The sequence below is a fragment of the Scleropages formosus genome, chromosome 1 (assembly GCF_900964775.1).
Source record: "Scleropages formosus chromosome 1, fSclFor1.1, whole genome shotgun sequence".
Taxonomy (NCBI): Eukaryota; Metazoa; Chordata; class Actinopteri; order Osteoglossiformes; family Osteoglossidae; genus Scleropages; species Scleropages formosus.
This window is the reverse complement of record NC_041806.1, coordinates 26,827,135-26,965,688: the sequence shown is the minus strand read 5'-3', so window position 1 is coordinate 26,965,688 and position 138,554 is coordinate 26,827,135. Positions and strand designations below refer to the sequence as shown.

General features: G+C 45.2%; 5 protein-coding genes across 10 annotated transcripts; 3 read left to right on the top strand and 2 right to left on the bottom strand.

Moving 5' to 3' along the window:
* Positions 1 to 54,222: 54,222 nt before the first annotated feature.
* plcl1 (phospholipase C like 1) lies at positions 54,223 to 98,236 on the bottom strand. 2 transcript variants are annotated; one of them, XM_018732386.2, is made up of 8 exons: positions 96,950 to 98,236; positions 68,007 to 68,609; positions 65,785 to 67,461; positions 62,658 to 63,020; positions 59,275 to 59,478; positions 57,460 to 57,535; positions 56,348 to 56,457; positions 54,223 to 55,325 (listed from the first exon to the last, which is right to left on the bottom strand). In XM_018732386.2, exons 1-8 carry the CDS (start codon positions 97,103 to 97,105, stop codon positions 55,137 to 55,139), a joined length of 3,378 nt encoding a protein of 1,125 aa, XP_018587902.1. In that variant the 5' UTR covers positions 97,106 to 98,236; the 3' UTR covers positions 54,223 to 55,136. The 2 variants fall into 2 exon arrangements, with proteins under 2 accessions (XP_018587902.1, XP_018587903.1); XM_018732387.2 differs by lacking the exons at positions 54,223 to 55,325; positions 56,348 to 56,457; positions 57,460 to 57,535; positions 59,275 to 59,478; positions 62,658 to 63,020 and adding an exon at positions 64,359 to 65,139.
* A 5,437-nt stretch (positions 98,237 to 103,673) lies between these two features.
* On the top strand, positions 103,674 to 114,920 carry LOC108922260 (protein boule-like). Of its 5 annotated transcripts, none has more exons than XM_018732297.2 (12): positions 103,674 to 103,770; positions 105,915 to 105,961; positions 106,774 to 106,917; positions 107,140 to 107,231; positions 109,258 to 109,312; positions 109,927 to 110,002; positions 111,866 to 112,008; positions 112,428 to 112,511; positions 113,126 to 113,173; positions 113,526 to 113,654; positions 114,091 to 114,189; positions 114,397 to 114,920. In XM_018732297.2, exons 2-12 carry the CDS (start codon positions 105,944 to 105,946, stop codon positions 114,553 to 114,555), a joined length of 1,047 nt encoding a protein of 348 aa, XP_018587813.1. In that variant the 5' UTR covers positions 103,674 to 103,770; positions 105,915 to 105,943; the 3' UTR covers positions 114,556 to 114,920. The 5 variants fall into 5 exon arrangements, with proteins under 5 accessions (XP_018587813.1, XP_018587814.1, XP_018587812.1 ...); XM_018732298.2 differs by lacking the exon at positions 103,674 to 103,770 and adding an exon at positions 105,129 to 105,159; XM_018732296.2 differs by lacking the exon at positions 103,674 to 103,770 and adding an exon at positions 105,130 to 105,204.
* A 1,622-nt stretch (positions 114,921 to 116,542) lies between these two features.
* rftn2 (raftlin family member 2) lies at positions 116,543 to 128,536 on the top strand. The gene is made up of 9 exons (XM_018732302.1): positions 116,543 to 116,729; positions 122,273 to 122,453; positions 123,479 to 123,587; positions 123,920 to 124,067; positions 124,332 to 124,550; positions 126,089 to 126,195; positions 126,430 to 126,533; positions 126,778 to 126,859; positions 128,330 to 128,536. The coding sequence occupies exons 1-9, from the start codon at positions 116,588 to 116,590 to the stop codon at positions 128,510 to 128,512; spliced, it is 1,275 nt and encodes a 424-aa protein (XP_018587818.1). The 5' UTR covers positions 116,543 to 116,587; the 3' UTR covers positions 128,513 to 128,536.
* A 1,246-nt stretch (positions 128,537 to 129,782) lies between these two features.
* On the bottom strand, positions 129,783 to 133,083 carry mob4 (MOB family member 4, phocein). The gene is made up of 8 exons (XM_018732324.2): positions 132,973 to 133,083; positions 131,561 to 131,623; positions 131,276 to 131,376; positions 131,099 to 131,141; positions 130,907 to 130,993; positions 130,749 to 130,828; positions 130,524 to 130,635; positions 129,783 to 130,322 (listed from the first exon to the last, which is right to left on the bottom strand). The coding sequence occupies exons 1-8, from the start codon at positions 133,030 to 133,032 to the stop codon at positions 130,191 to 130,193; spliced, it is 678 nt and encodes a 225-aa protein (XP_018587840.1). The 5' UTR covers positions 133,033 to 133,083; the 3' UTR covers positions 129,783 to 130,190.
* A 1,519-nt stretch (positions 133,084 to 134,602) lies between these two features.
* On the top strand, positions 134,603 to 134,935 carry LOC108922304 (histone H4). The gene has a single exon (XM_029250711.1). The coding sequence runs from the start codon at positions 134,603 to 134,605 to the stop codon at positions 134,912 to 134,914; it is 312 nt and encodes a 103-aa protein (XP_029106544.1). The 3' UTR covers positions 134,915 to 134,935.
* The last annotated feature ends 3,619 nt before the right edge of the window (positions 134,936 to 138,554 follow it).

Sequence of the window (138,554 nt, the reverse complement as noted above, 5' to 3'; positions counted from 1 at the left end):
ACAGGACTACTTGACTGGCTTTCACTTTGGATGCATTCAGAGGACATGAACTTGGGATGTTTTCATGGTATCTCACCGCAACATGCACCTCAGCTTTAGTACAATGAATTCATGCTTTGCAAAAGCTTTGCTTAAAGCACATTGAATGCGTGTCCAGCCATGTATTGCGCATATAATTAGCATGTAGCAGGGATGGGTGATGAAAACTTCCACCCAAACACAATATCAGACCACCAAATTACCCAAACAGAATCAAATCCAATACTGTCCATGGATTTCTAGTTGAGATATAACCCCAGCCAGTGCTCCTGGTGATGAGTAATCTGTGAAATTACATACACACACACACACACACACACACACACACACACACATACACACACACACACACACACACACACACACACACACACACACACACACACACACACACACACACACAGATACACGCACAAACTAATGCACGGACACACAGGTTATCCAATATTCATCTGCAAGCTGTCACATAATGGGCTGCTTCCGCTGGTGCAGTCACCCTGGGCTCTTTAACAGTTGACAGAGCAGCTCGGCTCCCCACAGCACAGCACACTAGCAACTCTTGCAATGGGCTGCTGGGACAGACGTAGGAAAGGAGAGGGGACAGCGAGCTTTGTCCTCCACTGTGGTGGCCGGAGGCTCAGGCATTATGCATGGCACGATTAACTCCCACACTCTCATAACATTGGGTCTTGAGGGTGACTGCAGGGCTCTTGAAGATGCTGTGCTGACCAGACCTCTATTCTAGATACTGCACCACTATTAGCCTCATATGCAGCTCTATGCAATAACAGCAATTCCTTTGCACATAACTAGTGAATTACCTTTGTTTATCATACACATTCATTTTATGTGGCTGAGGCTTTTTTTTTTTTATAAAGCACCTGAAAGGATTTACCCATTTGTAAAGCTGGGTAACTTTTACATGAGCAATTCATAGTAAGGTCCTTGTTCGAGGAAACGACAGCAGGAGTAGGGATTCAAACCCACGTTCTTTGCAGGGTAGCAGCTCAAAACGCTCCTACAGATAAGGTTTTTACGTTCAGTCAATGCCTTCATTTTAAGTGTCACCTCAGAGTGACCAAGAGGCATTACTATAGTAGCTGACAGGACATGTAGGACATACTACATCTTTTCCCGGTTTGCACAAAACCTCAAAAATCCTTGATGGTGAAAAACAAAACTAATCCTTAATTGCAGTTCATGTACACAAAGAACGGTCTACCAAACACTAAATATTATGTTCTCTGGTTGTGCCAAACCTGTGTAGCGTATCCAGTTTGGCCTACAGTTCAAAAGCAAACCATTTATTACCATTATCTTTACCCTGTCCTACACCCTTCCTTTTTTCTTAAAGTCTGTATATTCAAACTACATACATAGAAAAGAAGGATAATTACCACAGTAAGGGTAGAAAAGGCCTAAGTACAATTTTTGGTTAAACACTTCTTTTGGCATGGAGAACAGCTCTTCCTCAAGAAGAACATCTGGAAATGTAACTTGTTTTAGTTAAGGTGCCGTAGAGAGGAGCGTTCTGATTCTTCCTCTCTCTGAGACCTGGCTTTGTGCTTCAGATCTTTTTTCAGATCCTCTGTCTTCAAGGACTTCAGCTGAGCCATATCAACCTCACCGTCATCTCTACCCACCATTCCTGTCCGATCATCTCTTTGCGCTTCATCACTCTCCCTGTATCCCATCGTTATTGTCGCTTATCCCCACATTTCTTTTGTCTTCTTGGTCCCGATTAATAAATGACAGCAGATCAACTCACATGAACCTCAGAAGTATTAAAAGCCTGTGTGCTCTTTGTCCCCACAATCATTAGGATGGACAGCGTCATGTGGGTAATTATTGTTATCATTAATTTTCCACAGTTAGTTAATGGGACAGGGAGACAAGCAGGGTATGTGGAGAAGTGGACACCAAGGGTTAGGGTTAGCAAAGCTGGCCAAAGAAAGTCACGAAAAATGTGCAAATGAGCACTGTAATCATTAAGCATTCTTTATAACTGCCTCTAAATATGTTTCTTGGAAAGGGAGAAACCAGTTAATGGTTGTGTCGCCATTAAGTTCACTATAAATGATGTAAATCTGACACTGAGTAGAGAGCTGATGGTTCATATCTCTCTCATTCACGTTTAGGGTCTCTCCTGTTTTCCTCTGACCAGAGGGCACACAATGGGACAGAACGTGAAAGTGTGAATAACTAGCAGCGTCTCACACGAGCACTTTGTGATAACATCGTCTCCAGCCATATCGACTGTCCTTGCATTCCTCACCTCCTACATTTGAGTCAAGCAGAACAGATCTTGAAACAGCGAAACGCTCTCTTTGCAAACAAAAAATTAAAACATGATTAAATTAAATTAAAACTGATTGACATAATGCATGAAAAAAGGCAAATATGTCTTCATTTCATTATAGAAAATCTAATATTTGATGCTTTATTTTCAATAAGCAAAAAGTACCATGTACCACCATGTGCCGTGATTAAGGAGTTTATCCTAAATTATACTATAAAAAATTCTCAGCTATATAAACGGGGAAATGATTGTAAGCAGTTTAAAACTATAAATTTCTTTGGAGAAAAGAGTTAGATAAGTGAATACATTTAAAATGTAATGGAATAAATCTAGGTGCACCCCCCCAACCACTTCTGGACATGTTGTAAATCTTGTCTGTATTTACACAACATCTCTTAACTGCACTTCTCTTTGTATTTTTTTCCCACTTTGTCAGTTGTGCTGTTGTATTTTATTTTTTTTCTGTTTTATTATCACGGGTGGGGGGGGGGGGGCACAGTGGATTTGGCTGAGGCCTGCCATGTGGTGGGTCTCGAGTTCAAGTCCTGCTTTGGGTGTCCTGCGGTGGACTGGTGTCCAATCTGGATTGTGTCCCTCCCAGCCCTGTGCTTCTGGGCTAGACTCCAGTTTGCTGCTACCCACTTGGGACAAGCGGTTGTGGCCATTGCCTGTTTGTTTTATTTTATTTGTACTACTCCTTGTATCTGCAGTCCTGTTGTTTATGTACTACTTGCACATGGTGACTGTTTTGTATATTGTTATTGTCTTGTCCTTCACAGTCATCTATATTGCCATACTATGTTTTGTATTTGGTGCCAAACCACAACTTACATCAGTGTGCTATATAGTTATACTGTATATAGTATATAGTATATTCTGTGCTATATACTAGCAATGTAGGTTTCTTAGTTCTGAGCACAGGTGTGCCTGAGAAGTTCTATCATCTTCAATATTTTCCACAACTTTTTTTCTAGCAAAACCGTCTTTGTGTGTTACGACAGCAATGTTTTTCCCAAGTGTGTGGGAGGAGGTGTGGGAGTTCTATTAACTCACCTGTGGAGCCCTATCACTTCTGCCCTCCTGCTGGCTTCATGCTCAATTAGCAGCTGCTGAGCGCGTGCGGAGGGGACTCGCTGGCCCTCACAGATGGGGACGTGCTCCTGAGATGATCCCGGCGATAACATTGAGCTGCAGGCTCCTGGAGAGTAGTACGCGGCCTGTCTGGCGATGGGCATGCAGATACTATTGAAGGCTGCGCGGCTGCTTTTTCATCAGCAATGGCGCAGCTGCACTCATCTACACATCACCTGACAAGTATTCCGAGGGATGCAACCTACCCACCCACGCACCCACACACACACTACCAAACACTCTGGGTCAAATAAAGCCAAAATCCCTCACGGTGCCAAGGGTTTTCCAATGGGCGACTTCCTCGAAAACCAGTGTGGGGGGGCTCAAGACAAAGACAAATGCAAACTTGATGCACTCTGGGTCCGTAAATCCAGATTTCAGTATGAACACGCTTGCTGGAAGGTTTAAATTCAGATTTCCTGACATTAGCCCACAGCTGAGTTGTAACCTTAACCACTTTGTCTACACAATGAAGATAGAGCTGAGTTGTCTCAGAAGTTTTCCTCCCTTGGGGTAAAAAGCCTCCTTCTGCAAAAGCCCTGTCATGACGTGATGTTGTCTGCAGTGAAATGGACGTGCCAAATCAGGCGTAAGTGTTCGGCTTGGTCACTTTTACTTTATGCATGGAAATCTGCAGATAAGAACTTAATCTAAAGCAAATGTGTTCCTACCCAAGTGAGTAGTTTTACACTGCTGTCTCTGGAAGAGGTGAGGGACAGATTTAGATCCACTGATGGTGCAGCATGTCTGGATGGCCTAGAAATGCATCTAGGGTTGGATGAGCCATCTCAACAAAAGTCACAGCAAATGTAAGGTGGTTCAAATAGCCACCAGCTGTTCAACATTTCATGGCAGCACAAATATGAGAAGGGCAGCATGGAAAAGGGTTGCAGAAACATCAAGTGCTGTCTCCTTACATCCTGTGCCACTCAGTCCTGATCAATACATCTTGTGTACCAGGCTTTCTCAGTCAGTTGTGCTCAGAATGCACTCAAAACCTGGAATTAGATGCCATGATACATGAAACTGTAAAATGTCATTGACTGACATAACATCTTCTGTGACAGGTTCTCAAATTTCATTCTAGGGGGGTAAACATTCCTGTTTCTGGTTTAGGGTCTCATTACTTACTTTGCATTAGAAATACATCACATTACAGAGTAAGAAGCAATATGCAATGTCAGAATTCTCTGAAACCTTAGAAAGGGGGGTGGTACTCTTGGGGGACAGAACAGAGTAAAAGTGATCCCTACTATTTAATGTGAATTCCATACACAGCCACAATCTGGGGATTCAACATAAAGCTTTCCAAATAAAACATTGTCAGCAAACAAAAAGATGCCCTCTAATATACTGCAGCAACTGCGTTTGGGAAGCCTTCCCGTCATCCCTTAGTGTGTACCGTGTTCTTCTTGTTTTAGCTATATTTAAGTATTTTGATAGTATTTCTTGTCAATGATTTTAATTTTAGTCATTACTGGTTTCCTGGAGTCTACATTTACTTGTGAAATTTGGTTGCCACCATTATTATGTTTACCCTTTGCTTTGTGGTGGTTTTGGCAGCATTTTCATTTATTGGTTGTTGAATGTGCTGTGTTTTCTACTTCGCCTTTGTGAGAGCGTGAATAAATGAGCAACTGTGTCTACAAAGTTGACCCGTGTAGCCGGTTGTCACAACTAACTCATTGTATTCTGAAGAAACAATGCAGGGCAGAAGCAAAATGTTGACCTAAAAACCCCCTGAGTGATAAATAGAAATGCAACATTATTTCATGAAATGCGAATGAAAAGTAGTGTGCTGGACACGTCCAGTGGGATGTCGGCTACATGATCCCCATTCTCTGCAGGGCAGGAAGAAAAAGAATACTTCTGGACATTCAAATGACTAATATTTCATCATTAAAGCACTTTACTTTTTGTGACAGGGTCATCATTTCTTTTGCTGATGCTCAGTATGACCACAGCAGTTCTTACTGCTCCTAAAGGTCAAAGGATCTTCTAGACGTCCCATTTAAGCAATAATATAAGTACTGTCACAGCCAGGCTTGGGTCCCCAAGGAATTATGAGATGAAGAGTTTAAGATAACATTAAGGCTGCCTTTTGGAAGGTAAAATGTGGTATCCTTGCCACCATGGCACTTGCTGAAGGACAGAAGGACACTTGAGGAAACGAGCTGGGCTGAGATGACAGAACACACACTGAGCTGTGAAGCAGCAGGAAACATGCCCTTCAATTCTTCCATGGACTCCACAACATATTCTAGGTGGAACAATGTCAGACCGTGTCAAAGTTTGAAGCGACGGGCAAGGGGCACCATCTTGGCAAGAATCGTCCATGAATTTCAGAAAACATGCAAGTTTCTCAGGCTGATGTACAAAATGTGGTGGCTCTGCATGTCAATTCTCAGCTTGTTGAGAAAACCATAAACAAACAGTTTTTTTGTCATTGTCTGTATTTGCTGCCTTTGTGCAATTTATAAGCACAAAGTGTCCAGGAGATACTGGACATGGGTCTCAGTCAAAGTTCTCCAGCGCCATACACCCCCCAGCAGTTCCCTTCCACTCCGCTGGCGTGACCCTGCTGGCCTCTCTCCTGTCCGTGATGCCATCCCTCGCGGGCAGCCCCCTTCTCCCCAAACGGCAAGAGCCCCGATCTGTAATTTGTCTAATCGGAGCGTTTGAAGCCTATCTGGCGCATAAACACACAAAGGAAGTCTTTAGACCTGTAATCACTGACTCCTTCGCAGGGCCAGGCTGCTCCAGCCCCAGACAACTGCAAACAATTAGGGAAATTAGTGGCTCCACCATTGCCATCAAGAGGGCTGCTTGTTTATAATTTAATCGAACAAAATGTCAAAACAGTCGAGTCTTGAGAGAAACAAGATGCGTTTATGAGATGAAATTCAAACTGCCAGCCTGCCCAAATATTAAGAGTGTTTGTTTAATAGCGTGCGACCGACAGGGAGAGGGAGAGGGAGAGAGCAAGAGCGCGAGGTTGGGAGGTTGAGGAAGGAAGAAAGGGGAAAAAAAAGAGAATGCATTTTTTCGCATTTGTATTTTATTGCATTTTATTTATTTAGTCTCTCTCCTGCACTCACTCTCCCCTTGGCTCGCTCTCTCACTTTCCTCAGCGCACAGGGAATTTCTGGGTTTGGATTAGTGCCTAGTTTTGAATTCATTATGGATGCTTTTTGCTAACGAAATAGGAAAAAAAAAAAAAAGCACTATTCATTTAACTGTCCCTGCCCCCCTCAACAATATATAAATAAACTCAAGTGACCTCAATGAAATGTGCGAGGCTCAGATTTAGCTTCACACACTACAGTTCAAACATGTTAAAATCATGACACATTAACAATAGTAAGCTACATTTTCACTCCGTTGTTGTTGGTCAAAGCAAAGTAGCTGGTTAAATAAATACTGCAGTCACTGGTCCATGCAACAGTAGCTACAGGGGAGTCATCCGCAGCCAAGCAGAAGCATATATTATTTTTGTGTTAATTAAATGAGATCACGTAATCAGAACTGCGATATCTATTTATATCTACTTCAATATCTGTTTCTATACATTCTGATGTGTGGTTCCTCTTTAGAGAACAAACTGCTGTCCTTCCTGGGGACCATGCTTCGATGAGACTGTGGACATGCAAGGTGTCCCCCATGCAGCTTAATGTGCTTCACCATCACACTTGTTAAAAATGTCAAGAGACCACTTCCTACAGCAACAAATGGTAACGTACTGGCATGTCTAGCGCTGTGCTCGTCATGTCTGAAGGCAGAAAATCAGAGCGTCCCCTGCCCAGTTTAGTAGACTCACCGGTTGGTTATGACAAATATGAATTTTAAGAGTATCAGGCAATAGCTGTAACTCACAGTCACATGTTAACGGCATTGACTTACACATGGAAACAGAGCTACACGAAAACTGTGTGACGTCAATACTGTACACACACACACGCACACACACACACACACAAACACATGCACACACACACAGGGCGGAATGGGCAGCCTGAGCTGCTACCTCTGAGCTCCCGCTCGTATCAGCGCTCTAATCGGATCTGCGGTATATATGTGATTATGTGTGGCACATTTATTTACATAATAATTATTACAGCCAGTCCTGCAGTGCCAGAGAGAGGGTCTGGAGGGATGGGCGGAGGAGAGTGTCTCCCAAACATAGAGCGCAGAGATTATTTCACTGGCACAAGGAGGGGAGGAGGCATTATTCTATTAGTTGTTTGGTGCAAAGTTTGAAATGAGGTGTAATTGGATTAGTTAACGTGGAGGACTAGATAGCACGCAATGAGGTTAGCGGGCAGGCAGGCGGGCTGCTGTAATTAGGCGTCCGTCCGGGGAACGAGCTTGGAGGCGAGCCAGTGTTCACTCCTGCTCCCCCCATTTATTCATTTATTTTTTCATTATTTCCACCAAACAAATCACAAAGCTGCTGGAGTGTTGTGGGAGTGCTGCGACGGCCCTGGGACGCTGGCCGCACATCCCCGGCTCTCTCCCTCGCCTGCTCTTTTGTTTTGGACCTTTCCACCCACTTTTCCTTTTACTGTGAAATGCTCACAGCAGTCAGACAGGTTTCTACATCTGATGCGTTGTATCGAGGACAATTACAGTCAAACTGTGTTTCTTTGGTGACTGAATCAAACTTTTTTTTTTTTAAAGGATTAAACTGCAATTTAAAGGAAGCGGCAGTCCAGCTGCAAACTGCATTTGTAATCGTTGTCTTTTTGCAGCAGGTCTAAATCATAAAAAAAAATGTTGCTCCTTTTGCTTAGTATTTTAAATGTTTTCTTTCTATTCATTGCTTATTTTTGATAGCATGAACGTACTGGAGAATCATTCATTCATCTATTGTCTAATCTGGCTGTCCAGCGCAGGGTCTCAGTGGCCCAGAGTCCATTCTGGAAGCATGGACTGCGAGGCTATGGACACCCTGGACGGTAAGCCAGCTCATGGCAGGGTGATAATGGACACAGGGACACACACAGAGTGCTGTTAAAATGCATCAATTAACCTGAAACACATGCCTTTGAACTGTGAGAAGTAACCAGAGCTGCCCATTATTCTGGAAAACATTTTTGAAAATACCTTTTGCATATAATTGTATATTGCAGTAGTGTTTCAGGGCCCATTGAAGATCACACTGCCTTCAGCATGCGCTGTCAGCCCAGTGATGTACAGCAAGTTTGTCGAACACCCCAGCAGTAAGGCAGTTAAGACAAATTCCAAGCGGAATCTTTTCGAACATCATACGGATATGACAGCTGGCAGCTGGCCCAGGCAAAGTGCACGGGGTATAAATCACTGCAAAGCCCTCAGATCTCCATGTGTGAAAACAGCAAGGCCTTGCTAAATGTCCTAGATACTGGCTAATTCACCATAAGGTTTATTGAAGTCATATGTGATTTTATTGGGTTAGTAGAGGCCTTTGGTGTGTTCATCCTGTTTATAACCAACATGCAGTTTACTGAAAATGTCTGCAGCAGTGTGGTCTCCACCTTCTCATCTTATCTGCGACATCCATCCTTCCTTGAGTCCCAAGTCTTTCTCCTGTCCTGAGTGGTCTTTTATCCGTCACAACGTCACGTCCCCACCTTCAAGTCACTTTTTCTCTCCTTGTCCTCCTTCTCCTCACTCGGCATTTTTCCGCTCTGGGGAGAGAAGGAGGAAGCAGGGGGAACGAGAGAAAGAGAAACTGTTTACGTTATGCGTATTGGAGCTCCGCGGGGCGTCGCTTCGAAAGCACCAAATGGCAGTTAATCAGAGCGATCATAAACAGCCATTACATTAACACAGAGTTCTACAGTTACGCAGCACCCGGCGGGCAGAACAATCCACCTTTTGTTAATAACAGCCTATTAATCAGCTCCGGTGCGGAAGGGCTCGTTCAGAGGGCGGCACAGATTTTGAAAAATGTGCTCAGAAAACACAGTTTGCTCATGTGTTGTACAGTAAGCTGTTGCTGGTGTGTGACTGAAAAAGGAGCTGTGCTCGGCGACAGGAGGGACAGCAGTGTGATGGAGCCTCACATCGACATGCGTCGGAAGAGGTGAACCTGGAGCACAGAGTCTCTCTCCAGTCAGAGGAACGTTTGTGAAAAGAGGGGTGGGATCCTGGGATGTGACTCTCGGGGGGAAGAGGAGTCGCGGAGCAGGCTGGGGTGGGGGGGGGGGGTGGATTGACACACATCATGAGCATTGCCATGAACTCTTCAGTTTTTACACATTTTCACCACACAGATTAAGCTGCCATATTTATGAATTACACACACACACACATTTTCTGAACCGCTTGTCCCATATTTATGAATTATTTATGCATAATTATTAGCAGAAAAGAAACAACCATTTTACTCATATCATCTCATGTCTGTGGAGTCGGACAAAACTAATGAAGGAAGGATTTCCAGAAACTCTCCTTTCTATTCGGTGGTGTCACTTCGGTAACAAATTATAGGCAGAAAAAATGTATTAAAATTCAATCAAATTAAAATGCACGAGTGTAATTATACTCTCATTAAGTATGGTACTGTACCTGTATGTGAGCCCATTGCCAATATGACAGAAAGTGGCTATTAGTTCATTGAAGAGCAACTGGGGCCAGAATGGTTTGACTCACTTTTACCAACATGTCATCATTGTGGCCGCTGTATTTTCACCAATATTTAATTCTGATGGTGCAGGACTTCAAGCATTTTAGAGCAACTTATTTTATGCACATCAACCATAGATTACGAATGGATGGCCATGTAACAGTTAGTCCTGCTTCTTCACTCTTCACTACCTGGATTATACAATTTCATTAGATCATTTCTATTAATTGTACAAATTAACACTGAGATTTTCAACAAATGAGGAAAGACAGAGTCTTTGACATCTTTCTTCTGTTGTTCTCATGTTATGTTGTTACAATAACTTATAAAGAGCCGACAGACAGCAATAGGGCAGATGTAGATGTTCAGTATGTAATGCCTATTAAAATTAGTTTGTCAGCCCCCTTTTTGAGGCTGTTTCCCTGGTTGAGCTGTTGGGGCACAACAATGTGAAAAATGGAAAACCTGGGCAAAAAGAATATTTTGTGCAAAGTTAAAACTGTTCACTGTTTTTACAGTTTCGATGTATTTGACAGTGTAGCTCCCACTCAAACCGACAGGTAGGAGCAGTCGGGCTGTAGCTCTGCCTCAAACTCGAGCTAAAGTTCTATATTTGTACTGATATATATTTATACTTGAATGAAGCAATTAGTACACTACATGTCCCTTCTGAATGCTGTTGGCAGAATTGTGCCCATGTTCCAGTAAGCTACAGCCCCTTAGTTGCAATATTAAGTGGAGCAAGTACATGATATCTATATTCATAATCCAATGTAAAAAGTTTCCAAACATTCTGGTGTAATTTTTCCATGTGTGAAATGACACCCACTACCCATACATTTACATCGAGACGCGTGTACACGACTGACTTCAGGGGAGCTCTTACACGTGTTACACTCTCATTATAGCGACACACGTCAATCCCCTGGGGTTCACTTTTCCGTCTCCCTCTTTCTGTCTTCAGCAGCCTGGTTTTGTCTGCATTGTTTTCTTTTTCCACGCTGGCTTCTCTACTAACCTTCATTCATTTTAATTTGTCCCTGCCTTCCTTCCCTTCTCCTCGCCATCCCTGCTTCTCCAGGGCTCCAATTTGCCCTGTCACCTCCACTCATCCTTTCCTCTTCTTCTTCATTTGCAGGAATCCCACCCCACATCCTTCTCCACATTTTCCCCACTTTGCTCCCTGTCTCTGCACGCAGCCACACAGCAGAGTTTGAATCTTCACAACTGATAATTTCACTAATTTAATTAATTATAAACCAATATGTTACTGGGAGCCTCCAGAGACAGCCTGCCCAACTCTGGCATCTGGTCCGCACACTGAGAGGGGGGGGAGAGGGAGCGAGGAAGGAGGAGGATGAGGGGGCAGGGGGGACAAGGACAACTCTGAACTCCCTGTTTTTTCTGCCACTGTATGATTTGTACTCATGATCTTCTAGGAAAAGCATATTTCATATTTTATTTTTTATTTTCTGTATTATTTTGCCCTGTTAAGTATTTACCCCGTAGAGATGACGCAAAACAGACATTATGTGCAAATTTAGAAACGTAAATATTATGTATTATTTATCTCTAAATATATGTATGAATTGAAAAATATAAACACTTTTATCTGTATTTGTATGAATGCTATTGGGTTTTTGGCAATCTGATGCATGGAATAGCTTTCATCTCCCAAAACAACAAGAGACTGACGTGTTTCTCAAGAAAGTGATTTAGTTCTTGTTATTTTTTCAAACCAGAAATTAGAATATAGAATTTATTAGCACTTTGGGAATGTCAGTGCCTTGTAACACAAGGAAAGACAATTTACTTGCTTTCTTGAACAGAACAGCGTGTTTCGGCTGTGCCAAAACAACTAGAAATGTTTCTCTACCATTAGGAGCATGACCAGTAGAGTTTATCGTTGGGACACTGGAGTATTGACTGCTGAGAATGGGGCTTTGTAGTTAACGGGTGATCAGGAATCGTCAATATTCTTAGTTTTACGCAACTACTCATGCGATGAACATTGGTTCATATGGTGGAAAGAAACAAACTAAATGTACTTAAGAATCACACGTCTGCAACTATGTCTCCCTTTCTACTAATGCAATGAACACATTGGATTTTCTACGAGACGTACGTCGCTTTGGAGAAAAGCGTCTGACGAATGAATACACGTAAATGCAAAATGTGAAGAATACGTTATAAAACATCCAACAGCCGACTGCAACATTACTAATGATGTCTTGGCTACAGTTTTAAATTACTTTAATGGTATCTTGATAAAAAAAGGCACACATTCCTTCAAAATCATGAAAATTTCACGGTGTGAAAACACTGACACATAACTGGAAACAATGCAAATCGCAGGACGAGAGCTCGACACAAGAGAGGACAGGGAGAGGTGAGGAGGGGGCTAACAGGTGTGTCTCTCATGCTACGATGCCTCCAGGCAGATCACACAAACAGAGCACAACAGCTCCCAATCAGTCGCGCTTCAACTCAACACAACTGCAACGGGGGGAAATAAATAAATAAAGGCAGCGGCACATGTGTCTGCGGCATTAATAGTAATTGTGTGTGTAAACTGTTTCGCATCATTCTTCCGCCTCACAGCTGCCCCGTAATTAGCACAGAATGCGGCGGCTGATGGGAGCGTGTGTCCATCTGCACAGGCCTGAGTGTGTCAGCGTGTGTGTTCAAATCTCACGTTTTCTTCGGCAGGACTGAACACTGGATATCCAGTGCAGGATGCCCCCCCCCCGTTATTCTACAAACTAAACTTTAATACTTTCCAGAGTCGTACGCTGAAATTCCGAGATTTGAAGACGCCAGGAGAACGTCGCGTGACGAGTTATTCATCCACCTGGATCAGTCAACGAAACAACAAGGGAAATTTTCACATGAGCCTTCAGAACTGGACGCTGTTTAATAAGTACAGCACCTGTCACTTTAATGGATTCCAGCACTGTCACTGGCACACCTGTGGGAAGGAGACCCCAAACGGGTTCATGTGGACAGCACAGACAGCCCCCCCCCCCCCCCCCCCCCGGCCATCTCATTTGGAAGAGCGCCTCCCCTCCCCCTTGTGCCGAGTGCACTGCCGCCCAAACACGGCTCTAATTAAAGGCACTGATGAGGAATTGTGGGGACCCTGCGTCAAAACCGCCCGGCTGGACCACACCGCACCCTAACAGCCACTTAGTGTGTCTCCGAGTCGCTGCCAAACAGACAAATATAGTGCCTTCGTTGCGGAGGGGGGTCGCGGTGATGAGAGGTGCACGCAGGAAAGATGGAGACAAATGCTCTGTTGATGCTGCAAATCGCCGGGACGGCAGAACAGGCAGCGCAGCGACAGTACGTGGATCTCTTTCCCTCCCTCAGGCAGCTCCATGAGAACTTGAGGAAAGAGAGATGAAGATGCTGGAGAAACAGGAAGGACAGTAGCAGGAAATGGAAAGAGGAAATGGAATCATAAACTGTTGGAGCAGCAGCTTCCAGCAGCTGAGTTCCTCTCCAACTGTAGGAACAACGAATTCCGTGGCGCTTTAGGTGGCCCCACTCTTTCTTTCCAGTCCAAAAACATGAAAGAAGAGGACTAAACGGGCAATTATTTTGTTATGATACAGCACCGCAAAATTCTTTTGCGAAAAATTCAGGTGTTGCCTCCTTTTTGTGTCCATCATCCCAAGTTGCCCTTATTTAATCCTATTGGGTTTTTCACTTGCGGTTAGAAGAAGGTGTGATGTTCAGATCAGAAACAGAACACTCTGTCTGCAATGATGGGAGGAGCCTGTTGACAGCTGCACCAGGTGGGGTCCAAAGCCTCAGGTAAAAAGGCTGTATGCACAGTGCCCCCCAGCCTTAGGAGAAGGTACTGCATCATCACCTTCATCATCACCACCGTCATCATCTGTCTCACACTTGGCGCAGCCTCTCTCATCTGAGCAACACTTGTCACCTCAGCCTCATAGGTCCTTAACCCCTCCAGACTCAATGAGCAGTTGTGACCTCCACACGCATGCTTCTACACCCACTTGCCCTTCCTCTTTGTTTGACATTCAAGGACTGTTGGTGGGAAAGGAAGCCATCAGGGGCCATAAAGGCAGGAAGGCCAGACCATTAAGTAGTTCAGGGTTAATGATGAGCAGAGTGACAAGACAGTGGTGCCAGCACATGTTGGTGCTCTTTGGACTCCATGCAAAGCCATCAGGATAATCCCATGTTGTAAATATCTTTCTGCACGCACGCACAAGCACAAGCATGCATGCATGCACACACACACACACACACATACACAGACACACACAGAAATAGAGCTATCATCTAGAGTAGCTTGCACACACCACTATATGAAAGGGCTGTGCCCAATGGAAAATATACTTCATACAAACGCAATTTCAGGGAAAAATAAATTATAACCTGGTCTTTTGCTAATTTTGGAGACGGAGGAGAAACATCTCTTGGCAAAAGCACATTGAGCAGATTGTAGTGGTGATTAAATCCAGCGCACCTTCCTCTTTACCTTTGTGTTTGAACAGTGTGTATTAGTGGCGACGGCCGTGTGATAAGGCAGTGAAAGACACTGATGACAGCGCCAGATAAAGTCTCCTGATTGCTGCCATGGAGAAGGGTTGCCAGTGGAATAGAGAGAGTATGGAGGACAGGTGGAGACGCTGAGGACATGACCCCACAGGTTCTCCCTCCTGTTTGTTTGTTTGAGCTTCAAGTGAAGACTAAACACTTAGGAGGAGATGAACTATAACTGCCCAAATGCAGGCTGTCTTTGAAGAGGAGAGCACCGATGTAGGAGTGGAGAAGCTAGATTTCATCACACTCTCGCTGACCTTATCCACCTGAGAATGTTCTTCTCACAACTGAGAAAACAATACTCCCCATCCAGTGCTAGAGGAGAATACGCTTAATGAAAATTTCCAATTATAATAAAATATTTTCACATGTAGCTTGCATAAGACTGCAACAAGTGTGAGAAGTTTAGGTGGCCAACATTACAGTACGTTAAGACACTCTGAATAGAAATTAAGATCTGCTCAGAAGATGAAGGTGGAAAGATCTGTTCAGATGATGATTGATTTCAGTCAGTCAATCAGTTTCTTCATGCTAGTCCTGGTGGCAGGTTGAGCAGAGCCACAAAACTTTCTGTCCTCACCAAAAGTCACACTGTCCTGGTATTTCCAGGTCAGTCGAAAGATGTAATCCCTCCAGCATGCCCTGATCTCAGGGTCTCCACCCAGTGGGATGTGTCCAACATATTGGAGCCAGCCAGGGGACATTCTCACAACATGCCCAGACCTGCTTAACTGACTTTGCAAAGAAACAGTAGCTCTGTGTTCATTCAAGGACTGGAAACCAGTGCCCTGGTACCCCTTAGCACAGCAGTACCTCCTACAGCAGACATTCAAATGCCTTCTCTAAGTCCACAAACCATGCAAACTACATTAGCACGTTTCCATGGCCACTGTGTCACAAAGAAGACAAAAGATGCGTTGAGAAACGTGACCTTCTGTAGTTGCAGCAGTAACAAATGCATGCAAGGACCACCAGCTCAACTTGCCGGCGTGCAGGCACGCTCCCTGTTTTCCGTGCAACATTGAAGTGGTGTGTCAGTGATGCTGCGCCAACTCTGCCCCATATTTTCAACATTTCCAGCTGCTTCACATCCACTCCTGCAGTTCTAGATACTATGGAGACCTTTAAACACTATAGTGGTTTCAGAAATAGTGATGGGTTTTAATCCATTGAATGAGCCAAACTGTGCTGAGCTCCTGAATGCTTCCCAACAGTCTTCCCAGGAGTGGTCAGCACTTCTCTATCGTTACTTACAGAGCATGGGCAGGGTCACGCCTTGCTCTCCTGAGACACAAAATGGTTTTCCAGAACACCTTTGAGACCACCCAGCAGTGTTTCTCCATTGCCTCTTCCAGATTCATCTCATTACAGAGCTCTCACTTTAGCAACTGCCTTTGCTGCTGCGACCCTCTTGACCTGCCAGTACCTCTCAACCAAATCAAGAGGTCCTTCGCAAACTTTCCGCAGAAGCCTCCTTCTTCACCTTATACCAGTGGGCCCTAGGGTTCTTCGTGCAAGGGACCAATACCCCTCAAGTGTCTTTTAGCAGTATCTATGACTAAGGTCTTGAACATGGTCAGTTCGGAGTACTTCTCCCTCCCATTAATGATACGTGAGAAGTTCTCTGCAGTGGGAGTTGAATTGATCCGACACAAAGCTACCTGCCAATAATTCCCGGAATACCATAACAGATTGTTTTGGTCTCTCAGATATGTTTAATCCATAAAGTGTTCATCAGTTCACAGTTCTGGCCATGTCTTCATTTTAGTGTCCATAAAATATGACTTTACATCTGATGAAACATCAACAAAGCTGATCATTGCCTGACCCTAGATGTTCTTTTATGGACCATTTTGACAGGCACAGAAACACAGTAGCAAGTCGTGGTACACTGGTGCACTGGTACTCTGGTACACAGTACTACTGCATGGTAATGCAGTGAATAGTGCTGTTGTCTTGCAAAAACCTTGATGCTGCGAGAGGATATGGGTTTGAGCCCTGCTCAGTCTGTGCGGAAATAGAGTCCCTGTGTTCACATGTGTTTGCTCTGATTTCTTTCCTGATTTCCCACCTTTCAAGGCATGTGCTTCAGGTGAACTGGAGAGTCTAAACTGCACTTGGTGTGTTACATTGTTTTGCTGTGTAAATGAGTCATTAGCTGCAGGTCTAGCATTTTGATTCACCTTGGACAGAAAAGTGTCAACCAAAATAGTATATAGTATTCACTCTAAGTTACTTTGGAGTTCGGACGCAGCCTCCTTGTGATCATTCCCCTCCAGTTACCTCCATCCTTCCCACCATGAGACCCCCAGCATGAAGCCCCTCCAGCAGGAATTAAACACACACACACACACATTGTCAGAACCGCTTGTCCCATACGGGGTCACGGGGAACCGGAGCCTACCCGGTAACACAGGGCGTAAGGCCAGAGGGGGAGGGGACACACCCAGGACGGGACGCCAGTCCGTCGCAAGGCACCCCAAGCGGGACTTGAACCCCAGACCCGGAATTAAACAACATTCTCTAAAAAAGTGGATGGTACTGAAAACAGTTCCTGGATGTGAACAAAGTGCTGCTTATGTACAAAAACAGTTACAGTTGTCTTCTTTGTCTCTTGCATCTGCATATTGTGTCAACCCTCTGGTCCATCAGGAAGAATTCCAGACAAGATCTCTCTCCATCCCCCCCACAGTGATTCAGAGGAACTCCAGGTCAGGAGAGATATGACGCCTGATCAAGAAGTTTGGTTCAAGAGAACAGGCAATGCATAGAGGTGAGACAAGCTATACCTAGTTCTTTTCTGCACAAGGTCACACTCCTCCCTTTATCACAGAGGTGATGACTGACATTCTCAAGGCCATTCCTATTCTCAGGATCCAGTTTCTTTAGGTCCATTCCAGTCCAAGGTTTATTTAATTTCGCATCAAAATCACATTGGGAGGACACTTCTAATATACAGACTGGAGGAATTTTCATAGCAAAACAGCTACAAAGGTGACTTTTCAAGAACATACCCAAACTAATTAAGTATCTGAATAATTAATCTGGGACAACATTCTCAAATGTTCCTCTTCATTTCAGGGTTTCAGATATTCTACCAAGAGTCACATACATCAAAGAAATCATTCACCTTGCTATATTTTATTGTATTTTAAGGTGAAACTTGAGGTCCACCACACAGCTTGTGGCTTCCTGGCTACCAACACACAGACACACACACATACTCACACCCGTGCAGAGCAATCTGCTTCGGTCAGCAGTGTTTGTGGGAGCATCCCGCTCTCCTGCTGTGCATCGCTAGGGTCAGGCCCCTGGTCACAATATCTGTGCCAAGCGTCGCCGCCACACACACGCCACACACGCCAGCCCAGCACAGTCCCACCCTTAGACTATCAATTGTGTCTCCCGCTCTGCACAGCCACTCTTCTGCTTTGTTCTTCTTGCTTTGTTTGTTTGTTTCTTTGCAAAAATATTTAGCTCGAATTATGTGTGATTGCACTGTAGGGCAGCAACACCCATTTATTACCCCAAAAGAAGACATATATTTAGGCTTATTCTACTGCGGCTATATTTAGCAGGCATGCGTACTCATGGCCAGTCAGGAACTGAACTCAACTGTTCAGATCTTTCTCTCGAGACACATTCCTGCTTGCCCATAATTCCCTGCTTCCCCCTGCCAAGGGATGCTCCAACTCTTTCAAATGGAAGAAGAAAGGGGGAAGAGAAGGGCAAAGAGAAGGACTGAGAACTCTATTCAGGGGAAATCCGTTGACCTAGTAAACCTGAAATCACCTGTGTTTATTGTCGCACCTCTCAGAAGAAAAGCAAACCGCGGATATGTAGCTGACATATCAATATGAACATTTTTTGTTTTGTCTAAGGGAATTTCACATTTTCAGAACCGCTTGTCCCATACGGGGTCGCGGGGAACCGGAGCCTACCCGGTAACACAGGGCGTAAGGCCGGAGGGGGAGGGGACACACCCAGGACGGGACGCCAGTCCGTCGCAAGGCACCCCAAGCGAGACTCGAACCCCAGACCCACCGGACAGCAGGACTGCGGTCCAACCCTCTAAGGGAATTGGTTATTTAATTTTTTTTAATGATCAAAAAGAGCACTTTCTGCGCATCTACTTTTGCATTTGACTTAAAGAAAACTTCTGGTGACGTTGTCAGCCTGGAAATGTCATTCTGCTCTAATTATCATGACAGGCTACAGTGCAGCAAAAAAAGTAAATGAGAAACATTTGAGAGTAAAAATATAAACATTACATTCTGAACATTATCTCGGATAAACTTGACATTAAGCAACAAGACAATTTTTACTTTGATATTGTCAATGGCAATAAAAAAGTCTGACTTTGGTCCAGAAACTTATATCAAACATTCTTATGCAAGGAGTTTATTTCAGATGTAACCTTGTGCAGGCTGTGCTAAAATTCATGAATATATATTCCGGCTGAAATTGCTTGTCCCGCAAGGCTGGAGGGGGAGGGGACACACCCAGGACGAGACGCCAGTCCGTCGCAAGGCACCCCAAGCAGGACTTGAACCCCACGCATGCTGGAGAGCAGGATTCGGCCAAACCCACCACTCCCCCGTGCTAAAATAATAATATAAAATAAAAGTGCACAAAAACATTGTACTTTAGAGAAAAAAGTTTGATGTTGAAGTTCCAAAGAAAGAGTTTTCTTTTTATAGTTTCAGAGACATCAGTGCCACATCTCTAGGAATTTTTGTTTATAAATGCACCTGCGATCAAATCTACGACTTATTAACGTTCTAGCATATCCAGGCCTGATTGAATGCATTAAACTAATAAACATGGGGGTGACGAAAGGAATCTTCCGGGCTTAAACACAAGCACGCAGACAGCAGCACACGCAGCTCAGGAAACAAAGCGATGGCTTAGATCTGGCAGGGAAATGTTTCAAGTCAACAACAAAGATTAATTTATTTAGTCCATATCTATGTAGGTGGGGTGGAGCTCTGCATTGAAATGACTAGTTTTATTGTCATATTATTTATTTTCCAGCATGAAAGTGCAGTTGAATGCAGTTCCCTCTCAAGTGAGCCATTATTTATACAGAGAGAATAAATAAAACAAATTGAGACCATGAAGTATGGGGGGTGGGTAAAGGGGGGTTGACACACACTGACGGACACATGCACACAAACGTGCTGTGTGGCCCACAAAGCCAAGATGTGGCCGTGTCACATTCAAGAGGGTTTGAGAACCAGGGATCAGACCCAAACAACAGGAGAGAACCCAGTGTATTTCTATTGACTTGTTATTGCAGCTACTGATGTCTTCAATAATGAATGACCCCCCCCATGAGGAGGGCTGTGAGGGAATATGGGGGTGTTGCATGGAGGCAAGGTAGACCACAAAAATATGCACAGCAAACATACATGAGGAAGGGGTAAGGTGAAGCTATTTATCAGGTGAGCTTGAGATGTGCTTCTTTCCGAGAGTCCATGAATTATTTGGCATCGCAACACTTATTTTGCATTAGACCAACAATTCACCGCTGAGGAATACTCATTTCCCCCTCTTTTTCCCTTTTACTAATGCTTTCTGCCTAACAAATGCAGTGAATATAGGTCATATAGCGGTGTGCACACTGGCACGGAGAGCGTGGGGTCTCCAGGCGGCTCTATAGGAGTCCCCGCTGCATTGGCTGGCACGTAGACAGAGCGGCTGCACGGCGCATTGCTATTAATAAAACCTCTCCAAGTTTAATATTTAATTGTGCTGATGGACTGCATCTGTGCTGCTCTGTGATGCAAACATTATTATACATACTAAGTGGCTTAATTGTAATTAGAGCTGAAAATTTAATTAAACCCAACAATAAAGGAAATTGTCGCTTTTTTCATTTTTTATTGCCTCATTTCGTTAACTCTTCATTCCCCGTTGGCTCTCCGCGCGCATCAGTCCGCTGCAACAGATCATGCTATCCGAAGGAAGACGTCAGGAGTGACTGATCGATGACAGGAAACAATCACATACCAGTACGTCAGCACGTGATGAGGTGTGGTGCTCTTCTTACATGCTTCCAGTGCTGTCACCTTGAAGCCACCCAGAAAGCTACAGCGGTGCAGAGGGCGAATGGGGGGCCTAGCTGGGCCCTGGATGGAGGGGTTACCCGCCCTATGACAGCAGTCACATTCGGCAGCTTCAGCTCACAACCGTGAGAGGCGCAATTAGATCAAACGCAATTATTATTCATTCAAATGACAATTTCGTAGCCATTTATGAAACAGTATGATTTTCACTGGGGGGTAAGTACTTTGCTCCTGGGTACTTTTCACAACAGTAGGGGCAGAGATTGAAATCCAGGTCCTTCGAATGCAAGGCGAGAGCCCAAACCACGGCACTACAGGCTGCCTCTCTGTGGGTGAAGGCGAAGAAATAAGGGAATTAACTGAGCTTTTAAGTTAATAAAGACTTCTAGAGCAATTTAAATTATATTAAAAATTATTAAATTGCTGACTGGGGGAATGCGGTGGCACAGCGATGCAGTGGGTTTGGCCGGATCCTGCTCTCTGGCGGGTCTGGGGTTCGAGTCCCGCTTGGGGTGCCTTGTGACGGACTGGCGTCCCGTCCTGGGTGGGTCCCGTCCCACTCCAGCCTTGCGCCCTGTGTTGCCGGGTTAGGCTCCGGTTCACCGCGACCCCACTTGGGACAAGCGATTTCAGACAGTGTGTACGTGTGTGCAGATTACTACACACATTTTCCGAACCGCTTGTCCCATACGGGGCTACGGGGGGGGGACCGGAGCCTACCAGGCAACACAGGGCGGAAGGCCGGAGGGGGAGGGGACACACCCAGGACGGGACGCCAGTCCGTCGCAAGGCACCCCAAGCGGGACTCGAACCCCAGACCCACCGGAGAGCAGGACCCGGTCCAACCCACTGCGCCACCGCGCCCCCTTACTGCAGATTACTAATTCATATTAATATTTTATTAATGTTATAAATATATTTTATTAAAGCATTGGGCTACCCTAGTAGGAGGTTGCTGAGAAACCATTAGATATTATATGTTTTATAGAAAGAACTGAGCACATACTGCAGGTCTTGAGGAATTTTAGGAATTTTTGATTTTCGTCCCCACTTCCAAATGAGACAAACTGGAGTGTCCACCAAGGCCTGGCAGGTTTTGCTCAACGTGTCTCCATCGATAGCATCGACTGCATTGTGAACGTGACAGAACCTTCCCAATAAGTAAAAGAAAGGACATGAAAACATGACATGGCGCAGTTTTAAAAATAGCCCTCAGCAACGTGTCCCTCACAGAGACGCGGAGAAACGAGAGACAGAGACGCAACAGCAGCGTGCGAAGGCGCGCCGTCCCCCTTCGCTCGCTGCATTATTGATAGCCAGGACACGGCGGTGGCGGTGCTGCAGCTCGCAGATCAGCTGCAAACGGGCCGTGTTCACTGACATGATTTTGCACTTCCAGCAGAGCTCCTGCGAGGCCAGCGGAGACGGAGAAGAGGCGACAGCCCGCCAAACGGCGCCCTGCTGAATCCTGTCTGATCACAGCCGGCCTGACAGCCGGCCCTCGCCTCTATTGACAAATAAACCCTGTGCACTTTAAAGAATAAACAAATAAGACAGCAAATCTAGAGGCCTGCTGGAAATTGCCTGCGTTTGTTCTGTTTGTAGAGCCTCTTCGCCAGCCATTTATCAGAACACCTCCAGCGCTTCCCAGGCAAAGGCCCTCAGTCCCCTCTTTCCGGACAGGACCCCATTCACTCTACCTTACCGTCTTTTCTAAGGACCACCCATTGAACTTTACCTCCTCAGGGACTCGTATTGAGCTTGGACAGCGATGCTCAGAGACTGAAGACGGATGACCGCCTGACCTTTTTCCCTATTCAGCTGAAAGATCCTTATGAAAAGTGTGTCTGTACTCGGCTGTACTTCCACGCTACACCCACATGTGTCAGGCAGTAGCTCGTTTTGGGTTCGAATGCCCCATTTATTGCCCTGAGTCCACTTTTCACTGAGAAGAAAGGAGTTGTGCCGCTGCCTTTCTCACATAACACAGCAGAGTGTGTGTGTGTGGACTCTGCAGCAAGTTCTCCACATGGCACACTCCTCTGGGTCTTCGCGACTCATGTGGGTTATTGTCGGGGGCGAAGCAGGACATTAAATTTAACTGCACGTTTGGTGCAACAATATGAAGGGGTGCATACCTTGTCTCCTTGATTTATCAGCTTGTTGCAGCTTACAAGCCTAATATGCTGATTAAGATGCGGAGGCCCAACTCAAACACGTTGTGAACAAGTGGTTTATGAGCTCTGAAATGCTGCAGCTCTAGTTTCACAGCGTGTATTGAAAACGGCCCCATGTCCTGGACCCGACACGCATGTGGGAGATACACAAAGAGGACAATTCAATGACTAGAAGTGGAAATGATGGTGAAAACGCCGTGTTGCTCCAATGCTGGCAGCGGTTCAGGTGCGGCTCAAAACAGCCCCCCCCCGCTTTAGGTTCCCCCCAAGGGCCACGGCAGGAAATGGACAGACAAAGGGACTAAATGAATCCCAGAAACTTCATGTGAGTGACATGTGAGAGGTTATTGCCAGAGCCCCCCCCAGCTCTGCGGTGACATTAGGAGAATGACAGCCTTGGCTGGGACAGGCCTCCCAGCTCGCCCCTCTCTCCATGTGAGCATCTGTAAATAAGCGACTGCATCATTAGGCGCTTACACACAAGTGCTTCCGCCTGAGTGAGCGGCGCGGGGCAAGGTGCCCCAGCAGCTCCATGCTGGGGGGGCTGGGGGGGCTGGGGGGATCCTGCTTTCTCTGTCTGAGGGCAAGGGATGATGGGAGCAAGAGGAGCGAGAGTGGAACGAGGAAGCTGGAAATTATGAGGTACCCGCTTTCTGCCCACCAGACTGCATTACTTCACCTTCAGTGGCCACACGGTGGTGGGGGAGTGCGCGCGGGCGCACACACACACAATCTCTCTCTGTCACATTGCTTTCTTAGCCCACGTTACATGTCTTCATGTATTGCTCATGAAGGTGGATGAAGGAGCAATTACTACAATGGAGCCGCTCAAGTGGCCCCCGAGTGCCGGCAGGTCGTCGTGACGACGAACAACCTCTAGGGCAGCCAGAGGTGCCATTTGTTCACTGGAGCTCTTCGAAAGAGCCACCAGTTGGATTGCTCTCCACTGCACATCAGTGCTGGGACACTTATCTCTGCTGGGCTGATCAGGGTTTTTTTCTGTCCATCCTACAGCACCGTCAAACGCTCGAACGAGTAAATACGCCAATCGCTGAGACGCACATGGCAAGACACACATGGAGCGACTGAGGCATATGCCTAAGCATAGAAAGACAGAGTGACACATGTGGGGGGTCTGGCACACAGACAGGCAATGTGGAGGAGGTCCTGGCGACAGGCAGACCAGGGAAAGAGGGAGGGGAGCTAATGATGTGGTTGAGTGCTACCAGGTTGTCATTAGCTGAGCATCTGTTCTCATCACACTCCATTATGCGGCTGAATAGTGGATGGCGGATGCGTCCGACGGAATTTACAGGACTCTTAATTAAGCCACGCAGGCAATCGCATAAGATGCCCCGAGAGAAAAGGCAACTGTTTGGTCCCCCAGGGCCGTTTTCAGTAAAGTCAAAGGCCGTGGCTTTATTCCTGCAAACACCATCTTCTCAATTAGTCACAATCCATGACGATCTACAGCCTGTTGTCTCTTCAGTGGGGCTGCGGTGCACTTCTAGTGAGCATTTGCAGTGACTTCAACCAGATGACTTTATCACATGGCAAACAGTTACACTTTGATGTTCATGTTATTTTTTCATTCATACTCGCAGCACTTGAGGTGTTTACAAAGTGTTAGCTGTGGGAACATTTAATGGGAATCGACTTTTCCACATGAGACATACTCTGCGGCATATAAAAATTGCGAGAAAGACTTTGGTGGCTCTGAAAACAAGGTATACTGTAGACCCGCGGCAACATGTCTCATTGAGTGAAATTGTGCTGCCCTCTCACTTGCTGCAGACGAGATAAACAGGGACTTCTTCTACTTGGGGGCTTGTGAAACTTTTTGCCTGAAACATTCAACCCCTTCTGTTATTCATTCTAATCTGTCAGCGCACTTTTTTGGCCACAACGTCGGTTCCAACCAGAGCTCATGTCTCAAATTAGTGTCCACAAGGTTTGTAAAGGTAAAGTCCAGGAAAACCTTACTTCCTATAGACTGCAAGGTCTATGCATATACTTTTTTTAATAATTTCACTGTAATGAATATAGCCTCCCAGTCCCATGAAGAAGCCATGGAAGACAATCTGAATGATTTTCTTTAAGAGAAGCACACTGGTTGCTAATCTAATTTTGTCTGCCAATAACTGCTCATGTCTGTATAGCCAGTGTTTGAGTAATATCAAGTGAAACGTGAAGTTCCTGATAAGTGAGGCTTTACTAGTACGACAGAGAGAGAGAAAATGGGTAAATCGATACAGTGAAGACTCTGTTGAATGTGTTTTCTGTTTATGTAATGGCACATGACCTGACACTCTCCAGACTTTTGGCTCAGATTAAATCACAACTTCCACCCTCTCTAATAACTGTGAATGACAAAATCCAGTTCCCGAGTCAGGCTTTACCATAAACCTCCTCCTTTTCCCTCTGAGCAAAATCCATGGTTTTGTGTAAAGCATTTTGTTTTAATTCTGTAGGCTGGAGGTCCATTTATAATGTTAATACTGACTGTAACATTCCTTTAACATTTCTGCCCAATTCTCCAGCCTCCAGCAGCCAGCAAAACATTAACACAACATTCCTTCAAGGAAAAGTTATGCTATTATATTCCATACCAGATTTGCTGATTTCCAACTTACAATGATACTGATAATTTTAAAATCTGAGATGCCTAAAGAACACAGTGCAAGAACTTATTAATAATGTAACAAAGCCTGCTACCCTTGTCCTTAATATTCCATCTGGTTGATTCTGTTCATTGTAAAGCAACATTGTTTCTCAAACCAACCAGTAGAGGACAACTTTTGTATTTTTTCCTTTGTGAAACCTGTGGAATTATATGGATTTTGTAAGAATGGCTCCTAAAATGTGGTCTGGTTCTCCTCTCAGTCATAATAATTAAGTAGGTCTTATTTAATACACAACACACAACATTTAACATTTCAATATCGTTGTTGAACGGATGGTTGAAGTAATCAAGGTAAATGAGCGAAAAAAGATACGAACCTGTTGGATAATAACATTTCGAGAAAATAGTGATTTCAGTCAGCTCTTCCAAGCATTTAAGGTGGGGGTTTGACCTGCTCTGTTGTATAAAAAGACACACCGTTTTGGTGACCTGTTTGTCTGACCGCAACTGTGTTGATATGCGATATGGCGTGATGGAAAGAGACTTCAGAGAACCGCGGACAAAGAGCTGTTGGAGCTCATGAGAGTGCAAAGGGTTACAAAAGCATTTCAAAAGACTTGGACCTCTTGTGGGCTCTACTACAAAATAAACAAACAAACAAACAAGTAGAAAATGATGGCACAAAGCAAGAGCGTTGTTCATGGGAGATTATGCTCTTCCAAGAAGATTGCTCCCTGTCTTCGTTTTGTTAATCCACCTTTGATATTGCACAGCGCTACCGGTACAGAGTTCTATGGAAAGAGGAGAAAGTTGAACTTTTTGGTTCGTTTCAAGAAAATGAAACACTGAATACCAGCACAAAACTTCCTCCAAGTTGTGAAACATCGTAAAAGGAGGGTAATGGTACAATGTGCTGGCTGCGTTTTTTCCTTAGAGCTTGGATGGCTTGCAATCATTGCCGGAGCAATGAATTCCAAACTGCATCAGGAAATTGGACAGAAGGTTGTCAAGGTGTCTGTCTGTAAGCTGAAACACAAAAGAAGTTGTATCGTACAGGATGAAAATGATCCAAAACTCCAGTGAAAATGAACAGAGCGGCGGAAACAGGAAAAGTTCCATGAGGCACTGTGTGCCTACAGTACCGTATACCTCACCTTCTGGTTCACCAGTTCCAGACTCCCAACCCCACTGAAATGCCATAGCATGATTTGAAACAAGCTGTTCAAGCAAGACATGCCAAAAACATATTTGAAATTTAACAGTTTTGTATAGAGGAATGGGATAAAATACCTCCTAAGTACTGCAGAGCTTAAGTCAGTGCTAATGGAATGCATTTTGTTGAGGTTACTACAAATGAAGGAGGTTCCACCACTAACTAAATATGAGTTCAGATGCCTTTTCCATCAATGACTTTAATTGTTTAAATAACTTGTTTAATAACCGGGTGGGGGCTCAGTGGTGCAGTGAGCTTGACTGGGTCCTGCTTTCCAGTGGGTCTGGGGTTTGAGTCCCGCTTGGGGTGCCTTGTGATGGACTGGCATCCTGTCCTGGGTGTAACCCCTCACCCTCCTGCCTTGTGCCCCAGGTTAAGCTCCGGTTCGCCGCGACCCCACTTGGGACAAGGGGTTTCAGACAATGTGTATGTGTGTGTCTGTCTGTTTAATAACAATCTGGGAATGTAAAATGTTGTGTGATTTATTATTATTATTATTATTATTATTATTATTATTATTATTATTATTAATCTGCCTGTTTGTCTAAAAAATGAAAAACTTTTCAGAATCCTCTTCCTTTCAAACAGGTGCAAATGTCGATCTGTATTTTATTGCCAAAACACAGCAAGCAAGTATTTGAGTAGAGAAGTAAAGTGTAAAAATGTAACACATACTTGTCCCAAGTGGGATGGCAGCGAGCTAGACCTTAACCTGGCAACACAGGGCACAAAGCTGGAGGGGGAGGGGACACACCCAGGATGGGACACCAGTCCATCACAAGCACCCCAAGCAGGGCTCGAACCCAAGACCCACCAGAGAGCAGGACCCAGCCAAGCTCGCTATACCACCGTGCCCACGGTTAAATGTAACATAACAATTTCAAAGCATCAGTCATTATTTTAGGCAGTGCCTGCTACAAAGGATTACACAATAGAGTATATACTGTACATCAATCTGTACTCAAACCTAAATGCATTCCAGCTGAATTCCAAGCTACGCTTCCAGCATCCTGGAGAAGATAAAACAGTTGCTCTTCACTTTTCATGTCCCTCTTTGTTAGTAATAACTTCAAGGTTAAAAAAAGATTCAGTCAGCTGTGGTTCTCAGTCATTTTTAGTAGATATAAACCTTTTAAATATTCTTTCGGATGTAGTTCTCTTGGTTTTTTTTTCTTCTTTTTATAGGATAGTTCAAAGTTTACACTCCCAAAGCTGCTTTGTCAATATCTTTTTGTTTTATTACAGGTCAATATAGTTTATTGAAAAAGTCCCCTTGACTTAATAACAGACTTGCACTTTTTGCTGCACATGCTTACAGGATGTGTAATTGTAACCCTTTAACCTCCTGTATGATATGATTTACCCTAAACTGAGTGCAGGAACTCAGTTCAATGTACAGCTGGTTCATAAAAGCACCCTAAAATTACAAGAATAGTATATCTAATCACCTAATTCAGAGCATTCTGTAATTTGGATATTGCAGCCAAAAGCTTACCAGAAAAATCATCTGATTTAAACAGTATATTCAGACTAGCAAATGATATTTTTAACTGATCAGTGAGCATTAATCATAAAGTTGATCTGCAGAACCCAGTTTGTATCACTTGCAAATACAAGCATGTAAGTATTTGTGAAGTATATATTTGTAGTAAAACTTTTTTTTTACTCGGGTAGTACCGCAGTTCATCATTAAAGCTCTACAAAGTGAAGTGTAACCCATGAACTTTGGTTATGTGCTGTCACATCACTCCATCAATCGCTGTCATATGTCTCATTTCTCATCTCAATAAAAAAACATAATTCCGACCTTCTAGAACATAATCAAAAACATGAACAAATCATTTTACAGCAACCGTAAAAAGAAAAAAAAAAAGGCTTTATTGGTTTTTTTTTTAATCATTTTTAAAAAAATACTGTGGTACTTACAGAGTGTGCTGTTGCTACTTGTCAGGCCAAGGCCAGCCCAACTTGCTGATGCGTCATGTTTTTAATGAGAGATTGTGGATCGACTGTGGTAATTATTCACCTCCATGTAACACACCCAGAGGGCTACTGAGTAAGGGTAAAGCAAATGGTCGAGAGTCAAACACGTTGCGTCTCAATCAGACCCACTTGGAAGATATGAAATAGTAATTATGTATATGAAAGAAGTCTCTCTGTTGCACTCGTATTGTCTTCTAGACTCATGTAGTTCAATACAATCCTTGGTGGAGACCCTCGTGTTTTACTGTTTTAATCACTTTCTGTCTCCAAGACCTCATATTAATACTTGCAGTCGCTCGCTGACCATAATTCAAAAGGAATGACATATCAATTCAGAGACAGGAAATTCATTAATGGCATTAACGCCAAAATGAATTTTTAAGGCAGTGAAAATAAACGTGGAAAATAAATAAGCCAAGTTATAAATGAATTAGTCAAAAACATCAGCAATCAAATAATAATAATCTATTTTAAAAGGGTGAATTAATTTCCAATAATTAATTCATATTAATCCAAAAATGTTCAACTGCTTATGAAATGTTAACTATTGCTGCTCTTAATCCCCTTAAAGAAATAAGATGAATTTTAATAAACGGCAGAAGGAGAGGCAGATATGCAGACATAAACAAGCATGTGGAGTATGGAGTACACATGGATTTGATGACACAAGTGTGGCACGGACAGCCTGAGAAGATCCGCGTTACATATCACGGTATTACTCGAGTGGCTCTGCTGCAGATTGTTATCTTAGACAACTCTGCCGTATCTTGAGGGATCAGTGGAGGAATTTATGAGAACACAGTAAAGCGCTGTAATGGTCCCAGTGATCATTAAACCTGCTCTTGTTCAAAGTAACAGAGTGTGTGCTTTTCTCTGCTGTTATTAGTGCCATCATTGCAGGATATTCCCGAAGGTCATTCGCAAGGTCACCACAGGTATAAAGGTGTTCTGTGAGTCACCTTCCAGCACCCCGTCGTGTTTCAGAGTTTGTCTCTCCAATTAGTCATTGTCTTTCCTCACTCTCTTTCCCCTTCCTTTTCCACTCTGAGACAATTTATGCAAGGAAATATACATGCAGCACATTTATTCATTTATCTGACACTTTTCTCCAAAGATTGCAATGTTAAGATACTTACAATTACTTACCTTTTTTTTTTTTTTTTTACAGCTGGGTAACTTTACTGGAGCAATTTAGGGTAAGTGCCATGCTCAAAGGTACTACAGCTGGAAGTGAGATTCAAACCTGCGACCTTTGGGTCCAAAGGTAGCAGCTCTAAGCACTACACTACCAGTTTTATATATATATATATATATATATATATATATATATATATATATAGCATATACTATACAGTACACACACACATTTTCAGAACCGCTTGTCCCTTACGGGGTCACGGGGAACCGGAGGCTACCCGGTAACACAGGGCGTAAGGCAGACCCACTGGAGAACAGGACCGTGGTCCAACCCACTGCGCCATCGCACCCCTCCTTACTATACAGTAGTATACAGTATATTTAGTATAAACTAGTTAGTCGTAAGGGGGGTGCAGTGGGTTGGACCGGGTCCTGCTCTCCAGTGGGTCTGGGGTTCGAGTCCTGCTTGGGGTGCCTTGTGACGAATTGGCGTCCCGTCCTGGGTGCTTCCCTTACGCCCTGTGTTGCCTGGTAGGCTCTGGTTCCCTGCAACCCTGTATGGGACAAGTAGTTCAGAAAATGTGTGTGTGTAGTTAGTAGTATGCTATACTTACTACTACTATGTGCCAAAACTAGCTTTGTCTTTGTAAAGCTGAAAGTGCTTGAGCCTCCCAGGGTAAAAGAGGGTTCCAAACACTGCGTTTTGCATGTCCTGTAAAGTGAGAACGTTGCCATGCCGAGGCCGTAGCATTCTTCTCTCAGTGTCTGTGTGGCTAAAAATGGGAAATGTGTACAAATGTGCCGCTGGTCAGAAGCCACACCCTTGTGGGGACATTATGTTTCTTATGGTCACCCTCAAGGTCCCTAATGATGACGGGTGAAGGGAGGAGACCAGAGGATGGTTTATTTTTATGTGATCTGAATAAAAGTCCATCAGCCGCTGGAAGTGAACTGAGCTCCTCAGAAATAATAAGGTCTGCGGTTTCCTTGCCTAAGAAGTGCTTTTGTTTCCTGCCCTTTGTTTTCATGCTCTCACTTCCAACTATCCAGCCATGATCCATTAATGCGAGACAGTCGCTTCTGATTGGAGGTCCAGCAGGAGCAGCAGGCTTCAAAACACCCATCTAAATGTGTACTGTTCACGGTACAGCGTCCTGCAAACGGCAAAAACTGCATCCCTCTCTCTCTCTCTCTCTCTCTCTCTCTCTCTCTCTCTCTCTCTCTCTTTCTCTCTCACTCCCCCCCCCCGGTCTGCGGCTCTGTCCATAATTTAACAGGCTGATTCCTTCCATCTGCCGCACACTGAGAGCGATGCAGCGTGGGGCGACAGCGTCCCGCTGTGTGTCTTTTCCATGAGGCCCAACGGCTGTTGGTGGGTGTGGGGGTTCTCTCCGGAGGTGACGCTACATGACACGACCGGGTCTACGGACTCCAGTGTGGGACACTGTCCACCATGCGCTCATCTGCTAGGGGTTTTGTATCACTGAATAACATACAGCGCACCTGAATGAGAAAGAATCCCTCACACACTCTACCTGCAGGTCTCACCGTGGCTCTCGTGGTGTGGAAATAATCGCAGAGGAGCTCAGGTGGTTGAACATTCTGAAGATCTATCTATCTATCTATCTATCTATCTATCTATCTATCTATCTATCTATCCAATGTCTGACCATGAGAACATCTCTTTGGCACAAAACAGCAGCAAGATAGAAACAGTAACACCGACATCACAATTATTTATAAATACAAGCAATTTGAAGAAAGGCGTATTTAAATGTCGTTTGAATGTTTCTCTCATTTCAATGGCTACAACCCTTCCTGTAGCTGGAAAAAGAAAGACAGAACATATACTGTAGGTAGGAAATTGTTTATTAACATGTTTAATTGCATACATGAACAAACTTTGAAAAAGTGTATTTCATACAATGAAAGTTTCTAAAGTGACCCTGAAGTAAAGCTGCACATTATAATTATAATTATATTGCGGCAAGAGCCGAGAGCACCGCTGCACATTGTACACAGCTACACTTTACGTGTGAGATTTTATGGTCATTTCCCAGAAATGCCTGTCCTTGCTGGTGGTGTCTGAGATTCATGGGAGGAGGGGACACCACTAAATGGACAAAGCAGAGATGTGCTACAATGTGTTGAGTGCATCGGACCATTCCAACTGAAGACGAGCAGAGAATCGAACCAGTCGGCTCCGCCGCTGCCTGCGGCCAGGAGAGCTGCGTCCATTGCAGGAACCAGCCCTCTGCCCTGGCCCGGAGCCCAGAGAGACGCCCTGAGCAGGCAGCCTGGCTCCGCTGCGGACGAGCTCTGAGTGTCGTCCAGCCACCGTGGACCACGGGACCACTGGCAGCGCAGACACACCCCTCAATCGCGCCGAGCGCAGACGGTGTGGCTCGGGGTGCTCAAGAGGCCAAGAGGTGAGAGGTGCGGTCAGTCCCGACACCTTCTCGCCGGTCCCTGCACTGGAGGGGGGGTGGGCGGCGCACTCACCTCTGTGGCTGTAAATGTCTCAGGTCCCTTTGTGTGTGTGGGATGCACCGCAGGGTTTGGAACATAATGGAGCCCAACTACTGGAAAAGCCCAGTAGGTTGTTGGAACACGAGTTCACGTGGGAACCTACACCTGAAGGAAGGGTCGCGGTCTGGCCGCTGACACACTTGTAGGAGCAGGGAGTGTGTGTCCCTCACCCAGCTCTTTCAGCATCATTGCCTCACGCAGGTGAGGTGCAGTGTGTTTTGTGTATAACTGCGAACACACACTGGTTTGGTGTCAAGTCATGAGTACTGAGACAATCATACACATACAAATGCACACACACACCCATGGAACACATTTTTAACACACTCGCTGGGCTGTAAAGCCAAGCCCCAAAGCCTCCTATACTTAGTGTGGTAATTGCTGGTCCTATTTTATATGGATATATTATTTTCATTTGTCTATAATTTGGTTCGCAGGGCCGTCAGATGGGCTGCAAAAGTCAGAGGGATCAACAAAGTAGTAAAAAAAAGTATTTGCCGCTGATACGAGGTGTACAAGGCGACACAAGTAAAGGATGAGTACAGGAAAAGTAAGGTTCTTCTCATGTGGAAAGTTGGGCCTAGACCTTTTATCGTCCATGAACTCCACTACAAAGACAAGTTTTGAGGTGAAGAGATATTGCTTGTGGAGCGTTTTTTGTCCAGATAATACCTCGCGCTGTGAGCCGTGTGGGCCGTGGCACGAGGCTCCACACACAAACGTCATTGTCTGCTCTCAGACTGCCTGGGCAACACAGCTCTTACATCACCACCACCACAGTATTCTGCAACACAGCACTGTAAATCATGGTAAACCCTGGTACTCCGCACAGACCTTGTAATTAGTGAGGCCTTCTCAGCTGAGCTTCATTTGGCCCAAACTTTATGGTGATAATTATTGGGAGTTCTCCTCGAGTCCATTTATCTAAACGGTGCAAGGCGACAGATGACACCAAAAGTGCAGAGCGGAGCGTCCAGCCCCGTGAAAGTGTGTTTGCGCTTGTGTTTGCCATGTTCCCTCAGACCCCCTTTTTCTTTAACTTTTATGATGTTTAACTATTGTCTTGGTTGCGTCAATCATTGACCTCGTCGTGTGCCGACGTCCGAAGCTGCCCTAAGCTAAGGGGTCCCGTCTCACAGGAGGGAACAGCGACGCAACCGCTATTGACACCACCTCGTTTCTCACCTCCTTCAGGGTGTATCAAAGCAGTGTGCGTGTGTGTGTTTTGTGTGACGCAGCTCAGTCTTCTGCCATGAGCTCTGTTTAGTCTGACAGGGGAGTCCAGGCCCCCCAGCGGTCTCGAACCTGTCCCCTGAGCACATCGGGAGGGCGCGCGCCGGAGCCCACAGCGCTCCTGCTAGGAGACACGGTTCACATGTTGCCGGCTGTAAACACGACTGCTGACAGACCCTTCGCAGCACCTCTCTTGCCTTCTTGCCTCTCCTTTCCACCCTTCCTGTGGGCGGTATTCTTCCCTCACATGGAATATTGGTGCAAACAAACAGCATCTCCCACAATGCACTCTGCTCCCAGGACGGAGGGCTCTTATGGGAACACATGAAGGTTGATCTTGTGGGCCGCTCTGCGCTGCGGTGGGTCGTGACTGGCTGCGCCGTGGAGGGCGACTTCCTCTTTTCACCAAGCACCTACCGCCCTCTGTTGGCACACAGTGGAGCTGCTCTGGAGGAGCTTCGCACGCTCCAACCAGCAAGGGTCGGGGGTTGGGGGGGGGGGGGGGTGCAGTGCGCGGCCAATGCTGCACTGTAAAACACTGTAAAAGGGAAGGGGCCCCATGACACAGCACCGTTCATGAGTTCTCTAAGAAGAAGACATTTCAAGCAACCTTTAAAGCATATTTAGAGATGCGACAACAGAAAACCTTCCTTACACAACCCATGGAGTTCAACAAGTAATACGCAAAACCATGGCTGGGGGCAAACAGTGTCGAGAGAGGTGTAAAACACAAGGCAAATGGATTCACCGGTGTCCTGGAAGCCACGCCATGGCAGGCAGCACCTGGAGCACCTGTTAGGACTCCGGAAAATTGTGTGTCTAGAGGAAGGGCCTATGGATCCCACGCGGGGTGGGGGTGGGGGTGGAGTGGCCACTTAACCAACATGTGACTCTAGTGTAAAGTTCACACATGCTACACAGACACATAGAGGCCACACAGAGGTCCCTGCTGAGCGTACACCGCAGGCTTTTATACTCTTAATGAATATCTTGTTTTAATGATAGATTAATAGAATGATAATAAATTATAGATTAATAATAATGCTCATTGCTTTGTGCTTTCATACAGCTGTACAACTTTTCACATATGAATGTAAGACCACTAACATTATTATTATTATTATTATTATTATTATTATTATTAAGAGCAACAACAACAGCAACAATAATAATAATAATAATAATAATAATAATAATAATAAGAAGAAGAAGAAGAAGAAGAAGAAGAAGAATTTTGTGGGTGCTTTCCTCAAAAGCAACATAGTCAAAACTATTTGCCCATTTATACAGCTGGATTTTTCATGTAATTTTTATATTTTATTTATTTTTAAATTTACTTTCTTTTTTTTAGCGCATCAGTTCAGCATAAGTATTTTGCATAAGGGTATTAAAGCACTCTCAGGCTTCAGATCCAGGCTGTTTGGATGTAAGGAAACCGCTCTAGCAGCGACACTACCTGCTGCCTCCTTTAATATCATATCGAGTAGTCAGACTATTCAGTTATGTACTAGTTTTGTAATTTAAAAAATATGTTTAATTTTATTATGTAACTTTACATTATTCATTACAGCGTTACATGTCTTTCTTACTCCGAACCACTGAGCTGGTTAGGCTGTGCAGTAGATTTTCAGAAATAAGCGAAATGTGTGAAATACTAGCGTTTGAGTCCATTGAAAGAGAGCTGAAGAATAAATAAAATAAGCAGGAGAAAAGGTGGTAAAAAGCCAGTGCTTGTTGAAAACACAGTGATGGGTGACGCTGTGCAGAGAGTGGAGACACAACACACACACACCTTCAGAACCACTTGCCCCATACGGGGTCGCGGGGAACCGGAGCCTACCCGGCAACTCAGGGCGTAAGGCTAGAGGGGGAGGGGACACACCCAGGACGGGACGCCAGTCCGTCGCAAGGCACCCCAAGCGGGACTCAAACCCCAGACCGGAGACACAACAATACACCGCAATAATGAACAAAAAGGCCAGTGTGCTGTGCCACAGTTCACACACTTCCAGAGAATTCTTTACTATCTCCATACTTGCGGCACACGAGAGATCGTCTAGAGCCACTGGGAAAAGAAAAAAGTGTGACACGTGTTACAGATGAGTGTGTTACAGGAAGTACAATTAGTGGAGACAAATGACAGTCCTACTGTCTTTCCACAGTGTCACCTTCTAGTCCAGAAATAGTCATTGTCAATAACATACTGAGGCTGGACAATTAATTCGTTTATGCAAAATTGTAGAGAAAGTCCCATGACCCCCCAGGGCATGATTAAGAGAGAATGGGGTGGAGCCAAAGGCTGTGGGTGTGGCAAAGGGGGGGTATCTTGTAGCGCAGTGGTTAGTGCTGCTACCTTTAGGTTGCAGGTTCAAATCCTGTGTGCTACTCTAGTGCCCTAAAGCAATGTACTTACCTTGAATGGATACAGTTAGAAAAAATATTGCCCAGCTGTATAAATGGATAAAAACTGCTGGTAGTTTAAAACTACAGGTCACTTTGGAGAAAAGCATCCACTGAATGAATAGATGTAAAAGCCTTGGGGGCTGTGCAGGTTATTCATTGACTCAGTGTGTACTGGATCTGCTACACACACACACACACACATCGCCCCAGAATGCAAGCAAGAAAACACACAGATTGCATGAACACACAAGCAAACCTTGTAAACACACTGCGCTGCCTTGCCTTACAGGCCTCGAACCTGGAGTGTGAGCTGGCGTGACGTTCTGCTGGTGCCCACCGTGCCGTGCACAGAGGGATGTGGAAAGCGGCCTTATCTGCGCTGCGATCGAACCCACCCCCCCACTATGTGTGATCGGCACAGACAGGCAGATGGAAAGAGAGTGTGACACAGGGCCAGACAGCCTGAGCAAGAGCCGGGTTGGGTTACCGGCACCTTGAGGCATGGTGTTGGCTGCAAGTGGGGGGCTGGGCGAACTGGGTGAAAATTGCTGAGTGTGGGTGAGCTGGGGTGTCTCTTCATGTCACTGTTTCCATCATTTCTATTGATTTGCTTCATTGCCTCCCTGTGGCTCCATCCGAGCCGCTGTCCTCTGTGGTCCAGCAGCGGGTTGCCATGTGACCCACCCTGTCAGCAAGGGGGTGTGTGTGTGTGTGTGCGCGCGCACTCGATGCACTGAGAATGGGACAAAAAGCAAATACCGCTAGAAAAGAAACAACACAGTCGGTCAAAAAACAAACTGGGTGCAGGAGGGAAGAAGGACGAGAGCTGGAGCTGGAGCTTGAACTGGAGCGGTGCAGCGGGAGGCTGAAGAACACATGTTATTTATTTCCTCAGTAAACAGAGCAAAAGGCAGACATAATCAATAGGAAACTCAAGATTGTAAATAGGCCCTTTAATAGCCTAAACACTCGGCACTATAGTTACACAGGCACATCAGCAGTGGTTAGACTTCACAGCGAGGCCAGGCTGGGCGGGCAGCTCTTATTTACCAATAAAAGGGCCATGATGATAAGATAAACATGCAGGAGACATGGCCGGGGGATGGAGGGAGGGGGGGGGGTCGCAGGGGGGTGGGTGCCTGTGGCCTCGGCTTTCATCTTGTATTTAATGCACAGATACGAGGAGACGCCGTGGCACACGAGCCGGTGTCAAGGAGCATCAGAATGACACAGGGTAATGTTAAACCCCCCTAAAGAGGGGCTCTGTGCTGCCAGGGAGACACACCAGGTTAACTGCTGCACTTCTTCAGGCTTTGAGCCCCCGTTCCGCAGTAAAGTAAATGCCTTGCAGGCTGCGTTGAACAGAAAAAAAAAAAATTATATATATATATATATATATGTATATGCATGTACAGCATATTGTGTATATATAATGTATATATTACAGTATATATAGCTATAAATGTATATATACTGCATGTATTACAGAAAAAATATCTATATATATGTATGTATACTGTATATACTACGGTAATGGAGGCATAATTCAGTGAACCAATGTCTCAGTGGTCTGCTGAGCAAGAAAACCAAAGCTGTAGCGGCTGTAGCTGGGTCTGGACCTGGGTTCAAATCCCACCCCCTGCTCTGGAACCCTTGATCCAGGTACTCATTCTGAATGGATGTAGTACAAACTGCACTGCTGTACAAATGGGAAAAGAGCTGTAAACGCCGTAACGTTTCAAGTCACGTTGGAGTAAAAAGTGTCAGCAGGGTGAACGAAGGTACGTTTTGCTACATAGTGACGTACTGCGACCTTCATGTATATGATCATTCATTATGAGTTCCGTGTTTCCTACATGGCCACTAACTAATGCAAGGCACTTTTCCGAGCGGTACCGTTGATGGATTGGAACACACTCATCGCGGCACCTGGGTGCACACCCCCCCCACTAGAGCAGCTCCAACGCCGAGGCCAACGTGGACAACTGAGGTTGACACAAGCGAGGTTCGAGAACGACGGGCGCAGGGAGCCCCGCCGCTCTGCTCTAAACACACATTCTCCGGAATTGTTTTTTAAAACCATTAATTGCTGGTATTGTAGTGTGTGTTGTGTTTTCTCTCCTGAGGAATGCCTGATCCATAAAAAACAGCCACATTTTGATGGGGAAAAAATTACAGGGGCCCCTCTAAGCAGTGTTTAGCAGTAAACCGCACGGACAGCCCTCGTCTCCTGCGTCTGTCTGGATGACCGTGCCTTCCCGTCTTTCCCCAGCCCGCTGGCAAGACTCACTTGGGCTGCACCTGTACCTCTGAGTGTTTTCGGTGTGAACGCAAGGATGCACAGCCGCTTCGGTTCCTGCTGCCCCGTCCATCTATTGCCCGAAAACAGCCCTGGATGGGCACTGACCCCTGCTGTCGGTGTTCTGGAAGTGCACTGAGCACCGAGTGTCCCCTGTCCTGGAGCGCCGACTCGGGCAAAACATGTTTCCTGAAAGTGGGGGTCAAAAGGGCGAACATCACAGTGGAAGTGTATGCGTCACTCATTAACTCGTGGAGCTGAAGGCGTTCTGAGCACAGTCACCGCACCGCAGCACAACCCACTGAACGCTTCTCTATCGACGATCATCTTCCTGAGGCCCAACGTTACACAGGTGCCCTTTACATTTGCCCTCATAGCAGACATTTCCCTCCAAAGCAGGTGCAACACTTACTATAGAGTACTCCGCTGACACCTTTACCGCAGGAGACTTACACTGTAGATGGGGCACAGTGGCGCAGTGGATTTTGCCTGTGCCTGCTCTCTGGTGGGTTTGGGGTTTGAGTCCTGTTTGGGGTGCCCTGCAATGGACTGGCGCCCCATCCTGGGTGTGTCCCCTCCCCCTCCAGCCCTGAGCCTTGTGTTGCCAGGTTAAGCTCTGGCTTGCTGTGACCCCACTTGGGATAAGTGGTTTCAGTCAGTGTGTGTGTGAGAGACTTGCACTGTTCAATACTTGGTGCTGAACTCCCTACAATCATTCCCTTTTCTACACAGAAGAGCAATGCAACACACACACACACACATACAGGAGGAAACCCATCATAAGCTGGTGAGAGCATGCACAGTGCACATAGACTGTGCGGGGATCAAACCCAGAGGCCCAGAGCTGTGAGGCACCAGCGCTACCTGCTGTGCCACCGTGCCGCAAAGTTATTAAAATTGAGTTAGACCACAGCGACATCTGTTTTCCAACGCATGTTGTGGGGAGGAGCATGAGCCCTTGCGGCAGCCTGCCGACAGCCATGAAGACGAACTCCAGAGATCGCTACCATGGCCGAGTGCGGGGGGCCGGCAGTGTGAAGGCAGGGACAGCGGGGCGAGGGGCAGGACCGCGGCTGCGTGACCGAGCGGCTGCATTGGCGTTGCATTGCGGTGCTGGGTAACGAAAGCCTGCCGCTCCCCTCGGGCAGATGTGTGCGGGAACCTGGCAGTGTCACCGAACTGCTTTTCAGCTTGGAGACAAAACAGTCGCACACACTTCACTGTGCGAGCTGTGGACCCAGAGCTTTATAAACACTTTATAAACACTGCAGCCCACACAAACGCGAGTCTGAAGACTGGCACACATCACAGCCCCAGCCGGGACAGATCCACCCCCAATACACACACACACACACACAAACTGGCAGGCGTGAGCAGAGAGTGAGATAAGCGATCCCAAAGACACACAAACATACTGTACGTGGGCAATGTCACACACAGTTACCTGGATAAAGAGCGCGCTGTGTTTTATTTCAGTCGGCCTGTAAATACAACTTGGGGTCATTAATTTCCTTCTCGCGTGTGCAGACAGAAGAACAGACACCATCCATCATTTACTGGCGCTGTCAATAGATTTATTTGTCTGTCCTTCACCTCTCTGCATCTCAACAAGTGTGTGTGAGTATTCCAGCAGGCCTGCATGCCCATGTCTATGATTGCTTGTGTGTGTGTGTGTGTGTGTGTGTGTGTGTGCTTGTCTGCGCTTGCTTGCTATGGGCTTCTGACTCTGAGAACATGTATCCCTGTGCGGCTTTTTATGTTTCTGACATTTTTATATCATTCGCACTTATTGAAGGACTCCTCATCCAGCAGGTAACACACTATGGAGGCTCAACGGAGAAAAACACCACGGAGGGAAAGTACCTTGGATCTTCGCTTGCCAAACTGTATAATTAAAGCACTGCTTAGTACTTATGGGTGTCAATCAGTCTCTTGGTGTCCATCTACCCATCTATTTCCACCCCCCTGTCCCTGTGTTTAAGTCTCTTATCTCTTTCTTGGGGCTGAAAGGGGGACATGGAGGATATAAGGACTGATGAGGAGAAATGGAGAGGCAGGCAATCGCGGGGTGAAACTCATGCTGTGCAATCCATCGCAGCGGGAAATGCAGGTGCCAGTATGTGCATGTCCCCTTACGTGTGTGTGTGTGTGTGTGTGTGTACTGGCTAGACAATGTGCAAAAGAGAGTGTAAGTCGTTTGTGGTGCATTATGTGTGTGAGTCCGATGTCAATTTTGTGACATTTCATCAAATTCAGGATGAGCTCCTTGTACAGACCCCCGTTCATGAGCCTTAACCCCCCTCCGAATTTCCCCGCCCCGTGGTCCCTGCTGCCCTGACACACAGTCTACTTGGGCTTTGCGAGCTCTCATGCTCATATCCTCATGGTATAGAGGCTATAATAGAGCAAACCACTTGAACAGACGTGGAGTGACCTGAAGAGACACGGCAAGAGCTCTTAGGAATGTGCGCACCCTGCAATCAGGGCTCCCGAGAGCAGAAATAGCCCGCGGTGAGATGCGGTATTCCAGCCTGACAATGGCTGCACTGCTGGAGCGTGCTGTAGTAAACATCCGGCAGACTAAGAGGCTCATTAAATCCTTCCCGCAACTGGTGTGTGGTGACTGTACTGCGACAAAAATGCTGCCAGGGAGCAGCAACACTGCGGATGAGTCGTCATTGACTGCGAGACCTCTGTGAGCTCTGCGTCCTTTTCATATGAGAACTTGCCGAACGAACAGAAGTCTGGTGGCAAAAGTGGGGCTCTGCTTGGGGTTAATGGTGTGTAATGGTGTGTACGGGTAGGATTTGCACTGAATGAAACGTGTGCTGAGCAGACTGCAGTGTAGAGCTCACAGGTGTTGGGTTATGCCAAAGCCCACAAGAGCTCCAACGCAGCACATGAAGACACAGAGAAGCAGGCAACTGAGCCACACCCTTCTGGCCCTCAGTACTGGTGCCATTGTGAGAAGGTCCTGCTTGGGAAGCACCTCTGAGTGAGTGGCACGGAGTCCCGATGATCATGTTCAGCCAAAGAAAATGTTCCACGGCATTCAGGAGACCAGGAGATGTGCTCATTCGAGACCTTCTTTGACCTTTGAACATTTCAAACAGTGTCTTAACTGAATTTGTTGAAATCTACGATGAAACGAACAGGGTTGCAAAACAAAAGATGATTTTTAGCAATACTGTGCTAGAATGAAAAGCTCTGATTCGTTGAATAACCAGGTTGTGAACAGGAACAGAGTATCGCTCTCTTACCGTAAAAATAACTATATTTCTCCTACGTGCACATGGAGGTATAGCAGTTATATGTGGGCCTTCACATAGTCCAGATGCCCTACTGTCAAGAGGCGAAATGAATTACTGTTTGTATTAGAGCCCTGGTTTAATGAATTAGCCGGGTGCCTCGGTGTGTCAAAGGCGGCTCACAGAGAACAGACGTCCCCGTTGGCCAGTCCCCACAGACAGTGGGACAACCTGATTGCTTCCTCCGGGACGGGCCGTCGGGCTCCCCTCTCAGCATAATCTGGGGTAGGACGTCTGGTCCTGACCCACGGGATCTTACTCCCGCTTCACCAGGACCCCCGGACAACCAGGCCCGGACTCTGTGGCTGGCACATTATTCAGACATCGGCACTTGTTTAAACAAATAGCATAATATGTTTACACCCAATGGGTCTGTTTGAAACGCCAGAGTCACATAACACTCTGTTCTCTGCTTCCATTCTCTTCTTTTCCTTCCCCTTTTTCACGCTACATTTCCCGCCTTCTCTCTCAAACAGCGAGGCCATGCTACACTTTTTGTTGAGCAGGAATACCATTTAACATGAGCGAACGTGTGGCTTTCCTATGAAAAACAACAAGATCAATTAACTGCAACATGCTGTTATTTCTTTATCATGGAGTTATCTTGACAATATGGTATTAGACTGAAAAACGGTCTCAGCGCAGCTCTTACTGTGGCTGTCGATGCAGAATAGCAGTCCTTTCAGGGTTTCCTATAGTTTCTCTAATGAGAATAACTCTGCCTTAAAGTTATGGTTGCACTGCACAGCTATGCTCTGTATTATGGTGTGTGTGTGTGTGTGTGTGTGTGTGTGTGTGTGTGTGTGTGCGCGTGCGCTTCAAGGATTCTTGTATTGCAAAGGCTAGTTTGGCGTGTTCTACGCTGACACGAAGAGTAGAGCAAAACCAGAGCCGTGCCGAAGTACTCTGGAACACACCGTGGTGCACAGTCCCACACAGTGCAGCGGAGTGTGAGAGCGTCTGTGTACGCTGCATGTCACGAGCACACACTGTCACTTAGGATCGACGGGGACGCCGGGTGGGGAGCAGCACTTTAGCACGCTGCCTTAGGACACACACTCGTGGCAGATGGAAGGAGAGCGGAGCAGCGGGCGACACTGATCAGATGGAACAGCAGGCGAAGAGGGAGCCATCAAGTAGGGCAACGACGAAGAGACGCCCAGCGATGGACTATAACTGGGTGGAGAGGTTATGAAACTTTGCCATTTCATGCACAGCTACCTTCCAACGATTTGGATGGCGGTGCCCCAAATCTGGTGCCGATGCTTATTGCCTCCCAAAAGATTACAGCTTGCTCAGTCTGTGTGGAGTTGGCCTGTTCTCACCGTGTCTTTGGTAGTTTCCTTCTGCTGCAGTGCAAGGACACACTGCTTGTGTGAGCTGCAGACACTAAACATTGCCGGTCGGTGCCCTCTGATTCTCGAATAACCCTCACCGGATAAGGGTTTGAGTCCTTCTGGTGGTTTCTCTGCCTAAATGACACTTGAAAGCAGGTGACCGTAGTGTTTCTATCAGCTCAAGTGCTTGAATGGTCTCCAACCCTCGGTCATGAGGAAGGAACCAAGCGTAAAGGTAGCGGCCATAACTACTCATGTGATGTACTACCCACATTAGGCTGTGACAAGTGTGATACACTCAAACAGATACCTGCGGCAGAAAAATGTTGTAGAGACTGTCGAGAACGATAGTGTGTCATTATCACTCAGAACAACACCATATAACCCCAAAACCCTAATCCTAAATGTTAATCTTTAACCCCAACCCTAACCCTAAGTGTAACCCTAACCCTAACCTTAACCTTAAGCGTAACGTTAACTAGAATAACCTGGACTGAATGTTCACGGTGCTGTTTTACTCTTCTGGCCTCTTACTCTCCACTTACTTTTACCCTTCTCTTACTCACTGGCCTTTCAGCTCTCAAACAGAATGATGATGATCAGGTTCAAGGAGTGGGTCTCCACGCTCGCGTTTTGCCGTCTTCGAGAGAGCGGTGGTCCCCCAGACCACGAGAGCAACAGAGAGAGGCCATCGAACTTACAAGGTGCATGACACACATCTCAAAGAGCAGACTTGCCGAACAGGGGGCCTTTCCTCCGCATTTTCCTCCTCTTCGTATTCAAGAGGCGGCAGCAGCAGCAACGGCGGCAGCAGCAGCGGCAGCAACTCAATCATACAGCACTCGGCACCTACAGGAACCATCTATTCAGAAGACCAAATGAGAAGGAAATCTGTGAATTCCCAGCCCCCCGTGTCTCCGGCACACTCACACACCGGTGCACCCGCCACTGCAGCTGATTATTACAGCTTCTTCACAGCAGACACGCTACAATAAGCCTTTTTCCTTTGTTTCATTGTACCTCTCCTCTTCCTTCCCTGCTTCCCTTACAGCCCATTTTGCATTCTTCTCTCCAAATCTCCAACAGGGATCTTTAGGCTGGAAGAGCCAAGAGCTCAGAATCCTCTCCTCTGCCTAAAGCCGCTTTGTGTGTGGGAGAGACGGGCACCGTGGAATTGCTGTAATTACCCAGAGATACCTGTTCATTTAGCACACAGTTGGACCCCGTTTGCCACTTTTAGGCACCAATTAACCAGCACTAGCTATTAACAACAAGTTACCACCGCTGCCTGGCTCCTTGCTGATGAGATGGGAAAAAATCAAAGCGGTGTGGGCTGGGGGGGCTCAGTGATGAAAGACAAACAACACAGAATGGGGAAAAAAATAGCTGCCAAGACCATTGTGTGCTAATTTCTGTAGCCTTTAAATTAAGAGCAGAATATGGTGTAAGAGGAGGTGGCCAGTGGGAGGGAAGGGGGAAGGAGGGTAGAAAAATAGGGGGGAGTGGAAAAGGAAGAGTAGCAGAGAGTTTCTGTGTGTCGGGGTTAGAGGGGCAGGAAGGGCATCAAGAGAGCAGGACAGAAGCAAGAGGTCGGAGACTGAGGAGAACCGAGCGGGGCAGTGAAAGCAAAGAAAGGGGTAGAAGAAACGAGGGCCAGAGAGCAGAGGAGGGGGCCAGAGAAGAAGGGAGAGCAAAAGAAGGGGAGTAAAGGGATGAATGAGAGTGATTATGATACCATGGTGCGCAGTGTGCTGTCTGATTGCTACAGTATTCTTTAATCACTGGGGGGTGCGCCGTCTCCGTTCGCCATATACGTTCTCTTCTTCTCGTTTTCAATCTTGCTCCGAGAGACAATTACTTTTTTCAAGCCAACACTTATATGTCTTTATGCAGATAGTGTATGGAGGGGACATATGAGAAAAATGAGCAACTGCTTATGATTTTTTTTTTTTTTAATCAAGGTGGGATAACTGTCTCTTCTGTAGGTGGTGGGGGGTGGGGGTTAGGGTCCCAGGTCACACAGTGAGTTACTTCTTCTATTAAACTGCTGTTTCTGACATCACAGCAGCCTTTTCTTAGGATGTACATATGGACAATGAGCTCCAAAATGGTTTGAACAAATGGTTTGCAGGCCAGGAAAAGAGTAGGAAATAAAAGCCACACAACCAGACACAGCTGGTTGAGTTAGAGCTGCTGCCTTCGGACCCAAGGGTTGGAAGTTTGAATCTCGCATCCAGCTGTGGTACCCTTGAGCAAGCTACTTACCCTGAACTGCTCCAGTAAAATTACCCAGCTGTATGAGAGGTAAATGGTTGTACGTTACTTCACACAAAAGTGTTGGCTAAATAAACGTAAGAACATACATTTCCTGCAAATAACAAGAAAAGGTCGTGACATAAGGTAACAGGAATTGCTCACAGTTCAGTGAGGTGGCCAAAAGTCCAAGGAGGCTTAAAATCCACACCTGTTTTCACTGGTGGCCTTTATAACCCCATTTAAACAAAGAAAGCAAGAAAAATAATGAAGTACCACATTAAGTCAAAGGTAGAAGAGGAACACGAGAGACGGGCAGCTGGTAACGTGAAGAAAGCAGAAGAGTTTTGCCAGTAAAAGTTTTCATCAGCGAAACTTTTCAATCATGGCCCCAGTCGGCCGCACGATGTTAATACATTACAGATAATGGCAGGTAATTTGTCCCTTCTTGCTCGGGGAAACACATGGCGCTATTGTTGGCATCCCTTTGTTGTGGTTAAAAGAGGGAAAAATAAGATGCAATTTACGCACTTTTAAGAGTGATCTTTCGTCAATCATAGAGAAATTACTGTTCTGGGAAGCCTATAATTAAATCCAAAGTGCTTCTTAAAGGCACACAGTGAACTAAAATTAACTGGGCTTTATTAATGTTGCACAGAGTCATTCCGAGGCGGCGGCTGCGCGCTCGTGACGGAGACTCGCCGCGACTACCTGCGTGGATAAACGGTGCCTTTCCGACCGCACGCGCACACCTCTCCAGAGCCTCTCTCTCAAAAGGACTTGGCTGGTTATCGTTTGCTGCTGGGCCAGAATGAGCCACTCCTCATCGCCGTTGTTTAACCTGTCTTGAGCATCATGCTGCAGGACGTTCTGAAGGAGCGAGGGAGAGCTCTCCACAGGTTTGACTCTGTAAGAGACACATGGCCGGACAGCGGCGGTCTCCTCGGTTCTTGCACGTTCGCCTCAGTAGCATTTATCCAGGCTGGCGGAATGTGGCGGCCCACGCGGTCATCGGGCCCCGTTTTGCGCGTTGCACGCAGGCTGCTGTGCCCACAGTCCCCGGTGCGAGCAGCAGGGGCAGACACGCGTGCTCTGATGCGAAGCAGCAGCCAGATGTTGCACTGCATTAGGAGCTGCCTACCTGTCATGTTGCCCCCTCGGTTACCAGGCTCTCCAATCTCCTCCATCTGCTTGCGGCCCCTCCAGAGACTATATGTCACAAGGCGTGGCCACAGCATGGGACGACCGGTCCAACAGTCCACCGGTCAGGGGTGCAAGGAGTGCAAACAGGGCCGGTCGCCCCTGAGGGCGACGGTTAAGGAGGAGTTTAGGGATCACCTAAAGACTGAGAATTACTGCGATCCAGCACATGGCAGCTGGAGTTGGAGACACTTTTCACAGCGTACGCATCTCTGACCCAAAGAGCGCTGTGGACTCTGATGCTCAGACACTGTGGTTTGTTCACGGTGAGCAGGAGTCATGCAGGGGGCCGCTTTTCACTCCTGAACACTAATAATTGGCCAAACCACTCTTAACCGTAACCTTAACCAGTCCTAACCCTAATTCTAACCAGATCTAACCCTAAATCTAACCAGTCATAACTGTAATCCTAACCAGTCTTTACCCTAACCCTATCCAATCCAAACCCAGATCTTGCCGTAACCCTATCCAGCCCTAACCCTAATTCTAACTAGTCCTACCCCTAGCCATTCCTAACCATAACTAGTCCTAACCCTAATTCTATCTAGTCCCAACCCTAATTCTAACCAGCCTTATCCCTAATTCAAGCTAGTCCTAACCCTAAGCAGTCATATACTTAACTATTCCTAACCTTAACCAATCCAAACCTTAATTCTAATCAGTCATAACCCTAACCCAGACCTCACCCTAACCCTAATTTTAACTAGTCCTAACCCTAACCAGTCCTAACCCTAACCAATCCTAACCCTAATTCTAACCAGTCATAACCCTAACCCTATCCAGTCTTAACCCTAACCCAGACCTCACCCTAACCCTAATTCTAACCAGTGGTAATGAGTGCCCAGCGTATGGAGTGGTTAAAAAGAATATGTGGACAATATGCACTAAGAGATGAGCACTGAGAGGTTTAATATTATGTATATTCCATTTTGTGCTCTCACCCCAGGGAAGGTTATCATATAGTAACAATGCACAAAAAGTGAAGTAACACTTTTACATTTATTCATTTACGTTCCTCAAGGTCACCCGTTACATCAATTCCCTGTTTTCATCTGTACTGCTGTCCTCTTCCTCCTCCTCTTCCTCCTCATCCTCCTTCCTCTGATTTCAATATTGAACCACTTAAAGACCTTAATGGCAGCAAAAAAAAAAAAAAAATCTCCAGAGCGCCCATTTCCAACACCGGGCAAAATGATCTCCCGAATGAAATATATTATTAAAGTGGTGGAAATCTAACCATTTTCTACTAATAACATTTTTTTTTTTTTGTTTTAAATGATCTTGCTGTTTAGTTTTCAAAATATCCCTCATTTTTATGCGTCCAATGAACAAGAAATAAACCATTTGTGCTACATTTTGTTTGAAGTGTAAAACTTATATTTGCTTTGTGAGTCGTGGTGTTGCCGCTGTGTCCAGATGTCATTGCTGGATGCTTGGTTACAGGAGGCCTACAGGGAACATGTCGCACACAATAAACTGTAGCGACAGTAGTTACCTTTCTAGCAGCAGCACTGCAGGCCCACTGTACTGTTTTAACTGTACATTTATCGAACCCCAGTCCATATTATTCATTATTACTGACCTGTGGAAAAAAAAATGAAAAAAACCTGGAATCTGGAATTAGAAAATTTGGAAAATGTATTCCTCTTAAGTCGAATAATAAAGGCTACTTTCTGAGAACTATTACTTATTCCTCCTTGAAAACTGTCATATTAGTTTCCATGAAATGCAAAATGACAAATGATTTTCATATTTATGAAATATATATTTCTAGGTAAGATGCCAGTCAAAGAATATTTCACAGCGAACAATTCATATGTGAAATAATAAAATAATTTTAATGAACAATCACAATAATATAAAGGGTATTTTATACTTTTTATTGTTATATATATAACATAATCACATTTAACATTACAACCACCACACACACACACACACATTTTCAGAACCGCTTGTCCCAGACAGGGTCGCGGGGGACCGGAGCCTACCCGGTAACACAGGGCGTAAGGCCGGCGGGGGAGGGGACACACCCAGGACGGGACGCCAGTCCGTCGCAAGGCACGCCAAGCGGGACTCGAACCCCAGACCCACCGGAGAGCGGGACCGTGGTCCAACCCACTGCGCCACCGCACCGCCCCTGTTACAACCACCAGTTTATGATAAAATATAATAATAATAATAATAATAATAATAATAATAATAATAATAATAATAATAATAATAATTTAAGATGATTTCACTTTCTCGCCACGTCTTCTGCCGTTCGGTACGAGTCTTAAGAGTATTTATTTTGGGTGGACATACAGTATAATATGCTGCATAAATAGATTTTATCGCCAGGCTCGTGCTCGTCCAGCGCTTGTGATGTAGCGCCGCCTGCTGGTTGTGTGTGATTTTACAAAGATTCTTACCTTTAATGAAGATTCAAACCTACTGTACAGTATATTAAAATTTTCCCTGGAGAAACATACAGAGGGTATAGAAACTCATCGGCCCCATTCAAAATGTTCGGACTTTTTAAGCCCTAATGTCCAAAAGGAAGACAAATAAGGTCAGATTTTTTCTCTTCTTCTATTAACAAATTGCACCTGGCAACATCCAGTTGGAAAAAACATTCAAAATTAGGGGAGGGGAAGTAATTTATTGTAACTGTAATTTTCTGTAATTATTTGTAATTTTTAAAAATAATTTATTGTAAGGGGGGCTTGGTGGCGCAGTGGGTTGGACCGGGTCCTGCTCTCCAGTGGGTCTGGGGTTCGAGTCCTGCTTGGGGTGCCTTGCGGCGGACTGGCGTCCCGCCCTGGGTGTGTCCCCTACACCCTGAGCTTCCGGGCTAGGCTCTGGCTCCCCCCAACCCCATATGGGACAAGCAGTTCAGAAAGTGTGTGTAATTCATTGTAATACACCTTCAAAGTATTGTAACTGAGCTTGTATTATAGCTTGTCTTTTAATACAGCATTTTTATCCATTAATTCAGTATCAGTAAGAGTTTGACCAAAGCAGGGTCACAGTGATCAGGCGTGAGCCTTGTAAGCACAGGGTGGGCGACACAGTAAACCTTGGATGGAAATATTGTGATGCTTTGCTGTACAGGTGTTCATGAACAAAAGAAAGGAAGTTTACAGGATCATTACCTATGTGACTCTACATAGGCTGGAGACACTCTGGCCTTAGAGACACTTTGTAGTGGCAGCAGGTGATGTAGCGGTTAGAGCCACTGCTTGACTCCTGAAGGGCCCAGGTTTAAGTCCCACTACCCACTGCAGAAGGAGGGTGCGGTGATGCAGTGGGTTGGACCGGGTCCTGCTCTCTGGTGGGTCTGGGGTTCATGTCCCACTTGGGGACCCTTGTGATGGACTTGCGTCCCATCCTGGGTGTGTCCCCTCCCCCTCCAGCCTTACGCTCTGTGAAACGGGTAAGGCTCTGGAACCCTGCAACCCTGTATGGGAAAAGTGGTTTCAGACAGTGTGTGTGTGTGTGTGTGTGTACCTACTGTAGAACCCTTGGATGAGTTACTTACCCTGAAGTGATAGAGTAAAAGTGATCCAGCAGTATAAATGGGTAACTAGTTTAATAGCAGGGCTGCTGTCCTGCACTGGGGGCAGAGAGTGGCTCTAAACAGTTGATGTGAACAAGAGTTGCTGGGAAGTGTAAACTGTTGTGTAACCATTGAGGAGTGAGTGAGAGACTATAAAGAGGTGACAGGCACCTGTCCTGGGTTATAAAAGGCTGGCCTGAGGTGCAAGGCTTTGAGGAAAAGGCATTTCTTGGATGCAAACCTGTCCTTCGGTGCTCACTGATACCTCTTGGCGTGTGTGCCGGTGCTCCAAGAAATGCGGTGTAACAGACAGCTTCCCTTTGTCTTTCTTTGCCCCGTCAGAGCCCGAGCTCAAACCCAAACCCACACTCCCCATTATACTGTAAGTTGCTTTCAAGAAGAGTATCACCTAAATGGAATAACATCTGTATTATTACATGTAATGCTTAATTTACATTTATTTATTTTGCAGACGGGGGTGCGGTGGCGCCGTGGGTTGGACCACGGTCCTGCTTTCCGGTGGGTCTGGGGTTCAAGTCCTGCTTGGGGTGCCTTGCGACGGACTGGCGTCCCGTCCTGGGTGTGTCCCCTCCCCCTCCGGCCTTACGCCCTGTGTTACCGGGTAGGCTCCGGTTCCCCGTGACCCCGTATGGGATAAGCGGTTCTGAAAATGTGTGTGTGTATTTTGCAGACACTTTTTTTCAAAGCAACTGCCAATGGATACTATGTAGTGTTATCAGCCCACACACCTTATTCACCGTGGTGACTTACACTGCTAGATACACTACTTACACTGGGTCACTCATCCATACATCAGTGGAACACACTCTCTCTGGCACTCACACACTACAGGTGAACTTGAACAGCATGTCTTTGGACTGTGGGAGGAAACCCACACAGACACACAGAGAAGATGCAAATTCCACACAGACTGAGCAGGTGATTGAACTCATGCCCTCTCACACCAGCCAGGGATTGTGAGACAGCAGCACTACTCGCTATGCCACTGTGCCACCCAGATGTACCTTCATTCATTTATCTGACGCTTTTCTCCAAAGCGACCGGCAGCATCTCTACCTTGGTGACTTGCTCATTTATCAAGCAGAGTAATTTTCACTGCATCCATCCAGGGTGGGAGAGGAGGTGGGATTCGAAGGTGCCATATCAGGTTTACATGAATCAATGGCTGCGATTGGTTGGAACTAATATGAAATTTTTATACAGCTTCCCCTGAGTGCTGAATGTTTAGTCCTTGTTTACTTTGTTGTTGTTATGTTCAATGACTGCTCTGAACCCACAAACAGGAATGGAAGTCGTGCTGTAGGGAATCACCTATGCATGTGGCGTACAGTGGATGTGTGTGGTGGAACCGACTACTATGTGTCGGTGAACATGTATGGATGTTGAATGACTGCATAACAGCAAAAAAATGCCATTATACTGAATAATTACATTGATTTAGCAGACACTTTCTCCTGACTTCCAATGAACTCTATTAGTGTTATCAGCCCACACACCTTATTCACCGTGGTGACTTACACTGCTAGATACACTACTTACAATGGGTCACTCATCCATACATCAGTGAAACACACTCTCTCTGTCACTCACACACTGTGACTGAACCTGGACAGCATGTCTTTGGACTGTGGGAGGAAACCAGAGCACCTGGAGGAAATCCACACAGACACAGGGAGAACATGCAAACTCCACACAGACAGAGCAGGGATCGAACCCACGTCCTTCCGCACCACCCAAGGGCTATGCCACTGTGCCTGTTGTATGAAAAAGGGCATCTGTTCTCACAAGTCTTTGCAGTATTTGCATTTTTATGTTTTTTTTTTTTTCTATTATAGCAGAGTGTATATGAACATATGCAGATGTGATGCTAAACATCAGAGGCCTGACATGAAGAAACAAAGCCTCCTTAACCCCGTGCCTTTAATCTTCTGTATAAACTGTGTTTTTCAGTGGAACCCGCCGAACAGCGATTCTCCTGGATGCTGATACGAGACACAGGGACATGGAAGAAAAGAGCCCAGAGACACAGACAATAAAAGACTATTCATTTTATGCCAGGACACTAGATCTGTTACATTTGTTAATCAAACAGCATACAAAGTGGCTTTTTAAAATAAAAGCAAATGTTACTGCAATAGTACTAAAACATAGTCGCCATTTTCAATAAATACCCCTTTACAATAAGTAGACAATAAGACTACATTTAAAAAGTCAGAAAAGGAAACAAAACAAAAGAAGTGGACAAGGATTTAAGTACAGTATACAGGATACACACACAGAGAGGAAAGCAGAATTTTTTTGGTTTAGACACGTGGACTAACAGTAGTACCCAACACTACACTTAGATCAGACACTTAGATATAACACAGCGGGACTCTGTAGAGTTACACTTACATGTACAGTTAGTTTAATTCACTTTTCTAAACGTAACACTGATTGCCAGCAATGTTAAAGCAGAAGACGGGCAGAACATTGGCACCTCATCTCCTGAATTCTGCCGTTACTCTGTTCTTCCCTACGTGTAGTTACACCAGGACAGGTGAGAAACACAGCGTCTCACACGCTCAACTGCATGTAACCATCAGTTAGAGAAAAGTAAACCCAAGTGAGGAAAACAGATGCCCAGAACCAGTTTAGCATGGTCAAGTGTGACCCATTCCTGTTTGATAAGGAGCGGGGGGACAGGTGACCCAGGTGTTTGCCCAGGAGTGTGGTGACCTCAACACCATACATCACTGTGGGGAAAAGCATGGGCGAAATGACAAAGGAACGAATAAATAAAGCGCCGGAATCCTACCTCCTGTGAACAGGGCTGCAGACACAAAGTGAAGAGGAATCTTACGGTCTCGGAGTTGAGCCGCCGACCCAAACGAACATGACAGGGGAGCGAGGCGTTGATATGGCGGGAACAGGAATAAGGGTGCGGTGAGAAGCAAAAGCCAAAGAAGGGAAAGTGAGGAGTTTTTTTAAAAGAAGAGCAAATGGAAATCGCCTAAAGAAGAGTAAGAGATCTTTAACAGCCACTTCCTCTTTTCTTCTGTTTTTGGCCGTTGGATGTTATTGTTCCTCCTAATCGCTTCTGTCCATGGGCCAACCAGCATTTCCAGAGCACTTTGCCAATAGGACAGCGATGTCCAACCTTACTCTGCCAAAGGACACAATCGTTATTGTGAACGGCTCGGAAGGCCACATGCGGAAAATTGACAGTAAGTGATGACGTGCCAGGGAGTCGACCTCGACTCACAGTCACCCACCGTTTGGCTTCCGAGGAATGGAAGTGGTTTGCCGGTGGCTTTTTCCATGCGTGCCTGTGGTGTGCAAACACAGGTAAAAACATGCAAACTCCACACCCTCACCTAGCAACTCAGGAGCTGTGAGGCACCAGCTGAACCCCCTATGCCACCATGAGCAAGTGACACTCTGGAAGTGACGTGTCGAAATCGAAATTTACTACGTATGATGTACATTTATCATCTTAGTGAAGCATGAGCCCTAGCGTGATCATCGCGTGTCCACAGACCCGGAGCGGTGACAGTGAACACAGCGAATGCTCATAACATGATCCACACACACCTAGAGCACATGTTTTCCTGGTGATGTATAGGTGAGCAGGGAGCACCCAAATTTCCTCTTAGTAAGTAATGAAGTTGTACGTGGCGCTTCATACCTCCCACCTCTGTGATCTTGGGCTCCTTGTTCTTTAGGAAACGCTGAACAACTGGTGATGGCACATCTTTATGTCTTTATGGAGATGAGTGTTTAGGGTTATATTTCCTCTGTCCTTAATGCTTAAGTACTAATAGGCTTCTACACACATCAAGTTGACAGTGATTAAAAACCCTAAATACTTACTTCAGTCATTTGTTTTGCAGTATACATTTACATTTATTTATTTATTCAAGAGACACTTTTCTCCAAAGCAACTTCCAATGAACTCTATATAGTGTCATCAGGCCACACACCTTCTTCACCAAGGTGATTTACACTGCTAGATACACTACTTACAACAGGTCACTCATCTGTACATCAGTGGAACACTCTCTCTCCATCACTCACACACTATGGGTGAATCTGAACAGCATATCTTTGGACTGTGGGAGGAAACCAGAGCACCCACAGGAAACCCACACAGACACAGGGAGAACATGCGAAGTCTACACAGACCGAGCGGGGATTGAACCCATGTCCTCTCGCATCACCCAGGCGCTATGAGACAGCAGCGCTACTCGCTGTGCCACCATGCTTTTTTTTTATATAAAAAGACTATATATTTATACATATAGTTTTTTTTTAAATAGGTCAAATTAAAAGCCAAAGTAGAGCAGTGAGGTTTGCACATTTCTCAGCTGGAGCAACAACAGCCCAGTGCTGCCATTTGACAATGCGATGCTCACAGGCGCTAATAACACTTGTGCTGCACCACTCCTGTGACCCGCTGGTGAAAGAGCTCAACTCACACTGTGTGTTAGTGGCCCCGATCATTTCCGCCATGCATCGTCATCTCACATTCAGTCTCACGTGGGTCCTGCGGCCACTTCCACCACATTCAGGTGACATCAGCATCACGCCAAGAAACATATGACTTTTAGTCCACCACACAAAGTCAAAGGTTCACATCAGGGTACAAGAGAGGAAGCCCAAGGGGCAGCGTGCTGTAACCTGATTTCCAACGTAGAAACACAGAAAAAAACACAACCTGCTCCTTATTTATACAGATGTAGCTGAAGCAGAAGCAAATATCAAAGTATGATGAGATGTGAGAAAAGCACCAAAGCCTTAAAGAGGGATGCAGGGGGTCAAGGGCATCCCTCGCACCTCTCACATCGTGACGGTGGAAGTGAAAGAGAGCGGCGACGCGACACTGCAGTCCACGTGTTACCCGCCACAGTGAAAGTTACAGGACGCACTCAAAAACTCGCACTTCCCTCCATGTGCAAGGTTGCACAGAACCCCGCCAGAGGGAAAGAACCGAAAGCATGGAGCGCAGCCGTTTAACACCTTCCTCTGGACCGAGGCTTAGAAAACAGCAGAGCAATATTCCCTCCAACACTCCTGTAGCGTCAGACCTCGGGCGCTTCCACACGTCGCGTTCATTCATTCGTTGGTTCGTTTTGACTTTCAGCTCCCTCTTTCTGTCGCTCTCATGAGGGCGCGTGGCTTTCAGACCCGGCCGTTCCCCTGGGCGCTGCCCCTGCGTGCGTGGGCGTTGTGGTTGGCCAGCTGCAGGACTGCCGAAGTGCCGTGAAGAGCCGAGGGAGCCACGAGGCCGCAGGCCTCACACGCCAGGGCCAGCTGCCGCAGGGCATCCAGAGCATCCATCTTGGCTCCACGCAGCAGGTCACACTGGCCCTGCACAGGCGAGAGAGGGTAACACCGGTGACACCGTCCTATCACCCCGTTTCGACTTGGTCAGGAAGACAGAAGGAGGAAAATTAGGACGTCGGAGTGAAGCAGGGAACCAAATGTCTTTTGATTTGTTTTGCCTATAAGTTTACCATGTGGCTGTCCAGCCTTTTTACTGGTTAAGGATCTCAGTCGTTACTGTAAACTGCTCTAAGGCTGCATGTGTAAGAAAAACACACACACACTTTCTGAACAGCTTGTCCCATACAGGGTCACAGGGAACCGGAGCCTACCCGGCAACTCAGGGCATAAGGCTCGAGGGGACACACCCAGGACAGGACGCCAGTCCACCACAAGGCACCCCAAGCGGGACTCGAACCCCAGACCCCCCGGAGAGTAGGACCCGGTCCAACCCACTCCACCACTATACCCCCATGTGTAAAAACCATAATGGATTTATAGAGTCCTCATTGAAGAATAACTATTTTATTCTGTTTTGTAGTGAATTTTCACGTGTGTTTAGCGGTATTGTCATGTGATTCAACAGAATTTATAGTGTTTATGGTAGTTATGACACACACACACACACACACACACACACACTAATAATTTTGGACTGCATCACTACAAACAGCGGAGCTAGACGTGGACGTTCCCTTTTCATGAAACATTGGCTTCTCACGGTGACAGAGGAGAAAAAAGCGAGTTAAGGAGGAGGAGAGAAACATTATCAGAAAAGCTATTTTTACATACAGAGGACGGATATAACTGTCCGATGCAAATGCCTCAGGGACGCTGTCCTAAAGCCTGAGTTACTCTACAAACAGTCACAATGTTTTCTAATATATGAGCCACAGTTTCAGCCACGTCCTCCTTATGAAACACTTCATCGGTGTTGCAATGGAGCAGCTCGTAAGGTCAGCGAACAGCAAACGTTTGTATCGTTAAATAGTGATGGAAAGAGGCTGAAGATGTTGTTGCCGTTTTGGACAAGGACTCGAGATCACGAAGACGGTCTCTGCTCGTACCTTCAGCACTGTGATATTCCAGGCAAAGCTTTCCACTGCTTTGCTCTGCTTGCGCCCCTTCAGGCCCTCCTTCTCTCCGAGCCGGGGCAGATCTTCGTGGAACTCCATCCCTGAGTGGACGAGAACGTGTCGGTCAGCACTCACGTTGACATTAATTCACGTAGCAGACACTTCTCTCCAGAGCGACACACATCAAGGAGAGAAATGCACACAAGTTCATTGCATCAAGAGAAGGAGCTCCTTTCTGGCTGCTCATCGCTCAGCGCGCTCAACGCAACAGCCAGCGTGCGTCACTCCAGCTTGACCTTGCAGCACATCAGGGGGAGTCTGGGAGCTACATTTCCACAAGGCAAATGAGTGAGTGGAGCACCATGTTCACAGTGATGGATAGCAGTAGACGCAAAGAGCACCTCCTCCCATCACATCAATATTTACTTGGAGATTTTGGTGAAAAAAAAAAAGACCAGAACACTATACGACCTTCACTCAGTTCAAGTAAAACATGTAGTTTAAAACATAAATATGCAACAGTGTGGAATAACAAATCAGTTGATACGCTTGGCTCTAGTTGACATGGGTTTCGCTGGAGTCAAATGGAAGATAAACATTTTCATTGTTCCTTCCTCCTTCCCTGTTGGTCTAGGGCCAGTTGGCTGTGAACCACAGAGCAACGCTCTGCTCCGTGCCCCCCCTCCCCAACAGTCCCGGCCCCGGCTAAGCCTGGGTCTGCCGGGTCTCTGAAATCTGCGAAGAGGACGCTCTGCTTTTTTTTCCCCTTATGAGGACACAGCATTCCATACTTCCTGTGGGCCACATCTGTTTGTTCCACATGGAAGAAGATAAGCCGTCACAAATGAGAAGCTCCTGCAAAGGGACGAGGACTAACGCGCTGGGGGAAGCAGGGAGCCTCACGCAAAGCACACAGAGCACTGTCCCGAAAGCCTTCTGGCCAGAAAACATGGACATGAAATTGTCATGACTCAACTAGTTGCTCTTCTTCTCAGTATGTGCTTATTTTCCATCAGTCCAAACACAGACTCTCCCCATCCCCATCCCCACCCCGACCCTCACTATCATCCTGAACCCAACCCCCAACCTGACCCCCTGCTCACCTTCTTTTTGCACCTGGGCAATCCTCTCATGTACGGCGTCGGCGTTTTCAATCAGCTGCCTGTGTGCCACAACCATCTGTGAGGAACAGGGGGACATGAGCACAAGAGAGGCATTCCATCTGACACACACACACACACACACACACACACACACACACACACACACACACACACACACACACGCATCCGCCACTGTGTCAAAGCCAGCAGCTGACAGAGCGAGACATCTGTGTCAAGGACTCAGCTGAGTCATGTGGCTCGAACAGCAGGCACTCCAGGACAGGTTGCTCTCAGCGTGTGGGAGCACAGATTCCCCACGCAAAAAGCCGACAAGCGGAGAGCATTCCAGGGACCGACTGGGCTCTATGGAGGCCGAGGGCAAAGCCCTCACTGACTTGCTGTGTTTCCCACAATCCGGATATTTTTAACACTGCCATCTAACATGGGCTGCCAGGCCTGTCAAGCCAAATGGCATTTAATGCCTGAGGTCCCAAGTGCCTCTGGATCCTGGGCTGGGGCGATGAGCATGTGTGCAAAATGTGTTCCAGCAGGATGGAGGGCCAAGGACATATTAGTTTTGTGCACGTATGGGGGTCTACCACACACACACACACACACACAAACACAGTTAACCCACAAATGTACACAATCATACACAAACATAACTTCAGCTTTTATTTCAGACAGAAATACACTTTATTCAGTCCCCCATCATTCAGTCTCCCCAGAAAATTCACAACTAAATAATTAAATAATATGCCATTGGACTGTATGTATGTGTGTGTGTGTGTGTGTCTGTGTGTGCGTGTGTGTATTTTGCTTATGATTTTTCTAGCCTGGGTGTCACCAACACAATTGTGGGTCCCCACTTATAGTGAGAAGTACAGCCTTCTTTGTGTCTCCACTTGATGCTTTTTACGCTGATATAAATTTGAAAAGCTGTGGATAAACTGCCGCTTCCCCAGAAAAAGACTGAAGAGCACGGACAGCTCTGTGAGCTGTAAGTTGTCCTGTGGTCGGTCACCATGCTGCCAGCAGTGTTGCTGTCTGTAACCAGGGCAACCACTTTACCGTTGACAGCGTTCCATGTTGACTCGCTCGTGTGCCCAAAATGTTTCTTCATACATGGAAACATAGGAGAGAGCTGTACTTGAGGTGACTTAGCCGCTGACGACTCCCACTCCCATTTTTAGCCATTGAACCAGCCTCTATGACATCAACATGAAGACGTTAATCCATGTAACTGTATAAACGTTCATTATCTGAACACAGCATGTAGTGGCTGAGTTGGAGGTGTGACACAGACTCTGTGGGCCCATGGAGGCAAGGGGAGGTGTGGGAGGCTGGACAATTGGAGAACAAACCTGTTTGTGTGTTTCCAAGTGTATACACACACACACACACACACACACACACACACAGTTTATTTATTTCTGTATGTCTGCATGCCTGAGTTGTATTGCTGGACCTCAGAAATCGTCTTGAGTAGAGATGTTCATGTGTATGTGCAGCTATGTGATATGTGCATGTATGCACTCATGTTTCTGAGAGCGTGTGCGGCTGCCACGTAGGTGTGTGCCTGAGCGCCCACACACGGCTAAAAGGAACCGTTTTTGTTCAGCCTTCGGGTGAGTATTGATGTGAGACTTTGTGAGACGCAGCAGGAGGCACTGAGTGGGCATCCAGTCTTGCTGAAGTACGTTTAATGAAAGGATAGAGGCCTACACTGCGCCGGGGGAGTGCTCTGTTACCATGATTACTGTGCAGGGGGGCAGCTGAGGACGGAGCAATGGGCTCCACCGTGGAGATACTCACTGTGTCGTAGGCAGCGAGCAGTTTACGTGTGGTGTCAGACAGACTTCCGAGCACCTCCAAACAGGGGTAACCTTCTTTTAAGGCAAGGTAGGCCCCTGGGGGCCTTTCAACAGTCTGCAGACGGGGAGCCAGGCTTTGGATGCACTGCTTCACGTTGGCCACCGGGGGGAGGCCACATTGCTCTTTGAAACTCACTGTGGCGTTCTGCAAAGTGCCCAGAAAGAAGCAAAGATAAAAAGTAAGAAAAAATATTGTGAAAACAACAGAAAGCGCTTGCGCTTAGAGCAAGTATCTGAATTGATCAGAGTGTGCACCGTGAAAACAGCTGTTTGTTTATTCTAGAACAAACCAAAGACGTGACTGCCGCATAATCCGAGTTGTTGACCTCCTTTGACACTAACAAAACAGGATCTATTTAAAAAAAGACTTTGAAGAAGAGGGATGTAGTGGAGAGCTCCCATGCAACAGAAGAGGTCCCTCTGTTCTTTAAAAAAAATCTGGTCAACGTGCTATGGGTCACAGCATTAGAGAGTGTGTGAGAAAAGTAGCACTGCATTGAAAAGACAGAAACATACTGATGGGGCACAAGCATAGAATAATATTCCTTTTCCCCACCTCACTGACTAAGGGTCCCATCTAAATATTTTACGAGAGATGTATCACCAGGAGTGAGAGCAACAAAGGGTCTCGGCAGAACTGCAAACTCTACAGGTGACCTTGGATTAGAGGACTTACAGAAGACTGTGAGGCGAGACCTAGTTCAGCCCCTGGCGCAAGTGCGGTACCTATAAACATTGCCCAAAGCTGGTACATTATCTCTGGAGGATCTGAAGGTGATGGGCAGATGGTTGTAAGGCAGTGGAAGCATGCTGAAGGGGTGTGGACCCCAAAGGAGAAGAATTCAAAAAGGATCGACCAATTCAGAGTAATCTCTCTGCTCAGTGGAGAGGGCAAATTATTTTTCAGCATTCCTAATAATGCATGTCAATGCAGACAGGAGTATTTCCCAGGGTACCCAGGGTCTTGGCACACACTGGTGTAGTGGCACAGTTGTTTAGTGATGCTTGTGAGAACAAGAGAGTCTTGGCTGCATTGTGGGTAGACTTCACAAATGCCAATGGCTCAAATCCACACAAGCTGGTGGAGGTGACAATATTGTATTACTACATTCCGAGCAAGATCAGAGACCTCCTCCTTGGTTACTACAGTGATGTCAGTTTGTGGGTCACATCAGGAAGAGCAACATCTGAGTGGCATAGGCTGGAGAATGGGCTAATTACAGGCTGTACCATCTCTGTAATCCTCTTTCTGCCAGCCATGAACATACTTGGGAAGCTGGAAAATGTAGAGTGTATAGTGTAGAGACCCATGCACCAAGTCTAGGGTCAGTCAACCACCCATCAGAATCTTCATCAAAACTTCATGGCTGACTACATTGTCCATCCCAAGATGTAGGTGGATTTTGCAAGGGCTGGAGAGGCTTCTTACACAGACAACAATATTTTTTAAGCCAGCATTGCCCAGATGTCTGGTGCTGAAGAGGGGAAAACTACTACTACTGTTAAGTTCTGCTTTAGCAGAGGGGACACGCTGATTCCATCCATTTTGGAGAAATCACTGAAGAGCTTAGACAAGTGATTTTGAAAGCAGCTTGATGGACACAGTGGTAATTCAGGCAACTTGCAAAAGAGTTGGAGGGATGGTTAGTAGCAATAGGTAAGTCATGACTTCCAGGAAGGTTTAAAGCATTGGTAAATCTGTACAGCATCCTGTCACGAGTCCTCTGGCCTCTCCTGGTTCACAAAGTCCTAGTATCAACAGTTTTGTAATTTCAAATGAAAATAACCTGTTACCTGATAACCCTAACCGTAACCCTAACCCTAACCCTAAGGTGGCTTGATGTACCTCAAAGGATGAGCAGCATTTCTTTGTATAGGCAAAGTAACAAGCTCCAGCTACTCTTTCGGGGTTTAGGGTAAAATGGCACAAGCAAATGGTGGTTGACCTGGGATAGCACCTTAGGCTTCCAGTCACTATCACTGAGAGATCTTTGAGGCCAGTCATTGTGTTGCTCTCAGAAGCTCCTAAGCAAAGCAGTTCATTTGGAAATTGAATGGAAGAGGCTAATGGAAGAAAGACGGTGAGGTACGAGGAACTGGTGGAGCAGTGCTGCTCGCAATGCTGTAGAGCATGGTGTGTCTCGACTTAAGAAGGCTACAGGAGCCTTGCAGGAAAATCCTTAAATAGAACCTATAGTTATCTGAAGTATCTCAGGGAGCCAGAGGAATGCTGTGAAAGTTGTTACAGGCTGTGAATCAGGAAAGATGAGTTAATGGTTCAGAGTAGTTCTATGTGAATGCAGGGTGGGGCCTTATCAACCCTGGCTGGATCACCTGGATGAGGGTGTCTGGTGCTGAAAAATCCAAAACACCACGTAGACATATGTATGCCCAGCAAACAGCCAGACAGTGTCTTCCACAGAGACCTAAGGAATCACTGAGAGTGTGTGCTCTATGTCATTGAAGCTATGGTGTGGGGTTTGTACTTTAACTTTCCTTAAAGACTAACAAAGACTGGAATGAAAGTTCATTTTGTACACTGTTTCCAGTTTATCAGAAACACACCCCCAACACCAACTCATAAATTGAAAATTTCAATTAGTCATACATCACATAGTCGTGGTGTGCGATGAGCAATAAGAGAACCCAAATGGTGTTCTTCATCGTCTGTTGGAAATGTCACTGTTACTTCACCTGATGGAATTAGGGCAAGAGTTTCATCAGCCCCTTAAGCCAGAGAGGTGGACCTTCAGCTCAACAAGTTAATCATACACCCTGCCAAAAAGCTGTGGTTTTAGAGGACATGGGCTCAATCCTCAGCCTAGTATGGAGACAGGAGGCACTTGAGATTATCTCCGGCCATGTGATGGCATGTGTATGTTGGGTGCTGGACGCAGAGTGAGACAAAAACAATGCGTGGGCTGCACAAGATGAGGCAGACCTTTGTATTCACAGCCATCTTCGTGCTTGTTAATACTTGCCTCAGCACAGAGTAGAGGGTTAAGGATGAGGATGAGATAAGCAGGAATACAGGGAGAGAGAAAGACAGAGAAGAGAAAGAAGGCAGGTTTGTTTTTTTCAGTGGTATTTATAGAGAGCAGTAATCTCTCTTTGAGCCCAGCGGCTAAACTGCTAGAATCGAGTTCGTACCACATGGGTGCCTGTGACACTATAGACCATTCAATCCCATGGAAATCTCATGCAAATGTACCTGCACCCTAACCCTGTTTTTGTATAGATGTCATTCTGAAAACAGGAAGATAACCTTCGGTGAGGCTTAACTGAGCAGAGCAATGTTTTCGTTTGGCCAGCTAGCAGTCTCACCTGCACGTTCTCCCGCAGGTCGGCCGCCTCCTTTAGAGGCGTGGCTGCTGAGCGAAAGGTGTCGTCCAGCACCTTGATGCCAGTGCTGCGAAGAGTGACGTAGTTGCGGCCTCGCCGTGAGCCCCTCCTCACAGAAAGCCCCCTCCGGTGAGCCTTGCCCCCGCCACGGCGATTCGTAACAGCCACATGCACAAAGAGGCTGGCATGTGGCAATGGTTCTCCGGCGAGCCCTAACAAGGGCACGGTGCGGTAGCCAGGCTGGAGGCACTCCAATGCGATGCTGTACTGGCCAATGAAGTCATCACCAATGTAGTCATCATCCAGAACCACAAAGCGAAGGAGGGCCAGCTCTGGCAGATTTACCTGGGGGCACATCCAAGGCAATTCAACCCAACAGACAAAAGTAGACAGACATATTTTTTCAGAGAAAAAGTCGATTTCACAAAAGGACGAGTCATGGGGAGTCATGGATTTAGACACTATTCACAAAGTACATCTAACAGCACTGCTGTGCTAGACCACATTACCCAAGTAGCCGCATACAGAATTCACAGGGAACAGAGATGATCGGGGCAGACGATGCAAGTTTATATAGAAGCATTTGGGGACCCTTTTGGAATGTTGAAAGTGATTCGGCAGATCTAAAGGGGAGCGGGAGCTCATTTCACCGCAGCGGAGCCAAAACCGAGAACCTTTGAACTTTCGATTTTGGGCCTCTCCACTGTGGGACCACCAAGTGGCAAGACATGGAGGAGCGTAGCTGTTGCCGAGCTCTTGGGGTGTAGAGAGTAGACAGATCCTCTAACTACTGGGTTGCAGATCTGGGAATAAAGGCATACAGGAATAAAACAGGAAGGACTACAGTAAATACAGTAGATATTAATGATGAATAAAAAACCGATAATTGCCATCTTTACAGAAGTTCTCCTCACAAATATAGATATTAGGCAGTAGGTACACTCAAATAAAGCGGAGTGTTAACAGCTCACTGGGAGCCCACCCACCCAAAGCTCACGAGGGCCTCAAGCGGACACTGACACGGGTCCGGCCCCGTTCAGCGCGACTGAACTCTAGCAACCTCAACCCCAAAGAGTACTGGAAGAGGGGCTGCCAGCTGGTGGTGCTCAACTGATTGAAATTTCTCCTCCTGTGACTTACAGCTGTGGTGGAATCTATGTTTCGACATCAATATGCCAGCAGGAGAGTACAGCCCTGCGGGACCTAGGTGTACATGTCTTTGAACACCCAGCTGGTCTGAATCGGTGGGAGGTGGCCAAATAAAGTCTTTCCAGCATTACTGCCCACAAGCCCCTTTCTCCAGCTATTTCACATGAAGCAGTAGAAGGCCAGGAATGGCAACAAGTGCAGAAGAGCACACGTGGAAACACAAGCGGATGCATTGCAGGGGGAGGTAACAACCTGTACAATTCCCAACATGACAGTCTTTCTGAAGCAAGGTTTACAATAAAAATAAACATTTGTTACCTTTCCAGCGTGATCCCTTTCAAGATTTTCACATAATAATGTCTCATGTCAACTTTGCATTAATATTAATGTAACCGTAAAGCAGGTGCGTTAAAATGAGTCGTGATGTGAATACAGACATGTAGAGATGAAGGCTCATGCTGACTCCTTCTCTTTGTTAAAGCACAAGCCTTAATTAATTATTAATTATTAATGTTTCTGTCCATTCTTGTCAAACACTCGTAACAGTAAATGAGTTCATTTCACAAGCAAAAACATGTGGTGCCAAGTCATACATACAGAGGTGTCTGGAGCAAAAAGCCCATCAGTTCACTGTGTGGTTTGTCAAAAAAGCCATTTTTTTTCTCTTTGTCTGATAGGGTTTGTCTAAATGGAGGACTTCAGGAGAGGTGTGTGCAGTCTGCTACAGAGGTGTGTGAGCGCGCAGAGGCTGCTCTCTGGCACGACTAGGAACAGCCTCAGACACTCAGCGAATGTGGTAATCGAACCCAGTGACCTGGGCGCACTGTCTGAAGGGCGAGAGTGTGCACTGTGTTGCTCCGCGCCGGGGGCCGGTTTCACATGCCCGCACTCCGCCGCCCTCATCAATCACAGCCCAAAACCCATTTGTGCCCTTATAGTTATTCCAGGCACATCACAGGTAAGAGTCTCCCGAGCTGCGGTCACTGAGATGTAATCTAGTGCTCTGAAAACAACCGGAGAAACAGGAAAGGGGCGTCTCTCTCCTGTCCCTCTCAGGGAGACCGATCTGATCCGATTCAGGTGACATGAACTTCAAGGTCGGACGGTGGACAACTATTGTCTGTCCTTGTGTGACAGCAAAGGAGTTCACCTGCAGCGCACTCCTCGTGGACCACCTCCATTTGTGTCCCCAAGCTCCAAACCCCATGAATCCCGGATGTTTTGCTTGAAGAAGCAGACAGCTCGCCACAGGGCCGCTGCCTGTCTCGCCTTCCGCTGGGCGCTGATTAAGACATCCGAGAGGAGGCGACCCGTTCTGCGCCGTGAGTCATTTGCACTGCCCTCCACCCCCCCATCTCACTGAGATCAAGCCCTTCAGGAAGGGCAGCGTTACCCTTTTCAGTTGCAAAATAATGTCCCAGCAGGACAGTCTGATGCTCTGGGGTTGGTGATGCATTTCTAAAAAAAAAAGTGCTGATGCCTTTCTTTGACAAAGTTATAAATACAGCCATTTGAGCAGTATTTTTATATTCTGTGGTGTTTTTTAGCTTTATGAAGAGCAGTCAAGACAGTACACTGAGACACTGCAAATACATCAAAATACATAAAACAATGGCGAAAGGCTGCAATAAATATTCCACAGGCGTGATCATGTAGCAATATCTAATAAGCTCCAGAAGGGTGTCCACTCATTCTGGAATGAGTCTAAATTTTCATGCAGTATATATTCATTTTTGAAGAAAAGGGAAATTAAAAAATTTTGGTCATCCACACATTTACAGAGGGAACGTCATCTGTAGGTGAAAATTAACTTTCAAACGTTCTGCTTTTACCAGAGTCTAGACTGAATATAGCTTGTATAACCTTGGATGGTCATGTTTGAGCATGACATGCACATAAACGGAAGCAAAGGCAAAGCCATCCATAACTAACAGGTGTTACAGAGCCAAGCTGGTCTCACCTGGAACTCGAAGGTCTCATCAAAGAGAGGGTCGTCCTGATTTTGAGCTGCAGTGCGGGTGCGCTGCTCTGCACAGTCAGCAGGCACTCCATGCAGCTCCAGCACCACATAGGGGTCAATGACCTCCCCCTTGGCGCCCGCACCCTGTGGCTTTGGCAGGCTGTGGGCACTGATCACCTTGACCCGCAGGGTCTGAGGTGGTACACCCGGCACACAGTCCTGGGTGTTAGCACTGAAGTAGGACACTTCCTCTCGCATGACAGCAGGCCGCAACACAAAGCCACAGCACCCGTTGGCAGCGAAGCGAGCCCGGTGTAGGTCCAGCATGGCCCCGGGAGTCTGCTGGTTGAGTGCCACCAGCTGGCAGCCCCCCTTCCAGTACTCTTGGGGGTTGGGGTTGCTAGAGTCCAGCCGCACTGAACTGGGCCGGACCCGTGTCAGTGTCCGCTTGGTGAAGCCTACCAGCTCCTCGGGGGTCTCGCTAGCCAGCCGGCCTGCCTCTCCTTCCCCAAGAGAGCAGAGCATCCAGCAAATGTTCTCTTGGGGGAAGGGGCTGCTGGGTGTGCTGGGGGTACTAGGGGTGCCAGGGGTGCCGGGTGGTGAGCTCTGCATGGCTCTCTGGCTGTAGAAGATGCGGCTGCTGGAACGAGCCACAGCCACCAGCTCAGAGAGCTCCCTACACAGACGCAACCGGTGCGGCTGTGAGGGCGGGGGCACCACCAAGACAACGCCCAGCTCTTCCTCCCCAGGGATTGTCATTCGTCGGCCTGCCAGCGGGCCCCCGCCTCCAATCTCGTCTTCTTCCTCAGACACGTCTCCCTCTGAGCCTTCTTCTTCTGGAGGTAGTTTCTTGCCTACAATAAGCACTCGGCCCTTCAGCTCCTCTGGGGAGGGCAGCTGAGACCCTCGGCCGCTTAGTGTCCCATTCTGGATGGAAGGGATGTAGAGGCGGGACCCAAATATACTACACAGCTGCTGAGCCAGCACTCGCTGTTGTGATGGGGAGCAATGCTGGCACAAATAGAGCAGCAGCGGGTATGGCGAGGTCACAAAGGCATACTTGTTGACTACCTCCAGTGTACTGCGAATTGTGATGGGGGGAGCTGCGCCAGGGAGGTGGTGACGCTGCAAATTGTGCTCCATCCCCAGAAGGGGCTCTCCCTCCGGACCATCTGTTACACCGAGCTCCAGGCAGCGGCACCCGACCTGCAAGGCATGCAAGAGCCCCCCAAGTTCGGCATGCCCATGGACCTGGTCCTCCAGCAGGTAGGAGCGATAAGAGGTGCTGATGTAGTAATGTGAAAGCGGAAGGCTCATGTCCTGACAAACATGCTGGTGCTCGGGATCAAACAGGTTGCATTCAGGTGACTGCAGGTAGCGGGTGAAGCCGTCCAGGCCGAGCAAGCCCTTCTCTCGGCCCTCGGCAGATGGTTCAAAGCGGTGCACAATGTTGAGGCACCCTTCAGCCGTGGCCAGGGAAAGGCCCTGCTCTGTCTCTAGGAAGAGCCTCAGGTCCTGGGCATCCAAGCACTCTCGGTCCTTGGACAGCTGGACCAGCAGGAAGTAAACATCGGGTCGTGTGCACAGCTCACAATAGGCCTCCTGGAACTCCTCAAGGGTTACGTGGGAGGTAAGCTTCTCCTTACTGCGTTGGATTTCTTTAAACCTGAGTCGTACCTGAAGAGGTGCAGGGCACAAGTGAAGCAACGGGAAAGGGAAAATTAAGATGTGAAAATTAGAGGTGAGCGAGAGAAGAACAGAGGAAATTCTTCAGACTGAATCACAACAACATGAGGAAAATCAGTAAGCTTATGCAAGCTCTGGACACTCATGTGACTTAACCACGTTCTCACCCCTTTCGCCAAACACCCACAACCCCAAGAGAGAATAACTACTTCTGACTTCACACTTCATTGCATCGCACTGAAGAAGCATTGTGCAAACTACCAAAATATCATATGTTCCCAAGAGCATTTAAGCCCTTATTCTACTCAATGGAATCACATTCCAGTTCTGGCACATTCTTGTACGACAGCAGCTCGATTACCTATTGATTTGAAAATAGAGCATGACTGAGCCCATTAGTACATTTTACAGGACATTTGTCTTTGAAATTATAATAAATTAGACTTGAATTATTCCCCTAAATACATTACTAACACAGTTTGTTTTCTGCAATGTGCTCCAGAGGCTGCATGTTACAGAATCCTGCCTTTAATTACCTTGGTTTCCTTGATACCAGGACAGAGCCTAGAGATGGCAGTCACGGCTGTATCCTCAGGCACTACGCCATAGCCATCCTGGTCCACCAGGGCGAACTCGGCAGCCAGCCAGTCACGGCGCATCCGGCTGCCGGGGCTGCCTTCATCCCCCTCGCAGCACGGTGCTGGGTGGGACACCAGGTAGCGTAAGCCTGTCACCCAGATGTTGGCTACATCGGGGGAAAGGGCAACCAGGTCCAGGGACTGGTAGCCGTCACCATATATGATGGAGAAGGCAGCCTCTTCAGGAAGCTGCTCAGCGGGTCCATGGTGCCGGAAAGTGTCAGTACTCTTGCCCGTGCGCACCTCGCGGATGGCACTGATGTCCAGGCGAGCACGGTCGCCATCCTTCTTGGAGGGTTCCCAGCGTAAGCAGGCCATCTCCGTGTCCAAAGTGTAGAAACGGCAGTATATGCGGGAGTTGGGGCGCACCTTCTTCAGCTCGCAGCCACACTGCATGAAGGCCAGGCAGTCCGCTGCACTGCTCACCTTCTTTTCTGAAGGCATGCTGCTGAAGGACACCGTCTTCTTCCGTCCACCGCTGGTTTTCTGTGCCATGGGGTCCTGTGGGGAGAAGACGTGGAAAAGGGAGGGAAAAGGATGGGTGGACAGACAGGAAGACAAATGGCAACGTACTAATTAATTGGCACGCGCAATGGACTAGAACATGTCTCCACTGGAGCCAGACAGAGCCTGAACACAGTACAGTTTAAAGGTTTACTCTGCAAAATGTAACACTTGAAAGTAAGAGCTACTCAAAGTATACCCTTCTGCCCCTTCTCACTTATTGTACTGTCCTTAATTTACTAAAAAAACAGTTATTCTGTATCTCTGCTGTCCTGATTGACACAGGATGGAAGAATGGCATTTGATTATACTCTAGTGAAATGTCATGTCTCCCTAAGGTTCATTCATGCAGTAGGTGCTACAGTACATCATACAAAGGTTGGCCATGAGTTTGTTAAATCTGCCCTCAAAAAAGCACATAATTCATGCACTCAGCATTATTCTCCAAAATCAGCCTGTAACTAATAAATGGTGTGTTCCTAGAGCATAACCAATGCATATGGATAACGACTCTCCTCAACACTATACCTATAACATTGGCTCCCTTAAGCAATATAAGGAACATCCAATGATAGATTTAGCTGCTCATCTCCTGTTGTTTATGTCTGCACGGTTTACATAGCAACATGAGTTTACATACTTGTGCCTTTTAGAAAAAATCAAGCAAAATAAAAGCAAGAGATTTGTAATCATAAGTCCTCGGTGTCATCAGTAAAAAGCATATGTAACAACATGCCAGCAACATGTACGTAGAACACATGTAAAACTGGCTAAAATAGTGATTAATGTAGTCCTTTATGACATATTAGAATGTATTTTTTTCAATGAAATGATTTACATGTTCCATAAGTGCCTCATTCAGTAGTCATAAATTGTGGTTTTATCAAAGGAAATGCACAACACACCCCAGTTTGTTTAAAAAGAAGAAAAAAAAAACAAATGTGATGGATGGGCACCTGGCGGGCACTTGAGAACAGGAGGCCTAAATTAGGAGATATGAGTGACAAACTTGCCTACACTGGGCTTGCTCCCAAGGGCAGGTTTGTAGCAGGAACCGAAATCTGCCTTCTGGGACAAATCCGAACATAGTCTAAGGGATCCTCTGAGAGAAGGTAGCATAGAAAATATCAAAGGACATATGCTGGGATTTTATTATAGCATTCTATGTTAGTGGCAATTATTACTAAAATGCAGCTAGCAACAAAATAAAAGTATTAGTACTATTTGAAATCACAACCCGATACGTTTAATTTATCTACTTTGTCAGCGGAACTGTCATGTCTGGATACTTATGCATATCAATGTTATTCAATCCCATGTTATAAAATGTGCCTAAATCCAGTGTCGATGACTCTGCTTGCCCACAAAAGAAGCTACCTGCACCACTGTGACAAAGACTGAGTGCTCCAGCACAGTTCCAGAATTTGAGAGTATTAAGTGAAAGGAAGAGACATTTTTCATTGAAAAGTCAACTTATTTTATCCTCAAAACATCATGCCCAGGGGCAAAAGGCTGCACAAACGATTTAGTATAGAAGTGGCGTAACTCAGCATGACCAAAGCTGGGGTAATCAATAATGCAGACCGCCTGCTGGAACCGGACCCCGGATGCATTCTGCTGCTGAGTACCAAGCATTTGTGAGAAGCCAGCTCACTGACAAACCCTGCTTCCTAGAGTTTCTCACTGTATCCAGAAGAAGTGGAGAAGAAAAGTAATTAGGAGTCTGTCTTTGAAAGCCCAGCCAAACTCCGCCCAACTGAGCGAAACCACACCCAGCCTGGCCAAACCCCACCCAGCCCAGCCCAGCCCCACAAAACTTCTGAAAAATTTTTTTTCAGTTCGAGACTGACTTGGACAAACAGGCAGCCAGAATCAGGGAAAGCAAGTCAGGGAGAGTTTGGATGAAAATAACCAGAGAGGAAAATAAGATAAAGTCTCAAGAAAGGTTGTCAGAGAATATTAGCAGCCAGTGTCTGGTGCTGAGGTTGGCAGAGGTTCGAATCCACATTTGTATGTTCTCCCTGTCTCTGTATGGGTTTTTTCCAGGTGTTCCAGTCTCCTTCTGCAGTTGAAAGACATGCAGTTCAGGCGGCTCGGTCTTGCTAAGGCGCTCTTAGTGTGTGAATGAGTAAGTGAGTATGTGCGTGACCACTCTGCGATGGACTGATATCCTGTCCTGGATCCTGTCCCTCTGGCTTGCCCCCAGTGTTTCTGGCATGGGCTCCAAACCTTTATAACCCTGATCAGGATATGTGGTTAATAAGCATTGTGATTAATAAACATTTTTTATGTCCATTTAATAAAAAAGTTTAAAAAAAGTTCTGAAAGGATCTGTAAAGCAGTTAAATGAGGCAGAGATTAGGAGTTGAATTTGGAAGCAGGACCCAATGTTCTAAGAAGGTGTTGTGCTATCAAACAAGGAGTTTCAAGACATTGCAAGCAGATAAATAATTCTGTTAAAGCAATTCAAGGAGCATACAGTAGATTGCTTTTTTGTGAAAGAGTTCAGCATGGGAAGTTATGATTAAAGCAATTTACTGAAATTATAATGTCCCAGAACATGTTTGTTATCCCTTTGTGGTATTAAAGCACAAACGATTACAGCCACATGCATAATTAGAAGAAAAAAAAAGAAAAAAGGCTTAAAATTGGATCAGTGGATCTTTTCTGCATTTGAAATTGGTCTTAAGTCACATTAATTCAAGTGTGCTTTAGGGATATGATTTTACTTACTTGATAAAACCAGTAAAGTGCACTTCAGTATGTTTCAATGCAAGGGTGGTAATAATGCCTATTACACTCATCCCCAATATTCAATCATCCAGTATCTGTTTTTTTTCCATATATCCAGTCAGCTATTATTAATATGAGTCATTTATCAAATCACACTGTCATTTATCCAGTCTCTTGGATCCAGCCCGGGGCGCAATATTTAGTTTGGCGAGACAATGTGAGGCCACATTTGAAAGCTGGGTCATGCGGCAGTGTGAGAAACACTGTGAGACTCACGGCACTGTGGCAACTGCACACCCAGGTGCTCAGATGTGTGGTGACATTCTGTAGTCTGGCTTGTGTATCCACCTATTATGTTTGCAACCTCTTTTGCATTATTGTGAGTTCACAATATTGTAAGTATTCATTTATTATAGCACTGTGTTTCCGAAATAAGAAGAATAAAGTTCTAGTGTTAGCTATGGTGGAAAAAGCATTCCCTTTTCGAGTGGGTCAAAGTTTGGGAAAATTATGGAAGTGTTACAGCTTACAGAATGTGTAAAAGACAAAGATATTTCCGTTAGGTTTGTCTGCATCAGGTTTGTCTAAAACTACAGGGCAAATTGTTGAACCTATGAGCGACAAATAAAAGCAAGAAGTGAAAATATCACCCTCTCCTAACAGTCTCCTCCACTACATGCCTCCTTCCCCTCTGCCTAACGTCACCACCAAGCCAGCTGTACAAGTCAGTTCTGACTTTGGTTGTGCACTCCTGAGTACACCTCCCTTTAATTCCCCAGGGTCAAAATTTGGATTGCCCAAACATGATCCACAAGTTGTGTGCTGTATGATGCTCTGTATTAATATCAGCCTGTTAGCACATGGTCTACAACGCTCTACCAGACCACCATGATAATCTGGGCATATTGAGCACCTGTGAAGCTGGGGAGAGTGGAGCACACAATTTAACTAAGAAAGATTTAAGCATTAGGCTGCCTGCCACTATTCGAAAACATCAAGAATATATATTTACATGTATTTACGAACACTTTTCTCCAAAGCGATGTGCAGCTCAGATAAAACAAAACTTCAGTTCAACAGCAGATGGGGAGACATAAATGCATACACCCGATTCTTGAAATACAGCTAGTGTCTGATTTCACCATTTAAACCAACATACATTGCATGGGTAACTGCAAACAGAATATATAGGAAGTACAAAGATATTAGTGATAAATGATATAATGTAAATTAAAGGAGTAGATTGGGGGTGTGATAAATAGTGTGAAAGATGTGTTTTGAGAACATTCTTGAATGTTGAGAGATTCAGCAGTTCTGAGAGAGAGGAAGATCAATACACCACATTGGAACCTGAACCGAGAACCTTTGAGCTTTTGATTTTGGACCTTTGTGCGTGAGACCACCATGCAGGCAGAGGTGTAGGAGTGTAGCAGGCTGGTTGGGGCGTAGCAAGCGATCCGGCCTTGTAGATATTGGACAGCATATCCGTTGCGGTTTTATAGACCAAAACCAGATTCTTCAATTTGATTCAGGCAGCTACAGGAAGTCAGTGGAAAGAGATAAGGAAGGGGGATTCATGGGAACTCTTCGGCAGGTCAAGCACAGCTCATGCAGCGCCATTCTGCATCAGCTGAAGAGGTTTAATGGCAGAGTCTGCAAGACCAGGCCAGAGAAAGTTTCAGCAGTCCAGCTGGATGTCACCATGGCCCGGCCGAGACCGGAAGCTGCGTAGAGTTTGTCGTGATCAGGGCGGATCCTGTCGATAGTATGCAGAATGTATCTGCAGGACTGGGTTATGGCATCAGTGTGATGAAAGAAGCAGAGTTGTAAGTTGATTGTTACCTAACCAATGAAGTAGGTGAAATGAGCAAGTTGTCCATTTGTAATGATGTTGCCGAGCAAGAGAATTCTATGTTCTTCTTACTTTTTGTATTTCTTTTTTTTTTTTTTACTTTAGGGCTCATTAATATCATAGATGATAGGGAGTAATACGATCTTGGAGGTACTTGCCAGCAGGCATGTGAATGTGACAACTGACATGCGCCTGAGAAATCACTCCCCGCAGAGGCTCGGTGGCTCCTTGCCTCGTGTTGCGCTTTGCGGCTTTAGAGTACACCTTACATTTGCTTGTAGGTCAGAATTCTGATGATATGAGCCTTCGTTATATGAAGGAAGTCTGTTCAAATATAAGGGAGTCCTCCTATTTCTTTTCAAAGAGAGACCAGGCATTAAAATCTGTCCCAGTGTATTACTGTACCTCTGTTTCTGACTTCCATAGCTTTATAAATGAGCCGCCATAAGCTTCTGAACGGGTCACTGACTTACTCCTGTGAACCCAAAAAAAAAAAAAAAAACAGAGATTGCCCTGCTGCTGTGACCGTACATCCTTCCCCTGACAGATGGCCATGGCTGCCCCCGATTCCACTTTGACAAGTGATCAACATTGAACTTGAGGAATGACCCAGCTGCACGCCTCCAATGACAAACCTGGATCTAATTCGAAGCCTAAATCATTGTACAGCGCAGCAGCACCGGTCAGATGCTTTGCATTGTGTCAAATAGGATTTTTTTTTTTTGCTATTCCAGCTGCCATCCAGTTTCTAAGGTTCTGTGGAAAGATGTCTTCCATGAAAAGACTAATATCCACTTAGAGTCATAGTGGAAACCCAAAGGGGAAAGTGTTTTACACTTTAAAGTTCACAGTGCAGTTTCTATCCTACCGCCTCTGTGCCATTACCCACCCAGCCATGAGAGACATGAAAAGATCCTCAGGGTACAAATATGGATTGTGATGGAAAAAGGAGTGCAAGGAAATGAAAGCAGGACCTTTGACAAATATTATAACCAATGCAATTGAAGTTGGAAAGATTTCACATGAACTCTCTTGGACGATGCTCACTGTCAAGTTCATTTCACAATATTTCCAAAGAACGAGGAGACCTTTAATATCTCCACTATACAATGACCAAGCCCCTGTAAACACCGATTTCGTTGACAGGCAGGACTTCCATCTCGCGTTTCTTCATATCACTGGCTTAGAGAGCAACTAGAGCAGCTCACTTCACTGCTTGATCCTCTCTTCTTTGCCAAAGCCATTTCTTTCGAAAAGGCCTGTTCTGTCTGGAAAGCTGTTTTACATCTGGGCTCTTTGGCCTGAGCTTTGCAGTGAGAGATGTTCAAACCATGTTGCACCCTACACAGCTGGGACATTTGGGGTATCCAAACCAGTGTAACCACACACACCCTGTCCAGCCACAGGCGTTCCAGTACTCAAAGGGTTGTGTGTGACACCCAGTCCCAGGCCGCCTGCACTGGAATCAGTCCACTGCTTCTGTTGCAGTTTCCCTCTGACAAACTGCTTTACCCTGGATACACACTTTACAACTCCTGTCACTTTCAGCAGAATTATAATATACTTAAGCCACTGACCCAGAATCACATATTTACAAATGACTTTGACTTTTTTATTTTAAATGATCCATCACTCCCACCCCTACCCTCCCACACATGTACAGAAAAAAGAGAAATATTATATACAGCTAGCAAAACACGAGTATGAAGACAATAAAAAAACAACTGTCACATGGAAATTCTTGCTACATTAATTTATGCTTTGGATTTCTCTGGAGTCTTAGTGCCTTGCTAGTGCCTAGTTAAGCAGTGTAATTGTTGTGCCTCTTAATAGAACTTGTTATTAAGATGTTTATATAATATGAAACCACACTTAACTTAGTGTGATTAAATTAATTGGGTGGTGGAAAGATTCTCTCTACAGTTTGTTGTGTCTAGAGGACAGATAAATCACCAGGCAGATAAAATTTCATTAATGCAATGTTGCAGCCTCAAAATTAAAGTTTATGCAGAGTACATGTTTCTCAAAATTCTTAATGTATAGGGTAATGTGACAAAAAAGAACTGAGATTATACACACACACACTTTCAGAACTGCTTGTCCCATACAGGGTCACGGGGAACCGGAGCCTACCCAGCAACGCAGGGTGTAAGGCCGGAGGGGGAGGGGACACACCCTAGACAGGACGCCAGTCCGTCGCAAGGCACCCCAAGCGGGACTCGAACCCCAGACCCACCGGAGAGCAGGACCCGGTCCAACCCACTGCGCCACCGCGCCCCTAACTGAGAGTATAATGATTTCTAATTAACTGGATTTTCTCTGCCCAATATGATAGGGGTTTAACTGCTGCTGGGGACCACAGTGAGAAGTTCAATCATTCAGAGCAGCTGTGCATGACTACTGTACCAAAAGCCAAAGTTTTCATACTAACTGAACCAAGCATAAGAGTCAACATGTGTATAACAACTGGAACACAAGAGAGTTGCTGCAGTGTGGAATCCAGAGAGAGCATAAATTCTAGGCCAGGACTGCACTGGAAGAAGAGGTTCATGGATCAGCTCAGAGTTACCTGGACACTATGAATTTTTATCGCAGCCCAAAGGCAGTAAGGGTAAGGCAGTAACAGGAGCACTGCCCTCTCTTCCCTTATTTCTTCCTTAACTGTGTAACTAAAGTTTGATATACCCTTTAGGGACAATTTAACAGCATAGCCTTCGCCTTCGCTCCACTTAAGGATCCACAAAGTCTTTGACCAGCGTTCCCCTGCTTGCCCTCAGTGCTGTCCAGGTTTGGACACTAACTGGTAGCTCTCACAGAGACTGCTGAAGCTGCACACTGCTGGCTGCACGTTGGGGGAACCTGAATAGAATCCAGATGGAAGAGATCCACAGCTCTGGCATGCAAATTAAAACAAAATGTAGAAAATTTGATTTTGTATAAAGAGTCCTGCTTGTGTGGCTTGCAAACTTGTGAGGCTACCTCCTGTAGGAGCCTCTCAAAGCTGGAAGTGACTCAGAGAACGTACTGCTAGCACTGGTAATAGACAACATCCCAAGATCACCATGGGTTCTTGTCGTCTTTTTTTACATTCTATTCCCCTAAATGAGCTCTGATTAATGTTGTAGACATGCCTGCAGGACAGCGTTCCAAAGTTGTCCCTCAAACTATAATTATTACTCTTCGCTAATTTGGTAGGTGGAGAGAAAATGATTCATATTTTTATTATACAACATCACTGATTACTACACGATGAAGCATTACTTGGAAAATGTATGTATTTTATGCATAAGGTAATGGGTTTAAGATAGAGGCACAATCTCACAGAAAAAAAATGTGTAGAAAATAAGGAAAAGCAAATCATGCAAATGAGACAGAGGTTGAAAATCACAGAAAATCACGGACAAACTCTGAGGTCATTAGGGCAAGTTCCAGGCCTTTTCAGAATGTTTCACCTTTCAGACAGATGCTGGGCCAAAAATAAAATTAACATGTGCTGTGCCCTCTCTGGGGGGGCACGGTGGCACGGTGGCACAGGGGGTTTGGCTGGGTTCTGCTCTCTGGTGGGTCTGGGGTTCGAGGCCTGCTTGAGGTGTCTTGCAACAGACTAGTGCCCCATCCTGGGTGTGTCCCCTCCTCCACCTGTGTTTCCGGGTTTGGCTCCAGTTTGCCGCAACCCAGCTTGGGACAAGCTGTTTCGGTGTGTGTGTGTGTGTGTGTGTGTGTGTGTGTGTGTGTGTCTGTCCTGTAAGGATAATGAAGGGGAAGTGCATGAACAACTCGAGCAGCAGCTTCCTGGGTGATGTAGGGAGGCCTTTGGCTGGGCTGGAGGGTTCACTAATAAGAAGGCAAAGTCATGTAGGCAGAGAGGTAGCAATTGTGTCTTATCCCCTTCCTCAAGCCCATGGTTTCTTGAAAGCAGCACTCTTATGTACCAAAGCAAGTTGTGCACTATATCTCTTATCTTTTGGAATTTTAAGACATCCAGTCAGCAGTCTTGAGGAGAGCACAGACCATGGACCGGCCTTCTGCTCAATCACTGTGCATCCAGCATCTGTGTGAGGGAGTGAAGAAGGACCAGCAACATGAATGGAAAACAGGGTACAGGGGTGGGCGCATTGGCAGTATTACTGCCAGATGGTCATGGGTGGCAGGGACTTAGTAGATCACAGTGGGATATGGGGGTGGGTGCTAAGGACTCCCCCCTTCTGTCCAGGACTTAGAGCAGGCTGCTGCAGGGCACTGAACTGATGATTTTCCACTGGCAGTATAAGTATCAGCTGCTGCACCCCTGAGAAAGCTCCTGAACCCCAGTAACTTCAGCACCTATTATCATTAAGACCAACTATTATTATTATGATTATTAGTAGAAGTATTTTTTTCATTTAGCTGACACCTTTTTTCAAAGGATCTTACAAGGTTAGGTTTGTACACTAAGACCCCCATGTATGAAGCTACATTCCTCCTGGAACAATTCAGGGAAATACTTCCATCATAGGTAGTGCATTACTTGAAGCTACATTACACACACACACACACACACCCACTGAAGCTGCTTGTCCTGAGCAGGGTCACAGCAAACCAGAGCCTAACCCGGCAACACAGGGTGCAAGGCTGGAGGGGGAGGGGACACACCCGGGACAGGAGACCAGTTCGTCACAAGGCACCCCAAGCGGGACTCGAACCCTAGACCCACCAGAGAGCAGGACCCGGCCAAACCCGCTGCGCCACCATGCCCCCCGAGCTACATTACATTAAAACCAATTTACAATTACAGAAAATAAAAAGATATCTATTCAATGCTAATTGCGGATCAGTTCATACCATAAACATTCAACACATTGTTACTGATCACCAACACCAATAAGCATCAAACATGAGCTGTAAAGATTGTGGAAGAAAGTAAAAATTAAATGGTCTCACTCTCTCATTCCTGTTCTGTTTTGGTTTATATTCTGACACATCAATGTACTATAGAAACGCAGGTCATGTTTACCCCAGAAAAGACAGCATTTTGAGGAAACAGATTGTAAAAGAATGCTGACTGTACAGAACGCTGCTGTAAGGTATAAATGTTCATGCCTGTAAGGTATACATGCTCATGATCATGCTCGGATCAATCCTTTACAGAGCCACTCCTGCAATGTAATGTAAATATTTCTATAAATCTCAAAAAAAAAAAAAAAACACATACATTAAATGCATTAATATGAGAAACAATGCCCTGTGGCAGACACACTCATTCCATCTTGTTCAAAATTAATGTCTTAAAGCAAAAACCTCTATAAATGAGAAAATCTTTGGTTGAAATCTGCCTCCACCAGACCTTAAAAACTTTACAACGTGATGCACATCTAAATAGCTAACCCCCCCGACTCAGAATGAATATTACTTTCAGTGGGGCATCAATCAAACATGTACAAAACATTTATTACATTTAGATGAATTCATGTATCAGACACTTTCCCCAAAGCAACGTACATCTCATAGAAAATACAATGTGTTCATTACATCAACAGGAAGAGAGACACAGATGCAGACGTGTGATTCTTAAGTAAAGTTAGTTAGTGTCTTTCCACCATATGGACCAATGTTCAAGTGTATCAATGGACCAATACACTTGATTACTCTTAAAAATAGATGGATAGGCAGATAGATAAACAAATAAATCCAGAGAAATAAAGAATACCAGTATGTGTAGAAGAATTCCAGTAAGTGAAAGGATATGACTGGGGTGAAAATTATCGGCCGTGCACAAGTTCCTGGGGTCATACACCGCCCCCCCACCCAACCCCCAGTGCACAGCCAGAGGAGCTGAAGAAAGACCTAGAAATGGCCTTGGTGGGGGCAAGGCACTTTGTTTACCCCCTTAAAAAGGGCCTTACATAATGTAAGCTGCTTATATAATGTATGGGAGATAGTGCAAATCCCACCCCATGTCTCCCCTCTGAGAGATGACCTACAATAATAACACCAACAAGCAAACGTTACTAGACCTGCTCACACACACACACATGCACACGCACACACACACAAGCCTAAGGCTCCTAATATTCTTAAAATAGCACTGAAGGAACAAATTTCTCTTCTTATTTTAATCACATATGTAATATTAGACAGCTCACGTAACACGATTACCTTGATGATACAATAGTCTACATTTTATTTTTTATTTTAGTGAATAAATACATCTGGGCTTCTGTAACACAGGGATATTAAGTTCAGTTCAAATGATGTAATTCGAGAGGCAAATGACAGACTGTTTCAAACAGCAAACCTGTACACTCAAACACAACCTGTGGCAAAAAAAAAAAAAAAATGCTAGTTATCAGTCTACCTGAAATATGTTTAATAGGGAAAACTGACAAAGTATGTGTGAACCGCTGAGTCTGATGCAAACAGAAGTAAAGCACATATAAAGAAAAGAGTTCTAGACACAGGAATCTCCTTACTTGGACACAGAGCTATGAGCCTTATAGACTTCCTAGAGGTGCATTAGTAAATCTCAGTGGACTTTATAGCGGAGACCCGGGTTCGAAGCTGTGTCAGAGAAGCCTTGTATGGGAAGGCCCAGGGAACACAGACTACTCCAGGTCACTAAAAGCAGCATGAAATCCTGCAAGTAGCACTGTCCTGCAAATACATACGTGAATTTGCCCAATAAAGTTTACAGGCTGTATGGCAAAGAGGAGCTGGTGGTTGACAGCACACACAGGAGGAACTGTATATTTGTACTTGCTCCCCTTTGGCTTGTCCTGCTTTATTCCACCCAAAATTTTGTCCAGGGCTTTAAAAAGAAAACATACACAGACGCTCACAGACACATCCCCCATGATGCTCCATCCCCAGTTTGGGAACTGGCCGGATATGGAGCTGCGTTTGTGTGAACTGGAAGATGAACACGCAAAGAGTAACGTGGGAAAACATCTCAGCGAGATACATAGTTTACATTCCCACACAAAGCAGCCCACCCATCTCACAAAGCCCACCACATGCATAAGACTGCTTACACCAGCCAATGCTGAATAGCACCGCCCTGATCACAGAACATCTCACCGACCACACACCTCAACATGCAGCAGACAGCGAATCCCACACACTGCATGTGACATGTACCAACTATTCATCTTGCCATGCAGCATATACCAGACATAAAATATTCCAATTATCACATAGAAGACATCATAGCTGAAATCATAGCTGATGCCACACGGTACACAATGAGCACCCGTGCGGGTCACGTCGGCAATGAGCCGAGCAGGATAGACAATACTTCCCTTTTACCAGCATCGGGGTCCAGCCACTCCTAGGGTATCCTAAACTCCTCTCAGGGCCCATTCTTATGAGTTACACAGATCACCTTAACTGCTCTTCTTAATCTGGAAGAGCAGTGACTGTACTGCCAAGGAACAATGAGCGCCGTACCCTGTGAAGGAGTGCGAGTCCCACTACCCTGCAGAGGAACAAAACATTTCTGGGAGATGTAGCCATGATCCTGTTCTTTGAGCCGTTAGTCAAAGTTTGTGAAGTTAGAGCCAAAGGGGTAATTTCAAGCTTGTCCAAGGATTCTGCTTCCTTGCCACAGATCTGCACGTTATTGGTCGGTACTGGAGCTGCTCCACCAGCCTATTCGTCTTATGAACCCCCCGTCAGTCACTGGTGAACAGGACCCACAGAACTTAAACTCCCCCACCTGGAGCAGCTGCTCCTTCTGAAGTGAAGAAAACTACCCTCCTTATCCCTGGTGAGAACCATCACCTCGAGTCTGCAGGTGATGATCCTCATCCGGACCGCATCACACCACTGAGCTGTGAACTTCTCTAGTGCTGCTGAAGAACACGCTGCAAACAGCAAAAATATGGTGTTCCCAACCTGGGTACCCACCAAATCCTGGTTGTAAGTTTATATTCTGCCCATAGTTCTCTGCACTGTTAATGTGAGAGAGAAGGCACATGTTTCTGCTGTGTTTCTGAAGCATCGCAAGGAGAGACGTCCTCCCCCATTTGGTCCAGTGATGATTGTGTCTTTTTCACTTTCTCCTCTTCCTCTCTCCTTGTCCACCACCCTCTCCACAGGCTCAGTGTCCCTTCTCAGCCAGTGAACAGCACACACTGCGCAGTAATGAGAACATGCGGCGATGCTGGCAGGAAACATGCTTTCATCTGTGTCGAGCAAAAAGCTGGATAATTGTTACCATGGTAATAACTGCCACTGCAGAGTCTGCACAGACGTCGGGTTTGTCTTTCTAGGCATCGCTGGTAAGTTTGCAGAACATAAAGGTCTGTGTGTCCATCTGTAGCTGGAGCAAATTCCTCGTCCACAGCGACACTGCTGGTTCACGCACTCCTTCGGTTCTTTAGTGTTTCGCAAGCACATTCTTCGTACAGATGCTTTGTCAATGACGTGTGTACACAAAACACACCAAGTGGGTGCTTTTAACACACTCCTTAGTGTCTGCCTGTAAACACACACACACTTTCCGAACCGCTTATCCCATATGGGGTCGCAGGGAACCAGAGCCTACCCAGCAACACAGGGCGTAAGGCCAGAGGGGACACACCCAGGACAGGACACCAGTCCATTACAAGGCACCCCAAGCAGGACTCAAACCCCAGACCCCCTGAAGAGGGGGACCCAGTCCAACCCACTGTGCCACCGCACCCCCTGCCTGTAAACACACACACACACTTTCCGAACCGCTTATCCCATATGGGGTCGCAGGGAACTGGAGCCTAACCCGGCAACACAGCGTGTAAGGCCAGGGGACACACTCAGGACGGGACACACCCAGGACAGGACACCAGTCCATCGCAAGGCACCCCAAGCAGGACTCGAACCCCAGACCCACTGGAGAACAGGACCCGGTCCAACTCACTGCACCACCTATTGCCTGTAAACATCCGTGGATAAATAGTAACACATGTCTCCCTTAAAGACACAAAGACATGTCAGGATGTATCACCTACAGTTACTATACACTATACACGAGCAATGAATAAATTCATTAAATGTTACTTGGAAACTGTTTAAGAATGTAGATACAAACCTTGTGTCTTTAATGATGGCGAAAATACCCTGCTTCTCTTAGGGGTCACAGTTGAGGAGACATGATGGGGACCACTGAGCATTGGGAGGAAGTGGCAGCATGGTTATTCAGCTCTATCTCTATCTCAGTTCAGAATGCAATGTGTGTACCGGTGCTGCACACTTAACTCATGTGTGTTACCCTGAACAGGTGTGATCTGGCAAGACGAGCAGCTTGCCGTAGTCTCTCACTATGTCTAGCCAGGTGTAGGAGCACCGCACGCCTCGCTGGAGGTGAAGACCTATGAGCTACGGGGTTTACAGAGAATTCAGAAAACTGAGCAACAGGGTGAGGTCTTTAGGATGCCTGACATCACGATAGTACTGGTGCGACCCCTTCTTACGTTGGCACAACCACAGTATTACTGCGATGCTGCCACCGCATTACATCGAGACACTGAGGGCTGTTGTGCTTTGGCAAGAAATCCAGATCTGCTCTTGCTGTTAAAGGGTGAAATAAAGACCAAGCGAGAATAGCAAGTTATACCTGGAATGCCACTTACTGCCAATTCTATGCTGTATATATACATGAAGCACACACAGCTATACTCGTTCTCTCTCTCTCTCTCTCTCTCTCTCTCTCTCTCTCTAGCTCTCCAGAAGCCCACACTGATTTTGCATAAGTGGCTCCCAACCCACTCAGGAACACAGGCCACCCTAGGAGTCTAGACAGGCTGGCCAGACACAGTCAGACCAAGAGAAAGAGCGAAAAAGGGTGAATATAAACTGAATTTCCAGAGTCAACTTTGCACTGAGAAGAGAAATTTTGCAACACCATGTCTGAAATGGCACACAAGTACAGGATCGCTGGAACGGAAACCTCCAGCGAACGCTGAGCATTCTTCCGACATTTTCGCTCACATCTAGTATACAGGAACACAGTATACATGTGCGGCACACAGTTTCGACGCAATGAAAAAGTGATTCTTACACATTCGCATTCAGATACCCTAATTGCAAAAATTATTTTTTGCCATCTTTTAATCACGTGAAGATTTCATGGTATATGCACTGTTAGTGAAGACGAAGGCACAGCAGATATAGTCGTGGTTAGAGAAGCCCCTTCATCTAGACTCATAAGTTCAATTTCCAGTGCCTGCTGTAGTAACCCTGGGCAAGGTACTCACTGAATTGATATTGTAAAAAAAAGAAATAAAATTACCCTGCTGTATAAATGGATGAATCATTGCAAGGAGTTTAACATTGTAAGCCTCTTTGGAGAAAAGCATCAGCTAGATGAATAAAAGTAAAAGGAGGATGAAGCTGCGGTTGTTGTTGGGACTGAAAATTACTGAAGTTGAACGTTTCTTTTAAACGCGTAAAGCCATGGAGTGCAGTATGTCTACCAATGTGTCTACTAATATTAATATGTCACTGAAGACACTTGTTTACATTTGAATTTATTTCACCCCGACTTGGGTGCCATGAGAAACAAACAGAAAGAGTCCATCAGAAAATTTCTGCCACGGAGAAAACATATCGCAGGAGATCCTCACCAGCCAGGCTAACAGAATATTGCTGGAATATCATTGAAGCATCCCAGAATTACAAACAAAGGACTTCTAGGAAGGGTTTTAAAAAATGTAATACTAAGTATATGTAGCAAATGTAATACTGAGCACAACAGAGCATTTTAACGTTATATTAATATTCAGCATGTTTGAATAATAAACGGACGTGTTCATAGATAGTAGTAAATACTGCGGAACATATTTTCTGCAATTTTCTTGGTAAAAATTTAAATGTAGGTGATACAAAATTTGGGATCTAATTTTTTTTTTTTTTTTTTTTAATTTAGGGCACCTGGTCTTGTAAAAATCACGTATTTTACTTTGCAGCAGAATAAAACATTTAAATTTGTTGATCAGTGTGTTTTAAGAAAGAGCTGAACAAAATGTGTGGATTTAGAAAACAAGAATGTGAACGAGCGGAGAGAGAGAGAGAGACATTGAAGGGATGAAACAGGGAGGGCGGCTCACAAGCATCAAGGCAAGATGGACAGACAATGAGAGACAGAGATGAAGAGGCAGATTAGGAGGCTGGCAGACTATTTGCTGGATAAATCTGGCTGCCCTGCAGTTAGGTATGATGGAAATGTTTACGGTATGTGCAGGAACACGAAAGGACGGAGAGGACCAGGAGGCAGAGGACGCGCAATAACGCCAGCCGAGTTTCCAACGAGTCACTCTCTGAAAATACGGGTTTTGGGGGGGGGGGAAGGAATGAACGTGTTCACGTAACATTCTCATGGCATTTCTGTAGCGCTGCAGAAATTCTCGCACGGTCTTGCAAAGCATGGCAGGTATGTTTGGGAGAAATCAAGTGAAATCTTCTCGTTACCCTGTCCCACAGGGCCTTTCGAGTGCATTCAGCCAGGTGGTGAGGACAAACAGCTGTGTGTATGGAGGGCATGGAAGGGGGGGGGGGGGGAGCTCGGCACTCACTACGGAGGAGAGAATATCTATATGTTTGGCCGTGACATTTCGGATTAATGAACTCCTCACACCACACTCCAGCCAATGAAAGCAATCCGCTTAATAGCTTACTAAGGAGTCTCACCACGAAAAGGGTGGCCTTAATGAATTAATGAAGAGGTAGCAAGGCACTGCTCTGTTTGTCTCAAGGCAGAATTCTGCTCAAATAACCACCTTCTAGTGGGAGCACTGAGATGGCATTTTTCTCTAATTTTTCTGCAGTTTAGCAGCACTTTATAAAACCACTTATATTCTATTATTATTATTATTATTATTATGCTGTCATTTTTTCATTCTGCAAAGTGCCAAAGTGTGGAATGTAGCTATAACAACAGAGCACCTACAGCGTAGAGCTGGGTTTATATTATGGCAATGTGACACCTTCATTTGACTTCTTGGTCAACATGATCTCTCAATGTCTCAGCTTTCATGTCAGTAAACCTCTCACCCTCTCATCACACCATTGGGGTGGAACATGCACATATATTCGTAAATGCACAAAAATATACACGCGGATCAGTTCGGTCTCAAGTACCGCAGAGGATTTGGACCAATGTGCTGCAGATATTAACGAATGCAAATCAAGTCAAGCAAATCCAAAGCAACTGAAACATTTTGTTTATCAGACAAGTCGGTAAAGAATAGAAGTGCATGCGATATCCCGATCAACAGTGTTCATTCTTATGGTTCACAGCTGGCCTGATATACATATATATAAAAATTACTGTGTGTTTCATCCAAAAAATAATTGTTCATTACAGACATACATCAGAGTTACGTTGATTTTATCTTTCTTTCCCCATCCATACATTTTTCCAACAAATCATCCAGGTTAGAACCAAGAGGTTACGCAGGCACCCCTGTTGTATCAGCAGGTCCAGGCTGCCTCTCCTCAGGTGAACTCGGTCCTCTTCGAGTCCTTCTCCCACACTTATTACCAGTGGAATTACCACCAGCCAATTAGATTATGTTCTTAATGCTGCACAAAGTCATCAGTTGAAGGGAACCTAATCATATTAGTGTCCCGCTTGAGATGCTGGGGAAGAGTGTGAGAGTAGGGCGGGCGAAGGTACTCAGATGGAGCATCACTCCAAGTTGTGTTGTGAATGATACACCAGTGGGGAGAAGATGAATTGCACAGGAATGGTACGTATATGGGGTTGAGGTGTGTTCCTCTTGTACTCATTCCCCGATTTCTTAGCAGCCTCTCTGTGAGAGAACCCCGCTGAAGAGCCGTCCAGTCCGCACTGCGCTGATTATATCTTTTCATTCCTCCTCCTCTCCCTGTGTCTTTCTCTTTTCCCGCGTGACGGATCACACACTTCTCACCTACTGCCTCCTCCTGCCTCGTGAGCAATGACCACCGTAGCTTCATGCGGTGATCGCTCTCTGCATTCGACACGTACCTCAGTACATTCTGTCAAAGCACAACATAACTGTGTGTAGGTGTGAAGCGTTGTGAAGTGTGAAGTGCATGTATGTGCAATGAGAACATTTGGTCAAAAAGCCCGCGAACATCGGAATAAAAGTGAAAGCCACATACAGTATGTAGCTACTGGAAATGATCAGCCAGAATGCGCTCATAGCGGAAAAAAACACAAAGTACCAAATGTCTTCATTTCGCCCATAGACTGTTTCTTCCTTTATCAGCAGCACAAACTGAAAAATAAAAGGATTTACTAAACACATTAGAAATATATTTTCCTTACACTTAAAGAGAATGAGTGACAGATGTCTAGTAAATGAAAAAAACGGTAGCTGGTAGAACTGCTGCCTTTGTATCCAAAGGTCGCAGGTTTGAACCCAGCCTGCAACTGTAGTACTCTTGAACAAGGAATCTGACCTGAATCACTCCAGTAAAATTGCATAAATGGGTAAATAACTACAGCTTGTAGCTTAACGTTGCAGGTCATTGTGGAGAGAAGTGTCGGGTCACTGTGAATGAGAGTACAAGGTCCAACAAAGAGGTAAGGGAGCAGCATTTAGGGAGTCTGTAAGCAGCACTGCAAATACATTCACTAGGAGTTGAATGTATATCAGTCTCACCATAAACTGTTGCAAAATACCATGTTTGATGGTATGACTGAAAATGCAGTGCAGTGTCTGTGTTTCCCCAACTCTCTCATATCACTTACTGCCCAAAATAGGACAGAAGAGCCTTTCAGCTGGCTCTACCTGAGAAACACACACACACACACATTTTCAGAACCGCTTGTCCCATACGGGGTCGCGGGGAACCGGAGCCTACCCGGCAACACAGGGCGTAAGGCCAGAGGGGGAGGGGGACACACCCAGGACGGGACGCCAGTCCGCCACAAGGCACCCCAAGCGGGACTCGAACCCCAGACCCACCGGAGAGCAGGACTGTGGTCCAACCCACTGCACCACCGCGCCCCCTGACACCTGAGAAACATTAAACTCATTTCTACATTTTCTGAATAAAAACCATACTGTTAAAAAAGTGCTTAAGCTGGAAACACGATGGAAATCGCAAAAATAAAAATTAGAGAGCATTCAACTCAGAACTGCCGATTCGCTCTCAACATTCTGCAAGGGTCTCAAATCATCACTTTCAGACTCATTTCTCCCCAGATCTCCAGTGAGGTTGGTAAACATTTATGTTTATATTTATTAGTTTAGCAGACATATACTATTTTATCTGCTTTTTTAAACTATTTTAAAATTAATATTTTTAAATTTGTGGGCGGTGTGGTGGCACAGTGGGTTGAACTGGGTCCTGCTCTCCAATGGGTCTGGGGTTTGAATCCCACTTGGGGTGCCTTGCGACAGACTGGCGTCCTGCCCTGGGTGTGTCCCCTCCCCCTCCAGCCTAATGCCCTGTGTTGCCGGGTAAGGCTCCGGCTCCCCGCGACCTCATATGGGACAAGCGGTTTCAGATGGTGAGTGTGTGTGTGTGTGTGTGTGTGTGTGTGTATATTTTAAAATTTTTTATATGCAACTGCTCGTGTAAAGTATACTGGTCTATATGGTGGAATGTGACAAATTGACTGTACTTAAAAATCACGTGTCTGCATCCAAATCTTTCCTTTTGTCGGTGTAATGGACTTTGCATAATTCTCTGAGAAGTACATTGTTTTTGGGAGACACTAAATAAATAAATGCAAATCTAAGTTAGAGATTCAATAATATAAATGCACACATTTGGGAAAAGTTACAAAATTATATCCACGTGCTTGACGATGCCAGCAGGGACTGTTGGTTCAATTATGAGGATGTGGCGATGACATTGAGTGTTAGAGCAAACATCTTCATATGACCATCACCTTGGCCGCTTGACCTCATGAAAAAGCTCTTCCCATTCACTTCACACACTTGTCCCCCACACACCAATCCAACCTGTACTCCCCCGCCAGCCAAATGCACGTTGCCAAGCCAAGGACGAGGGATGGAGGGAATATAGTGAGGGAGAACGGCTTCTAATGAAGCACCGGCTCAAAGAGCAACTGAGCAAAGCAGCTCTTCATGCCATACAGCTTTTAATTGCTTTAATTAGGGCTTGTTTTGCACAAGTACAAACCTGGGGCTGTTTTGAATATCAGCATGTGTGGAGTATATAAATACTGGGTATAGTACTAGGATGGGTAAAGGTGGGGGGGGGGCTTCCATAATAAATGAGAAAGACAGGGAACTCCATGCTTAAACGTGTTTCAGTGTGTGTCTCAGCAGAATCGCAAGAGAATTCAAGAGGACAGAAAAGGAGCTGCTGCTGTCTTGGACAGAAATGAAACCACTATTACTAGTTACCACTATCATTGCGCAGCTCACACTGGTGTGTAACAATTGTACTAGTTACACACCTGCATGACGCAATTCAAATTAAATGATTTTCTCAACCACAAAACTGCACGGATGCTCCCGGAACTTGAAATGTTAACTTTCAGGTACTGATAGATGTCCTTAACCAATAAGGGACTTGCTGCTGCTCTGCTGTGCTCCAAAAATACACTGACTTGAAGGTTCAAGGGAAACAAATCAATGCTTAAATTTACCAGTGTGACAAGGAGTCAGAATTTATAAAGTCTGGGTGGTGTCCTATCTGACCCCTGTATGTCATCCACTGATTCACCTGTTGATCTCTCATCCTGGATGCCCAGCTCTGTGAATACGACAAGCTGACAGTGTGTGTGTGTGTGTGTGTGTGTGTGTGTGTGTGTGTGTGTGTGTGTTTACGTGTAAGCTGCTGCCCGTACATTTGCTCCTGAAAAACAGTGTGCCAGCCTTCATGTGCGGTAAACGTTACCAACCTACTCGTGTCAGTCTGCTGTCTTTCATGTCTCTTGTCTCCATCTGTTTGTTACAGTTTCCCTGTTTGTCTCTTAATTGCAGTCCTTCGTCCACTTTTGCATTCTTCACATTCGGCGAGGAAATACGGCACTGAAGCAACGCACCCAGTACACAGACGCAGAGCGAGGAAGAACCTGAGAAGGACGGATTAGTTCACGGGAGGTTCATGACAACTTGCTATTCTTGTGGGACGGTGTTATTATTGTAGTATGTCGTTGTGTGATCTTTTCAGCAGCTTCACGTCAGTTCACATAGCAACACGGGAATAAATGGTGACATGAAAGGAAAGAAAGAAAGAGAAGAGGGTGGGATGGCAGCCACGAAAAGCTGAGTTGCACCGTGGTCTCCATAGAGACCAGCAGTCAGTCTCTCTGTCGAGGTCAGGGGTGCTTGGGTCACAGCCATTCTCACTCTTGAAGATGGACAGGAAATGCCTGTCCACTTCTAACCATCAGCAAGGCAGAGCTTGGTAGGGAAAGATGAAAAAGAAGTAAGGAAGTAAGAAAGAATGGAAGATAAATCAGGACACATGATAGAGAATTAAAGCACAGGAGTCTGGTGTGAGAACTTTTGCATACTTGACATTTTCCTCTGAACCACAGAACTACTCACACACACACACACACACACACACACACACACACACACACACACACACCTGCTTGTCCCATTCAGGGTCGCAGGGAGCCAGAGCCTAACCCAGCAACACAGGGTGTAAGGCTGGAGGGAGGGGCAACACACCTAGGATGGGATGCCAGTCCGTTGCAAGGCACCCCAAGCAAGACTTGAGCCCCAAACCCACCGGAGAGCAGGACCCGGTTCAGCCCACTGCACCACCACACCACACCTCCCCCCCCCTCCCCCCACACAAAAATATAGAGAAACTGAAAGAGTTCTGAACAGACAAATGTGCTACAAAACCTCCTGACTGCTGTGCAGGTCTGATCGGCAGCGACAGGAAGCATTTGGTTGAAGTTTTTGTCAAAAAAGCAGGTTGCACTGGTTACTAAACATAAGAGATCATATTTGATATATATAAAATTTATTTATTAAGCTATTACAAATTGGATGAAAACCAGATCGCATTTCGGAGCCAATCGTGCAAAAATGCAGATAATTCCAAGGGGTTCACAAACTTTTTCCTGTGTAATGTGACCTGTGACCTTGTAGTGTGTGAGTAAGACGGGAGGCTTAACAACTGTATTTTAGGCTGCGAGACGGAGGCACAGGAAACGTACCGTGAGGCAGGGAGACAAGGCAGGAAATTACATAAGACTTCATCAGATTACACAGCTAAATGGGAGAGATTTCAGTCATATGTTTGCCCAGCCTCCACTCACACTGCTCTCCCATGATGGAAATCTCTCTTCTCCATTCTCTGAATGTCTTCGCTCCTCTTTTCACATAGGACCCCACGGCCAAAACGCATTCCCAGTCACGCACTCTATCAAAATCATTCATCTACAGATAACTCACACACACACACACACACACACACTTATAGTTACATTTATTTATTTAGCTGATGCTTTTCACCAAAGCAGCTTACAATGTTAAGCTACTTACAATTATTTACCCATTTATACACACACACACACATATAAAACCTTATGGAGAAGAGGTAAGGACTGGACTTAAATTATTGGCGAGTTTCACAAGTCAGGTCACGGATACAAAACGAATGCATCAAAAATTAAAAATACCACCTAGACAAATTATGTTAATAGTGAGGAAATGCAAAACTACACAGAATGTTTAACACACCAGGAATGAAGTCTGTCTTGTCCACAAGTACAATTAAAAAAATTGTGACAGGCAAAAAAAAAAAAAAAAAAAGGATCCAAGGATTACAGCTGGAAAGCTGCAGCATTCGGTGTCATCTTGGGGTCACCAAATGTCTGAGTCAACTATCAGAAGGTACCGAGTTAACATGTTTTGGAAGGGTTGCCAGAAGTAATCCCTTGCTGACAAGAAGGGGCAAATTGAAACAACTGAAAGGGGGGGAGCAGGGAACACAGTAGTTAGAGCTGCTACCTTGAACCGGAAGGACCTTGAACGACCCAGACTCAGTTTCCACCTTCTGCTGTAGCATCCTTGAGCAAAGTACTTACAATGAATCAACACAGTAAAAATGATCAAGCTGTATAAATGGGTAAAATCATTATAAGTTCACTTTTTTTGCCCAAAGTTTGGTTGCATGTCAGGGGTAAACAGATTGCCCTGGACTTCCAGTATCCAGGCTGACGTCGCCGCTCAGAACTGCGCTGACGTCATGTTCTCTTCTCTTGACTTTGCATTCCAGCCTGCTTACAGTGGCACCCTCTTCCTGCCCTGATTCCACACACTCCTCCTGGCTCCTTAACTCAAAGAGCTAAAAGTACGGCAGTTCTTACTTGCATACCAGCAAGAAAACGATATGTTTCACTGACTTTCTCAAGAGCGGCATCATTTACATTTATTCATTTAGCAGATGCTTTTTTCCAAAGTGACTTCCAATGAACTCTACGTAATTGTATCAGCCCACACACCTTATTCACCAAGGTGACTTATACTGCTAGAAACACTACTTACAATTGGTCACCCATCCATACATCAGTGGAACACACTCTCTCTGTCACTCACACACTATGGGTGAACCTGAACAGCATGTCTTTGGAGTGTGGGAGGAAACCCACATGGACACGGCGAGAGCATGCAAACTCCGCACAGACTGAGAGGGGATCGAACCTATGTCCTTTCGCACCACCCAGGCTTTGTGAGACAGAAGCGCTACTCGCTGTGCCACCAAAATTTAAATATGTATGTACATACAATATATATAGAAAGAGGGAAAGAGAGAGACACAGAAGGGCACTCAAATGGAAAGTGAGGGGAAAACCAAGTGAGAAAATAGTAAAACAAAACAGCGCAACACCAGCTAACCACAGTTACACACTGCCTGCTGTCTTCCTCCCGCAGTAGAGTCTTGTAGTGAAAGAAAAAAGTCGACATGAACTTGCTCTTTAGCCACGCCCCTCTCAGCCACAATCATGTGGGTCCTGTACCTGAGGAACTTGCGCGAACTAAACATTCCCTCAGCTAAACTACTTTCAGTTTCCCTCTCAGTGCCATGACTGTTGAAAAGAGAGCAGTTTTGGGGACCAGTGCTAGACATAGTGAGTGCATGGGGGTTGAGTCAAAAATGAAAAAAAAATGTGAAGGTGAAGCATTGCAAAGATGGATGCACTTACTTTCCAAATCTGGCAAAAATTAAATAATAAATAAAATGATGGTTTAAGTGTTGACCTGAGAATTGTCCCGGTGAAGATTACATATGGCTGTAACAATGTGAAGTTCTCGTAAGAGTGTGGAGAAAGTTCTAGTGTCACGCTACACAGATTTCTCACCACAGGTGGAGTTCATCACCTTGCGCTGAAGAGTCCGCATCACTGCACATGCAAATTTCCTCTTCTCAGTTTCACTTTGCATGTCACACTGCTGCAGTTTCACAACCAGTTAATATTTGGAATCACTTGGCCCCTATTGCCCCTCACTTTATCTCAAATTGTGCTTGATCCCTCTCCTTCTCACCTGCTCCTTCTCTTTAAGGGCACCTAACACCATCGCTCCATCTTGGCTGCACCATAGCTGCATCATGGCTCTACCTTGGCTCTCCCTTGGCTCCACCTTGCTCCTCTCAGAGAATTTGCAGTATCAAGTCATAACTGGCTGTAGTCCCAGGCACAAGATTGGAACAGGCAGGCAGTTCCGCTGGTACCCACAAAGACACTTTGATCGCATTGGCACACATGGGACGCACCTACCAGCAACCACGAACACCTTACTCACATAGCCAAGAGAGCAGGGGGATGTTTCCACACACAGGTCATACCTGCACGTGCCCACACATGCTCTGCCAGTCACGCACATTGTCAATTCGGCATCTGTAGACATGCTCCTGCAAACACACTCCCGCATGTCTAGTTGGTGCCACACTTGAAGAATTCTAAGTTCCTGAAGAAGGTCAGAGGAGCTAGAGTGGAGACGTCCGGATCATGGAACTTTTTATGAACTATAATGGAACTGATGAATCATACACAGACACAAACAGAAATACACAAACACACAGCCTCATGACTAGCATGCTGATTGAATCAAATCGTAGACCGAGCCCCCAGTGTACTGTGGTACCAGCAACAGCGTGACCCAGGGAACACTGGGGGACAGACAGCACCAGTCCTAAACCACATGGCCGCAGAACAACACGGCCACACTCATTCATACAGGAGCCACTTTGTCATTATTGCTGGCCTCCATCCAGACCCCCATTGTTATCAAATAATTGCCACTAGTAAGGCACGTCTGCACTGGGGGGGGTGATCAGGAGGACAGATACAGAAAGGAAAAAAAAAGAAAGTAGACAAACAATGTGGTTGCTCAGAGATGAGAGCACACAGTTATGAATTCACTACGGACAAATATGGATGTTAGGGTAAATTATGGGGTGAATATAAACCTAAAAGGTAGTAATTTTAAGTATAGTGTTTATACATTCAAGTGCCAGGTCACAGTGGTCTGGGGCCTATCCTGGAAGCATTGTGCATGGGGCAGGGCACACCCTGGATGGAAGGCCAGTGTATCGGAGAGTCTGCTCTATAACGTCAACAGGAAAAGAATCTTATGAAAATTAAATTTTATTGTGGCAGTTACTCACGGCTGTAACTTACCTTCCGTCAACGAAAAGAAAATTGTAAAACAGAAAATTGGACAAAAAAAAAAAAACTGCATGATGTAAAACATGTTTTCTTTTTGAAAAAAAAAAAAGATTTTTTGTCTAAAAATCTATATATTTTTTTTTTTGCTGAAGAAGCCATGAGCCACTATAAGTCAGTTATGACTCAGGCAGTTTGGTATTATCATTATTATTATTATTATTCACTTATTCATGTTTTTAAAAGCTTTTGTTAAGGTCTATATATGAGACTCATACAACTAAAAAAGCCTGCTAGTGGTTCAAAATTGTCTCCAAAACCAGATACAAAGAGCAACAGCATCACAACATTAAATTAAGCACAATGCGAATTTCCTCAGAATGCCCAGAACATTTTGTTTTTTGCACAGACACAAGGTGGCCGAACACTGCTGCAACTGAATCAGTATATAAACAGCTTCCACAGCATGTAAAATAGTTCTGAAATCGCAGATGATCACTACAAAGAATTTATTTCCTAACCTTTTCCAAGGCTGTCGTGAGAGTGCATTTAGTACAGAGACGAAGGAGCGCAGGCCATCATCGACTGACGACATATGTGACTTACGACGGCCATCCCATCAACCTTATAATGTAATTATTGAGTCCTGACGTTTACGTTCACTGTCCCTTCAGTTGTATGATAACATCGACTGGCCATCCTGCTGAGACTAACCATATTTCTTACTGACCCGGGCAAAGAGTGAAATTAGCAAAAAATACTACAAAAAGCCATATTACTGAAGGAAGAATTCACAGACACACACATTTTCTGAACCGCTTGTCCCATACGGTGTCGCGGGGAGCCGGAGCCTAACCCGGCAACTCAGGGCGCAAGGCTGGAGGGGGGAGGGGACACACCCAAGAGGGGACACACCCAGGACGGGACGCCAGTCCATCACAAGGCACCCCAAGCAGGACTCGAACCCCAGACCCACCAGAGAGCAGAACCTGGTCCAACCCACTGTGCCACCACACCCCTCTAAGGAAGAATTTGTGCATTTTAATTGTTTATATTTCATTATTGTGTATATTATAGAGTATGAGAAGATATGTGGACTATGACAAGATTGACTCACAGCAAGGTCACTGGAACAGAGCCCCATCATAAGTCAAGGAGCACCTGAACCCTAAAGTGCATCACGTAAGGGTTCAAAGGGGGCTCATCTGCACCCCAGTGTAATCCGTCTGATAAAACCCACCTGCAACAAACACCGTCAAAAATAGCACTAAGCAGCTGGGTAAGAGTAAAAAGAAACCTTTCAGGTTCCATCACAAAGGTAAGTGGAAAGCACAGCACACCAGTATCAGCAAGTCAATTGAATGTCCTTGTGTCACTGTAAAAATGTCACTACTGCAAATATATCTGCTGGTAAACAGACCTTACATGGTTATGTGAAAACAGCACTGCTCGAAAACCTAAGTGGCCCATCGGAAACGTGGGTCTGTGCAGGACAAGTGTAATGAGAAAGCAAAAAACTGGACCCTTACCAACAGCTTTGTGTAACAATATAAAAGGGACCGTAGACATCCTGCATTTTCTTTCTCTGTACAAACTGAACTTTTATGTATGAACTACATCTCTGCTTTTTGTTCATTACTTGTATCCCTCTGAACTTTAATACCATATCACTGCACTGCAACAAAGTACACACACACAAACACACACACGCTGTCTGAAAACGCTTGTCCCAAGTGGGGTCACGGCAAACCAGAGCCTAACCCGGCAACACAGGGCGCAAGGCTGAAGGGGGGAGGGGTCACATCCAGGATGGGGTAACAAAGCATTATTTTTTAAATATTAACTCAATTTCAGATATACCAGAACTGCATGTTTTTTTTTTTTTAAATTTATTAGAATTTACAACTGATGATTTGACCCCTGCAATAACATCAGAGGGAATGTGCTCATCGTGAAGAAAGCTGGCCTTCATGTGTCATATAATGAGTGTTCAGTCCAACTGCTCCTCTCTTACATCATTACATTTTGTTACGATGACAAACGCAAGAAGAGTAACTGAAAAAAAAAAGACCTTTATACCTCAGGTGCAAAACTAATACGCGGTCAGCAGGTGAATTATGAAAAAGTTTTGTTTTGGAATAATCCAGCCCTGTTTAAAAAGAAAAACTTGCATTTTTCCTTCTGTGCATCGCTGAGGCCAGACATGACTGGTTTGTTTCTATATTACATACATTGTCTTAGGGTGTATTTAGGGTCACGTGTAAGAATCTTCATTAATCCTACATGTCTTCAGAATTATGGGTCAAGAAAAAAAAAAAAAAAAAACAATGAGATGAGGTTCCAAAGCAAAGCCTTCATTCTCAGTATGAGCTGTGACTGTGATGCTCTGTGTGTGTTTGTGTGTCTTGAGTGGGGGGTGGGGGGGGTCCATGTCTGGCCAGGAAGTCGCGCGGCCGGAGAAAGTGGCGTCGCACACGCCACCCCACGCATTCTTCAGCCCGGCGATCATGAGGCGTTCACCGTGCGGCAGGACTCGCGCTCATCTGGCACATTCTGTAGCGATAGCAATAAAACACCTTCGCGGGGTATAAAAGCAAAAACATCTGGAGAAACTGGTGAGTTATTGGAACGCACTGCAGCAGGATCTCCATCTGACACCATCTTCACTTTTCCCTTAGAGCATGTGAAATGAGTGGATGTTGTAAACAAGGCAGGGGGCCTGATGTGCAGCTAGAAGGATCATCAGCCAAGGGTATCGGAGTCCTCGATGTGAGAAAGACGACGTTTTATTAGAGAAAAGCCCCAAACCCCACACTCAACTGACATCTCAAAGCGTGTATTGAGGCTGTGAACATTTACATACAATGAACACAGTAATGTACTGCAATACTGTATGACTTGCCTTATGTTAACAATTCAGTGCCACCCTGTACTGAGGATACCTTCAAAATACCGTCAGTGTCAGCTCACTAAATCAATGAAAAAAAAAATAAAATGCTAAAGTAATTCCCTGTTCACCCAAATCAGTGGTAGATCCACACAGCTGAATAGTTTGATGTGGAAAAAAAAAAAAAAGTTGATTGTCGCGTGGTAAAGTAAAAAACCTAGTTAAATTACTAAAATCTTGGTGGTGGACAAAGACAGCAACAATTAGAGAAGGGAAGAGAAGAGAAGAGAAGAGAAGAGATACCCAGGTCGTACCTTTATGATGCTGCTCCTGCGGGGCGTCGCTTTTCCCGCCTCCGGGGTCACGGCGTCCGCGTCCTCAGCCATCGGGAGCAGCACTCCGCTCCGCCGGGCCGCCCTGGGCAGCCCTTCCCCGCAGAGCTCAGTGCCACAGGCCTCCCGTTCCGACATCCCAACGGTGTGCAGAGCTTCTCTTCTCTTCTTTTCTCTTCTCTTCTCTTCTCTACTCTAAAGGGCGCTCGACACAATGATGTTGTCCCCCCGCACTGTCATTCCGTCCACAGGGGGACCGTCACCGTGTCGCTTCGGACTCCAACGTGTGTTAAATTCACCCGCTCCGTGTGTCTCACATCCCGAGAGCGCAGCTCCGGCTCGCTCTCACACACACCAACACTCACTTACTCAGTCACACTGCGTGTTCTGCAATCGAGCCGCACACTTTCGGAAGAGCATCAATCATTGAATCAAGTGAAGTCCGAGTTCTGACTTCTCTTCCACACTGAATTCTAAGAGAGCTGCTCAAGGGTGATCTGTACGCAACAAGTGCCCTCGCTCTATTTCGCCAACACAATTGTTATGTTTTTTGTTTTTGTTTCTCAGGAAAAAGGACGAAATCGCTTAGACTTAGAGCAAAGTTAACACTAACAGCCAGCAGCGCGCGCGAGCGCATCCAGAACAAAGGGTTAACCGATCGGAGCGCCACTCACCAGGCGGTTTTCCAACCCGAAATAAACGGAGCTTCAGGTTGCGCGGTGCCTTCTCCTCGGAAGATACACGCGCTTTTCATGTTTGTTTTAAGGTCATGTGTACATTTCCCGGAGCGGAGCTGCTGCCCACAAGTTAAGCGGCGGCGGCTTTTGACAAGAATGAGGAACACATTTGACAGCAGCGCCTCCTCCGGACCACCCCCCTCAATCCAACCCTTCGCCCCGCCCATGTCTGTGATTGATGACCTGGCAGACCTATCAACGCGAAGAACAGGAAATCTACGCGCAACAACATGTGACTCCAGCGAACCAAATTGTAGGGGGCGGAGCCTCGCCTCCTATTCTGGAATATGTCGCGTTTTGGTCACTTTCCAGATGTTCTCGAAGGCCGGGGTTCGGTGGGAAATAACGGGAGAACACGTTAAAGTTTTCTTTTTTTTTTTCCGTTAGAGGAATCGGATTGAAGAGGTTAGAGGAATGCTTTCGAAACAGAGAATACTGGTCTGGATCAAATTTCTCTCTGAGTAGCGACGGTATTTTTTGTGTGCAGTGAGTTGGCTGAGATCTGTGATCACCGACCGAGTGACCAAAACACACCTAGTGAGCATTTTAGTTAAAAAAAAAAAAAAAAAAAAGTTTAAGTGATTCAGCAAAATACAAGTTTTCTGCATCCCAGGTGAAAGTGGAAAATGAACATGTAAAAAGCTGGATTTGTTGACGCAAGAACTACGCTACGGGTCCTGAGCGATTTGTATTAACGGGGGAAAGATAAATGACATATAAATGAGATTTTCTTAGTGACAGGCAGCAAATTGCACCTACATTTCAGTTTAAATTAAACTAGTGAGAGGTGTGTAGGTTGTGATCAATGTTACAGTGTGTGACGGTGTGTGACAGTTTGACAGAGCTCCACTGTGACTTTACTACATCCTGTACTACAACTGCAGTAAAACAATTCTCACCTTCACCAGGGCTTTGCCTTACCGTTATCGTTTGTACAAGACATCATTTACTCTAGCAACATCAACATCAGTAGTGCAAAAAACGTGAATTCAGTGTAATAAAGTGAAGACAATAAAAATGTGAAGTGGGAGGACTTGCGTGGGGGTCTGGGTGAAAAACCTGAAAGTGTCAAATGTTTCTGCCTAATTTAGTCTTGTGTAGATCTGGTGACAGCAACACTAGACTGAGCAGTGATGTAACGAGGTCACACACTGACTGTCACATCAACTGCTTATCCTAAGGTGGGGTCCTTTAAGGTAAACATCACTAACAGTAACTGATTCTATTATTATTATTATTATTATTATTATTATTATTATTATTGCTGCTGTCATCATTTCATTTATCTGATACTTTTTCTCAAAAGTGACTGACAATTTTACACTATTTGCAAGAATTTACCTGTTTATAAAGGAGGGTAATTTTTATTGGAGCAATTCAGATTACTTACCTTGATCAATGGTCACCGAACCAGATATGAACTCACATCAGAACGAAATCCACACACACTTTCCGAACCGCTTGTCCCATACGGGGTTGCGGGGAACCGGAGCCTAACCCAGCAACTCAGGGCGTAGGACCAAGGGGACACACCCAGGACGGGACGCCAGTCCGTCGCAAGGCACCCCAAACGGGACTCGAACCCCAGGCCCACTGGAGAGCAGGATCCGGTCCAACCCACTGTGCCATCGCACCTCCCCAGAATGAAACCAATAAACTTATCTATTCAAAAATACCTGTAAAATGTCATGGGTGTGTATGTGTGTGTGTCTTACATTGCTCTGCTCTACTGTAGGGATGTGTGAACGATGTAGGGTGTTTATATACCACCGTAATTCGCGCCACACTGGTGTGTGAACTGATTAACTGAAAGCAAGTGATGTGTTTGTCAGGATGTAAACAAAGCAGCATCCTGTTTATAACACACTTGTGTGAGTTGAATGATGCGCAACCTTAAGCCAACTTTCTGAGTATCTCCATAGCATTGGTGCAAGTAATCCTCAATAGCTCAGTGGTTTGCACTAGAAGTTGTGTAGTTACAACTATTTAAGGTATATCAAAGTAAAATTACAATATTATATTTTATAAAAACAGAAAAATGTAACCCAGGAGGTGCAGTGGTGCAGCAGGTTTAGACTGTGCCTGCTCTCCGGTGGGTCTGGGGGTCGAGTCCTGCTTCGGACGCCTTGCAATGGACTGGCGTCCCGTCCTGGGTGTGTCCCCACCCCCTCCAGCCTTACGCCCTGTGTTGCCGGGTTAGGCGCCGGCTCGCTGCGACCCCGCTTGGGACAAGCGGTTTCAGTCAGTGTGTGAAAAGCGTAACATCTGTATTTACCATAATTTACCTTAGTACAGCTGAAAGTTTGTGCAATTATGCCAACCACCACAACTGAAACATATGTTTGGGGTATTTAAAAGTAGCTTGTTCTGTTGGTTTTGTGTAGCTATAGAGTAAATGTTAATAAATTCACAAGAATACTCCGAAACACTCAAAAGCATCAGTTCCATTAGAGTTAGGGAATGTAGGGAGTCCCTGCAGATCATCTGCACTGGAGTCCAAGCTCTCACACCTTGCTAAGGCACTTGATGTTGCCATGGTAAATTATAACCCCTGAGAACGAAAATAGCTTGTTTTGCTCTTGGCCCAAGGTGTCCTATTCAGACAGAGCTGTTGCTTGTTATATTATGTAATATCCCACTGCCAGTACATTTTATGCGATGAATTAGTCTTGAAAAATAGAAATGCAAGAAACTGGTAACAGGACAATAAATTTTAAGTGTGCGTATAGTGACATCCTGTAACACAGCAATTCATGTTACAAATAGCTTAATGTGACCCCCAACTTCACCCTGTGAGGCATTTTTTTTTTTTTTTTTTGCATTTAGCAAATTTCAGATCGAATTTTGATGTTGTTTGCATCCTGACAGCAGAGCACCACGACACATTTACATTTATCATATGTTTTTCTTCAAGGTCACATACAGAGTTCGATACACTAAACTCTCTACTGTCGCTCCCCCATCTATATAGCAGAGCAACATAACGCACAACTCTGCAAAACCAGTCCAGAAGAAACACATGCTTTGAGGCTGTGGGAGAAATTACATTTATTTATTGAGCAGACACTTTTGTGCAAAGCAACTTCCAATGAACTCCATGTAGTGTTATCGGGCCACACACCTTCTTCGCCAAGGTGATTTACACTGCTAGATACACTACTTACACTGGGTCACTCATCCATACATCAGTGGAACACACTCTCTCTGTCATTCACACATTATGGGTGAACCTGAACACCATGTCTTTGGACTGTGGGAGGAAACCAGAGCACCCAGAAGAGGAAATTCACACAGACATGGGGAGAACATGCAAACTCCACACAGACTGAGCGGTGATCGAATCCATGTCCTCTCACACCGCCCAGGCGTATGACACAGCAATGCTACTCGCTGTGCCACCGAAATTCATGCCAGCACAAGGAGAACATTCACACTGCACACGCATTGAGTGGGGGCTGAACCCACACTGACTCATAGACTCGGACCAGACGGCGTTAATAAACACGAACAAAGACCAGAGCCGCCATGCACTCTTCTGCTCTCCTATAGTTTGCCTCTCGCTGCCTTTTGTTCTCCAGCTGCATGAGGACTTGTTTGCTAGTTTTCTTCACCTCTTAAAATGTCAGTGATCATGATCCTGTTTGGACTGTCCAGATCATGTTTTCTCTGAGAGTGAATTAATCTACATTGTTTTTTTTATTGATTTCTTTTGTCCTTCCTGTCCTCTTCTTTTTTCACATTAAAGGTTGAATTAATACATAAAAACTGATTACCACACAAACGTATGTTTTCAAGTAACTGTGTCCGTTTTAGTAGTTGACAGTTTTGTGACTCGGGGATGCATGAAGATTTTTTACCATGGAACCTGATGGTAATTTCGTGTTCAATTTGTGAGAAGTGAGAACTTTTTATGAACGCATAACCTTTGAAAGGAGGGCGGAAGACAATATAAAATAAAAATACGGTCATATTTCCTTTTTTGTTTCAAGGAAACAAAGTTTCGACTATTACCGTAAGGTATTGACCAGAGAATCAAGTGAACAGGCAGAAAAAGGTTCAGCTGTAATTCAATTCATTGCTAAGGTCTCGAGAGATGAATGTACAGCAGTTCATTTTGTGAAACTCTCTCACTATTCGGGTAATTTTTTTTTTTAAAACCACATATATCTGCTCTTAAAAAAAAAAAAAAAAAAAAGAGCTTGTTTATAAAGTGCAGTGGGAGTGTGCTGGAAAAAAGAGAAGAAAATAAATAAATAAAGCACTTTATCCATGCAGCTACTGTACAGTTTTCTTCTTGGCCTCTCACTACAGATTTTGGCAGCAAGGGTGTCCTTCTGTCAAACTGATCTTGCACTGTCATGTGAAATAGACCTGCTGTGTGAAGAAAAGGAAATGGTGTACAGTACTTTATCTACTCTATCAATGAGGTGTTACATTCACAGAGGGCACCGCTGGCTCCTGGACACACTGCAAAACTGGCCTGCTTTCCTTCTCCGTGAGCCTCGAAAAGCCCCAGTGCTATGCGAATGGGCAGCACAAAAAAAAATAAAAAATAGATAGATAGATAGATAGACAGATAGATAGATAGATAGATAGATAGATAGATAGATAGATAGATAGATAGATAGATAGATAAAGCAAAATATTTATCATCATAATTCTTATTCAATTTACCTCATATATGTACTACATGCAGGGAGGTGGGGGCACAGTGTGTCAGAGGTCTCAAGGTGTTTGGTGGGAATGAGGTTCAGATCCAGCTTTGGGTGTCTGGAGTTTGCATGTTTTATGTCTGTTTGCACTACAAGAAATATGCACAGAAGAGGACACTGGCAAACTGCTCTGTTGCCATGGAAGCCATGTGAGTCGACATACTACACAGAGTACTTTCATTATTTTTGCATTTCACATGTGCAAATACCTGTACCTGTCTCACACCCTGTGCTTCTAGAATGGGCTCAGAATCACCACAAACCTACAGTGGGCAAATGGTGCTGGTAATGGATAGATTTTTCATAATAACCTCATCATGGCCCCCTTTTACCATGTTATACAATTTCAGTAAGCTCTTGTGCAGAATAGACACTGAATACTGAGGGACATTTATTTGCATAAGTGTCCACAGGAATATCTTACAAATCTGTCTTACAGGGTTACTGTGATTACCTCCCCCCCCAAGATTGTTGATCCTTTTTTTAGCCATGTGCCAGTTGGGGTGTCTTCAGGCCCAAAGGGGAAGGTTTGCTTGAGCCAACACTGCCCTCTGGTGACCGGGTGCAGTACTGCACACAGATGGGCACTTCTATACACTCTCACTGGTACCTTTCAAACACATGTGCAGGTCCAGACAATAGCTGTTGTCAATTGTACAGTCATATTTAAAATAAGTCTGTTAATACCTAAAGCTGGACAGTGGAAAACAGCTGCAAATGTAATTTGTTTGCAAAACGTGTTATTCCTAAGTTTATACCAGTATATTCTCATTCATATTTTGAAACAGAAACTGGAAGTGATTATAACCAACACACTGTACTACAAATGAGACAACCGGGATATGAGCTCCGCTAGATAGGTTCCATGTTTATGCAAATAAACACAAATGAAATTAAAATAAATAATAGTACTGAATGACCTCCCCCTTCCCCCCGCCCACCAGAGTGATGGAGTGAGTTAGAGATGAGGAAGAGCAGCAGTACCCGAGACAGTGTTAAGAACAAAGGATTTAAATGTACAAAAACCAAAGGGGGAGCAGAAAGAAAGAGAAAAACATGAAAAGCGAGTGAGACGGGCACAGAGGTTGTGACATGTAGTGTAGTGAGAGAGGCTGAGTGCGAAAGTAAGGGGTCAGTTCACCGTTAGCCGATACCCTCCTGGAATGTGAGCCCTGCTTTTGGAGGCCAAGTGGTACAGTTTCTCTCCCCAGCCTTCCTTCTGTCGCACTCTCTCCAGTTATGGACAGTAACCTGCTTTTCCTCCAAAAACTGACTGCAAATTTGGGTGTTTTCACGCTGCGGAACATTTTTTCCACCCTGCTCTCCTAGCGTCTCCTCTCCTTCTGTGATCTGGGTAAGTTTAACACACTGGTACCATGGACATGTGACAAAGTGTTGGGCGCACAGCATGACAGTATGGTCCAGAATGTCACACCGTTTTCCACAAATATGCTTTTCAATTACTTATTGTGTGCTTCCAAAATGAATCTGATGCCAGGATGTAATTCCAAAATCAATCTAATGTGGCATTTATCACATCATAAATAATAATACATAAAAAAACTCTGATCAAAAAAGGTGAGTTTGACAGATAACTCATGTGAAAGGGTGTCAGTTCAAAACCAATGAACCATTCATACTGAAAAGCTGACTGCGTTTTACACATCAGAGCTTTTCTGGTGACAGGATACACTTATGTACTACAGACACCCACACAGGTTACACAACTGGTTCTTAAGAAAGTGCACATTGTTCTTGCACATTATTTGCCTTAAATGTGTATGGGAACGGCAACATGAATCTCTTGATTTCTTCCCCCCAATCTGTTAAATTCAGCAAATAAATAGTAATTATACATTCAAATAATAAATTAGTTATACATTACATGGGGAGGTGCAGTGGCGCAGTGGGTTTGGCTAGAGCCTCCTCTCTGGTAGGTCTGGGGTTCGAGTCTTACTTGCGGTGCCTTGCTGGTGTCTCGTCCTGGGTGTGTCCCTTCCTCCAGCCTTGCACCCTGTTTCTGGGTTAGGCTCTGGCTCGCTCAAACCCACTTGGAACAAGTGGTTTCAGACAGTGTGTGTGTACATTACATAATAATAATAATAAATAAGAAAAACCAATGTACATTAAAATTAGGTCCAAATAAAAAGCGCAAATGTTTTCATTTCAGGATCCTGGGCTGTAATGTCAATGACCTCCCCATTTCACTCAGGGCTGCTGAATCTCTCCCTACCTTTAAGAAGTGTCTCAGAACTCACCTTTCTGATTCAGTTTTCCCCTGATCTCACAAGTTCTTTAAAAACAAGTACGTGTCTGTTATGTTTAATAGTGTATAATAACAATTACTTTGATAGTGGAAAAGCCCGTTTGCAGCTACTCGTGATGCTGTTCAGACAAACCGACTGAGCCCAGGAATCACGTGTGCGCATTCAAAACGCTCCTCCTGCTGGTGCAACGAACTCTTTGTGTTGTTCCCAGAGATGGAGAAAAGCGTCTGTTAAACGAATTAAAGTAAATGTAAAATTTGCAGAGCTCCCACGTTCAAGTTTATTCTGCGCAGAGGCTGCGTTTTGCACGCAACTCAACGGTCTTCGACCTTCCGCAGCCGCACACGGGTGCGCTCCGTCACTCCTCCCACAGAAGCGCAAGGCGGAGGCAGGGCAAGAAACAGCGACAGAGGTTGTGCGCATGTGCGCCGCAGTCCTTCCGACACGAGCCCCGCTCCCAATACCGACACTACGAGGTGACGTCACCAACTGTGCTTCCTCCTTAAGCACCTTTTTGAATGGTACTTTGTTCTTTAGGGATGTATATGTTACGGTGGGGATATACATTTGAATTATTTTTAATAACTCTATTCATAAAGTTTAAAGAAGAACGTGATACATTTTAAGTCCAGTATAAAGCATTTTTCAGTTTCAACGGCTTGCTGTGGGCAGGTTAACCATTTCTTTTTTACAGGCCTACTGCTAATGCATCTAGGTAATAATCTCCTGGCACGTAGCGATCTTGAGAACCACGCCTGTCGTTAGTGTGCCTTTATTGTCAAGAGTGTGAATTTGACACCCCACTGCTTCAAGCTTCATTCGTTCTCTCTTCACCCTCCACTCTTTCGGCAAAATGGCGCTTCCCGCCAAACGATCAGGGTTGCGTAATGACACATAGCCCGCCTTGCCCGGTGCGAACGTGTCAGCGAAGTCATAACATCGGCCCTTAAATATTAAACGGCATATCTAGGTCAATTTAATGTGTAGCCTATAAAATATGTACATCAGTCAGTATTTTGTAAGAAGAGGAACACGCTGTAGGTTTGAACACTTTTTTTTCCCGCTCGGTTTGAAATGGTTCCGCCCTGTCTCCACGCGACGGCTTCGCTCCTCAGTCCAATTGCGAGGCACCGCAGCGCTCCCTGCAGCCTGTGTACACTTCGGTGTTTTTTTATATAATAAAGAATCTGCAGTCTGTGTTTTTTTTTTTTCTTTTTCTTTTCTGGCAAAGACTGAAGTCCGGTCGGCTCCGTAGCATCGATGGAAAGGGAAATGGCAGTAAGTAGCGCGGCGGTCTGTGGAGACTGGACACCATCATGGCGAACAAACAGGGCAAGTGTGAGTGACTGGGAGAGAAACAAAAATGTGTAGTTGTGGGAAGTTGGGCGAGTTATGCTTATTTCTCAGCCTAAAAGAAAGGGTGTATTAAGTATTTGACCCGTTTGTCGATCGAGTTTTTTGAAGCGTCGGCGGCCAGATACTACAGACAGGGGCGACCAATCAGTAAAATATCAGTAACGTCGTTGTCGTGTAACCGCACTTTCTTTTTATAACGAATTCTTCCTTTAGTCAAAAAAGAAAGCTTAATGTAGTTGTGGGGTTCAGCCCCACTGCGGCGATATGTGTAAATATATGTGTGCGAAACGTGTGCTGGTCGCGAAGTCACTTAGAGAAGAACAAGCGAGGAGAGACTTTCTTAGGCCTTCAGAGGAAAAGTTGAAATACCCGTTTTTTTTCTTTTTTAAAAAAAAAAAAAAAAAAAAAAATAATGAAGCGCCTTCTTTATTACGGTAGCACTGACTTATCTTTTCAGCTTAATATTCCTTATTACTTCAGATTCTGTCTGGTGAGATTCTCGTTCAGATGTTACAGGTTTCAAGCTGCCTTTAAGTTACTAAGTAGCTAAATTAGCTCCAGTTGTTTGCATTTAGTTAGTTAAGGTGAGAATTGTTTAAAAGTAATATTCAGTTGAACTAAGAACATATATAATTAGCGGGACTCCAGGATTAAGGCTAAGCATCTTTTGGTGGACAAACGTGTGCGCAGTGATTCCTTTGTTGCGTCACATCCTGATTTTTCTTTTTCCACAGTTGACGCCAAAAAAGGCCCAGAGCAGCAGCAGCAGCCCCTCTCCTGGCCCAGTCTCCCCCAGTTCTATCGAACTTCCTCACTTTCCCCTGCGCTACGGCACCATCATCCCAAACCGAATCTTTGTGGGCGGAATTGATTTCAATGCGAGTCATTCCACCGAGCATCATCGCTCACCTCTCTTCCTGCACCGCATGCACAATGAAATGTTTCGCGCTCAAATGATTTGCTTTCCTGACTTGTTACAAAGCCCCAGATGAACATTTTCCAGCAGTGCTGAAAACATCCCTTAAAAAGGTGCTGTGTGCTTGTAAGTTCACATCTCAGTGTGATGAGCACACTTACCTTGTGTTTGTGTACGTGTCCAGACGCAGGAGAACGACCTGCGGCTCTTCTTCGCTCAGCATGGAACTGTGAAGGAGGTCAAAATTGTCACTGACCGTGCTGGGGTGTCAAAGGGGTGAGTTGTTGCAATCTCATTTATTTCAACAGGAAGGAATGTATCCAAAGAGAATTGCTGAAACCAGAATATATACTCATCCCTCACATAACAGGGTCCTGTGCAATCAAAAACTGTAATATCAGCTTGTGAAAATAAACCATTTTCTCATACATTGGGCTAATAATTCAGCGAGTACACACATTGGCTGAAACTGCATGTCCCAAGTGGGGTCATGGTGAACCGGAGCCTAACCCGGCAACACAAGGCTAAAGGCTGGAGGGGGTGGGGACACACCCAGGACGAGACGCCAGTCCGTCACAAGACACCCCAAGCGAGACTTGAACCCTAGACCTGCCAGAGAGCAGTGCATGGTTGTTTAAATTCCACACTTAGTCCGATACTGACCAAGATGCAACGGACAGTACAAATACATGCTTCTTTACATAGCTGGATAACTTATGACAACACAACTATCCCCAGTTATGTTCCAGAGCAGCCACTCGGCATAACTACAAGGAATACATACTCCTGGGAACATTTAAGAAAATTCCGGAACACAAATCTAGCTATGTAAAGGAAATTAATTATGCTTAATACATTTCAACATGGGAGAACAACATCATGTCTTATTGACAACCTAAGCCACTCGCAAACATTGATTGACATAAATATAATATCACCACTGAAACAACAGATTCAATGTTATGATTATTCAGCTGGTGCCTTTTACTTGGTGTCAACTTGGTAAATCATTGTAATTAGTTTAATACGTCGGTGTTTTTTACTGGAGCGGATTTGTGGTAAGCACCTTACTTGAGGTTACTACAGCACAAGGTGTGAGTAAGTTATTGTTTAAATCACTGTGTATACCAAACTGTTCATACAAGGATGCTTAACTGACGTGCTTGGACAATTATATAAAAGTACCTGAAGTGCCTGGAAAGTTTTATACTGCAACAAATAATGCTCAATGCTATTAAATAATGCATAACTTATAGGGCCTTGCAAAAGTGTTCAGAATCTCCAACCAGTTTTTTCACTTTACTGAATCACAATGACAAATGTGATCATGATGTTTCATGCCACAGTGTTTATTATTTTGCTTCTCAGAAGTTTTTCAACTAATTTATAATAAGTAACTATATTAACATTTCCCATCTTTTTTGCTAAAACTGTACCAGCCATAGGAAGTCCATTAACCCAGTTGCATTGGTATCAGAGTTGTGGTTACTGGCGGTGTTTTGGTCTCAAACCCTGACATTAACTGGGCAGTGACCATTTATAACACATACATTCATATACATATTCTTAACATAAAATCTTTTAACTTAATAGCGAGTTTCAGCAAAGCAAACTCCCTGTCCTTTGTGCCAAAATAAAAAGCAAAAAAGAGCTGCTGGTGTAAATATAAAACAACTTGTGTGCTGTGTCCTCGGCATGCAAGCGCAGTTCCCACACTGAAACACCAAAAACACACACACACCCCATCGCAAGGCACCCCAAGCGGGACTTGAACCCCAGACCCACTGGAGAGCAGGACTGTGGTCCAACCCCCTGCGCCACCGCACCCCTCTCTAGTAATATATATATAATACATACGAGAAATTCACAAGACTTCAGACAAACATCTTTTAATACCAATTGATTTAATCCTGTGTTTCTTCCTCACTTTGGTGATGACAGTCATAAACGCTGTAGAAGTTTGCTGAATGACGATAGTGAAACGCTACTGTTCTGCATCACTTTTGTCGGCCATCAGCAGTTGTGTTCACTCCAAGACAGAAATTTTAGAAAATGGAGAAGTGAAGAAAGTAATCAGGAAAAAAGAAATATTTTGTATCTTGAATGTCTGTATCATGAGGAGATTCATGCATGGCTGTCCATGTAGATTTAATAAGCTCTTATTCAGTATTTCCATCAGTTTTTCTCAGTCTTAAACATTTTTTTGGAATTAGATTACATGGCATTTTGTCACTGTGATATATTACTTGAGTTTGTGTGAAAATTCAGGTTTTTCTCTCGGTTTCTCTATACTCATTTGCAGGTATGGCTTTGTGACATTTACAACTGAGGAGGATGCTCAGAAAATACTTAGTCATGTAAGTGTCAGCCAGGTTTCCTTGATATTATGTTGTCAAGTCCAGTTGGAGACTTGTTGGATACCTTCTGTTGGTAGCGTTTTTTGTGTTACATGTTGTAACAAGTTTAATACTAAAGGACTTTGACACTCAAGCAGTTAATGCAATGCACAGATGTTTGTTGGAACCTTCAGAGAATCAGCATCACATTATTAAAGGACATGCGTTAACAAAAAGTAAAATGCAAAATTTCGGGCAGCTGATAGCATAGTGATTGGAGCTGCTGCCTCTGAATCAAAAGGCTTCTGCTTCAGTTCTCACCAACAAGCAAGGTATTTACTCTCAGTTCCTCCCATAGCATTACCTAGCTGTATAGATGAGTAAATAGTTGTTGGTAGCTTAACGTTGCAATTCGCTGTAGAGAAAAGCATCAGCTAAATGTAAACGTGTGCTTCAAATCTTATTGGAAAACCACAACGAGGTCTGTTTTTGTAAAGTAGAGGGGACAGTGACCACTACTGTGGGTGCATGTTGAAGTTTACATGGTATGCATGCAATGTGTGCGCCTGTGGCTTTTCTTACACGTGCATGACAAATAGACAATGGTGTGTGTATGTGTCTGTCTCTTGTACCAGGCTGACAGGCTGTACTTCAAGGATAGGGAGCTCAACATCAGTCAAGCCATCCGCAGACAGCAAGTAGGACCACATAGTAAGTGACCTCCCTCTCTTTACCAAGTCTCATTGTTTTCTCCCAGTTGTGCACTTCCAGGCAATGACAGTACATTTCCAATGCTCTCTTTAATGCATCTTGTGCAATAATTTGTAAAATTACTACATTTTCATCTAACATTTTTGTAATCCTGATACACCCATCCCTTGCATAATGGAGTACATTTGTTCTATGAAATCACCCTGTTGGCTGAATTCCTCTTAACATTATTTCTTATGGGGTTGGAGATTTATGTGGATGTCTCGCCAAAAATAAATTTAAATTACCAAAATAAATGGTATTTTATGTATGACAGTAATATCAACAGATTGTATAATGTAGTTTGTGTTATACTTTTATTCATTCATTATTATTACCCATACAGGGTGGTGTTAGTTCTGAGTTTACCTTGCAAGTGCAGTGTGAGAGACAAGGTACACAACACACTGGATGGAGACATTGTGATCATTTGGCTCATGAATGATTATCATATAAAGAAATAAAGCGCCGAAGAATACTTTGTCACTTACCAAAGCACATGGACATTAGGCTGTGTAGTGTTAGCAACAAATGTTTGAGTCTCAATTATCATTTGATTGTGGGATTAAGGATTTATTTACAGTATTGAAAAGGTATTCATGTTAAAACTGTTTATATGATTTTTGAGTTACATGGTCACCAAAGCACAATAATAGGAGCAAAAACAGTGTACTCATCAGTGTAGAGTGCATTACACCAAGAGAGGGAGAGATCTTGATGAAGATACATGATTTTTGAGTACAGTCCATTTGTCACATACCACCATATAAACCTGTATACATTAGAGGAGTTGGGTATAGTTTTTTTTTTCTTAATTTATTACTAAAGAGCATAGCACATGTTTATTATGCACATTGATCAGGGAATAAGTCACTGAAAAAGGTGAGTTTTGAGACCCTTCTTGAATGAGAGATTCAGCAGTTCTGACAGAGAGGGAGGTCATTCTGCCACAGTGGAGCCAGGAGTGAGAACCTTCGGGCTTTTGATTTTGTGCCTCTTGTGCGGGTGGGACCACCAAGGGGTTGAGGTGTAAGAGTCTGGTTGGGGTTTGGTGTGTGATCAAGTCTTGTTGATACTGGGGAGCAGATGTGTTGACAATTCTGTAGTCAGTAACAAGATTGTTCAATTTGATGGTGACAGCTTTGGGAAGCCAGTGGTGAGAGGATACATGGGAACACTTTGGTAGCTCAAGCACAGCTTGTTCACCAGTGCTCTGTATCAACTGGAGAGGTCTGATGGTAGAGGTGGAAGAGCAGGCAGGAGGGGGTTACAGTAGTACAGGTGGCATATCGCCATGGAATAGACCGGAAGTTGTGTAGAGTTTGTGGTGTGAGATGGGGACAGAGCCTGTGGATGTTATACAGGGTGTATCTGCAGGACAGGCTTGTGGCTTTGATTTGTTGAGAGAAGGAAATTAACTCCTGGGCTTTTTGCAAGTAAAACAGGTGAAATGACCAAGTTGTCCAGTTTGATAAAGTTCTTGACAGGAGGATGGACCAGCTGGGAGGTGAAGGATCTGTTTTGGGAAGTTTTTGAGTGGTAGATTTTGACTAGACATCCAGGCAGAGAGGTCAGAGAGGCAAACGCTGATATGTGAGATTTCTGCAGTTCCGGGAGGAAAAGGAGAAAAGAAATTAGCTAGATCTTGCTGTCTTTCATCTCTCACTGTATGAGGCTTGGTTATGTAAAGATAATTGCATTTTCATATTTCAGGGAGCGCACACAATCCAAGCAGTGCATTTACTGCCCTTTTTATTACGGGACTAATATCTCATTCTCCAATTCTCACACTCTTCCTCTTTTGCCCTCTCTTTTTCTCATTAGCAGGCGGCTGCATCTCCGTGTCTAACCCCATCAATGTCATTCCCGCTCATGGGGGTCCTATGTATGTTGGAGCCACGGATTACTCGTACACTTATCACAATGGGGTGGCCTACTTCCATACGCCTGAAATTAACCATTGGCCTGTGAGTGGGAAAAAACACTACATTTTTTTTAATATAAATATATTACATTCCCATGTGGCTTTCAATGCTTATTTTGTGTGTGTGCGTGCAAGACTGCTGTATCTTAGTGTTATAAAGTTTACCAAAGTGAAAGACTTTAAGATAATATACGTCTCAATGTTTAACACCAGTGTGACAAATATCTTTAATGTTCTTAGTTGATGCTCCTATGCAAAGTTTTACCTATTTGTGTGCCTGTGTATCTGCTGAAACGGTGAAGTAGTACTTGTTTCATTTCTGCATGCTACCTTTTTGCGGTAAATTCAGATTAACTGCTTCATTTTTGCTCTCCAGTAACCCTGACAGCACTGGGTGTCTGGAAGAGTTCTGTATTTTGCAGAAGTTGGGTTTCTATCTGTGTGTGATCTTTGTCTCTTTAGACACTGAACACAGCTGGCAGTCCAGTCATGGTGGCTCACCGGGCAGCGCCAGTTTACCCACAGACTGCCATTCACCACTTTCAAGTGAGCAGATGCAGTCACTTCCATCTTGTCTGGAACAGTGATACAAGTTAATTACAGTAGTAACACTGAATTTTGTCACACATCCATTTCCTGATTTGTTGTTGCTTGGCCGATACTTGGTTATGTAGCTCATTTTTACTAATTTATACGCTTAAGAACTAGGGGTGCGGTGGCGCAGTGGGTTGGACCACAGTCCTGCTCTCTGGTGGGTCTGGGGTTCGAGTCCCGCTTGGGGTGCCTTGCGATGGACTGGCGTCCCATCCTGGGTGTGTCCCCTCCCCCTCCAGCCTTACGCCCTGTGTTGCCGGGTAGGCTCCGGTTCCCCGTGACCCCGTATGGGACAAGCGGTTCTGAAAATGTGTGTGTGTGTATACGCTTAAGAAGCTGCAGTAAAATACCATTATTAAATCTACAGCAGCTCTTGAATTGACGTGTTTTGCTTTGAAGTCCAGGTTCTTAACCATTCCCTTGGCTGCCACTATAGGTTTTTTACCTCACCTACAATAGTTGTGTATCCTGCAGAGTGTAGCTGAGTCTGATGTTGTGTGTGAAGTGAGTGCATTTTTTATGCTCTCTGAATTGGAACCCTAAGCTGCAGTATGTGTGTTCTTCAGGCCCCATCCCCATGCATCACAAGGCCGCTGCAGTGGAGCATACCTCAGGTGAGGTGTCTATGTATGTGTGTTTGTGAGAGAGAGAGCATCAAATGCCATCAGACAGTACAAGGACAGTGGCCAGGCGTTCAATGAATGTGCAAGTGAATGAATTTCCCCGGCTGTGCATGTGCTTGCATGATGGACAAATAAGGTGGGGAGTCTATTTACTGCATTCCCAAATGTATGACATGTTGGGTACCTCCGTATTATTGCAGGGGATAGAACTGCATGGTGCAACAAAAGTAACTGTGTAGGCAGTGTAATGTATCAGTTTATTACAGCGACACACACATGTGTTTTTGAATGTTATGGTGGAAAAAAACGCAGTGTTACACATAAGTGTGTGTGCTTGTGACAGTGTCAAGTCCCCAGCAGCTCTCTGCAGCATATCCAGCCCCTAGAGCTCATGTACCAGGCTCAGGAGGTGGCCCCTGATGGAGGGTGTACACCCTCTCCCATGCACCTTCTGGAAGCTTCCACTCCTGAGGTAGATGAGCAGCAACAGATTTCCTACTGAGGTTCACACCATAGTAAGACTGACATTGTGGTTTCAGGGACACTTAAGAACAGGCCATCATGCATCCAGGGATAATTTCAACACATGCTTTCTGTGGAATGAGGACCTTCCTGAAAACTTTATTTCTGTAAATGTAATCAGTTGTCACATGCTTGTTTCTGTTTTAAACTCTTAAAGCACATTGGCGCTACTGACATTTTGCAATATATGCAGAAGTAATTTTCATTGTGTTGATGGGTACAAGCACTTATATTAAGACTGGAATATGAATGGTTAAAGAAGTTCATACTTCAGTGCAGTTTCTCATTCTTGACAGGTGTAGTTAGTGAGACACACAGTTGCAGACATAGTGGCTCTTCAGTCCACGATATCAACGTCTTGTTCTGCTATTGGGATGTTGTTGCAGCACTACATCGATCATCTAGTGCATTCACCCTGTCATCACATGTATGCTCAGAGTCCTGTGGAAATGGCCCCTCACATCATTCAACAGGAAACTGGGCAGGTCAGGAGTTCGAGTTGTTACAGCCAAATGTAACGAGAGTCCTTTTAAAGGAAATGAAAACCTTAAAAGTGTGTAGTTTCTTTGTGAAGTGTTTTATATTTAGCATATTTCTTTCGCTGCTGTTGAAGCGTTTGCCAAGACTTTTGAACTAACCAGGTAAAGTTGCACAGTTTGAGAAGTGCAGCCTGTTGTCGTCGTCTTCTTCAGGAACAGAGGTTTCGTTCCATAAGACGTGGGTTTCCCCATTCTCCTGTCAGCTTGAAGGCGCGCTACAGGCGGGGTCCGCGCCACCTCCATCACCGCAAGGAGTACTGCGCCGACATTCCCAGCCTGTCCACAGACACTAATTCAGAGCCTACGGTGTAGGAAAGGGGGTCCTCTTTGGTCAGCAGCGGTATGTCTGCCGTGTTCCAGTCTGCAGAAGGCAAAAGAAAGCCTCCTTGAGGTGTCAGTCTGGAATGATGTGTGTTTACACAGAAATCTTTTACTGAATGCATTCAGTATTTTCTTTTTCTCCTTGTTTATTTTTATGGACATTTGTATGCATATGGTCTTGACATCTTTTACTTAAACATACATTGTGTTATAGAACATAATGTGGAAGCATTTTTTTTTCTAATTCAGTATGTGAATGGTATGACAAGATGATCATACGGAGATTTATAAAAGATATAAAATCGAAGCAGCTACTGTCTGTACTTTTGAAGTGTGTGTGTGTGTGTGTGTGTGTGTGTATATATATATATATATATACACATACACTCCTTTTCAGATTATATATTTCCTTCAGGTATGTTATTTTGGCTTACATCTCTCTCTGTGTTTTAGTTTTTCAGTGTTTAAACAAATCATTGTAATCCCCCCGCCCTGTTTTAATTGTTATGGAAATGTTCAAAGTTATGTACTATGTGAACTGGTGTGAAAATAACCTTTATGGACACATCAGTGCATTGCTGTTACTGTCAGTACATTGAGTGGATACTAGTTTCCAGTTCTTATTTTGAAAATGGTACAATAACTTGTATTAACTTCACAGAATTTCAGTACTAAGACATTATAATACTGTACATAGTTGTCATTTACCAGGTTCCTGTGGTAGACCGTTTCTGCTTTTTGTGAATCAGAAAAGGAAAATTTTGCCTTGATTCTCTTTTTAGTAGTACAATAAAAATTTGATGCTGTATTTTATACAGGTTGATAGAAATAAATCCTGAATTTCACATTTAATACTTTTCAGTTTTTGCAGTTACTTCAGCTTGGATATCTTTTGCCGTGGTATTTTTCTATTTAACTTTGATTTAATTTGATCAGTGGTTTTCACTGTCTGTTGGTGTGTGTTTGCACACCTGCATATGGATCTCCACACCCTCAGACCATCTGCTGTAAAAAGCTCTTATAAAGGTGCACAGTTTTGTGGTTTAGGCCATGGTTATTGTTTCAGCTTTTTTTTCCCCTTTCTATGTTTGTCTCACACAGTTAAAAGATGGTTGAGTAGTTTGTAGAATAAAGTTGGAAAATTTGTTCCTGGGTTTATGCTAAAAGAAGACAGTGATTTGTCAATATTCAACAGTTTATGGGAAGTGTGAATGTGCTGGTTTTGCAAAAGCAACATTAAACAATACTGTGTGTTTATCATCCTTGTTTAAGATGTGCGTTTCTTAGGCATCCGCAACACATGTTCTAGCATGCTTTCCCACATGCAGCTCTCTGCACTGGCAGGTCATCTGAGAGGCGTTTCTGGCAACACGTTTGGCTGCTGTGGACACGTGTTTGTGGAACATTTCTCAGCGATGGTTTGCTCCTGGGCAGTGTGTGTGTGTGTGTGTGTGTGTGTGTGTGTGTGGTGTGACTGACAGTTAGCTGCAGTCACATGTGCCTTATTTTAGGTGATAATAGTAATAATTATCGTAATGAAAAAATTTAAATGTCCGGATTAGTATCAGTTGGCCGTTTCGGACCTGTCCTTCCCTTATTGGTTCATTGACACAAGTAAAGCAGTATGTTGCGTCCACACCGTTTCATCCCCCCCCGCCACAGACGCGCGTATAGAGCGACGAGGAGGACGGCGCACGGTCTGGAAATACAGTAGAGTATTTTACAGAGTGCTGTAACAATATATTTATATTCATCTGTAATAGTGCCATACACACAGCCTCACACTGGAAGCACCATTAAGTTAAGCAGTGGTGCTGTAAAAGTCACCTTTAGAAAGTTTGCTAGAATTACGCGTCCCCCCCTCCCCTTTTTTTTAAACGTATTGTCAATCCGAGGATCGCCTTTTACTGCCTACAATGGCATTTCCGTGAAGCGCCGCTCCGGGAGTGCGGGTTAGAGCGCGGGGCTGGCGGGCTGTGCTGCGATCTAGCGCTCGGTGTCCCTCCGCTGGACTGCCGGCGACATGGGCTGCGGGCTGCGCAAGCTGGAGGAGCCTGAGGACAGCAGTCCGGGGAAGATCTACTCGACCTTGAAGAGAGCGCAGGTGGAGAGCAGGAGCGGCGGCGGCGCGCACGAGTACGTGCTTCTGGACTTCAGCTTAGAAGGTACGCAGGCGGATGTACGTTTAGGCTACACAAGTGAACAAAAGTGCGTTTCGGTCACCGCCGCCTTTTTCCCCCCAATCAAGTGCCCCTCGGAATATGACGGACGCTGAACTCCTTTTTGGCTCTGATGTATTAATTAATGCAACAGATTTCCACTTTCCTTTAACTTCTTAATCCGTCCATGCTCTGCACTAACAGAGGCATCTCTTGCGTCATTATAATAATGTTTAGGGTACTTTACCAGTTACCAGTATTTAATTAAACATATTGGAAAGGCATCCCATATTTTAAAAGGTGGGCGTGGGCCACTACATCTATTGCTGTAAACCAGGCAGAAGTGGGTCACCCGGTGGCCGCGTGCGCGTCCTCGTGCGCGTTTCTTTGAAAACATGGATTCGCCTCGGTGTCCGGGGGGGGAAAGTGTGCGTTTGCAGCAGAGGTGTTTTGCACAACGCGTTATTTTCAGCGGGTGGCATTTTGTTCTCTTCTTAACTGTACGATGCGATGGCTGCGGTTTTAGTTCGTATGACCTATTCCTGGAGAGAAGAAAAAAGAGAGAGAGGAAAAAAAAAAAGGAGACTGAGGTGAAGTAACCCATTTATAACGGTGTCCTACATTGAGCAGGACTTAATCCATGAAGCAGCTGGACACCACGCTGAAATAATCCCTCATTCATTGCAGTGCATTTGTTCTTCGCTCAGTTTCCACGGTAGTGAGGCTGGGAGTGTGAAATCAGAATTTCTATCTCATTCTAGTAGTTAAAGATGGGACTGGGGCTCCAGTGTTTTACTGAGATTTATCAGTTTACCCTTTTCCCCCATAAGAACTGCCTCCGTCGCTGGTAGTCAAAGGATAAAAGTACTACATTTATGATCAGCGTAAAAATAAATTCATACAAATTGGACATACCGGGCACAGCTGAAAGCAGCTCAAATAGGAGATCTAAACAATGTGTGTTCTGATAAAAGGGCTTGTAAAATACCGTGATCCCTCACCACAATATCGGTGTGTTTGCTGAAGTTGCCCTGCACGCCACCTGCACAGCTGGAATGTTTTGTTGGTTTTTTTCGTATTATTTTGTGTGCTTGGTTTCTGCTTTCAAAGTGACCGTTTTTGCCTATTTATGCTTCTGCATTCTTACCTGGTGCAGTTTGAGCTATTCGCCGTGTTTGTTAATGCAGGGGTTCTTCCCAAGACGGAGTGAAGAAGCCCCACATCCCTTTGTGGATCACTTGCATTTGTGTCCTGAACGACATTGTGTGTAAAATAAGTGACTGTGGGCCGACCTACTTGCGCAAAAGGAGACAGTTTTCACACCTGACCCACATTTCTGCTCCGATGCTTCTGCAGGTCTCTATCAACAGATTTGACACTGTTTTATATATCATTATGTCAATTGTGTCAGACATTTGATCTAACGGCTGAAATATTGGGCGTGTTTATTCATTTAGCCGATACTTTTCTTCAAAGTGACATAGCAGTCAAAATGTACTTTTGTCAAGTACAAAAATTGTGAAAGAACATTTCACAGTTCTGGACTTCTAACAAGGGGGTGTGATGGAGCAATGGGTTTGGCCTGTGCCTGCTCTCTTGTGGGTCTGGGGTTCGAGTCATGCTTGGGTTGCCTTGCGGTGGACTGGTGGTCCGTCCTGGGTGTGTCCCCTCCCCCTCCAGCCATGGCCCTCTGTTGCTGGGTTAGGCTCCAGCTCCAGACAAGCAGTTTTAGTCTGTGTGTGTGTGTGTGTGTGTGTGTGGACTTCTAACCAGTTCAGTAGCAAACAGGGAAAAAAAATGAAAGGATACAAAAGTAAATAGAACACATTACTTAAGGGATTCCTGCAATGGAGTACTCCTACTAGCCTCGAACCTTGTGGTTAGGATGGGTTCCAGACCATCATGGCCCTGACTCAGACAAGTCCTTAATTATACTGCATCTTAAAGAGATTCTAACCCTTATTTTTTGGAAAATGTAGCTGGAGATGTTTACAGGGTGTCATTAAGTTGGATCTATAACTTTTACAGAGAAACTTTTCTTTATTGTCAAAATATTTGAGTCAAGTATTTTGCATGGACACAGTGCTGCAGTCACTGGTGGTCAACTTTTCCGGCACCTTTAATCCCCCAGCAGGAACTGGTGCCAGGGATTACTGGAGCTTTCACTTTGGGCAAATAAATTGGTGATGCAGTTGTTTGTGCGCTTAATAAAGGAACAGAACAACACAAAAATGAAACATGAGTGTTTTCCTCAAGCATTGTAATATCACAATATCACTACTTTTTTTCTGAACATTTGAAGTAGTCAAATATCTGTCCTGTCATATTCTTTTATCCACTTCAGGAATAGCCTAGTCACTGTGTTTTTATTAATTATAGCAGTAATTATTATTCCTGTTTTTCTGGAAATGTTCCTGCACCATATGGATACGTTCATTTTTGTATTAGTATAATCTCTCCCTTTCTTTTGACCTTGAATACAATGCCAAAGAACTGTAGATTACTGGAGATTATGATGAATTTTTGTATCCACTGTTAGAAGGGAAGGGCATACGGACTGATGATTTATCTTACTTCACTGTAAACAATTGAGTTTCCATAATTTTGCAAAAGGATTACTTTGACCCAGATTTGTAAAGATTTTGTTTTAAGATGACAGCTGCAGAAAAACTGGGCTGTGATCTTCTAACATTTCATTAAATATATAAATACTGCATATACAGGGCAGCTGATAGCGTAGTGCTGATGGAGTTGCTGCCTTTCAATCCAAAGGCTGCAGGTTTGAATCTCACCTACTGTTGTAATACGCTTGAGCAAGGTGCTTACCTTAAAATCGCTCCAGTGAAATTGCCCAGCTGATTATGTCATTTAAACGTCCCAAAATTTCCCGCAGCGCTCTGTACTGGGTCCTCTTCCCTTCTCGATCTACACTTCCTCCCTCGGCCCGGTCGTAGCCTTCCATGGATTCAAATACCACTGTTATGCTAATGATACCCAGCTCTTCCTTTCCTGTCCACCTGGAGCATCAGAAATTTCTGCACGCTTTCCTGCCTGCCTGTCGGACATCTCTGCATGGATTTCTGATCACCACCTCCAACTCAACCTCTCCACAACAGAGATTCTTCACCTCCCAGCTGGTCTGTCCTCCTGTCACAATCTATCAATCAAACTGGACAATTCACTCATTTTGCCTACCTCCTCAGCTAAGACTCTGGGAGTGACGACTGACTCAAGTCTGTCTGTCTCTCAGCACATTGAAGCCACAACCCAGACCTTCTGCATAATATCCGCAGGATCTGTCCTTACCTCACAACTGATCCTGTCCAATTACTTGGCCAGGCCGTCGTGACATCCCGTCTGGACTACTGCAACTCTCTTGTGTGGCCTTCCCGCTACTGCCATTAAACCTCTGCAGCTGATACAAAACGCTGCTGCACGAGTTCTGTTTGATTTGCCAAAGCGTTCCCATGTATCTCCCCTACTCATTTCTCTGCACTGGCTTCCTATGGTTTCCCGGATCAAATTCAAGACCCTGGTTATTGTCTACAAATGCATCAATAGAACTGCTCCCAGCTATTTGACTTGATCATCCGCTACACCCCAACCAGACCGCTTCACCCGTCTACTTCTGCTCACTTGGTGGTCCTGTGCACGAAAGGTAAAGCGCGTAGGTTGTCAGTTCTGGCTCTTTTGTGGTGGAATGACCTCCCTCTCTCACTCAGAACTGCTGAAACTTTCTCTACATTCAAGAAGGCTCTGAAAACTCACCTTTTCCGGACTCACTTCGCCAAAGATCTCTCAAGCTGATGTATGGTGTAAATGTTCATTCACCATAACTTTATAATCATGCCCAGATAAGCCTTTACAGAGCCGCTACTCCTGTATTATATGTAAATGTTTTTTGTACGGGGGTGCGGTGGCGCAGTGGGTTGGACCGCAGTCCTGCTCTCCGGTGGGTCTGGGGTTCGAGTCCTGCTTGGGGTGCCTTGCGACGGACTGGCGTCCCGTCCTGGGTGTGTCCCCTGCCCCTCTGGCCTTACGCCCTGTGTTACCGGGTAGGCTCCGGTTCCCCCGTGACCCCGTATGGGATGAGCGGTTCTGAAAATGTGTGTGTGTGTGTGTGTTTTTTGTACCGAGGGGGCGCGGTGGTGTAGTGGGTTGGACCAGGTCCTGCTCTCCGGTGGGTCTGGGGTTCGAGTCCCGCTTGGGGTGCCTTGCGACGGACTGGCGTCCTATCCTGGGTGCGTCCCCTCCCCCTCCGGCCTTACGCCCTGTGTTGCCGGGTAGGCTCCGGTTCCCCATGACCCCGTATGGGACGAGCGGTTCAGAAAGTGTGTGTGTGTGTGTGTGTGTGTGTGTGTGTGTGTTTTTTGTACCTTTAAAAAAAAAATGTAGGAATGTGATCAGGATTAGTCTATCCTGAGTTTTGTGCACCTACTCGTGTGATGAACATCAGTGCATCAAGTGGAAAGAAATAAACTAGGTTTACTTAATAATCACATGTCTGCATCTATGTCTCTCTTTCTCCTAATGTAATGTACAAATTGTATTTTCTCTGAGATGTATATTGCTTGAGGGGGTGCGGTGGCGCAGTGGGTTGGACCAGGTCCTGCTCTCCGGTGGGTCTGGGGTTCGAGTCCCGCTTGGGGTGCCTTGCGACGGACTGGTGTCCTGTCCTGGGTGTGTCCCCTTCCCCCTCCGGCCTTCAGCCCCGTGTTACTGGGTAGGCTCTGGTTCCCTGCGACCCTGTATGGGACAAGCAGTTCTGAAAATGTGTGTGTGTGTGTGTGTGTGTGTGTGTGTGTGTGTGTGTGTGTGTGTGTGTGTGTGTGTGTGTGTGTCTGTTGCTTTGGAGAAAAGTGTCTGCTAAATGAGTAAAGATAAACTGGCTTCAGGTAATAGCTGGTTTTATAGTGGTTAGAACTGCTGCTTTTGGATCAAAAGGTTTCGAGTTTGAATCCCACCTTTAGCTGTAGCACCCTTGAGCAAGGATTTTACTTTAAGTTGCACCACTAAAAATTACCCAGCTGTATAACTGGGTAAATAGCTGTGAGCTGCTTTGGAGAAAAGTGTCAACTAACAGAATAAATGTCAAACTGAAAGTGTGTAAATTGCTGGTTTTGGCTATATTGTGGTTTAATGAGTTATCTCTGTCCCTCAGAACTGCTGAACCCCTCTCTGGATTCATCATGGATTTCAAAACATATCTTCTGGACCTATTTTTCCTCCGAATATCCCTACTACTACATAAGTTTGTACTGTATTACGCTCAGAAATTATACGTTTGCTACTTGTCTCGCTTCTTCTGAAGTAAAGTTTGTTGTGAAATTTACTTTTGTATACCTTGAATTGTATATGGCTTTGGAGAAATACATCTGTACATTTAATAAATACAAGGATACTGCATTTATGAACTCGAAGTACAACGTTGTACTTTAAGAGGCAGTACTGTCCCTTGTGATCTGAAATTCCAGGTTAGACATTGTTGTCCTTAACTGTTGTGGTACCTGGTGGATGTAGTTATGATGTATTTCTCTTTTTGCCTCCAGGCAGTCGCCCCACAGTGCAGAGTCTGGCCTCACTCTGTGATCTGCCCCAGGCTCTACAGCCCTATTACACCCAGGGCTACATGTTGGCTGCCCTTCATCCAGTTATTCTTTCTGTTGGTCGGACCCGGGGCCTGGCCTGCAGCCTGCTCTACCGGGCCATCCTGACCCGCCCACGGTCCAGGTGCCCGACTCTGACCCGGTCACATTGAGTTCTCACCATAGAACACAATTAGGATTAGAAGTTTGTTCGCAAGTTGATTCGTTCATAAATCCAAAGTAACTTTTACCGCTAAATAACAACGAACACAGGCTATGTAAGATGTCCATCACTGTTTATGCTGGTTGTTTAAAAAAGACTTCAGATCAAGCTGTAACAGGTAACTTACTTTCCAGATCATGTTGATGAAGTGAATAGAAGCTGAGCGACACTGCAATAGTGAGATAGTGGTTTCTGGAGAACTAGAACTCCTGTAGAGTCTAAAAATTGCATGGCTATAATGAACATACAATATTTTTCAAGATGCAATCAGATTAGAAAGAAGGAAGTGTTTACTGGAAATGTATATGAAGACACACAGAGGATTGTATGTACAATTGTACTGAACTGATATTAAGTACCATTGTCTGTATTCTGCAAAGGGTTATGTCTTTGTGCTCTTCATCCTGTGATGCTTTTTGGTGAAATATCCTGCTGTGTTTCTCACACAGATGAATGTAACGTGACATGCCATGGCTGGTGTTCCCTCTCCTTCTTCCTTTCTCCTGCTGTCTCTGCCAACTTAATCCGACCCCTGCTTCACCATTTGGTTATATTTAATACATTACACTTTTTTTTTAAAAGATGACACTTTTCTTTAATGCAGCTTAGTGTTAACTTGCTTAGTGTTTCACCCATATCTACAGTTTTTGTCCCTCTTCCTCCAAATCCCTCATCCGTCATAAGAACTCCTATTTTCCTATGAGTTCAATGTGCAGGTGCACAGTTACAATGAACAAGGCCTGTGATGTGTCCCACTTGTTGCTCAGTCTCACCTCTTAATTACCTTATTGATGTAGTTGCCCAGATAGTGCCACCTCACCTGATAGTTCAGCTCTCAACTTGGTTTAAATCAGGTAAACCTAAGTCCCATCCTGCACTCAGAATGAGCATTTGGCTGTGTCATGGAGGGTGTGCACTGAAACGTGGGTTCTGCTTCTGTGCTGCAGGACATCCATGATGCCCCTGTGCCACAGTGTCCCTGTGCTGAGGGTGGAGGAATGGCCCCTTCCAGGGGACTCTCTCACCAACAGTACTGTGCGAGCCCTTATTGACAAGGTACGCCCATCTGACCCCCAGTTGATCTCCTCTTAGTCATCTCATAGAGTTCCTTTACTTAGCAATGTTTCTGCCTGTTGTCAGCCTTCTCCGCTGCTCTCAATAATGCCCATCCTCCTCTCTGTGTTTTTGACCTTCCTTCGCTGTCAGAAGTCATCAGCATCAGCAGCGTTTCCTTTGGAGACTTAATAAGGCAACTCTGGATCAAGAGTACACTGTGTCCATGTACAGCGTAGGGTTAGGAGTTAGGAGTTGAGGTTGCCTGAGTCATACAGTAAATGCCGTGGTGAATCTGTAAACTTGAGAAGCGAACATTTGTTCTCCTGTTTCAGCTCAACAGATGTGCTCAAGGTGGTTGGAGGTTTGTGGGCTCAGTTCTCCAGCAGGCGGGTGACGGGTCCCATGCCTGCAGTGGATACATGCCCCCAGCTCAGGCCCCCTCTGAATACAGAGACCGGGAGAAAACCAGCTACAGCCGTGGTGAGAGCACAGTCTGTAGATGAGTGGCGATGGCTTACTGTAATGTTGCTGTACTTCTGTAAAAGACTTTTTTTTTTTTTTTTTAAAAAAAAATAATAATTTCTCTTCGGTAGAGTAGATATTGATTTAGGAACTAATCTGGAACCATGCCATCCAATCCCGTTTCCCTTTAGCTTGGGCAGAGAGGTTGTCTCTAAGCTTAATGAAAAAATAACAGCCCTTAGCACAGTGACACTTTTTTTTTGCACTGCCTGTGTTTCTCAGACCTGAGACTACTGGTCCTGTTCCATTCTTGGGCCCCGTGTTGTCCCCCTCTGGACCCCGCGTTCTACTGCTACCACCATGGGGCACTGTCCATGAGAGTCTCACGAAAGGGCCACGTCCTCAGTGCGCTGGAGGCCGATTGGCTGGAAATGACCGCCATGTACTACAGAAAGGGCTGGTCGCTGGTGGACTCGTTTGTGTACTGGGACACTCCGAAAGGTACTGTTCACATCGCAGTCACTGCCTCTTACTACCTGCTCTCAACCAGCTCTGTACTTTCACATTAATTCACTTAGCAGATGCTTTTCTCCAAAGTGATGTACATCTTGGGGAGCGATACAAAGAGCTCGTTACACCAACAGGAGGAGAGATTTGGATGCAGACATGTGACTCCTGAGTACAGTTGATTTGTCAAATTCCACCCTATGCACCGTTTTTTTAACAGTTCATACTTTACATCTTTGCATTTATGCATTTTTAGTGATTGTCCTTGTCTGTATATTGCCCTGTTGCTACATTGTTCCTGTTGTGATGAAAAGAAATATCGAATAACTGTAGTACAGTTTTGTTTTATGGATTTCATGTGTAGCACTGTCCAACATGGCCTAGAATGCATGTTATGTTCTGTTCGTTCACAACTCCATCTGCCAGTTTTCCCCAAAATGTGTTGGAATGCTTTCTTTCACCTCTTCATTCTTTCGTTCCCCTTCTTTCCTCTCCTACGCCTGCTTCCTGTTCTCTCACTCCTCTCTTAATGCAGCGATGTATAGCCCACCAGCGGACCCTCATGATTTTACTTCCCGGCTAATGGAATGCTAAGAGTTTATTTATAGAATTTGCCAGAACGAGACCATCAGAATCTTACCCAAAGTCCCTCATGAAATCTGTTTCTCGGTCGCATAAAGGTGGAATTGTACACCTGTCACCTCAAACTCTTGTCTCCTTCACACTGTAGCTGAACACATTGCTGAGAGAGGGAGTGACGTATAAATATCCCCATGGAACTATGAGGGAAGTTGAATTCCGACAAATAATGCTTTTTCCTGTTACCAGGTAAAAATGCACTCAGAATATAAACTGCATGTGTTTATGGAAGGAATTGGTCAACAGTCTTTGTTCATTAGAAGTTTGTGGAAGGAAAACCTTTTCATTTTCGATCATTTTTAAATATTTTTTTTTCCAAAGTTTATTAAAATATTGTCATGAAAAATCCGTGTGTGTGTATTTACCATATCTCTATTCAAGATATTTATAGAAGCTTATGTGAAAATTAATCGGGGCCAGTCTGTCTGTTTTATTAAGCTTATTGACTGCATAGGTGATAAAGTTGAAGGTAGCCGGTAGCTAACAGACATTGAACAGGTTTTGTGATGTGTTGTCAGTGGCTTTGAGTGGGAGATTGTGCACCCTGCCCCGTGCCCTGTTTCTGGAATAGGCTGCAGATACCCTGACCCTGTACTGGACAAAATGCCTTTTGATAATCGGTAGATGGGTTTGAGAATTTCTTTATTATACCTTTTTCTGATATTTTTACTCAACCTGTCCTGTGAAAAAGTGGATGGATATACAGTATAATATGTATTGTTCAGCTTTTATTGATTGTGACATGGTAAGTGACTTTCAAGTTGTGAAGAAACTGAGTTATGAACAGACCTCCTGTCCGAATAGTATTCGTAAGCTGGGGAGCCAGTGTATTTTGAGCTAAAGGATGTGCGGTGTGTCAGCGAACCAATTGCACTCCTCTGGTTGTGTCTTAGGAGAGCCTGTTCCCCGGTCTCTCGAGGGCCTGTTTGTATATGAAGAGTGCAGCACTGCTCCCCCATCAAACGACGCCGTTGTCGTGGAGCAATGGACTGTGGTCGAGGTGAGGGGTTAAACCGGCAAGCCTTTGAATCTCAAAACAATTTTTTGAACTTGAGTCTTGGTACATTTTTTGACACTTGTGGATAAATTGTGTTGGAAGATTCTGACAAATTATTAATTACATTTAAACTGGCGATATACACCACACAAATGGCCAGTACTATACATACTATAGATATGCAAGCATATTCTCCTGTGGATATTGTATAATATGTGCATGCCTAATGTTCCCTAGGGGTCCAACGTGAAGACAGACTATGGGCCACTCCTGTATACCCTAGCTGAGTTTGGTTGGCTGCTCACCTGCGTACTGCCCACACCCATTATCCGCCACGACAGGTGTGTTGTACCGCATTTTAAGGAGGAGGGTTATGGGTTTGCTCTGCAACTTACTGATACTGAGTTGGTCTTATTCTGTTCAGGTCACAGCAACACACACTTGCGCAGACTTAGTCTCAGTCTCCCTCTTACACATGACATTCTAGTCTGCGTTTCCATGGTAATCTATTATTTCTGTGTATGTATGATTTCCATGTGTTAGTCTAAAAGAGGTATTTATAACTTGTATAACTACTTCTTCCAGTGAGGGTAATCTGGCCACAAAGCAGGTTTTGTTCCTGCAAAGGCCCATCTCCACGCAAGCAGTGGTGCCTCAGCAGAAGCAGGTAGGAGCTTTCACATTCCTTGCACACTCCTTTCAGCACTTTGCAAGTCTTCCGTTCAATTCTTTTTCAAATCAGTCGTAATGAAGAGCAATGATACGTTGTTCTCTGAAAACGTTAAGGAAGGTACACCGGGGTAACTGAAGTTCAGTCCTCGTAGGGCAAAACCAGCAGGTTTACTACAGTGCAGAGAGGGAGATAACTGTTTGTTAAAGCCAGTGCTTTACTGTCAGCTTTGCCTTTAGCCGTCTGTACACAGACTTTCATTTATTCATTTAACACACACATTTCTGTACAAAACAAGGTACAACTCACTCACTCACCCACCCCACTTTAAGGACTTGTGCCACTCATTCTTACAGGGACTCTCATATAAGCTTGTGCACCATGTCTGTGGTGTCATGAGTCTGACCACTCAAGCTGAGTTAGTGCCCACTTATTGCACACGAACTGCTGTGCGGTCCCAGGACACTCAAAATATGTACCGTCTCGGTTCATGTATACGTGACGCACTGTACACTGGCTCAAAAAAAAAAAAAATCTCCACACACAACCCCCCTATTCAATCCCAACTGGTGACTGGTTCATAAGAAATAATCGAAAGTCCAAAGACATGCTGTTCAGGTTCCCCATAGTGTGTGAGTGACACAGAGAGAGTGTGTTTCACTAATGCACGGATGAGTAACCCCTTGTAAGTAGTGTATCTAGCAGTGTAAGTCACCTTGGTGAGTAAGGTGTGTGGGCTGATAGCATTACATAGAGTTCATTGTAAGTCGCTTTGGAGAAAAGCGTCTGCTAAGTGAATAAATGTAAATGTAAATCAAAACAACTTCTATGTCCAGGCCCCTGGATGGCACATGGATGTAATTTCAGACATGAATTAAGTTTGGATAATGGGGGTTTGATCACTTATAACACTGCACAAGCTGGACAGAACCCTTTGGTAGCATAATTTCACATGGGGGGGGTGGCAGACGACCTAATATTAGAATACTGTATATATGTCACGGGGGGTGCGGTGGCGCAGTGGGTTGGACCACGGTCCTGCTCTCCGGTGGGTCTGGGGTTCGAGTCCTGCTTGGGGTGCCTTGTGATGGACTGGCGTCCCGTCCTGGGTGTGTCCCCTCCCCCTCCAGCCTTGCGCCCTGTGTTGCCGGGTGGGCTCCGGTTCCCCGTGACCCCGTATGGGACAAGCGGTTCTGAAAATGTGTGTGTGTGTGTGTGTGTGTGTGTGTGTATATATGTCATGGAAACCATTTTCTCTCTAATATTTTCAGTATACTTAAAATACCGTATTTATATTTACAACTGTTACGATACAATGTGAAACCGTTTATTACTAGTGTTCTTCAAGCACAATGATGTGAACTGTGCCTTCTCTTATACTGTATGTAATGAGGTGTCTGGCTATAATGCACCAAAACTGTGCGCTGATAAAGGGACAAGATTAACATTTCATTTTCTCTACTGAAGTCCTGCCGGAAAATGATTTCGAGCAGCACTGGGGTTCGAGTGCACGCTGACGAGATGGCCCTGTGCACAGGAAGGGTTCAGGAGACTTCTGCCTTCGAAGAGGACTACTCCAGCACCCTGTCCCAGCTGGAGAACAGCTGTTTTGAGCAGGATGACAGTGCAAGCGAGGTCACCTGCATGTGATGGATTGCATAGATTGTCCTTCAACGCGCCACTTCTTTCTCTGGTTTCTTTGCCATGAGCAATATAGTAGATGTAGACTTTGTTTTACGTTGAAAACATCTTGAATTCCTGAAAAACCATAAATATCCTTTTTTCACCAGGAACACTCTAATATTGCAGCAGTTGCTGTAATGTAACAACTGTTGCATGGTGGTTACAGTTACTGCCTTTGGATCCAAAGGTTGCAGGTTCAATCCTCACCTCTGGCTGTAGTACCTTTTAGCAAGGTACTTATCTTAAAATTGCTCCAGTAAAATTACCTAGCAGTGTAAATGGGTAAATCATTGTACCGTAACACTGGAAGCAGCTTTGGAAAAAAAGCATCAACTAAATGAATAAATTTAATATTCCACAAAGTGAAACGACGCTCTCTCTGAAAGTGGAAACACTAACACACACAAGCACCTTTAAGCATCGCTGTGGGGACTTGACTTTGAATCTCTTCATTTCTTTTACGATTCATAAGTCAAACGAAGACAAAAGTGGTAAAAACACACATCTTTTCATTGTATGACTGGCTAATATAAACACACATGCAATGTGTTGATGAAATAATAATGGTGCTAATTCAGGTCTTTTTTATGTAACTTAAAAAAATGTATATTTGCAAACAGTATTTACATTTTATTGCAGAACTTGACACTTTTCGCTGTGCAGAAAAGTAATGCAACTCAAGTACTCACCGTACTGGTTGCAGCACAAGCTCATTATCTTTGAAGGGCGTACGGAGAAACTCTTCTGCATTCTTGCATTCTTCCCTTAGGCAACCACAGGAAACGGACGGATCAGACAGCCGGGCCGCAAGCCCGTCGGACTTCCCACAGACGTATTTATTTAGAGCAGTTCAACTAATTCTTGCGTTGACATTTTATGAAATTTGGGGGGGGGGGGGGGGGGCATTTCATGCAGATCGACGACTCTTAAGTTGCCTGTAGTGTGACAATGTGTGTGGCTACCGTAAGTAAACAATTCGCAACATTCTATAGTAAATTCATCCTTTAAAAATGTTACCAACTTGTTTTGTGTTTGGCAATGTACTTGTCTCATGCATTTTTACATTGTTCCTGAAAAAGCTCCAAATCCAGAAAGATGGAAAAGTATAAATTTTTAGGTTACCCCTTTGTAAAATTCACTATACATACCACACCACTTATATGACTTATAACAAGTCAAATAATTTGGGGAGGGGGGGGGGGGGGGGGTAACTAAATACTACAGACAGCAGCACTGGGTATCGATTAGTTTTATTACGTATACTGGAAGTAACAATAAAATTTTAGTTAAAAACCAGAAAGTATAAAGATATGACAGACATGCTGTAGCCACCCACACAATAACTTAAAAAAGAAAAAGAAAAAAAAAAAAAAGTGATTTAACAAGTGGCATTCCTGCACAGGCAGGTCAGAGAGAGCCAGACAGAGTCCAGGGGAAAGTTGTCATTAGGTGTTAAGGAATGGGGAAACATGTACAGGGACTCAACACTGTGTATTCTGTGCATTTACACCTCACAGACACAATATTCGCAAGTTTCTGTAGTATGGAAAGATGACCAGACTGCAATGACACTAGAGCGCCGCCTCTGGCCGCTTGAGCCCGATGACCAGACGCGCATGTTTTAGATGCATTATGTTTCTGTACATCAGGCCTCGCTCTCCCCCGCCGTGGCGTTCTGCACCTCCTCCTCCAAGATCGGCACGATCAGGTTGTCTTTAGACATCAGGTTGTACTTCATCACGAAGCGCGTGAACCGGTGACAGAGGAAGGTCTCGTTCTGTGCGGGTGGGGGGATAAAGTAATGAGACGCACAGATACACTGACTCATCAGGGCCTAATGCGGCAAGAACTTCTAGCCCGGACACGCACATTGCGTAAACTGCATTTACATAAGAGCGAGCAGGCTACTGCAGCTCCAGTTCTCGGACAGTATTCCGGGTAAAACGTACGGAGCAATTTTCCCTTGCTTGGGACTCACCTCATACTTGTCAAATATCTGCCTGTGGTGGAAGTAGGCGTGGGAGAATATCCGGTAGATGCGCCGGCACACGGAGCCCAGCTTTGCTACAGATGACTCCTTAATGCTCACTCTGGTAACGTGTGAGAGACGGAAGGAGATGGTGCATTTGCAAATCGCTCCACGTTTCAGCAACACGCCATGTCCGCAATTACCGTATTAAACCGAACACCAAGTAGAGCTCACCGGCTTGGGAAATACTTGTTACTGTTCAACAGGCAGGCTGCCCCATCCAGCGTGTGCCTCGTGTAGTCAATGGCAGGACACTGAAGGTACAAACACACACGTTAAAACAGCAGCAATGCAGCGACTATGAGTGCCGCACGCGATCACGGGGCTCCGACCTCTTTGGGAGTCTTATGTGCCGCACACAAGAAGATCCACTGCTCTGTGGCTGTCATCTGGGTGCAGGTGTCAGGGTGACACTCGCTCTGCAGGGGGGGGGCACAGCGCACATGACAAGTACACGCACGACAATGTGGACAAAGAATGTCTCCAAGACGTGCGAAATGAAAGGCGCTGGGTCAGCAAGGTACCTGCAATTTCACAGCCAGTCCATTCAGCTCCAGGCAGAACTGTCTGGAACACAGAAAGACTCATTACAATCATGGTATCAAAGCACACAAGGGAGCAGAAGAATGTTGCCGTGGAAACCAATCCATACGTCTTGCTCAGAAACAGGAGAAGCTCACAATAGTACGAGCTCCGAGTACCTGAGGTGCTCGTACTTCCAGACGCCCTCATCCTGTCCCTCCGGAGGCTCCAGGATCTTGTCGATGTTGGAACAATCTGAGCGGATATTCTGCTGAATGTACTGAGACAACAGAGACGATAAAATACACGTCAACTTCAAATCCCACTGAGCACTTCTCTAAACGCAAAACACAGGCAAAGTTGAACCAAACTACAGCCTCAACAGGGTCTCTGCGTTGACCTGACGGAACCTGAACGAAGGATTCGGCACTGAGCTATGAACATCCATAATCCAAGGCGCTCACCTGCTGCACAGCCAGGGTGCTGTCCATCTCCTCGAAAGACTCATCGGGCCAGTTGTAGAAATCCTGCAGCCAAGAAAGGACAAGTCATTCTTCGTACAATTTTGCCGCAAAGGCCAACTATGCCCACGGGACGACTGGGCGTCGTCACAACTTCCTGTCCGGCTGGGAAACTATGTAGGCCACCCATTTCCACCCGCTCTGATTATTCATCTGCTAGAGCTCTTCCAGAGACACTTTCCCATGTTATTACATGCAGATCATGTGCAAAAATAGACCGGTTCCAGTGCAGAGGATCAACCGCTGGGAAAGACTTTTTACAGAAGACATGGCTTCACCTGTGAAACAAACAAAATTAAGGACTTTATTCATCCGCTGGGTTCTTAGCAAAACATTATTGTTAGAAAAGGAAAAAAAAAGGGTTAACACATATATTTACAGGTAGCCCTTAAGGTACAACATATGCGAGTTATGACCTAACCGGACTTGCAGCCACATTCCAGCAACCCGATTAAATTGTGTCGGACTGTCTCAGGATCACGGGGCACCACAGACCTAGATGCTTCAGCGAAAACTGTGCTACATAGAGTATTATTTCCCGTTTACATGAATCCATTAAATCTGGTGCTTTTATTCAAATGTTCAGTTACCTGCAATTATTGTGCCCTACAGCGCTGGTCATTTCACTGTTTAGAACACTACAGCACTGCAGTGGGTGGGATTCGAACCTGCAACCTTCGAACCGATTAGTGAAAATACGAGCGATGCGATATAACGTGTTTTTGTGCGCTGAGCTTTACATGAAGATCATAATTTATAACCTAGTGTTGATAAGTCCTTGTTTATGAGGGTAGGGGATTCGGAGGAAAATCTCGTCGGAAGTCGAGGACACCGCCGCCAACCCGCGACCAACGCGAATTCTACAGCTGCAAAAAGGTGGAAATCGAACCAGAATCAAACTGCTAATAATTATTAGAGGCGAACAGCAACAGCACGTGAATAAACGACCGCAAAGGCGCACACGGGACGCGAAGGGAACTGGGATAAGCGGGGGGATCCTCCAGAACTGACAGAAAAGCTCCGCTTCGCTCTGGTTGTTTACCGCCGTCCGCCATCACGCGCAGCTCGCACGAGAACGGAGGCACGAAGACGGCGACGCGTTCGCACGCGATCCCTTCCCCTCAGTTCCCATATTTCCATGTTTCCATGTTTCCGAGCAGCAGCCAGACAAGGAGGCCCCGCCGCGGCCCTTGTTGTTCCTGTTTCTAATGATAATGGCACCGTCGGTTAAAAAAAAAAAAAAAAAAAAAAAAAAGCAAACAAAAACACGCCTCTCTCGGTTGCACCTCCGGCGTAAACCTAATTCATAGTTACTTTATTGTGAGCCCATACGATTCTAGCTGGAACGTACGAACCTGGGCCTTTGTTCCCGGACGATTCCTCCTGAGAACTGCAGTACCCTCCGCCATGACCATCGCGCCAGAGTCCCCGGATGTGCAGTTCCGCTCTCCGTCGGCGGGGGGAGCTCTTCTGGGAGAAGGTCACCCTTTCGCCACATTTACTGAGCGATCATATGAATATTGTATTGATCAGAAAATGGTTATTGATTAGACCGTTTCTCTGGGTGTGCCCTACCGCATAGCGTGTCCCGAACGCGGAGCACTGCGACCCGGCTTTTCACAGACCGAAATTGACAACAGATGTATGAATATCACCGAGTCTTGTTTGTGGCCCCGAAGTCAAGACAAACGTTTTTTAACCCTTAAAAAAATTATGATTTATTGTGTCTCTTGTAAAATACGCAGTTACACTAACCATAACCCTGGCGACTGTGATAATGACCATCTCTCTATCGTTAGCTCACAGTACTTAGGAGTGTGTGGTTCAGAGGTAGAAATCGAAAACACAGTATAACACACTTGTGACCTTCCCTAATATACCTGTACTCCCTATAACATAACTGCCCTCTTTCCTTATTCTTACATTCCTCTAAAAACTGCAAACTATCATAACACTTTCCCGTTTTCGATAATTTGTCTCTCAGTCACACAATAATTAGTAGAACTGATGTATTAACATAATGAATCCAAAAAGTCACTGCTGTCTTTCAGACTAAGTTTGACATTGGTTGTCTATAAAAATCCACATGACTGAATTAAGCATCATATTTTTCAGATACACGCAGAAAGACTGTCAAAACAGCCACTACTTTTAATGGTGCACTTTTGCAGGTAAAAGTGCACCATAGTAGACTGGGATCACACCTGCGCTTTACCCTCCCTTACCTTGCTCCCTCTGGCGCCTCAACACTATCTTCGGGAAAAGAGTTACTTACAGTGAGTGTGTCAGTGATAGAGCAGAAATTATTTAGATCAGTCAGTTTATCAGTATGGGTTTCTTTCGTATCAGACATCCTGTGATGCACTTGGACCCTTCAACACTGATGTAACCTGGTGTCATTGGATGTTTGGGGCCTTTCTGCTTCAGACAGCTTCACCTAGCTAATTGTTCTTTTAAAAAAGTTAAAGTTTCATACTTCTACTAGATATCCGTTTGGAACTCATACATACTAGTATTTATTCTATTGAGCTGAGCCCATCTTCTTGCAAAGCAGCTTACAGTCATCATCATCATCTGAAATCGCTTGTCCCAGCTTACAATCTTTGGTTTCAATACTAAGATACTTAGTAATTTACCCATTGATACCCATAGTTTTTTCCTGGAAAAGTTCTGGCTAAGTGTCTCATACCTACTAAGATCCGCAGTACCGCAAAGCGCAAATACACGGAAGTCCTGCAAGCGCGCAAAAAAAAAAAAAAAACCCGCTCGGAGGGGGAGAAAATTGGTAACCCTGAACGAGAAGGTGATTGGCGCCCAGTTACAAAGAGTCATTTAAATTTGATTGGAGGGGGGCACTAGGCGGCAACGATTTTTTCCATTGCATGTCTCAATCAGGTCCTCTTTCTTCCCATAACTTGTGGTTGTTGGCGGTTGCTGTTGTATTTCTTGCTTCGGTTACTGTGTGAGTGAGTTGCTCGTCTAACGATGTCTGGCCGTGGTAAAGGAGGTAAAGGTCTCGGCAAGGGAGGTGCTAAGCGCCACAGGAAGGTTCTTCGCGATAACATCCAGGGAATCACAAAGCCCGCTATTCGCCGCTTGGCTCGCCGTGGTGGTGTAAAGCGTATCTCTGGCCTGATCTATGAGGAGACTCGCGGTGTCCTGAAGGTGTTCCTGGAGAACGTTATTCGTGATGCCGTTACCTATACCGAACACGCTAAGAGGAAGACGGTCACCGCCATGGATGTCGTTTATGCACTGAAGCGTCAGGGTCGCACTCTGTACGGCTTCGGAGGCTAAAGTTTGCGCTGACCTGTAAAACCAAGAACCAAAGGCTCTTCTAAGAGCCACCCACTTTCTTGGAAAAAGAGCAATTTCTTCTATGTAGCATTCTAATTCAGGTGTTTTGAAACAGCTGCAGTGCAACTTGCTCTTTTACTTCTACGAACGTACTTAACATTGTAAAATATTATCACGTTTGTTTCTTGCCTTTTGGCTAATACTTTCTTGCTACAAGATGCTGCTGTAGTGCTTAGAGGGGGTAGAGGTTACCTGTAGGTGGCTTGTCTGCCACTGGCATGGGGTGATCCATTCTCTGGAAGGCTCTTATTTTCTTTAGGTAGCCTAGCGATCCTAGTGTATGTCTAGTAGGTAGCATAACTATCATGGGGTGAACTAGAGACCTTATTTTCTAAACCCTTTATTAGTCTTACATTGTTTTGTACATGAAACTTTTTTGCCAAGAACTCAATCTGTGAGAAAGGAACTGCTGCTGGACTATTAATAAAAATAGGCAGGTGACTGAGCTTTTCTGCCAAATGGAATGGGGAGGGAGGACTAGGAAAAACACAGCCTGATCTAATGGAGATCCCAGGAGGAAGACAAACCTCCATGACTGACTTACCTTTTATAAAAGAGGTAATTTTGGGTCTTCTCAGTCTTACTGTGGAGGATGTTTCAAATACAATCTGCTGAGGTTTTGTCACTTTAACCACAGAACTTCTTTTTAAAAAGATTGAGAATTGCAGAACCTTTGCTAATCATCCTGGATTGAAATTTTATGATGAACAGTTGGGTTAATAACCAGTGCATAGTAGCTGAGTTTTTAAACCTTTTATTTTGGCAGAGTTGATATGAGAATTTCTACAAAGGTATGTTGATCTTTTGCCGAGCCATAAAGATATACGAGTGATGAACTTGGGTTCTGGAATGGGGAAAAGACAGTTCCGGATCAGTTTACTCTCTGATCCACAAGGTTTTGAGGGGTTTTGCTACCCACCCACTACTTTCAATTTGGGTACAAGCAAGGGCTATTTTTTAATTCTAACCAGCCATTCTTCTGCTGATTGTGCCAGGGGTTTCAGCATATGAGGGCTGAGTGCACCAATATGTGGTGCAATAACTGTCTGGAGAGAGGACACAAGGTCTGTGCAGGTGTAATATCTGCAGGACAGAAGATCATCTTGCCTGCACCTGCTCTGAGGAAACCCTCCTTTGCTGATGCTGTGTCAGGGAGCCGGGTGTCTGGTGGAAGGGAGGAAGGGATGTCTTTCCAACCCAGTGTTGCTGAGGAACAGGTGCATGCAGAGAAGGAGCACCTGATGTTTGTAACATCAAGAACCTCTCCCTCCAAAGGACACAAACAGGAAGAGAAGTAAAGGCCCCACTCCAAAGAGTACAAGAAGACCAGAAGAGAGGAGGGGGTGATCAGAAAGAGGAAAAACTGACAGCAAAGATGGAGGACAGAGACTGATATTTGCTGGTAAGGGATGGCAGTCATACAGACTGGCTAGTTGTTGTGGCCACACCCCCAGTATGATGAGCTCCTCTCTTTTTTCAGACCAGAATGAGGATATTAATGAGCAGCCATATGTTGCTGTAGATTTTGAGTATGATAGAAATGTCAGGAGGGGAATGAATTTGGTTTAAATTTAATGAATAACAGGTTTCATTATTCTCATGGTTGGTTAATTCTATTTTGCTCCCTTTTATGGCTGATTTTAAAATTTTAACTTTAACTGTCAGAGGATTGAATGTTTTGAAAAGAATGATGTTTGATAGGCTTGCATCCTCTGCCTTCCAGTTATGTTTTTTACAGGAAGTCCACCTTCGAGACCAGCGGGATGTGGCGTTTTCTCTTCGGGTTGGAGGAAAGGTAGATTGTACTGGAGTGTGGGTGGCGTCCACTCCACAGGTGTTGGCATTCTCTTTTGTGACCGAAGTTTTGAGAATGTAAGCACATTTACTGTTATACAGGGTAGAGTACGGGGAGTGGACGCCACCTGGAGGGGACAGCACATCCGTGCGATGTGCGTCTACGCTCCGGTAGAGGCCGCCTCCTGCATATCTTTTAGAAGAGTTGGCCCCCTTTTCTGTATGTAATAGACATTTAATAATTGGTGGGGATTTAAATATATATCTGGAGGATAGAGGATGTTGGCATCAAACATTTTAAGAATTTTATGCTCAGATTTAGCCTTTCTGTTGGTTTTAAAGTATGCAACCCCAATCATCCGGGCATTACCTGGTCTAATAGTAGAGGAGCACAAAGTCGCCTGGATTATATTTTAGCTTCCGACTCTTGTTGTTTTTAAACGGGTTCATCTCTCTCCTCATTGACCGACAGACCATTTGATGGTAGAGGCTACGGTTTCCATAGAGGCCCCGTTGCACGGTGCTGGGTACTGGAAACTGGATGTAGATGTTTTGAAGGAGAAAGAGTATAGGAACCTTTTTATGAACATTTTAAGGTGTGGCAGGAGCTCAAACCTTTCTGTTGCTCTGCTTCAGATTGGTGGGAAGCCACCAAAATGAAGGTGCAAACTATTACTAGGCAGTATTGTGTTCATAGGAAGGCTCGATCTCGCAGAGCTATTCAGAAAGTGGAGAAAGTTTGGAAAGCTCTATGCCCACCATAATAATGGGAAAGATTTTAATAGTGACAGAGAAGCGGACCTAAAGGTGGAATTAAGGTGACTATACGACCAGTAAGCTAGTGCTCTCCTTGCAAGAGCCCAAATAAGAGAATTGGAGGAAGATGAAAAATGTTCCTCTTTTTTCTTTAATAAAGCAAGGGGCTATCAACACAATATGGGTTTTACTTCTTTGCGAACTAGGCAAGGAGAGCTGGTTAAGGATAGGGCCTGGATGGTTGAGGTTGCTATGGAGTTTTATAAAAGTCTTTTTAAGGTAAAGGAAACTAACCCTGTCACAGGGGATTCTTTTTTACAGCATTTGCAGCGACCCTCCTGGCTGATTCCCGGGCTTGCCTAGAGGCACCTATCACTCTGGGAGAACTGTCTGAGGCGCTCTCCAGAATGAACCAGAGAAAAGTCCCAGGCTTGGACGGACTGCCAGTGGAATTTTATTCCACATTTTGGTATGTCCTGGACCCTGTCTTCCTTGAGGTTGTGGAAGAAGTACTGACCCGAGGTAAGCTAGCGGAGAGCATTAGGTCGGGAGTTTTATCCTTGTTGCATAAGATGGGTGATAGAGCTGATCTGAACAACTGGAGGCTCCTGACCATGCTCTGTGTTGACGCAAAGTTAATTGCTAAAATCCTAACCGAGCGTCTGAGGAAGGTTATGGCCCTCCTGGTCCATGAAGACCAGACATGCGGGGTTCCCAGGCACTTGGCAGTCTGGAATTTACATCTTATTAGAGGTGCAATCACCTAGGTGGAGGACAGAATAATTTCCTTACCACTGATTAGCCTGGACCAGGAGAAGGTGTTCAGTCGAGTGGACCACAATTTCATGTTTAACATTTTGGGCAGATTGGGATTGGGCCCCATTTTTCTCGGGTGGGTCCGAGCACTCTAAAACGAGGTTGGCAGCCGGGTTCTTAAAGGCTCTCTCGGGGAGTGGTTGCCCCAGACAAGGGGGGTAAGACAGGGGTGTCTGTCTCCCCTCCTCTACGTTTTCTGTGTGGAGCCATTGGT

What these genes read in the sequence shown, in the direction of transcription:
- mob4 (XM_018732324.2), bottom strand. Translation starts at nt 133,032, where the DNA reads ATGGTCATGGCGGAGGGTACTGCAGTTCTCAGGAGGAATCGTCCGGGA. An exon ending in GTCCGGGAACAAAGGCCCAG is followed by an intron (nt 131,624 to 132,972) that starts GTTCGTACGTTC and finishes TCTTGGCTGCAG; the next exon opens with GATTTCTACAACTGGCCCGA. An exon ending in GACTGGCTGTGAAATTGCAG is followed by an intron (nt 130,994 to 131,098) that starts GTACCTTGCTGA and finishes CCCCCCCTGCAG; the next exon opens with AGCGAGTGTCACCCTGACAC.
- LOC108922260 (XM_018732297.2), top strand. An exon ending in TGGGCGGAATTGATTTCAAT is followed by an intron (nt 106,918 to 107,139) that starts GCGAGTCATTCC and finishes GTACGTGTCCAG; the next exon opens with ACGCAGGAGAACGACCTGCG. An exon ending in CTGCCATTCACCACTTTCAA is followed by an intron (nt 112,512 to 113,125) that starts GTGAGCAGATGC and finishes TGTGTTCTTCAG; the next exon opens with GCCCCATCCCCATGCATCAC.
- rftn2 (XM_018732302.1), top strand. Translation starts at nt 116,588, where the DNA reads ATGGGCTGCGGGCTGCGCAAGCTGGAGGAGCCTGAGGACAGCAGTCCG. An exon ending in TGCGAGCCCTTATTGACAAG is followed by an intron (nt 123,588 to 123,919) that starts GTACGCCCATCT and finishes CTCCTGTTTCAG; the next exon opens with CTCAACAGATGTGCTCAAGG. An exon ending in GTACTGGGACACTCCGAAAG is followed by an intron (nt 124,551 to 126,088) that starts GTACTGTTCACA and finishes GTTGTGTCTTAG; the next exon opens with GAGAGCCTGTTCCCCGGTCT.
- plcl1 (XM_018732386.2), bottom strand. Translation starts at nt 97,105, where the DNA reads ATGTCGGAACGGGAGGCCTGTGGCACTGAGCTCTGCGGGGAAGGGCTG. An exon ending in CTGGTATCAAGGAAACCAAG is followed by an intron (nt 67,462 to 68,006) that starts GTAATTAAAGGC and finishes GCACCTCTTCAG; the next exon opens with GTACGACTCAGGTTTAAAGA. An exon ending in TGCTCGCTGCCTACGACACA is followed by an intron (nt 57,536 to 59,274) that starts GTGAGTATCTCC and finishes TGTTCCTCACAG; the next exon opens with ATGGTTGTGGCACACAGGCA.
- LOC108922304 (XM_029250711.1), top strand. Translation starts at nt 134,603, where the DNA reads ATGTCTGGCCGTGGTAAAGGAGGTAAAGGTCTCGGCAAGGGAGGTGCT.